This window comes from Cetorhinus maximus, chromosome 16 (assembly GCF_964194155.1).
Source record: "Cetorhinus maximus chromosome 16, sCetMax3.hap1.1, whole genome shotgun sequence".
Classification (NCBI taxonomy): Eukaryota; Metazoa; Chordata; class Chondrichthyes; order Lamniformes; family Cetorhinidae; genus Cetorhinus; species Cetorhinus maximus.
This window is the reverse complement of record NC_135894.1, coordinates 70,915,994-71,046,277: the sequence shown is the minus strand read 5'-3', so window position 1 is coordinate 71,046,277 and position 130,284 is coordinate 70,915,994. Positions and strand designations below refer to the sequence as shown.

General features: G+C 42.8%; 1 protein-coding gene across 8 annotated transcripts; it reads left to right on the top strand.

Moving 5' to 3' along the window:
- Nucleotides 1-8,704: 8,704 nt before the first annotated feature.
- Nucleotides 8,705-121,962, top strand: LOC144691685 (E3 ubiquitin-protein ligase DZIP3-like). Of its 8 annotated transcripts, none has more exons than XM_078560020.1 (32): nucleotides 8,705-8,799; nucleotides 33,705-33,802; nucleotides 34,795-34,938; nucleotides 36,448-36,528; nucleotides 44,046-44,170; nucleotides 47,364-47,484; nucleotides 50,537-50,659; nucleotides 54,331-54,432; nucleotides 55,774-55,866; nucleotides 60,001-60,044; nucleotides 67,117-67,226; nucleotides 70,403-70,678; nucleotides 74,818-75,126; nucleotides 77,555-78,211; nucleotides 82,432-82,473; nucleotides 85,729-85,817; nucleotides 86,460-86,516; nucleotides 87,803-87,858; nucleotides 89,841-90,141; nucleotides 90,785-90,907; nucleotides 91,117-91,235; nucleotides 92,864-92,932; nucleotides 97,737-97,833; nucleotides 100,356-100,459; nucleotides 102,486-102,573; nucleotides 109,270-109,371; nucleotides 109,518-109,655; nucleotides 110,346-110,500; nucleotides 110,671-110,791; nucleotides 110,914-111,009; nucleotides 112,733-112,825; nucleotides 121,528-121,962. In XM_078560020.1, exons 2-32 carry the CDS (start codon nucleotides 33,764-33,766, stop codon nucleotides 121,636-121,638), a joined length of 4,185 nt encoding a protein of 1,394 aa, XP_078416146.1. In that variant the 5' UTR covers nucleotides 8,705-8,799; nucleotides 33,705-33,763; the 3' UTR covers nucleotides 121,639-121,962. The 8 variants fall into 8 exon arrangements, with proteins under 8 accessions (XP_078416146.1, XP_078416144.1, XP_078416143.1 ...); XM_078560018.1 differs by lacking the exon at nucleotides 8,705-8,799 and adding an exon at nucleotides 17,386-17,498 and having other exon boundaries at nucleotides 82,435-82,473; XM_078560017.1 differs by lacking the exon at nucleotides 8,705-8,799 and adding an exon at nucleotides 17,386-17,498.
- Nucleotides 121,963-130,284: the final 8,322 nt, after the last annotated feature.

Here is a 130,284-nt window from a genome sequence, read left to right as displayed (position 1 = left end):
GTACTGATAATAAGGGATGGAATTAGTAAGAGCATTAGTAAGAGAGGATCTCAGATCAGAAGAACAATGTGTAGAATTGGTTTTGGTGGAGCTAAGAAATAGCAAAGGTCAGCAGACATTAGTTGGAACAAAAACAAAAATAGCTGGAAAAACTCAGCAGGTCTGACAAAATCTGCGGAGAGGAATACAGTTAACGTTTTGAGTCCGTATGACTGTTCATCAGACACTAGACATTAGTTGGAGTTGTTTATAGGCCACCAAACAGTAGTGGTAATGTGGGGCATGGTATTAATCAGGAGGTAAGAGAAGTATGGGCAATACAGTAATCATGGGTGACTTCAATCTGCATATAGACTGGGTAAACCAATTGAGCGCTAATGCTGTGGAAGACGAGTTTCTGGAGTGTGTTAGGGATGGTTTTCTAGAGCAGTATGTTGACGAGCCGACTAGAGGACAGGCTATTTTAGATCTAGTATTATGCAATCAAAAAGGGCTAATTAATAAACTTGTTGTAAAAGAACCTTTAGGGATGAGTGACCACAATATGGTAGAATTTTACTTTATGTTTGAAAGAGAGGTAGTTCAACTCTGAAGCAAGGGTGTTAAAGTTGAATAAAGGAAATTATGAAGGCATGAAAGTCAAATTGGCTGAGGTGGATTGGGAAAATATATTAAAAGGTATGACTGTACATGGGCAATGGATAGTCTTCAAAGAACTATTACATAGCTTACAACACCTATACATTCCTTCAAGGTGCAAAAACCCAAAAAAGTCAGTCAACCATGGCAGACAAAGGAAGTTAAGGATTGTATAAGGTTAAAAGAAAAGTCTTTAAAGTTGCCAGAAGTAGTAGTAAACCTGAGGATTGGGAGGTTTTTAAAATACAGCAAAGGAAGATCAAGAAACTGGTAAAGATAGGGAGAATAGAATATAAATGCAATCTAGCAAAAAACATAAAAATGGACTGTAAAAGCTTCTTATAGGTATGTAAAAAGGACGCGTTTGGTTAAGACAAATGTGGGTCCATTACAGGCAGAGTCAGGAGAATTCATAATGGCAGGGAAGCTAAATGATTACTTTGTGTCTATTTTCACTGAGGAAGATATAGGAAATCTCCCAGGTTTAGAGACCAAAGGGACTAGGGAGAATGAAGAGTTGAAGGAAATTAGCATGAATAAGAAGGTTGTTTTGGAGAAATTAATGGGACTGAAAGTTGATAAGTTTCCAGGACCTGATATTCTGTATCCCAGAGTTTTGAAAAAGGTTACTATAGAGATAGTGGATGCATTGGTGATCATTTTCCAAAATTCTATAGATTCTGGAATGGTTCCTGAAGATTGGAAGGTGGCAAATGTCACCCCACTATTTAAGAAGGGAGGGAGAGAGAAAACAGGGAACTATAGACCTGTTAGCATTACATTAGTAGTAGGGAAAATGCCAGAATCTATTAAAAAGGATGTGATAAATGGATACTTGGTTGACCATGATCTGATTGGGCATAATCAGCATGGATTTGCGAATGGGAAAAATGTTTGACGAACATATTGGAGTTTTTTGAGGATGTTACAAACAAAATTAATAAAGGAGTGTCGGTGGGCATAATATGCTTGGATTTTCAGAAGACATTTGATGAAGGTTGATTAGCAAAATAAAAGCCCATGTGATAGGAGGCAATGTACTGGCATGGATTAAGGATTGGCAAACAGGCAGAAAACAGAGTAGGAATAAACTGGTCATTCTCATATTGGCAGGCTGTGACTAGTGGGGTACCGCAAAGATCAGTACTTGGACCTCAGCTGTTCACAATATATATCAATGACTTGGATGTGGGGACCAAATGTAATCTTTCCAAGTTCGCAGATGATACAAAGCTAGGCGGGAATGTGCGTTGTGAGGAAGATGTCAAGCGGCTACAGGAGGATTTGGACAGACTTAGTGAGTGGGCAAGACATGGCAGATAGAATATAATGTGGAAAAATGTGAGGTTATCCACTTTGGTAGAAGGAACAGATGTGCAGGGTTTTCTTAAATGGAAAGAGATTAGAAAATGTAGATGTACAAACGGACCTGGGTGTCCTTGTCCATAAGTCACTGAAAGCTAACATGCAGGTGCAGCAGGCAAATAGGAAGGCCAATGGAATGTTAGCTTTTATCGCAAGAGGATTTGAGTACAGGAGTAGTGAAATCTTGCTTCAATTGTATAGAAGCTTGGTTTGACTGCACCTGGAGTACGGTTTGCAGTTTTGGGCCTCTTACCTCAGAAAGGATATTATTGCCATAGAGGGAGCGCAACAAAGATTCACCAGACTTGTTCCAGGGACGGCAGGACTGTCTTATGAAGAGAGATTGGGGAAACTGGGCCTGTATTCTCTAGAGTTTCGAAGAATGAGAGGTGATCTCTTTGAAACCTACAAAATATTTAAAGGAATAGACAGGGTAGATGCACGTAAGATGTTTCCCCTGGTTGGGGAGTCTAGAACCAGGTGGGCACAATTTCAAAATAAGGGGGAAGAAACTTAGGACCAAGATGAGGAGAAATTTCTTTACTCAGAGGGTTGTGAATTTTTAGAATTCTCTACCCCAGAGAGCCACGGAAGCTCAGTCATTGAGTATGGTTAAGGTAGAGATTGATAGATTTCTGATTAACAATAACATAAAGGGCTATGGGGATAGTGTGGGTAAAAGGCATTGAAGTGTTTCATCAGCCATGATTATTGAATGGCGGAGCAGGCTCGATGGGCTGAATGGCCTTCTCCTGTGTTCCTAAATGTAATTAAATGTTAAAAAATTTACTTAACAGCTGCCTGGTTTTAAATTGACTGGGCTCTATCAAGTGGCAGAAGTTGGTTAGAGCAGGGGTCCGGCTGAAGAATCCCCAGTGGTGGCAACGGACACCAGGGACATTAAAGGTGAGAATGGAGAGCGGGAAGGGGAGCAGGGTGAAGAGGGACTTCAAGACTGGGGGAGTGGTGTGGGGAGCAAGGTCAGGAGTGAGGAAGAAGAGGAGCCAGCTGAAGAAGTCCCCAGTGGTGGTACATTGACTCCAACAGTGTTGGGGAAAATACTGGAATGTGCCATGCACACATATAGAATGTGCAGGCCACAGAACAGGAAGTTTTCAACGCTTAACGGATATATAGTCCCTATTTTAGGAATGACATTAAAGCGAATCAACCTTGACTGAGTCAAATTAAGCGGGGAATTACACAGGTCAGCAAAGGAGTGATGAGTAAATGGGACTTGGTGTGAGATAGGTTACAGGCAACAGCTTTTTGTATGAACTCATGTTCATGTAGCATGCAAGGTGGAAGGCCAGCTTCGTGTGCGTTGGAATAGTCAAGTCTAGAGATAACAAAGGTATGGATGAGGACTTTAGCAGACAAAGTGAGCTGAGGCAGTGTCAGTATTTCATTAGCTGTAAAGTGCTTCGAGACATCTGATGATTCTGAAAGACACTATATAAATGCAGGGTTTTTATTTCTTTTTCAGGGAGAATATAGAAAAATAATAATGATAAAGAGAATGCACTGGATGACATTATGTATGATCTTTTAGAAAGTTTTTGGTAAGCCAGCAGATAAGACATACAAAATGGAAATGCAGCCACATGGTATATGAAGGGGAGCAGGAGGCTATATCCAACACATAGAATATGCAGGCTTAGTCACTTCCTTGGATCTCTTAGAAGAGCTGTGCATGATGAGGCTATGCTTCACCAATCAGACAATTGGCAACCTCTGAAACAGGACATACTCCTTATTGGACCACAGGGTCATGCTTTATCAATGGTTTTCAATGTAATCCAGCCAATAACTTTTTTTTTTAACGCCACATCAACTAATGATGCCTTTCTTACAAGAACGTTTACTAACTCTACCATTCCTATAAGGTGATCCTCTTGTGCTTTCAGCAAAGCCTGTCAAAGTCTGACATTTCTCACTTGGGGGCTCTTTAGCCTATGAGCACCAGGCAGTTTGATGAGTATTGGTTCAAAGAGTCATGAAGGACAGAACTGCTGGCATCTTGAGAATGAGCAACACCTACTGATCCCATAGCGGCTCTGCCCCTCTGCCTCTCTAGAAGGGGACTTATTGCTTCCACTGATGTGCTAAAAGGTGCGCATAAGGTGCAAACACATGAAGTAAACAAATGGTATAATAGACCATAAGACGTACCAAAGTACTTTATGACCAACAAACTACTTTTGAAGTGTAGTCACTGTTGTAATGTAGAAAACATGGCAGCCAATTTGCACACAAGCCCCCAAAAGCAGCAATGTGATAATGACCAATGAATCTGTTTTTGTGATGTTGATTGCGGGATAAATATTGGCTAGTGCAGTGGGTATAACTCCCGTACTCTTTTTCAGAATAGTGCTAGGGGATCTTTTATGTCCACCTGAGAGGAGAGATGGTGCCTTGGTTTCATGTCTCATCTGAAAGAAAGCACCTCCATCATTGCTGCATTCACTCAGTACTGCATTGAAATGCCAGCCTTGATTTGTGCTCAAGTCTCTGGAGTGGGTCTTGAACCTGCAACCTGCCAACTCAGAGGAGTGTGTGCTACCAACTGAGGAGTGGCTGACACTAAAAAAGCCCCGATGATTGATTTCTGTCACAAACAAAAGTTGCATTAATCCAAAGCTAGTCAGAGTAACAATCACTGGTGAATTCCCCAATTTTGTGTGATAAGGTTGCAGTCAAATCATTTCCTCCATTTACATGATGTTAGGCAAAGAATGAACTGATGATGGATTATTAAGTCTTTTACAAGAATTGACGGAAATAGGTTTTGTTAACATGAATCTTTCTAGCATTATATAAGGGAATTAGGATGTAATTATAGCACTTTATGATCTATAGTGAATGCAAATGTTTCTAGGCCACTTCAAATCAGCGAACTTATTAGACTTCAAGTGGGTAGAACCATTGGTTTTCCCTTTGTTTACCTTCTATAACCATCAGGACCATGGACCAATACATTTATTTCAAATCACTGAAGTGTACCTCAGCATTTCAGTATTCAGTGCAGTTTGTGCATGTAACACAGGATAAAGCTCATAAGAACATCAGAACATGACCTTGCTGAATTATGCGCAAGCGAAGTGAAGCAAAGGATGATGGCAGTGCTTTGCAAACTATTTTCCAATGTTACCCCATTTTAACTCACCACCACTTCTCAACGGCAATTAGGGATAGGCAAAAATGCTTGCTTTGCCAGCAATGCTCACATTCCATGAGGGAATATAAAATAATACACTTGAAAATTAACATGACCCCAAGCACCAGCAACCACTGGCAATAAAGCTGCATAGTAACTTTCATTATATAATTATTAAAGTTCAGGTATGATAGATCAACATAAAATAATACATCATAAAAATATGAAAATTTATGTTTTGAAGTACTGTACTTTGTAAAAATGTTATTGTTTTATATACTCTTGTAGGTTTGTAACCTCATCAACCCTAGGTAATTTCCCAAACACTGAAGGATCTTGCCTTACTCTTGATATCAATGGCACCAAACAAGTATTTGTTCTCACAAGCTGGTTTATTTACGCTATTTCTAAACTCCAGGTACACTCACTGTAATGGTACTTGGGAACCCTGCATTCAAGAGTTTGTCCTCGGGTGGTCAGTCCGCCAAATGAGTTCTTTTCACATCTTCAGTGACTCTCAGGTCACTCTCTTCCTGACTGCATTGTCTGCTGCCTTCAAGTGCAGATTTTTATATTGTTTGGCTGTAGATCTTGAAGGAGACACGTGCTAGCTGACAAGATGTCATTATTTTTAGCTGACATAGTTACCACTGCCTTGTGTCTCCCCTATGGTTCCTCTGCACCATTATTTTGACACAATAGTGGACAAAATCATGTTTCAAGCCAAAGGTCAAACTCCTGTGATTGTTCTCCTCTACTTTGACTGCTTAAATCACTTAAAGTTACTCACCTTCCCCTTCTCCAGTTACAGGACCCTTCCTCCTCACACTCTGCTGAACTGTTTGATAATCAGTTTATCGCTTCTGCAGTCCTTGTACCACAAGGTTATGCAGTCAATCGTCACCCATTAACCTTTTCAGAACCAGTTCAGTCTGCACCTTTATAATATTGTCCATTTTCCTATCTTGCTTAGCAGCCCCTTCAGTCTGCCATCTTCCACCAACCATCCTTTGCAAACTCAGCACATGAAATCTCCAAGCTCCCAGTTTATATCTGTAACAAATACATTTCTCTTTTACATTTATATAGCACTTTTCATGGTCACTGGACTGTCTCAAAACACCGTATAATCGATGAGGTACTTTTGAAATATTTCATTGTCATTCGGTCAAAATCTTGGAACTTCCCCCCTAACAGTAATATAAGTGTTAATACACTACATGGGCTGCAATGGTTCAAGAAGGCGGCTCACCACCACCTTTTCAAGGAATGGGCAATAAATGCTGGCTTTGCTTAGTGACATCCATATCCCATTAACAAAGAAAAATGAACTATGGTATCTCCAAGGTGACTCTGTGTTATGTCTTTGGTTCCCATAAGTTAGAAATAATAGTTGGAATGAAAATGCTGGAGTTTCATTGAGTGCACTTCTTTCAGCTCTCCATATGACTGGTGGACTGATCGGCCCATACATAGTTACTGAGCACATGACTGCAGGGCAATGTTGCACCCCAGGATATAAATTCATATAACAATTAGTTCTTAGTGTTGGATCCATATGACATGAAAAGAAATCCAAAACTTTATTCTTTTGCCATGTTTAAAAAAATTGACTTTCTACTGAACAAAAAATGGCAGTTACAAGTCACATGACCACAGGATTGGCCCTTTGTTCCAGGATTTACAAGAACAAAAGAATTCTTCCCTTAGCCTGTGAAATCTCACATCTCATTGTACAGACCCCCTTGTAATCAACAAAAGCTGAATAACTGGCTTCCCAACCTGCACTATCACGAGAGAGAAAGATCGAAACTTGTTTTGCTTGCAGACCTGTTAACAGACTCATTTCACACCTGGAACTGTCCAGATCCATTTCAAAAGGGGACCATTGAGGGAACAATGGAATTCTGGCCAGAAGCACAGAAACTGATTGTTAGGCTGCAATTAACTATTAATGAGCCATGTCACATGACCCAAGCCTCTGGCCCAATGGACAGTTTTAACATTACATCTTTGGCCTCACAGGCAGACTGTTGTTTTAACATCAACTGGAAAGGATTCCAACAGCCTGGCTGAGAAAGCAGCCAATTACTATCTCTCAACTTCTTGAAGCCGGCTTGATTTTTAAAAGTCTCTGATCAACGCCTGCCAAGCGACCTACGCACAGAAAGCCCATTGTGTTGCAGTACCACTTGTTTCATGGATTTTTGTATTATTGTCCCCAACCAAAAACTCAATGGCATTGAACTCAGCCACGAAGGAAACACCCTCTGGACTTTGATTTCTCAGACTCTGGAAATAACGTGATATTCCTTCTGTGATTCTTGTACTGTTACTATCCATAGTTGTAAAACTCCTTTTTTCCTACACGACACCCCCCTTCCTTACTGTGTGCGTGTGTGTATAGTGGAATGGGAAGTTGTAAACGCTCCTCCCCTGGGTTTTGAATGCGGAATAAACTAACTTTCTGAGTTAATCATAACTCAAGTTTGCTGTCAGTTATTAGTAAATTGAATCACACAAACCAAGGGTTTTGGAAAACACGCCATGACATATTTTAAAAATAATTCAAAACAGCTTCTGCTTATGGACAGTTGGTGAGAGGAAAGGAGTACAGTTTGCCAGCCTCTTCCCTGTCTGTAACACTAGCCCTTTAAGAATAACATAATAATATAACACAAGGTGTTAGCATTTGGATAACTGCATTTTATCAATCGCTTCACGTTCCCCCTTACTCTTTTGCTCCTATAAATTTCATTCCTAACAATATTAACACGTGTGTTAAATTCCAATCTGTAAATTCAGTGCAAATTGTAAATAGACCCAGATATGTAACTCTGAGCAACTTTAGTGAATTCATGAACAATTTACAATCAAGTCTGTTAAGTTTGTTAAAATCAAAATATCGGAACTAGCCTTATTCCTAGTAAATATATTGTCGGAAATATTTAAATGGATGTACTTCTATGTGACCTACTTCACTTCTCGGATGAAGTACACAATATCAGGAACCGACATTGCTAACCCTCTGATTCTGGGAATCAGCTTTTCTGCGAAGCGAAAAACTTTATCATTGAACAGGAATTGGATTTGGTCTTTCTCGTACATATCGTTTTGCTAACCGCATTAAATTTACACAATTCACAAAATAAAAAGAAAATGCTGGGGGGAAAACTCAAGCCGGTTTTGTTGCCTCACGAAATCGTGATTTTCTTTTTGAGCAGATGACTCCCTGTGTGGTTTACGTCAAAGTTTCCCAGTGGTATTGTTGATTGTTCTTTGCGTTGCTTGGTTCCGTGTGGCGCAGTGATTAGGGAGGCTAGTTCTGTGATAATCTGTAGTTTAGCCTGCTCCTGTTGGTCTAATATTTAATGCCACTGCACCAATCTGTTTATTTTAACCACCGGAATACACCACAGGGAAAGACATACCACCAAGTAATGGGGAAGTCCGGACATTAAACATAACAGCATCGCGGAAGTATATTTCCGATTTAGGTTTTAATATATGTGGCCTCTTCTGTCAGAATTAACTTCTATAATGTCTTAAAACGGATGATTAAACGAGTAGAAACATCCAGAAGGAAAAACCAGTAAAACTTGTGAAACAACTGGGCCAAGCTGGAGTTCTATTTTAAGGTAATATCACAAGCTTTCCTGTTTTAGTTCGCAATCACGTACATTACTTAGCGAAATGACATTCTCAGCAATGGTAGTTGGCTACGTGGCAACTCAGGCTGGGTGTGGTTTTGGTTATTCAGTCTTGGCCGTTACAGACTTCCCTGAGTTCATCCAAGTTGCTTGAAATGAAACCTGGACCTGCTACCAAATAATGAACAAAAAACTTCCCCTTGACGAAAATCTGGCTCAATTGGAAAAGATTCAGTTTAATCAAGTAAACCCACTTCTCTTGTGTTTTCAAAGAACCATAGAATTGTTACGGCACAGAAGGTGGCCTTTCGGCCCTTTATATCTGTGCTGGCTGTCCAAAGGAGCAATTCAGTAGTGCCACTTCCCCACCTAACCCTCCCTGCACATTCTTCCTTTTCAGAGAATAACCCAATTCCCTCTTGAATGCTTCCACTGAACCCACCTCCACCGCACTCTTGGACAATGCATTCCAGATCCTAATCACTCACTGTGTGAAATAGTTTTTCCTCATGTCACCTTATTTCTTTTGCCAATTACCTTAAAAGTGTACGTGCCCTCTGGTTCTCAATCCTTCTACCGATTGGAACAGTTTCTCTTTATCTACTATGTCCAAACCCCTCATGATTTTGAATACCTCTATTAAATCCCCTCTCAACTTTCTCTTCTCCAAGGAAAATATTCCTAACTTCTCCAATCGATCTATGTAACCGAAGCTTCTCATCCCTGGGACCATTCTCATGAATCTTTTCCGCACTCTCTCTAATGCCTTCCCATCTATCCTAAAGTGTGGCACCCAGAACGGAACACAATACTTAAGTTAGGCCGAACCAGTGTTTTATACAAGTTTAACATAAGTTCCTTGCTTTTGTATTCTATGACCCTATTGATAAAGCCCAGGATGCTGTATGCTTTATTAACCACATTCTCAATATGTCATGCCACCTTCAATGATTTATGCACATATACACCCAGGTCCCTCTGCTCTTGCACCCATTTCAAAATTGTACCCTTTATTTTATATTGTCTCTCTGCATTCTTCCTACCCAAGTAAATTACTTCACACTTCTCTGCATTATATTTCGTCTGCCACTCATCTGCCCATTCCACCAAGCTGTTTACATTCTTTTCAAGTTCTACATTATCCTCCTTAAAGTTCACAATACTTCCAAGTTTTGTATCATCAGCAAATTTTGAAATTGTTCCCTGTACACCAAGGTCTAGTTCATTAATATATATCAGGGAGAGCGGGGGTCCCAAACACCGATCCCTGGGTTTTCAGGCAGCAGTTCCCTGTCTTTCATTTCAACACCAACAACTTGCATTTAGGTAGCACTTTTAATGTCCCAAAGGCTTCACAGGAGTATTATAAACAGCATTTGGCACTGAGCCACACAAGGAGATATTAGGGCAGATGATCAAAAGCTTGGTTAAAGAGATTGGTTTAAAGGAATATCTTAAACAATGAAAGAGGCAAAGAGACAGAGGTTCAGGGGAGGAATTCTAGAGCTTTCATCTTCAACAGCTGAAGGCATGGGCACTAACGGCAGATCAATTACAATTGGGGATGTGCTAGAAACCAGAAATGGAGGAGCTTAGATATCTTGCAGGGGTATAAGGGTTGGTGCAGGTTATGGAGATACAGAGGGGCAAGAGCATGGAGGGATTTGGATGAGATTTGTAAAATTGAGGTACTGCTCAACCAGGAGCCAGTGTAGGTCACAAGCACAAGCGTAATGGGTGAATGGGACTTAGCATGAGTTAGGGCACAGGCAGCAGAGTTCTAAGATCATAAGTAAAAGCAGAAGTAGGTCATTCGACCCATCAACTCTGCTCTGCCATTCGATAAAATCATGGCTGATCTGATAATCCTCAACTCCACTTTCCTGCCTTTTCCCTGTAACCCTTGATTCCCTTACTCATTAAAAATCTGTCTATCTCCACCTTGAATATACTTAATGAACCAGCCTCTGCAGCCCTCTGCAGTAAAGAATTCCACAGATTCACTACCCTCTGAGAGAAGAAATTCTTCTTCATCTCTGTCTTAAACGGGTGATCCCTCACTGAGATTATACCCTCTGGTCCTAGACTCTCCCACAAGAGGAAACAACTTCTCAGCATCCACCCTATCTAACCCCCTAAGAATCTTATATGTTTCAATAAGGTTGCCTCTCATTCTTCTAAACTCCAATGAGTACAGGCCCAACCTACACAACCTCTCCTCATAAGAAAATCCCGCCATACCCAGGATCAACCTAGTGAACCTTCTCTGGACTGCCTCCAATGCTAGTATATGTTTTGTTAGATAAGGGGACCAAAACTGTTCACAGATTATTCTAGGTGTGGCCTAACTAGTGCCTTGTATAGTTTTAGCAAGACTTCCCTATTTTTATACTCCATTCCTTTTGAAATAAAGGCCAACATTCCATTTGCTTTCCCTATTGGATGATCTCACGTTTACAGAGAGTAGAATGTTGGAGGACAGCCAGGAATGCATTGGAATAATGAAGTCTAGAGGTAACAAAGACATAATTGAGGGTTTCAGCAGCAGGTGAACTGAAGCAAGGGCAAAGGTGGGGGTTTTACAGTTGTGGAAGTAGCTGGTCGTTGTAGTGGAGTGAATACATGGTCTGAAGCTCACTCTGGGACAAATATGGCACCAAGGTTGCCAATGGTCTAGTTCAGTCTCAGGCAGTTCACAGGGAGAGGACTGAAGTCTGTAGCTAAGGAACAATATTTGTAACGGGCACCAAAGACAATTGCTTTGGCCTTCCCAATAATTAATTGGAGGGAATTTCTGCGCATTCAGTACTTGATGTAAACAAGCAGTGTGACAATTTAGAGACAGTAGGGGGGGGTCAAGAGAGTAGTGAGTAGAGCTGAGTGTCATCAACATACTAATGGGACCGCTACCTCCCAGAGGGTAGTGAATCTGTGGAATTCTTTACCGCAACGGGTTGTAGAGGCTAGGTCATTAAGTATTTTCAAGACTGAGATTTTAATCAGTAAGGGAATCAAGGGTTATGGGGAAAAGGCAGGAAAGTAGAGTTGAGGATTATCAGATCAGCCATGATCTCATTGAATGGCGGAGCAGACTCAATGGGCCCTTGGGGCCCAATGGCCGCCTTCTGCTCCTGCGTCTTATGGTCTTATGTTCTGGTTTCAGATGATGTCATTGAAGGGCAGCATATCAATGAGAAATAGAAAGAGGCAAGGATAGATCCGTGGGGGACTTGACAGGTAAAGGTTGGGAACAGGAAGAGAAGCCATTGAAAGGGATTTTCACGGTCATCCCATTAACTTTGTCATATTAAGTGGCCTTGTACTCCCATGGAGGGAGAGAATAAGACAGGATAGGGGTGAACTCAGGGGAGAGTACAGGATGATTTTAGATGGAGATCCAAATCATCGAGGATGAGAATCTGCTTGGTGCAGGGGCTGTGGCAGGAAAGGAGCGAAGATATCTTGGTGCACAAACTGTCATGATACATGGGCAGGTGGTAGGGTACAAGAATTTAATGGAGAGATGAGACACATGGAACAAGGTGAAATGCTCAAAGGAAAAGAATGTGCCAGAGGCTGAGGGGAGCAGAGCAGGGTGTGATTTGGTGATAAAAGGTACACTGCTGCTGCCACAGTTTGGGCTGGGCAAGTGCTGGAACATATGGCCGGGAGAAGGTATCATCACCCCCAGCCAGGTTTCCATTAAAGCCATGATGTCAATGTAATCATCCACATGCAGTTCATGGACGGCAAGGGCTTTGTTCATAAGTGAACAGACATTCCGGAGGGAAATGTATGGATGGGTGCTAATAGCTGATCCACTGCCAGAGTCCAGTATTGGGAAGGTTGAGTGATAGTAGGAAAGATGAGGACCCTGTGGGTGCCCCTGGGTAGAAAGTTTTTAGCAAAGGAGCAGAATGGCACAGTCGGGTTTCTGTTTGTAAGGAAGCTATGGTGCGTTTCCTTGATGGGTCCTTCAGAGAATGCAGGTAAGGAGGGAAGTAGCAGGCTTATCCAAAAGGGATAAAAACAAAAAACTACTGCAGATGCTGGAAATCCAAAACAAAAACAGAATTACCTGGAGAAACTCAGCAGGTCTGGCAGCATCGGTGGAGAAGAAAAGAGTCCATGTTTCAAGTCCTCATGACCCTTCAACAGAACTCCAAAAGGGAGTCAGGTTTGGGACAGGAGAGGAGGAAGGGGAGAAGTGCTGAAGAGTTGGGATAGGGATTTAAAAGGGCAGAGTACCCAAGAGGAGAGAAATGAAAAGAGGAAAGACGACAGGGGAGAGGTATCGAGGAAGGATAAATAATAAAGAGAAAAGGGGGAGAAGAAAGTGAAAGCGATGGGCTCAGGTCCGAAGCAGCAAGCAAAATGAGCAGAAACAGGCCATTCAGTCCAATCAGTCTATGCAACAGTAACGCTCCACTGGAGCCTCCTCCTGTCTTTCCTCATCGAACTCAATGATCAGCATAACCTGGGTTGTGTGTCAGGATTAGGATACTTTTATGCTGGCTATAAATGGGGACTAGACAGGAGACAATAGGAGAGAGTCGGAGTTAAAGTCAGAGGTTCTATGGTGGGATAAATGTAGATAGGGTGGAGTTGACATGCTGCATCAACAAACTGTTGCCCAGGTTTGGAGACAGGTGTGGAGGGTGAGTGAGCCAAAAATTATTTGAAGATTAGTGTAATGGAGGACACACTGCTGGAGTATTTCCGTGGGAATGTGGAGCAATGTGGTGCTTTATACAAGGTACAGAAGCAACCACAGGGCAAAAAGATAGTGGTGAAATTGGAGGACAGCATAAGTAGGCTGACCAGATTTTCAAAAGTAAAAATCAGCACACATTGACTACCTTTCCTGGTGATATTGAGTTTCACATCAAGGGAATATGAGAGGCTATGTGATTGTGCCTCACCCCAGTGTAGTACTGAGCTGTTTGCTCCTGGCCCCCTTATTGAGCACTTTTACCTGGAGCAGCACCACTTGCCGCACATCCCCTACCATCACGAGTTCACGGTTGCTAAGAGACGCTGTCAACAGCACATCCGGGAGAGTAGCTGGACTTTTCTTTTGAGAGCTCCTGGAGTACAAGCCTGGCAGGGGGTGGTTCCCTGGGATCCTCCCATTCCTGCTGTATCTTCTCGGTTTGCATTCTGGTTCCTTTGGCATTTTGCCACTGCCTTGTTCCCATTGGTATAGCTTAAAGGTTATCCAAAGAGAGAAAAGCTGAAAACTGGGACACTTGAATGCTTTTGAGGAAATTCTCAGGAGCCCGGGGTGTTTCATGAGAATCCGGGACTGTCTGGTCACCCTAACCATAAGTTCCAGAAGTGGCAAAGAAAGGGACTATGGCCTTGGGAGAATGAAGTTCTGACCAGGGCCCATTTCCACATTGAGGATACTCCCCATCGTGTTGTGTGACACCACCAACATGCTAAATGGGATAGATTTCGAACAGATCTAGCAATTCAAAACTGGGCACCCATGAGCTGCTGTGAGCCATCATCAGTAGCAGAACTGTACTCAACCACAATCTGTAACCTGGCATATCCCCCACTCTACCATTACGATCAAGCTGGGGGATCAACCCTGGTACAATGAAGAATGCAGGAGGGCATGCCAGAAACAGCACCAGGCATACCTAAAAATGAGGTGCCAACCTGGTAAAGCTATAACACAAGACTACTTGCATGCCAGATGGCGAAAGCAGCATTCGATTGACAGGTCTAAGCGATTCCACAACCAACGGATCAGATGTAAGCTCTGCAGTCCTGCCACATCCAGTCATGAATGATGGTGGACAATTAAACAACTCACTGGAGGAAGAGGCTAAACAAATATCCCCATCCTCAATTATAGGGGAGTCTAGCACATCAGTGCAAAAGACAAGGCTGAAGCATTTGCAACCACCTTCAGCCAGAAGTGCCAAGTGGATGATCCATCTTGGCCTCCTCCTGAAGTCCCCAGCATCACAGATGCCAGTCTTCAGCCAATTTGATTCACTCCGCGTGATATCAAAAAATGGCTGAAGGCACTGGATGCTACAAAGGCTATGGGCCCTGACAACATTCCGGCAATAGTACTGAATACTTGTGCTCCAGAACTAGCCACGGCCCTAGCAAAGCTGTTCCAGTACAGCTACAACACTGGCACCTACCCGGCAATGTGGAAAATTGCCCAGGTATGTCCTGTCCACAAAACACAGGACAAGTCCAACCCGGCCAACCACTATTCTTGATCATCAGCAAAGTGATGGAAATTGTCGTCGACACTGCTATCAAGCAGCACTTACTCAGCAATAACCTGTTCACTGATGCTCAGTTTGGGTTCCACCAGGGCCACTCAGCTCCTGACCTCATTATAGCCTTGGTCCTAACATGGACAAAAGAGATGACCTCAAGAAGTGAGGAAAGGCCGCATTTGACCGAGTGTGGCATCAAGGAGCCCTGGAAAAACTGGAGTCAGTGGGAATCAGGGGAAAAACCCTCATCTGATTGGAGTCATACCTAGCACAAAGGAAGATGGTTGTGGTTGCTGGAGGTCAATCATCTCAGTACTGGGACATTGCAGGAGTTCCTCAGCGTAGTGTCCTAGGCCCAACCATCTTCGATGTTTCATCAATGAACTTCCCTCCATCATAGGATCAGAAGTGAGGATGTTCGCAGATGATTGCACAATGTTTAGCACCATTCACAACACCTCAGATACTGAAGTGGTCTGTGTTCATATGCAGCAAGACCTGGACAATTTCCAGGCTTGGGTTGATAAGTGGCAAGTAACATTCGCGCCACACAAGTGTCAGGCAATGACCATCTCCGACAAGAGAGAATCTAACCATCGCCCCTTAACATTCAATGACATCGCTGAATCCCCCATTACCAAATCCGAGGTTTACCATTGACAGAAACTGACCCAGACCAGCCATATAAATACTGCAGCTACAAGAACAGGTCAGAGGCTGGGAATTTTGCAGAGAGTAAATCATCTCTGACTCCCCAAAGCTTGTCTACCATCTATAAGGCACAAGTCAGGAGTGTGATGGAATGCTCTCCACTTGCCTAGATGAGTGCAGCTCCAAAAACACTCAAGAAGCTTAACACCCTCCAGAACAAAGCAGCCCGCTTGATTGGCACCACATCCACCACCTTCAACATTCACTCACTCCACCACTGACGCAGTGGCAGCAATGTGGACCATCTACAAGATGCAGTGCAGCGACTCAACAAGGCTCCTACAACAGCACCTTCCAAACCCACATCAGAACACCCCCACTTACAAGTTCCCCTTCAAATCATACACCATCCTGACTTGGAACTATATTGCTGTTCCTTAACTGTCACTGGGTCAAAATCCTGGAACTCACTTCCCAACAGCATTGTGGGTGTTCCTACAACACATGGACTGTGGTGGTTCAAGAAGGCAGCTCACTACCACCTTCTCACGGGCGATTAGGGATGGGCAATAAATGCTGGCCTCGTCAGCGATGCGCACATCTTGTGAAAACATTTTCAAAAAAATGGGTCAGACTGTAGCTGAAGCTAACAAGCCTATGCAAGTCACTGGCACAGCAAATAACAGCAGTAATGGGGGTTGGGCTGTAGGCTAGACAAAGTTACTTTAAAATTTAAACAGCTGTACAGCAGATCAGTGACGCTGCAGCACAGTACAGTCTAATGTAAAAGCGTAGGAATTTGGAAGCAAAACTTGAGGATCGAGCATTGTGCTCATTGAGAAAAGCAAAGAGCAGGCATGGTCAAGGGATGGGCCAGGGATGTTTAGTGGCAGTGGGTTGCAGTTAACTTGTAGTTCAGGTTAAAATCCACCCACTATTAGTGCCAGGGGAATTTAAGAACAGTGGAAGAGCAGAGTTTGGAGGAGAAAGGACAACAGGTAGCCAAGGATAAAGGAGCTCCTTCTGGAGCTGTCTGTTCAGAGGCCATTTGAATCATGTTCCTCCTTCACAGGATCATGGGGATCTTGGATTACTGAAAATTTCAGCAATTAATGAGGGTCAGATAAATATGTTCCCTTCAGGGTGAAGATCAGTCAGTATCGTGCTGTAATTTTGGACTAGATTTTCGTCCACTTACTCATAGTGGGGTATCAATTATGCCCAGAGCTTCATTTGGGGGGGGGGGGGGGGGGCCACAGGGAATGATGTCAGGATCTTGTGGCAATCAGGATGGGTGGATTCAATCAGGAGTGCAGTCGAGTTTGGTGAATTCTTCGCAACTCCGCCTATTTGGCGGGGAACATAGGAGCAGAAGTAGTAGGCCCCTCCAAGCCTCTCTATTCACTGAGATCATGACTGCTCTGAGACCTAACTTGCCCTGTTTTTTCCTTCAATAAGATGGAAATCAGAATTTCAATATTAGGGGTGTTTGGAGGATATGTTGGGGCGAGCAGGTGGCGGGTTTCAGTTTGTAGTATTACGTCTTAATTGGATAGTGACTGGTTGTAGGGGCGGGTTGAGGCAGCAACCGAAACTGGCGCTTTTCGAAATCACAAGCTAGAGCTTGTGTTCAGTGTCAACACCCAAGCGGTTTTTAAGCTCTTGCCGCGCCTGTGCGGAACTGGGACGTCGACACTGCGACACGTAAGGCAGAGGCTGGTATCCCATTGTCCGATTAAAACCCGAAAGGAGGGCCTCACTCAACATACATAGTCATGGCTGGAACAGGTAAGTTCACCAGGCATCAGGGGTCTGTCGCACGATAGTCCTCTTCGCTGCTTTCTCTATTTAGGCTCGAGAATTAAACGCGCGTTAGCCCGGAAATGTCTCTCTCTCAAACCGCAAACCGCTTGGCACGGAGCCAATAACCTACATTCCCGGAATAAAATCCCACCGACGTTCCTGATTTTAGTTGTTGCTTCTTTGTTCGGTGATGTTAAATAAAGAGTGGGCGAGTTGAGTATGTACCTCCCACACACACACACTAGCGGAAATAGGGACAGGGATTTAAATACCGAGGCGATTCTCCACTCCGCTTTGAAGCTGCCCTTCACATCAACACAACTCCAGCCCAGCTGGTTCTTGCGCTGATGTCAAAGCGTATATGGCGGGGGTTTTTTTTTTTAAAAAAAGGCGGTTCTACTCATAAACACGACTTGAAATGCAGTTCAATATAATTGTTCGATTTGAACACCTCGGGCTGAATTTTACGGCCCCCCCGCCCCCGCCGCCGCCGCCGGCGTAATTGCGGGAGGGGCAGAGAACACGTCACATTGGATGGATTGGCCAGTCCCACTGAGCCCCGAGCTGGAGCTGCTGCTGCTGCCCCATCCCCCATCCCCAAACAATATGTGGGCAGATAAGGCATCAGCTAGCCTGCCACCCCTTAGGGCTATTGGGCCCCTTACTGTTTCCGCCTCCATCGCAATAATACGTGCAGCTGGCATTTAACTTTACTTACAAGACAGCAGCAGCAGCAACTACCTGTACATCAAACTCTGACTAAAGAAGAACCCTCTCCTAGAAGTTCCTCGTGCTGCTAACTCATTGATTTACACAGATCATGTGATTGTGCAACATTGGATTATCCTTAAAGTTACAGTCCTACGTTTACCAAAACTATAATTACTACGTTCCTCCCCATTTAACTTTTCTGTACTTTTTGTATTTACAAGGATATTTATCTCATGGACATCACATTATTTACACAGGTCATGAAGTTACAAGTTCAGTCTTTCCAGGTCCATGTGGAACGTTGTAGCTCCACGACTTCCGATTTTTTTTTTTTGCAGGAACCACATTCTCTGGAACCGCATTAACATCAGGTACCTCATTAGGCATAGGCAGTTCAGTGTCGTCCACTCCGACAGAGACATCAGGCATGTCTATCCTTGGCTGAGCAACTTCAACAGGAACCACAGGTTCAGCAATGGTTACAGGTGGAACATGTTTTTGTTGGGGTATCTCTCTTCTCCTTAAATGATCCACATGCTTATGGTAATCCGGCCCTCCACTTTCACATGGTACAACAATGGTCCGGTCACTGAGCTTACTGTGCCAGGTAATCACTTCAGTCCTACACTGAAATTCCTTACACATACTGCTTCTCCAACAGTTAATTGTTGCTCATTACTATGCAAATCACGAGCCATTTTTTGGTTCCCTTGACTTTTCTCCACCCTTCCCTCCAGCTTGGGAAGTATCAGGCTTAGTCTTGTTTGAAGATGGCGCCTCATGAGTAATACTGCAGGTGTTGCTCCTGTCGTAGTGTGGGGGGTTGTTCTGTAGTGAAATAGGAAACAAGCAGGTCTAGATTCCAACAATTCACCTGTGAAATTTTTAATTACCGCCTTAAAAGTTTGTACTGCTCTTTCCGCCAGTCTGTTAGATGACGGATGGTACTCTGCAGTCTTCATGTGGCTGATACCACTGAGGCTGACAAATCGTTGAAACTCAGTGCTCGTAAACGCAGTACCATTATCTGAGACGATCACCTCTGGCAATCCATGGATGGTGAAGCGTTGGCATAGTTTTTCTATAGTAGCGCCTGATGTTGGCAATTTTACCTCGTGAACGTCTAACCACTTGGAATGAGCATCTATAAGCAGTAGAAACATGGTTCCAAGTAAAGGACCGACGTAATCTTTGTGCAATGTCACCCAGAATCTACCAGACCACTCCCATGGGCGTAATGGGGCTGCCACCGGCAACTTTTATAGCTATTGACATTGCAAACAGTGTTTTACCACCTTTTCAATATCGTCGTCCATCCCCGGCCACCAAAGATAACTTTGTGCTATAGTCTTCATTCGTAAGATTCCTGGGCACTGTGTAGCTCTGCTAAGAGTGGTTCCCTTCCTTGTGAAGGAACTACTACTCATGCATGCCATAATAGTATACCGTCTTGAGGGCTCATCCCGTGTTTTCAGTTCACAGAATCTCACACACAGTCCCAGTCACTATCAACACCTTCTTTACCTCTACCATTAACACTCCCTTTTGTTTTGTGTCTATGACATTTTTGTCAATCTCCCCTTAGCTGACTTTCTATCTCATTCCACCTCTTCTCAAACAGTATAAAATCCATCATATTTCTACATCGAGTCTGCTTTGACATGTGAGAAACACCTGACCTACCTATCTAATCCCATTTACCAGCACTTGGCCCATAGCCTTGAATGTTTTGATGTGCCAAGTGCTCATCCAGGTACTTTTTTTACAGGTACTTTAGGATGTGAGACAACCGCCTCCACCACCCTCCCAGGCTGCACATTCCAGACCGTCACCACCCTCTGGGTAAAAATGTTTTTCCTCACATCCCCCCTAAACTTCCTGCCCCTCACCTTGAACTTTTGTCCCCTCGTGACTGACCCTTCAACTAAGGGGAACAGCTGCTCCCTATCCACCCTGTCCAAACCTCTCATAATCTTGTACACCCCGATCAGGTTGCCCCTCAGTCTTCTCTGCTCCAACAAAAACAACCCAAGTCTATCCAACCTCTCTTCATAACTTAAATGTTTCATCCCAGGCAACATCCTGGTGAATCTCCTCTGCACCCCCTCCAGTGCAATCAAATCCTTCCTATAATGTGGCGACCAGAACTGCACACAATACTCCAGCTGTGGCCTCACCAAGGTTCTATATAATTCCAACATGACCTCCCTACTTTTGTAATCTATGCCTCGATTGATAAAGGCAAGTGTCCCATATGCCTTTTTCACTACCCCACTAACATGCCCCTCCGCTTTCAGAGATTTATGGAGACACACGCCAAGGTCCCTTTGTTCCTCAGAACTTCCTAGTGTCATGCTGTTCATTGAATACTTCCTTGTCAAATTACTCCTTCCAAAGTGTATCACCTCACACTTTTCAGGGTTAAATTCCATCTGCCACTTATCTGCCCAATTGGCCATCCCGTCTATATCTTCCTGTAGCCCAAAACACTCAACCTCACTGTTAACCACCCAGCCAATCTTTGTGTCATCCGCAAACTTACTAATCCTACCCCCCACATAGTCATCTATGTCATTTATATAAATGACGAATAATAGGGGACTGAGCACTGATTCCTGTGGTATGCCACTGGACAATGGCTTCCAGTCACTAAAGCAAGGTTGAAGGATCTGTCATCACTCTCTGTCTCCTACAACTAAGCCAATTTTGAATCCACCTCATCAAATTACCCTGTATCCCATGTGCATTTGCCTTCTTTATAAGTCTCCCATGTGGCACCTTGTCAAAGGCTTTGCTGAAATCCATATAAACTGCATCAACTGCACTACCCTCATCTACACACCTGGTCACCTCCTCAAAAAATTCAATCAAATTTGTTAGGCATGACCTCCCTCTGACAAAGCCGTGCTGACTATCCCTGATCAAACCTTGCCTCTCCAAGTGGAGATAGATTCTCTCCTTCAGAATTTTCTCCAATAGTTTCCCTATCACTGATGTGAGACTCACGGGCCTCTAGTTCCCTGGCTTATCTCTACAACATTTCTTAAATAGCGGAACCACATTAGCTGTTCTCCAGTCCTCTGGCACCTCCACCGTGGCTAGAGAGGAATTAAAATTTTTTTAATTTTTAAAATGTTTTAATTTCACCACGAAGGTAGCAATGCTCTCCCCTTGGGCTCTATTCCATCATTTGAACCTAAACTCTGCATTATGACTGAGGGCTTGGGTTGGAAATGTCCATTACCGAGGTCTACTAATTCACTGAAAGTTTTTGAATCTGGGGCATTAGGGGCCATCAAGCTATAAATTAAACTGTAGATTTTGCTCCCACAAATACTCGGGAGAATTGCTCTCCTCTTTCCAACCCCCCCCCCCCCCGTGATTTTGTTGGCTTGAAAGTGGAACACAAGGCGTTCTATATATTGAGACCAGTCGTTCGTGTCTGGTTCAAAAGGATTGATTCTGCCAAATTGTGGCATCTCGGATGAGTATATCTTCCTTTCTTTTTGATTATCTTAGATAATCTCAATCGCTGGATGAGGGACAGTACCGGATCTGATTTATCCTCATCACCAGTTTGTTATAGAGTTGATTTTCCAGGCAATTTTTCTTGGTGGACACATTTAATTTAATTTACAAGACAGCAGCAGCAACTACATGTGTGCATCAAACTATATAACCCTAGAGGTTCCCGCGCTGCTAACTCATTGGTTTACACAGATCATGTAATCTTACAACATAGGATTATTGTAAAGCTACAGTCCTACGTTTACCAAAAGTATAATTACTATAGTACTCCACCCCCCCCTTCCTCCCTTCCTCCCTCCCTCTCTCCCTCCCTCCCTAGTGTCCTCATTCCCTACCCAGACTCACCTTTTTAGTCCAGCATCCATGTTCCTTCTCCTCGGGACTGCTTGTAGTCCCAGGTATAGCCACGACTGAGTTCTGAAGCTGCTGAGACTACTCAGCCAGCCAATCAGATTGGCCGGCTGCTCTCGAGGGCCGGATTTCCTTTTCCTGAGGGGTGGAGGTCCCACTGTCAGCTTGTTAAGGCCACCCCAACGTATTATCACTGCATCCTTTATTTATAGGCGGTTGGCCAGCCCAAGACTTGCGTTTTCTACCCTGCCCACCCCATAAGGTTCGCCCCTTCGGATCTCTAGTTCCCTCCAGAGCTGATTGTGGGATAACCTTGAAGTGGTGTTTGCGGGAATTCATGGGCCTGCATTGAGTGGATGGGATCGGTTTTGCTTATGGTTGCATTTTTACAAGAGTAGAGTACTAGCTCATTTTGCCAACGTTTTTCCCCAGTGCAGGTGTATTTGTATTTGACACTGGAGAGGCCCCATCAATATTTTCTCCCTGTGTAGGTACAAGATACTAGGCTTGGCTCAGTGGTAACGCTGTTGTCCCTGTAAGATTTTGGATTCGGGAGCCACGGGTACCTAAGATAGGCAGTCCAGAATTTGTAAGTAATTTAGGGAGGCGGGGATCAGGGATCCTAGCAGTAGTTTATTAAGGAACAAATGTTTAGATATGATGCATTAGCTAAACAGACAGGAAAAGTATACAACCCCGTGACAGTTGAGAGCAGTTCATTGATCCCAGAGGACAAACGAGACGGTTGGCACAAAGTATGTTGATTTCAGTAGCTTGTAATAATAGCATTCTGCCCAAAGCAACCGAGCGTACCATTCCTCCTAATGTGACCAGAATGAGATCTGGAAGAATTGCCAAACCTCCTGACCGTCTGAATTTATAAAGTCAGAGACTTGAGTGGGGGGAGAAGGGGTAGCAAGTAAAGAAGGATTTGTATTGCAAATATATTTGGGTAAGGACATTTGGGGAGGGGGGTGTAGTATAAGGGTGTTCAGCATCGCAAGGATTAATGTGGGACTGGAGGACAGTACCATCTACTATATGATGTAGAGAGTCACATGATAGTGAACTGAGTATGGTAGAGCTTAGCAGAATCCAGCAGGGAGATAGTATCTAGTATGGCAATACAATGTATATAGATATGTGTTCCTTATAAATAAACACTTGATGTTCAACCACACAAGCCTCCAGATCTCTCTGTGAGACACAGAACAAATCCTTACAACATCCTTGCAGCATTTTGTTCCAGTGTTTGCTCTAGATTTTTCCTTGTATAACGTGCTCTATCATGTGCCTTCCATTCCCAGCAATGATCCCCTCCTCCCTTTTACAACATATCTACCCATTCTCTTAACTCCTTTGTACTTCTTATTATTCCAGACTATTTTTCCTTAAATTTGTCTTTCTGAATCTCTTTAGAAAGCCTATCATCAAAAATATACTTGTAACCCCCATTGCACTCTTCTGTAGCTCCCAGGATACCCCTTGCTCCCAGCGTGCCTGTTTTCTCAGTCAGTCAAATTGTCTTCCCTAGCATATGCCAATGCCATTGTGACTCCTGGCTTCATTTGATAACTACTTGAAGTGTGTTTAACTACAAGTTAAGACTTGCTGACACCCCAACTACTTGGGTCCCATTCCTGACACCAATCTGTAAGATTTTGGGTTCAGGAGCCATAGATATGTAAGAGAGGCGGTTGAACATTTGTAAGTAATTTTGAGGAAGTTTATTAAGTTCACTAATAAACAACAGTTTAGATATGATGCATTAGCTAAATAGAGAGGAAAAGAATACAGCCGGTGACAGTTGCAAGCGGTTCACTAATCCCAGAGGGCAAATGGACGGTTGGCCCCGAGTGTGTTGATTTCAGTAGCTTGTGATAACTTCATTCTGCTGTCTAGCTGAAGTGTCAAGAAACTCTTTACGCCGGTCTTCCTCGCTCTTCCCTGGGCATCTTCCATCTGAAGGAAGCAGCTGCGGGAGTAGGACTTTCCCTATCTCCCTGCACTTCATTAATATACTTTTAATTACACCATGTCAATCACCCATTCAAGCCCTTCTGACCAATGAATAGAGGACGGGTACCCTAGATGGCACCGTGGTGACCTCTGCGCGGGCCCCACCCCATCCATAACTTGGCTTGAAATCGCCTTTTTATTTACCTCATGCTGGAGGCCATTTGCTAGATTTAGGGGTACGCAGGGCACCAGACAGGATGCCTGCTGTCATGTCAGGAATGCTTATAGAGTCTAGTGACCTCAATGTGGGGAGCACCATCTTTGTGACCTTTATCTCTACCTTGTCTTGGGCCCTGACTCTTTAGAATAGTTTTTTTCCTAGAGAGGAAGAATCAATGCTGTGCCAGCTAATCCCATTAGAGTACTATACAATTCTTAAAAAATATCATTTTTTAAAGGTCACTATTTCTTTCACCTCAGAATCTGAAAGGTTCAAGTTGCGCACCAGAGTTTCAGCATGTAACCTGGGTTTCTACTTCAGTGCATACTGAGAGAATGTATGCTATGGAGTTGTTGATAAGTCACTGGATGTTCTGTGGAATAAGTCACAAACCCTGGAAAAGTACTGGGATAATGGTCCAAGGCAAAATGGGATGATAATGGGACAAGTTAAAGAAACAAACTGGATCTAGAGGAGGTATAAATAGCAGAATTGTTGCCAACAGCTGCTGTCTAGATTTAAAAAGGAGCAGCAGTTAAAATCTGAACTCAATATTGAGCCTGGAAGTCTTGTAAAGTGGTGTGTTATGGACAGGGTTTGTGTGGTCCTTTTGAATCCATAATCAGGATATTTGTATGTAACGTGTGTGTTTTGTTACCCTCGAGGGGTAAATCACTTCTAGCAGCAGGCTTTTTGGTGATTTTTAAAAATAAGCGCAAGCTATTTGTGATCACATTTGCCCTGGATGTTTGAACGCAACTTCTCAAATTACTCAAAGCCGTAATTCTAAAAATGGAACTTATGACTCAGTCATAATGCAGGCCTGTTAATAGTTGGAGCGATGTTCTTTCGGAAACAAAGGATTCTCATGAAGCTGTGAAGCCTCTTGTAGACAAATAGCCAGGGTAGCTCAGATAGACTTGAAAGCTGGAACAAATACAGTATTTTGAATGCATTAGAAGACGTTCAGCTATAATGGTTCAGCTGTTTCAGATGTTTCCTGGTACTTCAGATGTTTCTCTCACACACATCATTGCTTTGTTCAGGTTGTATTCTACTGCAGACTCTGATCATTAATTTCAATCACATGACCGTAGGGTTAACACTTCCTGGGTCCAGACCATCATGATACAGTAGCAGTTGACGATGATTATTCACTCTTATCTCTGTCCCATCTTGAGCTGAAAAAGTCTCCTTCGTTCAAAATGGCACTCCGAGCTAACAGCCCAGAGATTTCATATTCCTCAAGTGCTGGTTCATCCTTACGCAATGAGATGTTTAAACTTCACAGGTGGCTGTGAAGTACCCTTATTTATGTCCACGTTTAAATATCGGCACAGAATTGAATACTGTCCACAGTTTAAATGTCCACAGTCACATGTTAAGTTGCAGCCATCTTAAAAGATTTGTGGCCAATTTCACAAAGTATGATCTTGTAGTCCATAATATCCAGCATCCTCATGCTTGTACTGAACATGACAACTGTCATGACACAGTACCTGCATTATGGTATTGGTATTATAGATCTTTAGGGACATTAAAAAATCTAGACTTTAAAAATAAATCTGGAATTTAAGATAGCTCCTCAGAGCTACTGGACCATTTTGTGGATGAAATTTGTTATCTCTCGAGGGCAAAAATATCTTTTCTGATATTGGCTCACTGGTTTCAATCGGGTAATTAAACAAAACTTCACTGATACCTTCTACAATGAAAATGCAAATTTGCCTTGTCAAAGCTAAAGGCTTTGGCTATCTTAAAAAAAGCCACATTGGGGAGAAGACATCAGACTGTTAATTAAATTACCACAATCCCTTATTAACCCAACACTGAAGTCCCATGATACAGTAGCCATCTTGGCTTTCTGGTAAAAACGTAGCAGAAATTTCAAACTGTTTTTCAGAAACTTCTTCAAAGACACAGAATTCCAACAGAGAAAGAGGGGGAGAGAGGGTTCAACAGGCAAAACTATTGACCACTGTAGCTAATTCAGCAGCAAAGTAACTGACTACAATATTTTGAAAGAGAAACTAAGCGCCTTTCTCTCCTGTTCCATCTTGAAGCCTGCCTGTGTAAACAATCTCTGGGCCAATCAACTCTAGGAACTATCACATCTACCGAGAAATCTCAGCATTTTCAAGACCTTCACTCCAGCTAAAGTAACAACTCAACTATGAACATCAACCTGCACTGCCGTGGGAAGGAGATGGGTTCTTGGGAGCGATTGAAGAGTGGAAGAGTGTGTTGCAGAGGGTTAATGCTGAAAGAGAGGGGAAGATGTATTTGCTGGTGGTGTCACACTAGAGATGGCAGAAATGAGTAAGAATGATCTGTTGAATGTGGAAGCTGGTGGGGTGGCAGGTGAGCACCCAGAACATAGGACTTTGGAGCAGGGGTAGGCCATCCAGCCGTTTGGGAAATAGGGAAATCCTATTGTGGTCCTGTGAGGGAGGGTAAGGGTGAAAGAAGTGTAGGCAATGAGAAGGACACAGCTGAGGGTTGTGTCAACCATGCTGGAGGGGATTGCTTGGTTGAGGACAAAAATAGAAGACGTATTGGAAAAATTGGCATGGAAGATAACACCACCTTTTCAGATGCGACAGAAACTGGGAGAGTGGGAGAGCGGAAATTAGAAACAAAGAAATTTTCCAGTTCAGAAAAAGATGTGAAGCTTAAGACTGCCCAAAATCTTGTATGACTCATCTGAATACTTCCTGTTTGTATTGTGCTAGGAACCTGCCTTGACTTGGTAGCATTATTGCCTCTGCGTTGTAAGGTTCCAAGTTCCACACCAAAGATTGTGCACAGCATCTAGGCTGACCCTTCGGTACAGTACTGCAAGAGTGCTACGGTATCAGAGGCGCTAACTTGCAGATGAGATGTTAAACTGAGGCTCTGTCTTTCCCCTTAACTGTATGTGAAAGGGAGGTTTAACGAAGGGGAGTGGAGTTCTCCCTGGGGTCCAGGCTAACATTTATCCCTCAGTGAATTTCAATGAAACATGTTTGCCTGGATTTTGCAGTAAGAATAATGGTGAGGCTATTGGTGCTCACTGTTATTATAGAGCAAATCTGAGAGCAACTTCCAACGTTCAAACTTACACAGTAAAATGCAGAAATCAGGAATTTACTATCTGAGTTGAACTCCTCTTCCACAAGCTTTGTTACACCAGTACCTCGCTGATAGACTGAGAATTCATTTACGAGGGGCCTGAAGTTGTGGTGGTGTATTACAGTTCATGCGGGGAGTCCGAGTTGCTGTGGCAACATGCACTTTTACATGCGTATTGTAGTCTGGAGCTATGTATAGTGATAGTGGAGGCTTAACGTTCTTTCCATCACATGACTGTTCAGCAATCCCTCCTGCTCTTACCACCTGCCATTGGTGTGGGTTGGTGGGATTTACAGGTTGAATGAACCTTCCTTGGTCATCAAGTCCTGGAGTGGGGCTCGAATCCGGACCTTCTGGCACAGAGGCTGCCCACTGTGCAACAAAAGTTGTGGTTCTTACTCACTATTCATTGCCAAACCCACGACCACTATCATCGAGGTGAGGCGATAGTGACTTCCCTTGACACCAAAGCCACATTTGACCCAAGTGTGGCATCAAGGAGCCCTAGCAAAACTGGAGTCAATGGGAATCAGGGAGAAAACTCTCCGCTGGTTGGAGTCATACTTAACACAAAAGAATATGGTTGTGGTTGTTGGAGGTCAGTCACCTCAGCTCCAGGACATCACTGCAGGAGTTCCTCAGGATAGTGTCCTCGGCCCAACCATCTTCAGCTGCTTCATCATTAATGACCTTCCTTCCATCATAAGTTCAGAAGTGGGGATCCAAAACAAAAACAGAATTACCTGGAAAAACTCAGCAGGTCTGGCAGCATCGGCGGAGAAGAAAAGAGTTGACGTTTCGAGTCCTCATGACCCTTCAGCAGAACTGCTGAGTTTTTCCAGGTAATTCTGTTTTTATTTTGGATTTCCAGCATTCGCAGTAGTCTTTTGTTTTTATCAGAAGTGGGGATGTTTGCTGATGATAGCACGATGTTCAGCACCATTCGCGAAGGAGAGAATCTATCTCCGCTTGGAGAGGCAAGGTTTGATCAGGGATAGTCGGCATGGCTTTGTCAGAGGGAGGTCATGCCTAACAAATTTGATTGAATTTTTTGAGAAGGTGACCAGGTGTATAGATGAGGGTAGTGCAGTTGATGTAGTTTATATGGATTTCAGCAAAGCCTTTGACAAGGTCCCACATGGGAGACTTATAAAGAAGGCAAATGCACATGGGATACAGGGTAATTTGATGAGGTGGATTCAAAATTGGCTTAGTTGTAGGAGACAGTGAGTGATGACAGAAGGATGCTTTAGTGACTGGAAGCCAGTGTCCAGTGGCGTACCACAGGGGTCTCTATGCTGGGTCCCCTATTATTTGTCATTTATATAAACGACATAGATGACTATGGGGGGGTAGGATTAGTAAGTTTGCAGATGACACAAAGATTGGCCGAGTGGTTAACAGTGAGGTTGAGTGTTTTGGGCTACAGGAAGATATAGACGGGATGGCCAATTGGGCAGATAAGTGGCAGATGGAATTTAACCCTGAAAAGTGTGAGGTGATACACTTTGGAAGGAGTAATTTGACAAGGAAGTATTCAATGAACAGCATGACACTAGGAAGTTCTGAGGAACAAAGGGACCTTGGCGTGCATGTCCATAGATCTCTGAAGGTGGAGGGGCATGTTAGTGGGGTAGTGAAAAAGGCATATGGGACACTTGCCTTTATCAATCGAGGCATAGATTACTAAAGTAGGGAGGTCATGTTGGAGTTGTACAGAACCTTGGTGAGGCCACAGCTGGAGTACTGTGTGCAATTCTGGTCGCCACAATATAGGAAAGAAGTGATTGCACTGGAGGGGGTGCAGAGGAGATGTTGCCTGGGATGAAACATTTAAGTTATGAAGAGAGGTTGGATAGACTTGGGTTGTTTTCATTGGAGCAGAGAAGACTGAGGGGCGACCAGATTGAGGTGTACAAGATTATGAGGGGCATGGACAGGGTGGATAGGGAGCAGCTGTTCCCCTTAGTTGAAGGGTCAGTCACAAGGGGACATAAGTTCAAAGTGAGGGGCAGGAGGTTTAGGGGGCATGTGAGGAAAAGCCTTTTTACCCAGAGGGTGGTGACGGTCTGGAATGCGCTGCCTGGGAGGGTGGTGGTGCCTCACATCCTTTAAAAAGTACCTGGATAAGCACTTGGCACGTCATAACATTCAAGGCTATGGGCCAAGTGCTGGTAAATGGGATTAGGTAGGTAGGTCAGGTGTTTCTCACATGTCGGTGCAGACCCGATGGGCCAAAAGGCCTCTTCTGCACTGTGTGATTCTGTGATCCTCGGATACTGAAGCAGTCCATGTCCAAATGCAATAGAACCTGGATAATGTCCAGGCTTGGGCTGACAAGTGGCAAGCAACTTTTGTGCCACACGAGTGTCAGGCAATGACCATCCCCAACAAGAGAGAATCTAACCATCACCCCTTGACATTCAATGGCATTACCATCACTGAATCCCCCACTATCAATATCCTGGGGATTACCATTGACCAGGAACTGAACTGGACTAGCCATATAAATACTGTGACTCCAAGAGCAAGTCAGAGGCTAGGAATCCTGCGCCGAGTAACTCACCTCCTGACTCCCCACCATCTAAAAGGCACAAGTCAAGAGTGTGATGGAATACTCCCCTCTTGCCTGGATGAGTACAGCTCCCACAACACTCAAGAAGCTTGACACCATCCAGGACAAAGCAGCACGCTTGATTGGCACCTCATCCACAAACATTCACTCCCTCCACCACTAAAGCACCATCGTGGCAGTGTGTACCATCTACAAGATGCACTGCAGGAATTCACCAAGGCTCCTTAGACAGCACCTTCCAAACACACAACCACTACCATCTAGAAGGACAAGGGCAGCAAATAGATGGGAACACCACCACCTGGAAGTTCCCCTCCAAGCCACTCACCATCCTGACTTGGAAATATATCGCAGTACCTTCACCGTCGCTGGGTCAAAATCCTGGAGCTCCCTTCATAACAGCAATGTAGGTGTACCTGCACCACATGGACTGCTGCGGTACAAGAAGGCAGCTTACCACCATCTTCCTGAGGGCAATTAGGGATGGGCAATAAATGCTGGTCTAGCCAGTGATGCCCACATCCCATAAATGAATTAAAAAAAAGAAAAATTAGGGCTTATCCATTCAAGTGAATTTTCAACAGCATATTAGATAAATTCTGTTTGTTGCCAAACAACATCTCTGGCATTGAGAATGTACTTTTATAAGTGTGGAGTCTCATTCCTATAGATTTTAATTATTGTTGAAGGTTTTATAAGACCTTTTTTTTTTACTTTGTGTCCCTCTCATTTCTCTCAAATATATCTTTAGTTCCCTTTCTTACTTTCGCATTCTGTACACGATTTTGCATTGAAATAAATCTTCTAATTGCCACTTCCTGGTCCATTTCTCCTCCCTCCCGCCCCATATTGTCAGTGACTCCACCCCGCGATCTCCTTCCTGCTCCACTAACCTGTTTCCTAAATCCAGCGATGATCCCTGGTGAAGGCCCCAGTGTGTTCCTGACAATGGCCACCTCACCCAGTGATGCTGCCAATAATGGAGAGCTGCCAGTGGAGCAAATTTTCACCTACTGGGGGCTTAATCCGATATGACGTCTGACGCTGTCCAAGCAAGTGCCTACTTACCTTGTAATTGCATCAGGCTTCCTGTGGCAAGCCAACACGGGGCGCACACTGGTTTTCCAACCGGTGGCGACACCCATTGCCACAACTAAATTCCGCTCATGATATTGCTTTCCTTGTTCACACAGGTCCAAGATCCCATGTGTAGGGCAGCAGACTGAAATGGATTTTTAATTACCTTAAGTTTGAGCACTAAAACCCCCAAATTTTCCATGGTAAGCAGTAAGAAGGGTGTGTACGACTATGACTGATGGTGTTGGGGCTATGCTATTTGATAGTAGGCGGAGGTTAGATCCTGTGTCAACAGCTTTTTTGACAGCAGTTTCCAAAACCTCTATTCAGTGCCTAATTGTTTGAGAACAGTAATTTTGAAATCTGTTTGGGTGATTATAAAACTGGGTTGACCAGGGGCAGGACTTGGTACAGAATGCGTTTCGGCTAGTGGGGTCCAGGGTTCATGGATTTTGTGCAGGTTGGAAGTGACTGGCAGAGTGTCTAGTTGTGAAAGTGTGGATGAGGTTTTCAAATAGCTATAGATCAGAGGGACCAATTGGGTGGACACTATTGCAGCGATGTAAATGGGTGATCTTGTGATTAACTTGATATGGGGCTTTAAACTCCATTCCCAATCAAATAGGATAACTTGGATATTGTTGAGTTTGGGATGAGTGCCCTGATATTGAATAGTATTGGGGCTGTGCTTATAGCAGTGATATAGAAGCTTAAAGTGTCTTTCACTGTGTATTTACAAAACCTCAGCTCTGTGTCTCCTGGTTGGCCAGTTTGTATACTGGATATTTCAATATTGCAGTTCTGGATACTTCCAACATCTGAAATAAAAACAAAAAATTTTGGAAAAACTCCGCAGGTCTGGCAGCATCTGTGGAGAGAGAAACAGAGTCAATGTTTTGAGTCCGTATGACTCTTCTTCAGAGCTGAAAACCCCAGTTAGGTTGTTGGAACATTGTGATACCAGCCAGGAAGCTGAAATAATCCACCCTTGTTCTGTATGAGAAAAATTCCCCTGTGTGTCCAGAGGCTCTGCGTTCCTGCTACTGGGAGCCAGACGAAAGGCCTCCCGCTCCATTCCCACACACCATCTTGCCCACTACAGTGGGCTGCACTAAATTCCACCTGCGTCCCTTAACTAAACAGGCTAAAGAATCCTTACTAAGACAGACAAAAGTTTAAACCAGGAAGTGGCAGTTAGAATATGCGTTCTTCAAGCCTCCTGCATGAGTTTAATGCTGGAGTTTAATGCTATCTCAGACTTCCTACATTGCAAAGTGTGGGCTTAAATTTGGCATATATTCTAGATTCAAGGTCTTAAGGAATTTTTCCTGCTCTTTTCTATTCTGCATGTAAAATCCATGCAGGTTTAAAAACTATACTGAATGACCAGTACTAGCACCTGCTTTCTATAAAAAATACAAGGTGATCTAAGTAGTTGTACCTTCATTCTTCAATTCCAGATAAATGGCTTCTCATTGCTTGAAACCCAATATTCAGAATACTTGTTTCCAGTAGCCCCAATTCATTTGAGATATTAAAGTATTTTTCTGATCCAACTCATACTAATTAGTTTAAGAACAAAAATGTAAGGTATAAACAATAAAAGATGATATATTCTGGAGAATGCTGGTAATTAACTCAGGTTATCGTTTGTAGTAATGGATTGGAACTCGACTCATTTAAACTATGGTTGTTTTTGTGAAGATTTTAGATTTGCGTGAATGTACTTTTTGCTGCTTATCAGTGTCATGTGGATCTTGGGGTTATATGGACAGCATGCACACTGATAATGAATTTAGATGGTCTCTAGAGATGTGAATTTGCATTTTTGTGCACCAATTTAGCTTATTTTTTCCCCAGAAACCTCATCTAACTCAGTCTACAGATTACATGACAGCAACGTTAGAATTTTATTTACCACATACTTCCTCCTTCCTCCCTTTCCATAGAGTTAATTGGATTTCTTTTTATAGAATTTAGATTTGTATTATAAACCTGTCACTAAACTACTTAATTGGAATCAACTGAGATTTGGCCCTATGAGGGCAGAGTTGGTACATGCTCTGTGGCATGGAGATTAGAAAGATCGCTGGTACAGTTTATTTTCCATACTGTGTTATCTGTTTTTAGCCAGAGCAGTGGCGAAGGCAGCCAAGTCTGATGGATAAAAGTAAAATACTGTAGATACGGAAATCTGAAATAAAAACAGAAAATGCGGGAAAAATTTAGCAGGTCTGGCAGCCTCTGTGGAGGGAGAAACAGAGTTAACGTTTCAAGTCCATACGACTGAAGAAGAGTCATACGGACTTGAAGCATTAACTTTGTTTCGCCCTCCACAGATGCTGCCAGACCTGAGTTTTTCCAGCATTTTCTGTTCAAACCTGATGGATAGTGCTTGTGTGGACAGTGAGATAGATTTTAAAATGGAGCCTGAACTGTGATGACCCACATGGTCTGCCAGCACACGATCTAGATTCGCATGAGGAATCGCTAATTGGCTGAGCACCAAGTTCCTCCTTCAGAAGGATAGGATCTTTCAGAAAGAAATTTGGGGGAAGTTATGTTCTACTCAGGGACTTCCCAATGCCCATAAAGAATATAACTACTGTCACAGTAGAACTGAAGTAGATTTTCACTGAGCTGTTTTTCTGTCTTGCAGATTGTATACATTTTGTAAAAGTTGATGCTGTGACGGTTCAAGAAGAACACTGTATCAAGATGGGTCCTGAGGTTGAAGAAGAAACATTTTCTTTAGAGGTAGATCAGATTTTCCGTTTTTCATTCTCAAAAATTTATTTTTCAAAAGCGAAATAAGATGAAAAAAATACAGACTAGGTCAGTTGACATCTGGAAACAACAATAACAGGTTGATGTTTCAAATGTTTATCATTTTTCAGAAGTCTTGACGATTTGCTGATTTACTAACTACTTATCCTCTCCATTGCAACCGCTTTTTCCACTCTCATAACATCACCTGCCTCTGCCCTGCCTCAGTCTATCTGCTATCAAGATCTCAACTAGGCCTTTGTCACCTCTGAACTTGAGTGACCCAATGCTCCACTGGACAACTTTTTACCCTCCATAAACTTCAGCTCGTCCAATCCTGGATCAAGTCTGATTTACCTGTCACCCCTATGCTTATAGACCTCCATCTACTTTTGATCTGCCAACACTTCAGTTTAAAATTCTCACCTTCATATTTAAATCTTATCACCTCTCCCTACCTCTGTAAATTTCTTCAGCTTTACAATTTTACCAAGAATCTTCTGTCCCTCCAACTCTGGCCTTGTGCGTGCCCACTTTCCCATGCTTATTGGCTGTGCCATCAACAGTCTAGGCCTTACAATTTGGAATTTCCTTTCTAAACCTCTCTGTCTAGCCCCAGCTCCCTCTCTCCTTCTAAGACCTTCCTAAAAATCCATTGCTTCGACTAAGCTTTTAGTTCCCCATCCTATTATCTCCTTTTATTCAGCATCATTTTATTTTTCTGATTATGCTTTTATGCCTTGGGATATTTTTTTCTATTAAAGGTACTATTTAATTCCAAGTTGCTCCTGCAATAGAGTTCATTGCTTTGTAGTTTCGAGGTTGTTGTATGCTGTGCTATCATTCAAGATCATTCGGCTTTAATTCATAAGATCAGGATAGAATTGAAAGACTTATTTTTGTATTGAAAGTACTTAAACTCTATTCTTGAAAAAAATGAGGACAGCTACATTCATTGATTCTGATGCAATGTATTTTCTAAGGTGGAGAATGACCATGTTGAAGAGCTATCCGGAAATAATTCATTAGACATATACCAGAAACTTGGTTTCTACCCATCAATGAGTATTGATGAAAAGATTAAGCAATTCCAAATCTTCCTCACCACTGTACTGATGAGTGATTTGGTGAGTATTAATGTAGTACAAAAAAAAACCCTTTTCAAGCATTTTACTGTGTCCAGTGCTGCCCAGAATAGTGTATATGTCATGTATAGTGAGATGAATCTGAAAGAGTTTGGCCTTTGGTAACCCAAAGTATGCTGCTTTATCATTGTAATGTTTCTTGAATCTTATCATAGAGGAAGGCCTATGAAAATAAGTGCTAAGATTGGAAATTTTTACAAAAGGAACCGCTAACTTGTCTATATGTCGTTCGCCCTGGTCCCATTCTGGTCATATTAAAAGCGCAATTGGACAAAACAAAAATGTTAGAAACTTCAGGGAGTGGGGGGGTGGATTTTCATGTTGGAGGTGGGAATCGGGAGGCGGGACTAATCCTGTGTCTCAAGACTGCCAGCAGTTGGGGTCTTCTGGGGTTCAGGCCCAAGGTGGAAATGGAGGTGAACCAAGTTCAGGGCAAGTTAAAAAACCTGATCCCAAAAAGTCTTGGTCCACTGCTGGCTCACCTAACATACAGTTGAACCTTCTCACTTTAAACCACCCTTCTCATCGCCCTCATGCCCTCACTCATTATCCACTTTGTGAACAGAACTCATCCACTTGCCTGGATGAAGCTCGACACCATCCAGGACAAAGCTCCCCATCGACCAACCTATGCATTCACCCTCTCCACAACTGATGGACAGTGGGAATAGTGTGTACTATATATATGATGGACTGCAGCAAATCATCAAGGGTCCTTTGCCAGCACTTTCCAAACCTGTTACCTCTACCACCTAGGGCAAGAGCAGCAAGAAGCATCACTACCTGCAAGTTCCCCTCCAAGCCACATACTATCCTGGCTTGAAACTATATCCCTGTTCCTTCATTGGCGCTGTATCAGAATCCTGGAACTGCCTTCCTAACAGCACCATGGGTGTAGCTACACTACATAGACTACAGTGGTTGAAGAAGCTCACCACCACCTTCTCAAAGGCAATTAAAGATGGGCAACCAATGCTGGCTTTGCAGCAATGTCCACATCCCATGAAAGAATAAAAAAAAGAATGGAATTGGTTTGTTGAGTCAGTTGAGAAAGTGATGTTAGTGATTATTTATTCTACAAATGATTTTAGTGTGGAAGCAATATATGTACTTATATGTCTGTAATTATGTATAGATAGGATACCTGGAGCTTAGATTTTTTTGTCTAATCATTTTTGCCAACAAGACCAGGAATATTAATAAACGCCAGCAGCCCTGCACTAGAAAAGCAGAGGCGTTTTCCTATATTTCCTGGCCAATATTTATCGCAAAGGCAGGTTAATTGGTCATTATCCCATTGTTGCTTGTGTACAAATTGGCTGCTCAGTTTTCTACATTACAACTGTAAATACCCTTGAAAAGTACTTGATTGGCTGTAAAGCAGTTTGGGTGTCCTGCAGTCATGTAATGCGCTATATATTTATTTTCTTGCAGAAGTTTGTAGAAAAACAATTCTGCAGATTTAATTCTATTCCTGTTTCTTGCTCTTAGGTGCGACAGCTAAGTGAAGTACAATATCTTTTACTATTGCATTACTTCGTTATGACTCTCTGTTCTAGAGGCCAGGCACAGGTACATTTTTATCCCATTAAAATTTGTTTCAAACTGTTGAGGTTTACCCATTAGTAGGCTGTTACTTCCAAATCCAAATGCTTTGTTTTATAGTATCCAAGATTTTAGGAGAGCTTAAACAAAGGTTTGATAAAGTACTGCTACTTAAAGTAGCCAACGAGTGTTTACATTTTTACTGAAACATAAAAGGATTGTGTGCTAAACTGTGTTAACATTTGACAGCAACATGTATTTTATATATCACCTCTAGTGTAAACATAAATGTCCCAGGGCACATCACAGATGGATAATAGGACACAAATGAATGCTGACTGAGATACTGAAAGGGTTGACTAAAAGCTTTACTTATGATGTGGATTTTAAGGAAGGCCACAATGGAGCAGATGGAGCTGAAGAGTTTTAAGAGCATAGCATTTAGATGGCTGCTGGTATGATCAGCAAGAAAGGGGAGGAAGGGATGCACAAGAGGTCAGAGTTGCGGGGGATGGGGTCGTAGGACTGGAGGACGTTAGAGTTGGAAGCAGGGTTGTGAGACCATGAAGCAAATTAAATACAAAGATGAGAATTTTAAACTGGGGGTAGAGTTTTAAATAAGATGAAGTTTATGGAGGATGGAAGGCCAACCAGGAAAACATTTAGAATAGTTCATTCTGGACAATATAAAAGCATACCAATGATCTCCTAGCTGGCCCTACCATTTCCCATCCTCCATAAATTTCAGTTCACCTAAAATTCTGCTGCCCACTGTTAATATGGCAATCACCTTGTTAAAAAAATTGCAAGTTAAACAGGTGATGAGCATTGATTATCCCATCTAAATAGAATAAAAAGATACAGCTGGAATGCTTTGTGTGGAAGCTACTTGGAAGTCAGTAGTACTGAAGAGTTGTCTTGAAAATAAACTAGCTTAAACCAAAAGACCAGCCTGGATTAATTTTTCCAGCACAACCTCTTGTAGTGAATGACACCCACATCCCAACTTACATTTAGTCACATTCTCTGTCATTGCCCAACAATGGCTCAATTTGAAATTAATATTTTTGTATTCAAATCCTTTCATGGCCTTCCTCCTTCTACTCACTGTAACCATAAGACATAGGAGCAGAAATTAGGCCATTCGGCCCATCGAGTCTGCCCTGCCATTCAATCATGGCTGATAAGTTTCTCAACCCCATTCTCCCGCCTTCTCCCCATAACCTTTGATCCCCCTTACCAGTCAAGAACCTATCTATCTTGGTCTTAAATACACTCAATGACCTGGCCTCCACAGCCTTCTGTGGCAATGAATTCCATAGATTCACCACTCTCTGGATAAAGAAGTTTCTCCTCATCTCTGTTCTAAAAGGTCTTCCCTTTACTCTGAGGCTGTGCCCTCAGGTCCTAGTCTCTCCTACTAATGGAAACATCCTCCGACGTCCACTCTATCCAGGCCTTTCAGTATTCTGTAAGTTTCAATCAGATCCCCCCACATCCTTCTAAACTCCATCGAGTATAGACCCAGAGTCCTCAAACATTCCTCATATGTTAAGCCTTTCATTCCTGGGATCATTCTCGTGAACTTCCTCTGGACCCTCTCCAGGGCCAGCACATCCTTCCTGAGATACGGGGCCCAAAATTGCTCACAATATTCTAAACGTGGTCTGACCAGAGCCTTATAAAGCCTCAGCAGCACATCACTGCTTTTATATTCTAGTCCTCTTGAAATAAATGCCAACATTGCATTTGCCTTCCTAACTACCGACTCAACCTGCAAGTTAACCTTAAGAGAATCCTGGACTAGGACTCCCAAGTCCCTTTGCACTCCAGATTTCTGAATTCTCCCAATTTAGAAAATAGTCTATGCCTCTATTCTTCCTACCAAAGTACATGACCTCACACTTCCCCACGTTGTATTCCATCTGCCACTTCTTTTCCCATTCTCCTAACCTGTCTAAATCATTCTGCAGCCTCCCCGCCTCCTCAATACTACCTATTCCTCCACCTATCTTTGTATCATCAGCAAACTTAGCCAGAATGCCCTCAGTTCCTTCATCTAGATCATTAATGTATAAAGTGAAAAGTTGTGGTCCCAACACTGACCCCTGCAGAACTCCATTAGTAACCTCCTACAAGCCCTCCAAGATTTTTACATTGGTCAAATTTGGCTTTTTGAGCATTCCCCTATTTTCTTTGCTCCACAATTGAAAGCTGTCGTCAGCTCTCTAGGCCCCAAGTACTAGAATTATGTCTCTATACACCTCTCCTCCTTTAATATGATCCTTTAAGACCTATCCCTTTGACCAAATTTTGGTCACTTGTCCCTAATAATAGAGTTTGTAATATTAATTAACATGAAATGGAATTTTGCCAGATACTCTGAACTTGTTTTTATAATAGTGGCACCTAGCAAAATGCTTCAAAATCATCTTTAAATGCTTTTAGTGTTGTCATGCAGTGGAGAGGCGGAGTGACCAAAGGTCTGCAAGATATAATGTCAAGTCCCTACTTAACATTTTCTGAAAGTGCCATATCTCACAAATACTGAAGATGACCTGATAGTTCGTTTTCAGGGTATCTAAGGATTGGCAATAAATAGGCACTTGTCAACACTACCCACATCCTTGAAACAAATAATAAGTGTAGGACCAGTAATAGTGAGTAGAATTGACAATTAGAATGCTACAGGTAATAGAGTTCTTATGAAGAAAAGTTGAACAGGGAAAGATTATTGGTAAGTTGGAATGTATCCTGTATTCAACATTGCAAGTTATCTGACTGCTTTCTACAAAATTGTTCCTGATTGCTGTTGTAATATGGATTCTTTAGATGTTCCCGTGATGAGATCTTGAGACTTGTATATTTAAACATGACCTGTTTATTGTTAACATTTAATTATTTACAGATCCCAGATTGCTGTCATGCATGGTGCTGTTGCCTCCAAACAGACTGGTTCCAGAGTGTTCTCTCTAGACTGTAATCTCAGTCTATTACCATGTGACTCAATACATCACACTGTGGGCAGTGCTATTCTCCAGTTCCACATTAACCCTTGCTCTATCGAACACCTTTACATTACAATGGCATCCAGCACATGCTACGATATCCCCCTTTCTTCTCCAAAGTAAACTTTCCTCCCTTCCAACAGCGTTTAACTGTTTATAATACTTTCTTTACTTGCTATCCTTGCTCCCCCACCTCAAGTCTCTGTCTTTACAAATTCATAAGGTCCCGAGGCTTGACAGTTCTTCCACATTTGGGTCTGTCACATTTGGAGGAAAGGAAGTAGTACTCTGTGTTTCTGGTACTTAGCTATCTTCATTTGATTCGCTTTTTACGCTCCTTCAAGTAGCGTTTCTCTTTATTAACGAATCGTCTGCTTTTTTCGGACACGGTGGGTTTGTCCTGTTCCTTCTGAGGAGAATGTTCATTCCTAGAGTCGACAACGAATTTTCCTTTTCTGCGGTGCCCGCCATGTTCTTGCTGGACATACATGGTTCGCAGATGGAACTTTCATTTCCACTTGTTTTATAATTTCAGCCAAACATTTATTTGCTGTTTCGTTTTCAAATCCTTTTGCAAGCTTATGAATCTTCTCATTCGGCTCAGCTTTTTCTTCTTCTAGCACCTTGTGCTTCAGTGTCGGAGTACACTTTATGATCTCATGGCTGTGTTTTCTTTCTCTGTCGGCAACAGAACTTCATCTTTGTCCTTCATTTTGGTTGCACTGTTAGCCAGGTCTGTCCCCAGCAAAGTCTTGTCTTGTTTCAGTTCTGTAATTGTGCAATTCATTGCTTCATTATCGTCTTGCAGTTGAAAAGTTGTATGCCTTTTCCTTTCAAAGTCATCTCTTTTTTATTCAACCGCTTCTCCAGCTCTTCAGTCTGTTTCTTGTAGCTTTCGGCTTCCTCCTGGAATATAGAACATTGCTGAGTCTTCTCTGCCAACTGGTTCTTCAGTTTGTTCAGGGGGTCATTAAATTTATTTTCCTTCTCTTCATAATTTTCCAGAGGAATAAACTTTGTCCTAATGGATTTCTGTAGCATGTGAAGGTCTGTCAACAGGTTTTCCTTTTCTTTGCAAAGCTCGCTTGCTTCATCTTGAACTTTCCTGTAATTCAGCATAGACTCCTCGAGTTTCTTTTGCTGTGCTTCCATTCTGCTGTTTAAGATAGTCTTCATATTGCTGAATGGTTATGCATTCCTTTTGCATTTGATCTTGAAGGACAATCAATCCTTTCAATTGTTTATTTTCTTATTGATCTCTTGCCAAATCACTCTGGGCTTCAGTGCATCGTTTCATTGCTACTGATAGTGCCAATGCAGCTTTTTTTGAAATAATATTCAACATCCTCTGTAGCTCTTCTCATTTTTCCATGGCTACCTATTGATCCTTCAAGGAGTCCTTCAGGGTCGCAATTTCTTTGATTGCCTTTTCTGCCTGCTGTTTTGCCTGGCTGTACATCTGGTTGAGTTTTCCCAACTCCTGCTTTGATTTTCCAACTGTGGAATTGAGGATCATTATCTCCTCCTGCTACCTTTGTGCTGTCTCTGAAATGTATTTGTTCAGTTCATTGAAGACCAGTTTTCATGCATTTTCAAAGGTGTATATACTCAGCTTGAATCTTGCACTTCAAATCTTCCAGTTTAGCTATAATGCAAACATTTTCCTGTAGAACAGCTTAATATACTTTTTGCACATCTTTGCTTCTTTTGAGTTACCTCAGATAGCTTTCCTTCATTCATTGCCATCTGCTCGCTCTGCATTGTCATCTGTCTCCCTTGCTGTAGTGTCTTTTGGCTCCCTCTCTCTGGGGTTGTCTGTCACCCTCGCTTTGGGGTCTTTTGTTGCCCTCGCTCTGGGGTCTCTTGTTGCCCTTGGCACTTTATTGGGAGTATGCTAGACTTTCCTCTAGGGTCTGCGTTCTCCACAACTTTGAGCTTTAAATATCTGTCAAAGCCTTTTAATATCTCACCAAATGTTGTCTAATATTGGCTGTGGAGTATTTCTCTAGCAAATGAATCAAACATGAATAAAAACTTATCAACTTGTACTTCTTTTGATTCCTTACTTAATTTTGTAGTTCTTCTGTAAACTAAAAATTGTCTTCTCCAAGACTCCCACTCTTTTTCGTCTGAGTTAGTCCTTTCCGTAGCACAAATGGATCTGGTTCATCTAATTTTCCATATGTGGCTTGTTTTTCCTTTTGTAGTTACCGCTTTAAATGTCGTTATGGCTTTAAGAGCTGTCAGTGCACTCTCAGGTTGTTTCTGCAGCTGCCAGTTTCTCTGTCTGATTTTACTGCACTTTTTCGATTTTGGCAGCCTTTCTGGCGAACGCGCGTTTCAGTTTTTTGAAAAAAAATGTGAAGAAAATACTGCAGCATTTATTTTCTGGGCACTAAAAATTGATTTTGTGGCAACTCTTTCCTGTTTTGTTTCACTCTGTGCATCCTTTGCATTTTGAATGTGTCCCATGCATTTTGAATGTCCCGCGCTCCGAGAGTTTTGGCGGGTGCGCGCTTCTTTAAAAAAAAAAGTTGCCAGCTGTCAACTCTGCAGCCATTTCTTCTTTTAAACTCTGCAGGTTTTCTTGTTCTTACTGTGCCCTGCAGGTTTTTCTCTTACCTGATTTTTTTTTTTAAACCTCAGTGCAGCGTGGCCACCGGTGGCTGCAATCTACTGAGCTCTGGGACTGCCACCTATTACATAATGTAAGTGCAGCTTGTTTTTTAGAACTTTGCTCACCCCCGTCTCATGAACTGTGTCACTCAGGTTCTTGCAATTTACTGTAATGAACTCTGGCGGATTCCTCACTTCCAAGCCTGTAATGAACTTTCTCCAACCGTTTATTCAAGTTTCCTTCTTCGGTGCACATGTCTCTAGTTTGGCTTCAGCTGCTTTTAGTATTTCATACCTTGGCATACTGTTCTGGGTTCATTGTTTAAAATGCTGCCACCTTTCAGGTCACCGCTGATGTGATGTCTTTTAGGAGCTCCCACCACTGCCAACGCATGTTGTAATATGCTGATAGTGCTGACATCCCACAGCTGCCAGCCATATAATAGGTTCTTTAGATGTCTCAATGATGGGATCTTGAGACTTGCATATTTAAATATATTTAATAGGCAAAAGAATCAGAGGCAACATGAGTATTTATCCTTTTTACTTTTGAAGTTACTATCGACAACCTTTCAGGCACTGCATTCCAGATCACACCAACTCGCTGTGAGGGGGGGAAAAAAATGTTTCCTCATGTTGCTTCTGCTTCTCTTGTCAATCAACTTAAATTTGTGTCCTCTGGTTGCTAGCCCTCATGATACTAGAAACAAGTTAAAACCACTCATGATTTGAACACTTCTATCAAACCTCCCTGCTTCAACAGTCTCTCCAAATGACTGAAGTCCCTCATCCCTGCTACCAAATCTCTTTTGCACCTTCCCTAAGACTTTGACATCTTGCCAAAAGTCCATGGTTACACCATCTGCAGCTTGCTCAACACACCAGTAATGTTTCAGCAACATTGGATGCCATGCACTCTATTGCAACAGGCCCCATGATGCAGAGAGCCACCTTCTTTCTGAAGAGCTTACAAGATGCAAGTGTCCTTATTGCCCAGTGGCTCTATTCTGCTCTCGCTTCTATTTTGTGCCATCCTGTTCTGAACGAGACCAGGAAGAATGTGTTGCACTGTGTTAGGGCGATGTGCCTGCCATAGCTGAATAGCTGGAGGTATAGCTGGTGAGAGGTAGGTGTGAGGCTGGCAGTGTTGGAAGATACATGTGGGTGAAGTGTGGTATGTGGATGTAAGGTGTGAGTCCTGAGTGCCAGGGGCTGCTGATGGGTGTGAGGTGAATTGAGCAGCGTCAGAGGCTGTAGGGGCAGGAAATGTCACATGAGGACGTATTCACTGACGTTGACCATCTGTGCGAGGTCACTGGACATCTAATGTCACAACTGACAAGTACATAGGTTCAGACACTGAGAAATGGTCACCTGATCTTAATTCCTTCTGAAAGTTGATCTTAAAGGGCTTCTGCCTCCTGCGAAATCATGGTATTTCTCCTCTTGTTCGCCTCCTGTTCACCTACAGCACTAAGGCCTCCAGTGCCGCAACAGCAGCCCTGAAGCCTCCCCTTTTGCCCTGGTGTTCCATTTTCCTTGTTTAGAATTGCAGCAGTAATACTCAGCAGCAGCCTCCTGCCATTCAGTGCAGCTTCCCTTTAAGAGACACCTTTAAGAACAGACAGTTGGCTACCCCATATGCTGGCAGCACAGCACTGTTCAGCTCCCCAATGAGCAAAGAGACAACAAGCAACACACAGAGGCAGCCAGCAGTGCAACAGCTGCTCGGCCCTAAGCTGCAATCATGGAAACAAGTGGGCAGCACTGAATTTGTCTGCTGCCCGCCTCCACTGGAACCAGTGCAGGCAGATCATGAATTGCACTCATTTATTGGCATTATTCGGATTTTAGCCCGCGGTTCCTGGAGATTTTGTGTTATTTGCTTTGCAGCCATTTTATGTAATTTTATCTCTGTAGGATCTGTCTGAAGCTGAAAAGCAGATTAAGACAATTGAAAAAATGACAAAGGAGACACCAGAATGTCAGAGTTTTCTGTACATAGTCTATCATTCATTTGGCTGTTTATACTACAAGCAAAATAGGTAAGGAATCTGAGCTCTGAAAAAGGGTCATACAGACTCAAAATGTTTACTCTGTTTCTCTCTCCACAGATGCTGTCAGACCTGCTGAGCTTTTCCAGCATTTTCTGTTTTTATTTCAGATTGCCAGCATCCGCAGTATTTTGCTTTTAATCTGAGCTTGAAATTGGGTATTAAAATTAAATACACATGCAGGAATTTACCTGCATTGGAAACAAACATTGAGTTTGAACGAGACCATCTGAACTTGATGGTCAAGTTCATCAAGTACTTATGCCCTGTTTTGTATGCTTGTATGTTTTGTGATATTAATTTACATTTCTGGGTTTGTTTCATGTGTGGTGGGGGCTGGGGGGCAGGACCTTAAGAAATAAATCAAGGTTTCTTCCTATGTAGAATAACATATACTATAATAAAATTAGCTTAACAGTACAGAAGTTAGTATTAATCTCTTTATATTCTGCGAATGTAATAAAAGACACAAGACAACCATTGAAAAGATTTACTTATGCTATTGTAAGATATATTTTGTTCAAACCATTATTTTGGATGTTAGAAGTTTCAGTTACTGAGGGGGAAAATGTGCATCAATAAAAAATGTTGTAAGAACTAATTTTTGGGGAAAAGCCATCCTATATCCCATTCATGCAATTACAGGGTTGTAAGTTTGGGTAGATAAATCTGTTTTAAGTGTGGCTATAGGAATTTATAATGTTAGACGTTTATGTATAAATGTGGTATTGGGAAGCATGGTTTAGTAGACTGGAAGTGCTTGCTTTCAGTGAAAGTCTAAGACCTCAAATGTGCAATACAGCGTTAAATGTCAGAGCATACTGTTACTATAAAGCATTAAAGCTGTGGGGCATCAAGGCATTCAAGCTTAATTTAACGAAGTAGCCAAGATTAGCCTGCTTTGAAAATTGCAAACCCAGGGGAAGGAATTGCAATGTATGATAAATCATGAAGATTATCCTTGACGTGACCAGAGCTATTCATCTCTTCCCCAAGCCCTAATGTCCGAAATAATTTAAACTGCTGATGATGCAGCAGTTTTTTAAATCTTATTTTTTAAAAGCATATTTTTTAACACAAGAATTAGGAATAGGCCATTTGGCCCCTCAAGCTGCTATGCCATTTGATAAAATTATGGCTGATTTGAGTTGTGGCCTCAACTCCACTTTCCTGTCTACCCCTGCGTAACCTTTGACTCCCTTTTCGATCAAAAATTTAACTCGGCTTTGAATATATGCAATAGGTTAGAACTTGACAACTTACTTTTCTACCCCTAATGCTCTCTGGGGAAGAGAATTCCGAAGTCATAAATGGGAGACCCCTAATTTTTAAACTGTGTCCCCTAGCTCTAGACATCCTCTCAGCATCAACCCTGTCAAATCCCCTCAGGATCTTATATATTTCAATAAGATCATCTTTCATTCTTCTAAACTCCAATGGGTATAGGCTGAACCTTTTCTCATATGCAACCCCTTCATCTCAGGAATCAGTCAAATGAGCTTTCTCTGAACTGCTTCTGATGCAGTTATATCCTTTCTTAAGTGAGGAGGTCAAAACTGTATACAGTACTCAGATGCGTTCTAACTAAGGCCGTGTGCAGCTGTAGCAAAACTTCCCTACATTTATACTCTCTTCCCCTTGCAATAAATGCCAACATTCCATTTGCCTTACTAATCACTTAATGCACCTGCATACTAACCCATTGTGATTCATGTACCTGGACACCCAGATTCCCCTGAACCATAGAGCTCTACAATCTCCCTCCACTCAAATAATATATTGCTTTTCTATTCTTCCTGCCAAAGTGGACAAGTTCGCATTTTCCCACATTTATGCTTCACCTGCCAAATTTTTGTTCACTCACTTAACCTATCCATGTCCCTTTGTAGACTCTTTACCTCCTCTTGACAACTTACTTTTCTACCTATCTTGTCATCAGCAAAGTTAGCTACCGTATATTCGGTCCCTTCATCCAAGTCATTGATATAGATCGTAAATAGTTGAGGCCCCAGCACTGATCCTTGAGGCACCCCACTAGTTACAGCTTGCCAACCCAAAAATTACCCATTTATCCTTATTCTCTGCTTCCTGTTAACTAACCAATCCTCTATCCATGCTAATATGTTACCCCTTACACCATGAGTTCTTATTTTATGTAGTAACCTTTGTAGCACCTTATCAAATGCCTTTTAGAAATCCAAGCGCACCACATCAATAGGTTCCCCCTTATCCTCCTTTCTTGTTACTTTCTCGGAAAACTCTACAAAATTAGTCAAACTTTACAAAATCATGTCGACTCTGCCTGACTGTATTATGATTTTCTAAGTACCCTACTAAACCCTCCTTAATAATGGATTCTAGCATTTTCCTATGACAGATGTTAGGCTAACTGACCTATAGTTTTCTGCTTTCCGTCTGTCCCCTTTCTTGACTAGAGATGTTACAGCTGTGGCTTTTCAATCTGCTGGGACCCTTCCAGAATCTAGGGAATTTTGGAAGATCACATCTTCCACTATCTCTACTCTAAAGATGATCTACCAAATCTGCAGCCACTTCTTTTAAATCCATAGGATGCAAGCCATCCAGCCCAGAGGACATGTTAGCCCTTAGTTCTAGTAGCTCTCCCAGCACCTTTACCTTAGCGAGTGTGATTTTTTTTTAAGTTCCTCCATCCCTTTTACCTCTTGAGTTTCAAGTATTCTTCAGATGTTTTGTGTCTTCTACAGTGAAGCCGGATACAAAATACCTGTTCAAAGCTTCTGTAGCTTCCTGGTTTCCAATTATTAATTTCCCATTATAAAAAGATGCTTCCTCACAGTTAAAAGTTCCTTTCTCTATTTTGATTTTTGTGTCTCTCCCCCTTGTTTCCTTTTATCCATTTCTGTATTTTTCTGGTTGGTGTCTCTCCATTGGATCCTGAAGCTTGTGTGAGCAGCATCTCCAAAGATTTTTTTTTAAAGAATCAAAGAATTATTGATGTTTGACTCAAAATTGGCAATTCATGTTAGTGAGACATTGGTCTAAAGCCATAGTGTCCTTTCAAATTTTCCATAAATTAAATTATATAGACTTTCATAGCCTTTTGATTATATGTTGTACTAATTTCAGCTCTGATCTAACCAAATTCATGTATCTCTATGTGCTTATATGAGCAGTGATCTAAGGTTCAAAATCTCTTTTGCAGATTTGAAGTTGCTATAAAATGGTTTCAAAAATCAAAGCAAGAATTTGAAGATAACCCACCATCAATAGAGTGGGCTGATGTGGTGTTAAAAGCGGAAGAGATTAAACCAGAAAATTTTCCAGTAAGGGTTTTTTAAAATTCATTCATAAGATGTAAACGTCACTGACAAGGCCAACATTTAATGCCCAATTCTAATTGTCCTTGAGCCACTGCCTTGAGTGCATACCCACAGTGTTGTTAGGAAGGGAGTTCCAAGATTTTGACCCAGTGACGATGAAAGAAAGACTATATATTTGGAGGTCAGGATGATGGGTCATTTGGAGGGGAACAGGCAGATGGTGGTGTTCCCATACGTCTGCTGCCTTTTTTTTCTGGGTGGTAGAGGTTGTGGGTTTGGAAGGGGCTGTTAAAGAGGCCTTGGGAACTTGCTTAATTGTATCTTGTAGATGATACACACTTACAGCCATGATGCGATGGTGACGGAGGGTGTGACTGTTTAAGGTGGTAATTGGGGTGCCAATCAAGCTGGCTGCTTTATCCTTGATGGTGTCAAACTACTTCATTGTTGTTCGAGCTGTATTCATCTGAGTAAGAGCAGAGTATTCCATCACATTCCTGATTTGTGTCTTGTAGAGACAGGTTTTGAGGAGCCAGTAGTAGAGTTACTTGCCACAGGAATCCCAGCCTCTGACCTGCTGTTGCATCGAGTGAATTAAGATTCTGGTTAAATGATAGCCCCCCAGGATGTTGATGGTGGTGGATTCAGTAATGGTAATGCCAGTGAAAATCAAGGGGAGGTGGTTAGATTATTTCTTGTTAGAGACGGCCATTGCCCCACTCTTGTGTAGCGCAAATGTTACTTGTTACTCATCAGCCCAAACCTGAATGTGTCCAGGTTTTTCTGCATGTGGACACAGACTGCTTCAGTATCCAAAGAGATATAGATTTTACTGAACACTGCAGTTATGAGTTATCATTTCACTTCTGACCTATTTTGGAAAGAAGACCATTGATGAAGCATGTGAAGATGGTTGGTCCAAGGTCATTGCTCTAAGGAGCTCCTGCAGCAATGGCCTCCAACAACCACAACCATCTTCCTTTTGTGTGAGGTATGACTCAATGGAGAGTTTTCCCTTCGCTTCCAATTGGCTTAAATTTTGCTGGGGCTTCTTGATAACTCGGTCAAATGCTGCCTTGATGTCAAGGGCTGTCACTCTCCTCTCACCTCTGGAATTCAGCTCTTATGTCCATGTTTGGACCAAGACAGTAATGAGGTCTGGAGCTGAGTTATCCTGATGGAACTAAAACTGAGTATTGGTGTGCAGGTTATTGCTGTACAGTGCTGCTTGATAGCAGTGTCAGTAACACCTTCTATCACTTTGCTGATGATCAAGTCGAGGCTGATTGGGCGATAATTGGCTGGATGGACTTGTCCTGCTTTTTGTGAACAGAACACACCTGGGCAATTTTCTGTACTGTCAGGTAGATGCCAGTGTTGTAGCTGTTGTAGCAGATTAGCCTGGGTTGTGGTTACTTTTGGATCGCAAGTCTTTATACAACAGCCAGAATATCATCAGGGCCAATAGCCTTTGCTGTATCCAGTGCTTTCAGTCGTTCCTTGATGTCATGTGGAGTGAATTGAATTGACTGAAGTTTGGTATCTGTAATGCTCAGATGATCATCTACTTGGCAGTTCTGGCTGAAGATGGTTGCACATGCTTCAGCCTTGTCTTTTGGTCTCACATGCTCGACTCACCCATTAGCGATGTTTCTGGAGCTGCCTCCTCCTCCAGTGAGTTGTTTAATTGTCCACCACCATCCACAACCGAATGAGGTTGGACTTCAGAGCCGCTTTGATAGCAAATTTCCCTCCCAGAGGGAATTAGTGAACCCGAAAGGTTTTTATGACAATCTGGTAGTTTCATGATGGTTATTACTGAGACTGGCTTTTTATTCTAGCCGCCGTGGTGAGATTTGAACTCATGTCTGTGGAGCAGTAATCCAAGCCTCTGAATACTAGTCCATTAACATTACCACTATCCTACCATCCCCATTTGCCTTTGAGTAAAACGGTTCCATATTCAAGCCCCACTTGCAAGACTTGAGCACAAAAATCAAGGCTGATGTTACATTATGGTATTAAAGGAGTGCACTGCTGGAGGTACCATCTTTTGAATGAGATGTTAGACTGTGGCCCTGTCTGCCCTTTTAGGTGATGTAAAATATCCTGTGGTACTAACTCAAAGAAGAGCAAGGGAGTTATCCCTGGTGTCCTTGCCAATATTTATCACTTACTTCATCAACACTGCATGAACAGATTATCTGGTCATTATCACATTGCTGCATGTAGGAGCTTGCTGTCCACAAATTAGCTGCCACGCTTTCCAGAACCAAGATAACACTTTACAAGTACTTTATTGGCTGCAAGTCACTTTGAGGTGCCCAGTGGTCATGAAAGATGCTATAGTAATGCAAGTCGTCTTGCTTTTTCGGTTTGAGACACCTCTTATTTTCATCAAGTGCCAATTAGTATCTGACTCAGTGATGGGTCTATGATGTTAGTTATTGCAAGAAGTATTTTCTCCCAATCTTCTTTTTTTGATTGTTCAGTGAAGATTCACGGTTAGTAATATAACCACACCAGATTATTCTTTTATTTTTTTCTTCTGAGTTGGTACCAGTGGAGATGAGGCACATTAGAAGTTGTCACCCAAAACTTTGTCTTCTGTGCTTTTGCAGGCATTATAAATATAACTAATTGGGTTAATTTAGCCACACTTGCAGTGGTGCAGAAAGCAAAACTTTGCTTTGGGCTTTTTCCCAGTTATGTTTTACGTGACTGCTCTTCCATGTAAAAAGCATACTCATTATCACCTCACTGTTGGGGATTTTTCAGTAAAATTAATTACTGTAGTGTCATTATTAAAATGTCAAAAGATGTTGCTTCAGTATAAATAACTGATGAAAATGCCGCCAATCTGCTTCCATTGATTTTTTTTAAAGTACCTTAGTTAACACTCCTTTTGCTTTGTAACCATACCACTTGGCTTGAGTTAATATCCTATTCCAAATACTGTCTGAGACTGTAAAATATTTAATACAGGTAACTTGAATTCTGTTTTTATTTGCACAAATGATATGGCTACAGAAAGTCTGCTTTTGTCATCCCATAGGTCAAAATAAATGAATATGTTGAATTGTGTAAATATGCTCCTGATCCTATGGCCGTCTGCCAAGATGCAAATTGTCAGGGGTATTATAAGAGGGAAATATATGCTTCTGACCCTGATTACAAGGTATGTCTTAATAAGGAAATCCAAAAAAATCTCAATTGTACCTAAAGGTCAGATCTTTGAAGTATTTTTCAAAATATAGAATACTTGTATGTAATAAACCATTCTAAAATGGCTCCCTGCTGTCAGCTATCTTTTGATGTTTAACTTGCTGAAAAAAGTTGTTGCTAGATTTCCCCACTGACCTTGTAGAAGTTGTAATGGGATACAGTTCCCAATTGTCTTTACCAAGGTAAGAAAGGGAACTTCAATTTAAAAATAAATCTGGAATTTGAAACCTGCTTGGATACAGGTTATAAGAAATGTCAATGAGCATTGTCAATTAGAAAATTGGATTGAGATCTACCATGCTGAATATCTGCCTATTTCATTTGTTCTGATTTACTAATCAGGATTTTAATAATGTAATTCAACCTCTTTTTGTCCATATTATGCAGCTCAGCTCATTTAACTTGAATGTTGAAGGTTGCAAAGTGCTGATTTCCGTACAGAAGTCTGGTTTAAAATGAGCAGGTGCCTTTTTAAAAAAAAAGTAATTGGAGAAGCTTTTCTTTTCCTGCTCTCCCTCCACCCATTTATTATTGCAGTTTTTCAAGAGTCCTGTGACCATTTGTTTACTGCTGCCTTTTTTGGCCTCTGATGTCATCCTGCCACATTCTGCTTTTTGGATGAGGAGAAACCTATCTTTTTCTCTTCTTTGAGATGCAGGCAACACTGGCAAGGCCAGTATTTTGTTGCCAGCCCCTAATTGCCCTTGAGAAGATGATGGGGGGGGTGACAAGGTAGCTGAGGCTGCCCCAGAGCCACTTGCACCCATCCAGCAGTATCTACACCCCAAAATGCACGGGCAGACATACATCCATTTATCCAAGAAAGATTGCTTATCCAAGAGCCAAGGCAGAGCAGGTGGCCTTTCGGGTATCTATAGATATTCGTTGATATCTTATTTGTTCAATAAGCATCTACTTAAGCAGACAACCAACAACAGCACGTGAGTGCTGTAGAATTTTTATAGTGTGGCAGAATCCTTAAGGTAGCTCTTGGTGTAATGGAGCACAATGATACTACTTGTATGAATATGAAGCAACTCCAATCTCAGTTCTTGAATATGAAAGTCAGAGTCACTCTCATGTTTTCATTTTGAGATAATTGTCTGTTACACAGTATTTTGCCCAAAAAGCCAAATCAGAGGATAGTTTCTAGATGATCAATGATACTAATCCATACATTGCTCATTACCCTTATGCATTATTACAATACAACAGTTGAGCACAGATATAATGAAATGCTGGCATCCGCCAGAGTAACCACTGTGTGCACCATTGGCATTTGAAGCAGCAGTTCAGATGCCTGCGATGCAGTAGATCTGAGCCACCTGGCAGGGTTACGGTTATTGTTGCTGTATGCTGCAAAATCTTGCCTTGCAAAAATACATCATTGCAGAAGTCCTGGAGGAGGAAGGCCCCTGCTGTATACATGCAATAAAAAAATATAGGTTTCACAGTCTTCTCTTCCTCCTCCTATCTTTGTAAACCTGAGCAGAGCATTATCTACTAAAATACCCAAGGCAATGGAGGCAAAGCATTTTTGTACCAATCTTTAAAGGAAAGGGAGACATTCAAGATTGCAAAAACTACTGAGGAATTAAAGTCCTACCACATACCTTCAAAAGAGTTGTAGATCAGAGTCTTGAGAAAAATAGTGGAAATCCACAAAAGTCAGTTTGGATTTGTGCCCAGAAGAAACACAACTGACACCAGTTTTTGTTTTGGGACAAGTGGAGAGGGTGATGGAAAGATATTGAGAAGATCAATACAACATGAAGATTGTATTCACTGATCTAGAGAAGACTTATGACTGGGTGCCTAGGGAGGAAGTCTGGAGATGTGCTTTAATTCATCGAGTCCCTGAGAAGCATGTATGACTATTACAGGACATGTACCAAGGAGTGCCAGACAAGAGTTGGAAGCAGCGTGGGGGGGAGAGTGAGAGTTTAGAAGCCCAAGTTGGATTACACCAAAGGTTGGCATTGAGCACCTTCCCATTGCTGATTGTCATGAATGTTCCAACTGAACAAGTGAGGTGGAAAGTGAGGTGGTCAATGATGTTTGCTGATGACATTGAGCTATGTGTTGGGGATGATGAGAATATGACCGATTATCTGGAGAATTGGAGAAAAGCACTGGCTGACAGGGGTATGAAGATCATTTTTTTTGATACATTCATGGGATGTGGGCATCGCTAGCTTGGCCAGCATTTATTGCCAATCCCTAATTGCTCTTGAGAAGGTGGTGGCAAACTGCCTTCTTGAACCGCTGCAGTTCATGTGGCGCAGGTACACCTACAGGAATTTGACCCAGCCACAGTAGACCAAAGGCCCAATTTATGGACTCCAAGTTCGAGCCTAGAGAAGAGGATCAAACTTAAGGAGTCTGGATGAAGACTTGGAGAAAGTAAGTAGATTCAAGTGTTTGGGGAAAGCGGTGGCAGAAGATAGAAGTATGGAAATGGAAATTAAGCAACAGATTCGCTCTGGTTGGAGTAATTGGAGAAAGTGCAGTGGAGTGTTATAGGAAAAGAACAGCTTTATTATATAGTGAAGAAACTCAAGAAGAGAGGAACAATGACTGGATACTAATAAGATGCAGATGCTTAGATGGATGTGTGGAGTAATGAGAAAGGGGGTCAGTAAAGATTGTGGGAGCATCAAAGAAAGTAGCAAAGAAGAGATTGAAGTGGCATGATCATCTGTTGTGGAGAGAGAGAGAGGAAATATGGTGAGGCAGATGATGGAGATTGGACTGCCAGGAAGAAGAAGGCTTAAGATCAGATGGATGGATGCAGTGGCGAGAGACTTAAATGCAGTGGGATTGGAAGAGTAATGGGTGACAATGGGAGGAGATGGAGAAGGGTGATCAACCAGCATTGTAGCAACTCCAAGTAAAATGGGAAAAGCCAAAAGAAAAAGAAAAGTGCATAACTTAATTCCCATCAGTTTGCATTGGATCGTAATAAAATCCTTAAAGATGTAAGAATATTGCACAAACTCTAGATACCACCAACCATTCCTATTATTTTTACTCTTAGTTTACTTGAATAAAACATTGCAGAGAGGAAAAATAACTCATGATTTGTTTCTGAGACTTTTCTTGACATCACATTACTCTAAATATAGATTAAATCCTATTGCAGCACAATGTAAGGTTTATTCACAAAAGTTATATTTATGTTTGATTCAGGCTAAGCCATAAATCTACCAACCTCTCAACAATATGCAAATTATAAACATATTTTGAAAACATTTAAAAGGAGAAGAAACTTGGTTGCCAGACATTTGAAGGACAGCGTGTTGTACATTGAAATTGCTATCATGCATTCCTCAAGATCGGTAATAAAAGCAATGAAGGACCCAGCAGAGCTGTAGGACATACTACTTATGAATGGGCCCAGTTTGGTTATCAACAGGAAGTCTATTCCCCTATTTTCTGCTTGTACTATTATATTAATTTCCTTAAAAGTTCAACCGCCACTTTTTTTTTTATCAAGACGTTTCTGAAAATTCAATTTCTTATTCCTCTCTTTTCCTGCATTCCTCCCAAAATACAGCAAGGAACATTTGTTTTTAAATCTTTGACATTTGAAACATCAACACATGTAAATTTGTCTCGTTTCAGGGCTATGTTGAACTTTGCTGTGATAATAATTGTTTGATAGCTTATCACACTACTTGCTGGAAAAAGCTAAAGGACTCTCAGTATCGTGGAAAAACTAATCAGGTAAGAAATATTCAAATTTAATTTCTCTTTCCTTTTTCATTTATCTGTTGTTGAAAGCAAGAGGGCAGGAAATCAAATCTAATACTCCGCAACGCTAGATCTAATGCTGCTCCTGTAGCCCAAATACAGTTTCTGGTGACAAGGAAGACCAAGGGTAGAATTTTCACTACCAAGGTGGGTAGCTCGAGTCGGGAAATTTCCCTACTTGGCAAACCCACTTTGGTTTAAAGTGCTCAATTAGACCAAATTTTCGCTCTGGGGAGACTGCAGGTCAGACCAGTTTGTCCCAGAAGCAGATCGTAAGGGGCCAAGGGATTGTGCCAGTACTGAGGCAGGCTGATAAGAAGGCCTGCCTCTGTTCTCTAGGACTTCACCCCAGTTGTTTTAGAAGCTGCTAGGTTCTCTAGCCCTCACCATTCAACCCCCACCTACTCCATGCCAAGTCATGCCCCTTCATACCCTCATGCTACTTCCATAGCCAATCTCCCAGTATCCACCATGGGCAGACCTCAGGAGCCCTGTGGAAATGGATGAAATCTCATTAATACACTTAATAGTGAAAAAAAACCTCCCATTCAAGAAACCCAATCAAAGCTTTTAAACCTCCTGCAGTGGTTAATCTGTTATAAAAGCAACCATATATATCTATTCCATAGCCACATCAAAGACAGCTAACTCCTTAATATCTTCTTTTAAACTGTCAATCAAACTGTGAACTCAGAGACCCCTGCAAGTGCTTTGTGTTTTGAGACTCAGCCAAGCATTCATATTAACATCCCTTAGGAAATGTCAACAAAAAACTCTCTTGAAATTGTGGAACAGGTAGTTGTGTTTTTTTTCTAACCTATACCAGATGGCCTGTCAATCAAAGCAGTCCAGTAGACTTTTTTTAAACTCTCACTGACAGCTTGAGCCTATTTTTTTTCAAGTTTAAAAAGAAGGGAATTTTAAAACATTTCATATCATGGCACTTAAACAGATCTTAGCTGCCCTTCAAGAGCGTGTACATTTATTCCATCAATTTGTGACTCCCATAGTGAATTAAGGTCCTTGGAAAACCCAAAATGGGGTCCGTTTGAACACAGCACTAAGTTCAATTGGCCCTGTTGAGTTTGGGTTTCCCGCCTGTGTGAATCATGCCTTGGCCCCCTTCCCCCACCAGCAAAAATAGGATCTGTCGGAAATGGAGGCGGGACTTCTGCATCCAGGTCCCACTGCCATTTTTAAAGGACTGTGGAGTTCTTCCTGACTGCAAAAATCTGGCCCAAGTTTTATTTTGCATTTGTTTTGATATATTTCATATTAAAATAACTTAAGTTAATTTATTTTTATATATTTCAGGATTTCTGTTTAATGAAATGTATGAGCAGTGATTGTAAAGGTCTTATCATAAAATGTGTGATTCACAATGCTTCAGGAAGCACACAGACTGAGGTAAGAACCTACAAGACTGTTAGGTATGTTAGACTGTTAAAGGGATGTGTAGCATTAGTGAACTTAGAACACTCCCCTCATGCATGCCTAGTTTCACATTTTGATTCTTACACAGGATGTGGGTTCCTCTTCCGAATAGAGGCTAGCAAGCTAGGCGAACTTTTCAGCAAGTTCCGATCCAAACTAAACCCAGCATTATAGCTGGAAATCAGTCTGTTACTGGTTCCTGCCAGATTTTGTGTTTGATCCCTAGGTATCCCCAGGGTACTTGATATTTAGGAAGGATAGGCAAAGAGGAAAAGGAGGTGGGGTGGCCTTGTTAGTTAAGGATGAAATCAGTGCAATAGTGAGAGAGGATATTGGCTTAGAAAATCTAGATGTAGAATCAGTCTGGGTGGAACTAAGAAGCAACAAGGGGTGGAAAAAACATTAGTGGGAGTTGTCTATAGGCCTCTAAACAGCAGTGGTAAGGTAGGGGACAGCATTAAACTGGAAATTAGAGATGCATGTAACAAGGGTGCTACAATAATCATGGGTGACTTTAATCTACATATAGACTGGGCAAACCAAATTAGCAATAACACTGTGATGGATGAATTCCTGGAGTGTGTACGAGATGGTTTTTTTTTAGACCAGTACTTCAACGAACCAGCTAGGGAATAGGCTATTCTAGATTTGGTATTGTGCACTGAGAAGGGTTAATTAATAATCTTGTTGTGTGCGGTCCTTTAAGGGAACAGTGACCATAACATCATAGATTTCTCCATTAGGATGGAAAGCCGAAGTAGTCCGATCCGAAACTAGGCTGCTAAATTTAAACAAAGAAAACTACGAAGATATGAGGCGTGCGTTGGCTAAGATAGATTGGAGAACTTCATTAAAAGATATGACAGTGGATAGTCAGTGACTAATATTTAAGGAATGAATGTATGCATTGCAACAGTTATACATTCCTTTCTGGTGCAAAAACACAACAGGAAAAGCAGCCCAACCGTGGCTAGCAAAAGAAATTAATGACAGTATTAGATCCAAAGAGGAGTCATATAAAGTTGCTAAAAAAAGTAGCAAACCCGAGGATTGGGAGCAGTTTAGAATTCAGCAAAGGAGGACCAAGAGATCGATTAAGAGGGGAAAAATAGAGTGTGAGAGTAAACTTGCAAGGAACATAAAAGCGGAGTGTTAAAGCTTCTATAAGTATGTAAAAAGAAAAAGACTGGTGAAGACAAGTGTGGGTCCCTTACAGTCCGAAACGCGACAATAATTATGGTGAGCAAGGAAATGGCAGAACAATTAAATAACACTTTAGTTCATCTTCAGGGAGGAAAACACAAATAACTTCCTGGAAATGCTTAGGGAACCATGGGTCTAGTGAGAAGGAGGAATTGAAGGAAATTAGTATTACTGAAAAAAAAAGTGCTGGAAAAATTAATGGAATTGAAAGCCAATAAATCCTCAGGGCCTGATAATCTACACCCAAGGTAGTAAAGGAGGTGGCCATGGAAATAGTTGCATTGGTTGCCATCTTCCAAAATTCTGTAGATTCTGGATCAGTCCGAGCACATTGGAGTGTGGCAAATGTAATCCCATTATTTAAAAAAAAGGAGGGAGGGAGAAAACAGGGAATTACAGACCGGTTAGCCTAACATCAGTAGTAGGGAAAATGCTAGAGTCTATTATAAAGGATGTGATAACAGGACACTTAGAAAATATCAGCTGGATTAGACAAAGTCAACATGGATTTATGAAAGGGAAATCATGTTTGACAAACCGACTGGAGTTTTTTGAGGATGTAACTAGCAGAATAGATAAGGAAGAACCAGTGGATGTGGTGTATTTGTATTTTCAGAAAGCTTTTGATAAAGTCCCACATAAGAGCTTAGTGTGTAAAATTAAAGCACATAGAATTGGGGGTAATATATTGGCATGGATTGAGAATTGGTTAGCAGAGTGTAGGAATAAATGCATCTTTTTTGGAGTGGCAGACAGTGACCAGTGGGGTATCGCAGGGATCAGTGCTTGGGCCCCAGCTATTCACATTATATATCAATGATTTGGATGGGGGAACCAAATGTAATATTTCCAAGTTCGCTGACAACACGAAACTTGGTGGGAATGTGAGTGGTGAGGAGGATGTTAAGAGGCTCCAAAACGATTTAGACAAGTTGAGCAAGTGGGCAAATACATGGCAGATGCAGTATAAGGTGGGTAAGTGTGAAGTTATCCACTTTGGTAGGAAAAACAGAACGGTAGAGTATTATTTAAATGGTGATAGATTGGGAAATATTGATGTACAAAGCGACCTGGGTCTCCTTGTACAGCAATCACTGAAAGCAGGCATGCAGGTGCAGCAAGCAGTTAAGAAGTCAAATAGTATGTTGGCCTTCATTGCAAAAGGACTTGAGTACAGGAACAAGGATGTCTTACTGCAGCTGTACCGGGCCTTGGTGAGACCACACCTGGAGTTTTGTGTGCAGTTTTGGTCTCCTTACCTAAGAAAGGAAAAGCTTGCCGTTGAGCGGGTGCAGCGTGCGTTTACCAGACTGATTCCTGGGATGGCAGGATTGTCATATGAGGAGAGATTGGGTCGACTAGGCCTGTATTCACTGGAGTTTAGAAGAATGAGGGATTATCTCATTGAAATGTATAAAAATTTTGACCGGGCTGGACAGACTGGATGCAGGAATGATGTTTCCTGTGGCTGGAGGGAGTCTAGAACAAGGGGTCACAGTCACAGGATACGTGGTAGGCCATTTAGGACTGAGATGAGGAGAAACTTCTTCTTCACTCTGAGGGTGGTGAACCTGTGAAATTCTCTACCACAGAGGGCTGTGGAGGCCAAGTCACTGAGTATATTTAAGAAGCAAATAGATTTCTAGACTCTAAAGGCATCAAGGGGTATGGGGAGAGCGCAGGAGTATGGTGTTGAGATAAAGGATCAGCCATGATCATATTGAATGGTGGAACAGGCTCAAAGGGCAGAATGACTTACTCCCGCTTCTATTTTCTAAATTTCTGTGTTTAAGTCTGAGTTTTGTCTCTGGCATCTTTTTGGAGCTTTTTGTAATCTGCGTTATTTAGACAATCTCTTTTGCCCAAGGCAATTTTCCTAAATTGCAGAATCTACTTTGGTTTAGAGCTTCTTAATTGTTTCTCTCTTAAATCTCACATGATGTGAAAAGTTGAACTTATTTGCTGTCTCCCTGTTTGCTGTGACTCATCTTCTTGGCACCGTATGTCTATTGTTTTCTCCCTTGTATCTGCATGGCCACATCAACATGTTCTAGGGTTCCACCTGTGGCCTCCATCTAGTCATAATCTATCTCATTCACAAGCACAAAGGGGTTACACATGCATGCACCAACATTGCCTGTAAGATTGTTGCTAATCATAATGACTGTTTGTGCAACATCAAAATCTGGATGAGTTGAAATTTTCTTTAGTTCAACATTAGCAAAACTGAAGCCATTTTTGCCTTATGGCTTTTGTCAAAAGCTACAGGCCTCTAGTGCCAACTCTCCATAACATCCCTGCCTCCATGCTCATGTTCAACCCTGAGATGAGGTTTTTTTTTTATCCCTTATCTGTTTGCTGACAAAATCACTTTATTCTCCCTCTGGTGCACTGGGTGCTTATGCCCCTACCTTTCCCCAGCAATGTTGAATCCTAATTCTCACTTTTACGTTCACAAGATTTGATTTCTCATATGTCCTCCTCCATTAATCCTTAGAAACCTCTGCTGAAGTAGACCTCTTGGATCCAAAACCCCTTCTGCAGAATCTCCCACACCTACTTATCTGCTTGTCCCTGCAGAATCTCCCTGTGACCTAATGAATCAATTTCATGCATCCTCTGATCTTCTCTTGACCTTCCAGTTACTATGAATCATGGTTTCTGGAAAACTCTACTCAAGAGATTGCAAGGCAAATATCATCACAAATCAACTGTGTTTTGATATTCCTTTTCTTCCTGTGAACTTATCTTTCCCTGTGAAGCTTTTTTTTTAGATGTTTCCTTTCTATGAAATGCTATATTCCGATACAGTCTATAATGTGTATAATGGTTGTAGTTGGTGTTTTATCTTGTGTCTTTTTTTAAACTTGTAACTTTTTTTACTTCTAAACATTTTTCTTGCAGTTTGAAATCAAAATTCCAGATCCGTCGCGTCAAATTCCAGCTGTGTAAGTATTTTAAAAGAACAAACTGCATTTGTCTTTTGCTCAATATCATAAATGCATCACATGTGAGAAAACATCTTGAACATTAGAGAAATCTACCAAAAGGACAATTGATGTGGAGGAGTAGTAAAGCCACAGGGCTTGATTGGGAAAGCTAGAGGGCGTGAGCTGAGAGAGTGCGGGAAGGCCAATGGTAGTGGGAATGCATAGAAAGCGAGAAGCAGAGGATGGTAGGGTGCAGCTGGAATATAAGGTTGGAACAGCATGTGGGGAAGAAGTGGCAAAGCCATCAAATTTTGAATTTGAAGCCAAGGTCAGTGAAGCTCAGGATGATGGGCAAAGGAAACTGGCTCTCTGCAAAGGCAACTCAGCTAGTCCCACTTTATCCGCCCTTTCCTTGTAGCCCTGCAAATCTTTTCTCTTCAGGCGCTTATCCAATCCCCCTTTTAAGCCACAATTGAATCTGCCTCTACTGTACTCTCAGGTATTGCATTCCAGATCCTAACTACTTGCTGCATAAAAAATGTTTTCCTCTTGTCACCATTAGTTTTTAAATCAGTGTCCTCTGGTTCTAGAAATATAGGAAATAGGAGCAGAACTAAGTCATTCAGCCCTTCAAGCCTGCTCTGACATTGGATATGATCATGGCTGATCCTCTATCTCAACGCCATACTCCCACTCTCTCCCCATATCCCTTGGTGCTTTCCATCGCCAGGAACAGTTTCTCTCTATCGACTCTTGTCTAAATCCCTCATGATTTTGACCACTTCTAACAAATTTCTCAACCTTCTCTTCCCTAAGGAGAAAAACCCCAGCTTCTCAAATCTATCCACGTTGCTGAAGTCCCTAATCCTTGGAACCATTCTCTTAAATAATTTCTGCACCCTCTGTAAAGCCTTCATAACCTTACTAAAGTGCAGTGCCCAGAATTGAACACACTGCTCCAATTGAGGTCAAACCATAAAGATCTACCATAACATCCTTACTTTTGTACTCAATGCCTCTATTTACAAAGCCCAAGATCCATATGCCTTTTTGCCATTTTCTTCAACAAATTGTGCTCGTATACCTCTCTCTTCCTGCATCCACTTTAGAATTGTACCCATTATTTTGCCTTGCCTTGTTTTTCCTAGCAAATTGCATCACTTCACACTTCTCTGCATCAAGTTTCATCTGCCACGTGTCCACTCATTCCACCAGCCAGCCTATATCACTAATCTCTCCTCACAGTTCACAGTATTTTCAAGTTTTGTATCATCTGCAGATTTTGAAATTGCCCTGCACATCCAAGTCTAGGTCATGAATATCTATCAAGAAAAGCAGTGGTCCAAGTACAGACCCCCGGGGAAATTCACACTATATCTTCCTATAGTCTGAAAAGCAACCATTCATTCCCATTCTTGTTTCCTGTCACTCACTTAACGTCTAATCCATGCTGCCAACTCTGCTTTAATTCCATGGGCTTCAACTTTGCTGGCAAGTCTATTATATGGCACTTTATTAAACGCCATGTCATCATATCAACTGCATTACCCTCATCGACTATTTCTGTTCCCTCATCAAAAAATTCAATCAAGTTAGTTAAATATATGAGCCGGAATTTTCTGCTCCCGTTTGCAGCAGGCGTCAGGGCGGGTGGGGGAAGAGAATTTGGAGGGAGGGACAGAAATTGGTTTCACGCTGACATGAAATCACAGTGGATGGCTTCCGCCGTGGCGGACCGCGAATACCGCTGGAGGCCGGCGTGAAACCAATTTGCATCCCGCTCATGGGATGCAAAGTAAGGCCTGATTGGAATCGTCCTCCCACACCTATTTGCCGTTACGCTGGTGGGTAAACACGCCGGTACAGAACACGTTTGGACAAGCATGACATGCATAAGTTGGGAGTTACCTTTAGGGCCTTGCTCAGATCGCATCCGTGGAGAAGATGATGCTGGAGGCCAACAGCTACTAGACCATTGAGGAACACATACATTGCATGGACTTCACCATGGGCTCGCGTCATCTTCCAGGGACTTCGCCATGGACAGGTAATAACAGCTACCAGACCGTGAAGGAACACATACATTGCATGGTGTGTGGATCCCTCATGCACATGGCTCCACTGTAAAGTAGTTCTCAGAAGGTGGGAGGTCTCCACACAGCAGCTTCGACTTCGCTGAGGATCTTCGTGGATCTTCATGGACTTCGCTGATACTTCGGAACTTCAGGGAATTCGCCATGGGCTCGCGCCATCTTCCAGGGGCTTCGCAATGGGCTCACGCCATCTTCCAGGGGCTTCGCCATGGGCTCGCGCCATCTTCCAGGCACTTCGCCATGGGCTCACGCCATCTTCCAGGGGCTTCGCCATGGGCTCGCGCCATCTTCCAGGGGCTTCGCCATGGGCTTGCACCATCTTCCAGGGACTTCGCCATGGGCTCGCGCCATCTTCCAGGGGCTTCACAATGGGCTCGCGCCATCTTCCAGGGGCTTCGCCATGGGCTCGCGCCATCTTCCAGGCACTTCGCCATGGGCTCGCGCCATCTTCCAGGGGCTTCGCCATGGGCTCACGCCATCTTCCAGGGGCTTCGCCATGGGCTCGCGCCATCTTCCAGGCACTTCACCATGGGCTCGCGCCATCTTCCAGGGGCTTCGCCATGGGCTCGTGCCATCTGCCAGGGGCTTCGCCATGGGCTCGTGCCATCTGCCAGGGACTTCGCCATGGGCTTGCACCATCTTCCAGGGACTTCGCCATGGGCTCGCGCCATCTTCCAGGGGCTTCACCATGGGCACGTGCCATCTGCCAGGGACTTCGCCATGGGCTCGCGCCATCTTCCAGGGGCTTCACCATGGGCTCGCGCCATCTTCCAGGGACTTCGCCATGGGCAGGTAATAATGAGCGATGAAGGAAGAGGGGGGGGAAGAGAGGAAGGTCCAGGTGTGAGTGGAAGAGGAAGTCTGGGGGGTGTGGTGAGATAGTGAGGTGGTGGGGACGGTGTTGGGGGTTGAAGTTTGGAGGTGTGAGGGGTTGAAGTTGTAATGGAGGGGACCAGAATGTCCAGGTGAACATGCAAGGAAGGAGCCTGTGGAATCATTGTGAGCCTCCTGGGGAGTGAACTCAGGATGGACGTGGTAAGATGGAATGGTGATTGTGAGAGGAGACAGAAGGAGCCGGCAGGGTGGGAGGGTGAGAGCGTGTCGGTACCGGTAGAAAGACTGGCGTGAGTGGTTGCTGGGGTTATGGAGGCAGACACAGACCATGAGTGTGGGAAGGTGGTGGTCAGGAAGGTCAGTGTGGATGGGGTGGGATTCTCACCAAGGTAGGTAACGTGCATGTTCACCTGGACATCCTGAAGGAGAAGGATTCAGACTGTAGGTGGGGTGGTGGTGATGCTGGGGGGCCCACTGTGATGGGGGAAAAGACATGGGTGACTTGGGGGAGGAAATTATGGGGGAACTTAACAGAAACTTAACAACTACCATATCACACAAATCGAAAGTGAATGGAGCTTTGTGTTGGACGGGCACAGACGCTGTGTGGGAGTGAAATCGGTGGATGGGCTGCAGAGATGCAGGTCCGCTCAGATGGACAACTGAAAGAGAGCCCCAGCAGGCAGCATTGAAAATGCTCGGGACATTGAGATGAGTGTGACGGAGGAAGGCTCCACATGTGTGGGAGAATGCTTGCACGAGGCTCCAAAAGGCCCTGCCACACACACACACACTTCCTCCAGATTCACCCCAGGTCTGGCTGCATGCAGATGAACTGCTAGTTGGGGTGGGGATGCAGGGGGAGGACTCACAAAGCCCGTAAATGAAGTTGAAATACACCATTGCACATTACTCAGTAAAAGTGAATATATTTTCAGATTATAAAATGACAAAATGTGTTCACCCACGCAACCACTTGTGATTAAACTTTTTTGACTTCTGGCACCCCTGCCCTGACATCTGCCGCAGGGGTGGAGACAACCTGTGCAGTGGTTGGCCATGTTGCCTTTGATGACTTTGGTGTGCATCCTTTGGAGAGCCGAGGCCTGGAGGGCCCTTGCTTGCTTAGGCCGTCCTCCTGTGGGCCATCTGCCCCCTCTGTGGTGACAGTGGATGAGGTTGAGGGGAGTCACAGGCAAAGGGGACATGGAGAGAGCGGACAGCCTCTGAGATTCCTGAGTGGATGATCCAAGAGTGTCCAGCAGCCACTCTTCCTCCCTTTGGGTGCCTGAGGGTCCTGACCTGACTCCTCGAGGAGATGGAGCATCTGAAGGGATGCCGAGGTGCTCCGCTTCCCTCTCGCATTGCCACTGTAGGAACTCGCCCATGGCTACTGCGATGGAGTGCAAGTCTGCGCGCATCTCCATGCTCTCCTAGACCAGGACCTTCCTGATGTCTGCCATCTTTCCCTTGGAGACCTCCATGCATGCACATGAGGGCACCACCTCATCAGAGAGCAGGTGGACGCACTCCTTCGACTTGCATGCCACTCTGTCGAGGGCTTCCAACAGCTCTGCATGATGTTCCCACGCCTTTGCGCCCTATATCCCCCTCCATGATGAGTTGGAAGGCCAAATCCAGAGCCTTGTCATCTGACTCAGACCTCAGACCTTCCCCAGCAATCTTCCAAATGCCGGGGAGCTCACCTGAACCTGCCTCCTCCTGCTGCGGACACTTGTCCGTGCAGTGACCACCAGATTGTAAACCCGAGCCTGCTCTACATCCAGGTTGCAATGAGGTGTGTGTCTCTGCGCTGGTGTAGGGTGTGGGTAAGCGCTGTGACGGGTCTTCCAGGCTGCTTATTTCCAGCTGTTCAATGGAGGAGATGTCCTCTTGTCTGGAGGTGAGGACGTAGATGGAGCTGAGGGACTGGCTGGCTGAGGGTGTTGGTCATTTGGCAGAGCTCCCTGTGAACCAAAGTAGAGATAATTAGTGCATGGCAGCAGAGTCAAAAGCAGGAGAGAGAGCACTCTCAGTTGCGCTGAGAGAGAGGGAACTGCCGTACTATCCTCACTTGGGTGTTCGCTGTCGACCTCACCGCCGTTGAGGGTACAATCCATGCCCTCGCCAGCCAGCGCAATGACATGCTCCTCAAAGTAATGAGCGGCCTAATGTCAGCCACTCCACCCCTCCCACCCCCCAGTCTGGAACCTCTCCCTCCTGTTGTGAGCAAGCTTCTCCTGCATGAACAGAGATGGAGAGAGTGTGAGCAGAGCCATGGACGGGATGAGAACGTGAACCTGCTGGTGATTTGAGGGTGTGTGTAAGAGTTAGTGGTGTTGTCCCTTGAGGTGTGAGATCCCTGTGGGTGTGTGATGGGTTTGGGAGTGTGCGTTGCGAGTGATGAGGTGGGTAACTTACCCTGGTAGAACGGATGAGAGCATTCATCCTCTTCCTGCACTGGATGCCTGCCCTCCTCTCTGTTGGCGCTGACCGCTGCTGCCACCGCCTCTTAGGCCGGAATGGTGACTCTGGTGGACTTCCTGCGGCCAGAGTGGGAGGTAGAGAACTGAGCCTCAGTGGCATCCAGCAAGTGCCCCAATGAGGCGTCACTAAATTTGGGTGCTGCTGTCTTACTGGTTTTCGGGGCCATCTGTTGCCTGGAGCAGTCCTGGCCTGAAGACATGGTGTAGGCTGCGCACTGGTGCACTTTAAATATGACGTCCAGAGCGAGGAAGGGCTGGTGTGGCGGGCAAATCTGAGCCTGCTCGCCAGCGATCCGGCATGTTTCCCATGCGTGTATTATGAATGAGGCGGGACGCGCCGGGAAGCAGATAATGTGGTGCAACAACCCGCCATTGCGGCCTGAGGGAAAATCGTCTTTTTTCACACCTGCTACCACACTTAGTGCAATTCAGAGAAGATTCTGCCCATTGGTGACAGAATTTTACATAAGTCTGAGCTGATGTAGGGAAGAGAATGTTTTAGAAGTTGAGTCTTGATGTGACAAAGAGTTTAATCAATGAAATCAAAGTAGATAAAGGCAAAAAGTATTAGAGACAGAATTACATGGAATGAATAGATATGGATTTGAAGTTCAGCTCTGGGTTAACTTACACAGTGTAGCAAAACCTGATGGAGCAGACAAGGGCTTGGGAGCAAGTATATGGTACCTCAAAGCAGTTTGATTTAAAAATAAAACCAAAATACTGTGGATGCTGGAGATCTGAAATAATAAAGAAAAAAGTGCTGGAACAACTCAGGTCTGGCAGCATCTGTGGAGAGAGAAACAGAGTTAACGCTTCGAGTACGTTATGACTCTTAGCTGAATATTTCCAGCAATTTTTGTTTTGATTTAAAAATAAACCATTTTAGTTAGCTGCTTTTGTGGTAATTGCCAGCTCATTTATTGTGTTTTAGTAAATGGGAAATGTTAATCTGAAGATGCAGTGATTTTCTTTTTCCACAGATGGGTCTTTTGATTGTTTTTTTTCTTGTTGCCACTGGGGACTTTGAATCACTTCTCACACTTTGCTTACCAGATAGCAGTTTTTCCAAAAGTTTAATTTAGTTCAGTTTTTACCTTTATCTCAAGGCTAGGAGAGACACTTCGAAGATCTGAGGAGTTGGGATTTGCTCACGAGAGTGTCTAAGATGGGGGGGGGGGGCAAAATAATCTAGAGTAAGAAGGATAGAAAAGACTCAAAAATGTAACAAATATTTGAATCATCTGCATGCTTAATGCCCTAAAGCCCTTATGGAAATTTTACTTCTTCTTCCCCCTCCATGTACACTTTTTCCCTACTGATTTGTACCAGGTATAGAACTTTATATGGTATAACATGGCAATAGAGCATTTACAAATTCACGTGACAGTGAAAGGTTCAAAAGTGGAGAATAACAACAACTTGTATTTATGTCACACCTTACAGCTATTTATATAATACCTTTACTGTAATAAAATGTATCAAAGAGCATTACAAGGCAAAATTCAACAGGCCAGAATCAGTCATTATTAACCTGCAAAACTGTATCCTATTTTGATCCCTGAATTAGGGTGCTAAGCTTAGATCTGTGTCTTATAAATCGATTCAATATATTCAACTTGTTTTACAAAAGAGAAGTTGGGTATCCTTTTGACCTAATATTTTGTTCTTTTATAGAAAAAATGAACGAAAAGCGGGTGCCCTGGAGGAACCCAGTGAAAGTAATAAGCAGAATGACACTGAGATAGGAAAGGAAGAGAAAAGTGCAGATTCATCTCTACTGACAGGTTTGCCTGCTCTAACGTTAATCATTCTAGTATGGCTATTTTCCTTTCCAGTTCTTAGCCTTGTATTTAAATCCCTTTATGGCTTCACTCTTATCTCCATAGCCAACCCCAGATCAGAGAATTCTGCATTCCTTCATCTCTGGCCTTGTGCATTGCTCACTTTCTTAGCCCTATGATTGATGAGTGTACCTTCAGTTGTCTAAGCCCTAAGCACCCTGAACCTAACTCTCCTCCTTAAGATCTTCCTTAAAATCTATCACTTTGATCACCCTTTCATAATACCCTCTTTGGTTTAGTGTCAGTTTTTTTGTCTGATTATGTTTCTATGAAGTGCCTTAGTACGTTTTATATGTATTTAATATACAACCGGGAAGTTGTTGTTCAGATGGTGGAATGAAGAAAAAAGGGAAGACTTCTATTTATATAGCGCCTTTCAAAACATTAGGGTGCCTCAAACTGCTTTACAACCAATTTAAGTACTTTTGGAGTGCATTCACTGTTCACATGTAGGGAATAGGTTAGGAAAGGGATTTTTGAAGAGAAAAAAGGAACTTACCTTTGTGCTTGCCTTCCTGGAACATATAAAAACAATAAGCAAGAAAAGACTAGCTGGTCAGTCAAGGCTGCCCCACACCCATAGTGCTGGGAGCATAAGGACTAGACATTTCCTAACCTCCATGAAAGCACCTGGCAGAGGCAAAAAAACCCAGAAGAAACCCAGGGCCACTAAGGGAAAGCAAATCTGGAAAATTCTTCTCCTACGCACTGAGATGATCAAAACTGGTCGAGGAGAACTTATTGGCTACATGGTGTATTAAAAGTTTCTTATAAGTTTGCACAGTTTTCAGGAGATAATTTTAATTTTCTCAGCTTAACCTTTGGAACTTCCCCACCCGCCAGTTCCTCCCCACGCACTTTGCACATGATTTTAATAAAATTGGTGCGATATTTTGCATAATCTAAAACTCCAACATATGATGACTTACGTAAATGACAGAAAGACCATGAGTATCTCATGTAAAGGGAGCAATACAATCATGGGGTTATTATGCCACAGAAGGAGGCCATTCAGCCCATCAGGTCCATCGTGGCTCTCTGTAGGCAGTCTAATCAGTACCATTGCCTCAGCTGGAACTCTGAAAATTTAGTTCCCTCAAGTGCCCATCCAGTTTCCTTTTGAAATTATTAATAATCTCTGCTTCCACTGCCTTCATAGGCTGCAAGTTCCAAGTCATTACCACTCGCTGCATAAAAAGGTTCTTCCTCACATTCCCCCCCGCTGCATCTCTTGCCCAATTCTTAAATTGTGTTCCCTTGTCCTCATACAATCAACTAATCAAAACAGCTTTTCTTTGCCTGTCTTACCTAAACCTGTCATAATCATGTACACTTCTATTAGATCTCCCCTCAACTTCCTTTTGCTCCCAGGAGAACAACCTCAGCTTCTCCAACCTAATCTTGTAGCTAAATTTCCTTATCACTGGAACTATTCTGGTAAATCTCTGCATCCTCTGAAGGACCCTCATATCCTTCCTAAAGTGCGGTGACTAGAACTGGGCACACTACACCATTTATGGCCTAACCAGGGATTCAGCATAACTCCTTGCTTTTGGACTCAATACCTTTATTTATGAAGCCCCCAAGATCCCATATGCTTCATTAATTACTCTTGATTTGTTCTGTCACCTTCAAATATCTAACCACATGAACTGCCCCAATCACCTAGGCATGGCTGCCTGGCCCTGGCATTCCTCAACAGTATTTCAGATTCTTAGAGAGCACCTGGCCATTGAGGCATGCTTGCTCATCCTGCAACTACAGCCTCACCAATGGCCACCTTTAGCATGGCGCTGCTGAGCTGCTGGCCTTGTGATTGACTGACAGCTGTTGGGCACGGGCCACCCTCCTTAACTGGATGGCACCCCCAGCGGTGGCCACTTAATTGGCCACCATGGCTAGATGCTGCCCCAGGGTCCTGACGTTGGCTAAAGTGGCCTTGCTTTCCATTTCAACTCTGGCGGCAGGACTTGAGTCACATCTACAAAATCCAGCCCAGTGAGTGCGAACTTGTACTACAGAACATTAGGGTGTTGCATGCTTCATCTCTCTGTTCCCTTGCACGTGTAGCAGCTCTTAGTTCACAGTATAATTAAATAATAATGAGTCATAATTTTATTTTGTTGCAGAAACGCTGTGCTGGTCCAGAGTGGGTTTTATCACATTTTTTTGTCTTGTGTTTTAAAGGTCTAGTTAATGCAATGAATCATTTGTTCAAAGATTAGCTCTTTAGTTTGCCTAATATCATGAGATTCTAGCACTAAATATGCTCCAAATAACTGTGGTTACTGGAGGTTTCCCTTTTTTAATTTCACATTTGCCCTACACTCCCACCAAAACCAGGTGCACTGGACCACTGCATTCTATAAGAATAAACATGTCACGCTATATATCAAATAGTAGCTAGGGATCAATTTAAACATGATGTGTAACCTGCAGTAACATTGCTTTTAGGTCAATTTTCATTCATGCCTTGTCATTGCATCCATTATTTGTTCTAGATTTTCAAAAAAAATCTTTGTTATATAAATGGGTGTAGTTCTAATTTTCTTTGGTTTGAGGAGTTTTGGGGAAATTATTCTATTTAGTTGTTTTTGTACTAACAGTTATTGTCTGTGATCTTAGTATTGATGTCATTATAGGAAATAAATTTGTGGAAATTACCAGGAAATATTTGTTCAGTAGGCATTGTATGAAATTTCATTGAATTAAAGTTGAAGAGGACTTGCTGAGTTCCACTTATTAATTTACATCATGCAGATGCGCATCTATGCATGCAAAATGGGTTTGTGAGTTTCCAACTCTTTGAGATATGATACTTCAATGATAACAGAAATTTACAGGGTATTACTGTTGTTTATCATTTTCAAAAAGACCATAAAGTGGTAATTCTAGAATCAACCTAATATGCAGCTGCAGTATGATACATCTGTTTGAAACACCAACGTAGTACATTCAGCGGGCTTGATTATACTTGTCACACTACATTCCAATGAAAAGGAATGTAAAATGGGGGGTGTTTTCAACAGCGGTTTACTTGATAAATGTTTGTATATGTGAATATACATATGACTTTTATTGTATAACTTAAGTTTAGCAAATTCTGTCGCTTCTTGCAGATAAGTGTCGCCTGTTCCGTGAAGTCACTCTGAAAAGAAAGTTGATCGAAAATGTAATTGTTGAAACCGGAGAAGTGTCTGAACTAATGATCCGTTGTGGCTTGAAAGAAGCATTAATGGAGAAAAGCAGTGAAATTACTGCAGAAATGATTCTAGACCATGTTTTGGGATGGAACTGCAATTTTAAAATCCGCCAATTCTTAATTCTGTTTAAAGATGAGGATCTTTCTAATCACTCAGAACTAAAGGAATGGATAACATTTATTTTGGAACTGGGTAAGATTTGTGTTTTAATTTTCCCTATGCTGAGTTGACCATACTACAGAGGCCTTCTTGACATGAATGGAAATCATCATTTTAATTAGACTGACAAGTTTGATGTAAATGGATTTTGGGAACCCTTTCAAGGCTAGGGTTGTTGAAGTATCCAGGATATTTCTCCTCCTGCTTGACTTCTGCAAACTTGTGAATCCGCATCCATCTTGTCATCTGTTCATGTCTTCCATCTCACAAAAAGTCGTATCAATTCAAAATCTGGTTTCGTAACAGTCATTCACCTTGAAACATCATCACCATTAAGCGCAATATAGGCCGTAGACATTTATTTTCCTCCGCTTTTCTTTCCCTGAAATCAGTGATAATCTTAAATCTATTCTCCCGGGGAGGTGGTGGTGTAGTGGTGTTGTCACTGGACTAATTCAGAGTCCCCTGAGTTTGAATCCCACCATGGCAGATGGTGGAATTTGAATTAGAATTAAAAGTGACATTGTCAATTGTTGTAAAAACCCACCTGGTTCACTAATGTCCTTTAGGGAAGGAAATCTGCCATTCTTGCCTGGCCTGTCCTACATGTGACTACTGCCACAAAGCAATGTGGTTGACTCTTAGCTGCCCTCTGCAAAAGCCAATAAAAAGGAATGAAACTGGATGGACCATCTGGCATCATCCTAGGCACCAGAAATGACAATGACGAACTTAGCCCTGTCGACTCTGCAAAGTCCTCCTTACTAACACCTGGGGGCTTGTGCCAAGATTGGGAGAGCTGTCTCACAGACTAGTCAAGTAACAGCCTGACATAGCCATACTCAAAGAATCATACCTTACAGATCATGCCCCAGACACCACCATCACCATCCCTGGGTATGCCCTGTCCCACCGGCAGAAAAGACCCAGCAGAGGTGGCGGCACAGTGGTATACAGTCGGGAGGGAGTTGCCCTGGAGTCCTCAACATCAACTCCGGACCTCATGAAGTCTCATGGCATCAGGTCAAACATGGGCAAGGAAACCTCCTGCTGATTACCAAGTAGTGCCCCCTGCTCCCCCTGCCCCTCAGCTGATGAATCAGTGCTCCTTCATGTTGAACCACTTGGAGGAAGCACTGATGGTGGGAAGGGTGCAAAATGTACTCTGGGTGGGGGACTTCAATGTCCATCACCAGGAGTGGCTCGATAGCACAACTGCTGACCGAGCTGGCCAAGTCTGAAAGGACATAGCTGATAGACTGGGTCTCTGGCAGGTAGTGAGAGAAAAACACACTTCACCGCATCCTCACCAACCTGCTTGTCACAGATGCATCTGTCCATGACAGTATCGATGGAAGTGACCACCACACAGTCCTTGTGGAGACGAAGTCCCGTCTTTACATTGAGGATACCCTCCATCGTGTTGTGTGGCACTACCACTGTGCTAAATGGGAGACATTTCGAACAGATCAACCAACCCAAACCTGGGCAACCATGAGGCGCTGTAGGCCATCAGCAGCAACAGGATTGTATTCAACCACAATCTGTCATCTCATGGCCTGGTATATTCCGCACTCTACCATTATCATCAAGCCAGGCGATCAACCCTGGTTCAATGAAGAGTATAGGAGAGCATGTCAGGAGCAGTATCAGGCATACCTAAAAATGAGGTGTCAACATGTTGAAGTTACAACGCAGGACTACTTGCATGCCAAACAGCATAATCAGCAAGAGATAGACAGAGCTAAGCGATCCTACAATCAACAGATCAGATCTGAGCTCTGCAGTCCTGCCATATGCAGTTGTGAATGGTGGTGGACAATTAAACAAGTCACTGGAGGAGGAGACTCCACAAATATCCCCATCCTCAATGTTGGAGGAGCCCAGCATATCAGTACAAATGATAAGGCTGAAGCATTCGCAACAATCTTCAGCCAGAAGTGCCAAGTGGATAATCCATCTCTGCCTCCTCTGGAGGCCCCCAGCTTCACAAATGCCAGTCTTCAGCCAATTCAATTCACTCCACGTGATATGAAGAAACGGCTGAAGGCACTGGATACAGCAAAGGCTGTGGGCCCTGACAATATTCCGGCACCTGTACTGAAGACTTTGCTCCAGAACTTGCCGCACCCCTAACCAAGCTGTTCCAGTACAGCTACAACACTGGCATCTACCTGGCTATGTGGAAAATTGCCTGGTATGTCCTGTACACAAAAAGCAGGACAAATCCAACCCAATCAATTACCGTCCCATCAAACTACTCTCAATCATCAGTAAGGTGACGGAAGGGGTCATCAGTGTATCAAGTGGCATTTACTTAGCAATAACCTGCTTACTGACACTCAGTTTGGGTTCTGCTAGGGTCACTCAGCTCCTGACCTCATTACAGCCTCGGCTCAAAAATGGAGAAAAGAGCCGAACTCCGGAGGTGAGATGAGAGTAACCGTCCTTGACATCAAGGCAGCACTTGACCAAGTGTGTCATTAAGGAGCCCTGGCAAAACTGGAGTCAGTGGGAATTGGGGAAAACTCTCCACTGATTGGAGTCACACCTAGTACAAAGGAAGATTGTTGTGGTGGTTGGAGGTCAATCATCTCCATTCCAGGACATCACTGCAGGAGTTCCTGAGGGTAGTGTCCCGGACCCAGCCATTTTCAGCAACTTCATCAATGACTTTCCTTCCATCATAAGGTCAGAAATGGGGATGTTCGCTGATTGTGCAATGTTCAGCACCATTCAGAATATGAAGTAGTCCATGTCCAAATGCAGCAAGACCTGGACAATACCCAGGGTTGGGCTGACAAGTGGCAGGTAACATTCGTGTCACACAGGTACCAGGCAATCACCTCCAACAAGAGAGAATCCAACTATCTCTCCTTGACATTCAATGGCATTACCATGGCTGAATCCCCCACTATCAACATCCTGGGAGGTTACCATTGACCAGAAACTGAACTGGACTAGCCATATAAATACCATGGCTACGACAGCAGATCAGAGGCTGGGAATCCTGCGGCGAGTAACTCACCTCCTGACTCCCCAGAAGCCTGTCCACCATCTACAAGGCACAAGTCAGGAGTGTGATGGAATACTCTCCACTTGCCTGGATGAGTGCAGCTCCAACAACACCCAAGAAGCTTGACACCATCCAGGACAAAGCAGTCTGTTTCACTGGTACCCTTTCCACAAACATTTACTGTCTCCACCACCAACAAACAGTAGCAGCAGTACCATCTACAAGCTGCACTACAGGAACTCACCAAGGCTCCTTAGACAGAACCTTCCAAACCCATGACCACGACCATCTAGAAGGACAAGGGCAGCAGTCACATGGGAAGACCACTGCCTGGAAATTCCTCTCCATGTCACTCACTATCCTGACTTGGAAATATATCGCCGTTCCTTCACTGTCTCTGGGTCAAAATCCTGGAACTCCATTTCTAACAGCACTGTGGGTGCAGCTACACCACAGGGACTGCAGCGGTTCACGAAGGCAGCCCACCACCACCTTCTCAAGGGCAATTAGGGATGGGCAATAAATGCTGGCCTAGACAGCAATGCCTACATCTCGTAAATGAATAAAAAAAATTCTGAGATTATTGTTTTTCTGCTGTAATAGTTATGTATATAGTTTTTCTTGCTTCATTTTATTTTTCTTTACATGCAAGTTCCTGTTGTCACTGGTTAAGTCCTGTCAGCATTTTTTTCTTGTATTTTGAAAATAGTGGTGCTGCCTTAGTTGTGCCACCTATTCTAACCCATTTTTTTTCCTAAGACCCTGGCAGGTTATTCAAATTTTAATTGCTCTAGTGTTTTATAATTGATCCAGGAGATGTAATTGGTCAATGCCAGCCACAAGAAATGGGCTTGTAGCAAATCAACAGTCACTATTTCACTGTACCCAATCTTTCCTTTGAAATTCACGGAACGATAATTCAAACTTTTTTTGGAAGCCTGTTTCTAGTCTCTCTGTTATTTTCACTTGGTTTGAAATGAAAGATTTTGTGCAATATTTTCCAATTCAATGGAAAATAAAAAACTGATGCAGTGGAAACCAACTGCTGATTTGCTACGAGTCCATTTTGTGTTGCTGGCGTTGACCACTTTCACCACCTTTTTGTGTCTGAATGAGATTTGCTAATGCTTCCTATCTCCATGTTTTTTTTGTTTAGGTGATCAGTGTAGTTTGTGCTTCCTGTATAGCTACAAGAAAGCTATAATTCAGATTCTGTATGATGTGGAAAACCTCCTCATCTTTGTTCAAAAGCTGCTGTCAAGAAAGGCCATAAGTAAAGAGGAAATAAAGGTGCTAACAGTAACTCCATCCGAACAAAGGCCGGGTGTCCTGATGGAACAAATGACTACTCAGAAAGATCTCTGGCAGATGGGAGAGCTAGTGTTTGCCCTGGCTGAAGAACAAGAGAGGATACCCAAATTGAAGCCTTTATTTGAAGAGTTTGACCGAGAGTTTGAGCAATTCAGTAAGTTGAGAACAAGATCACAGTTTCAACAGGTTTTATTCAGACTGATACAATTAAGCTTTAATTTTCAAAATGTCAAAAACAACACGTGAGGACAGCACTCTTCAATCTGTACGCAAGTAGACAGAAGCTACTGATGCCTGCTTTAGTTCCAAAACTAATGGCATAGCTGCCCTTGAAGTTACCTACTTCTTGAGTCCAAGCTACATTCCCATATAGCACTCTTAACTGCAGAGAATTGAATTGTACTTATGTTCTGTGATTGATTAATCATATTTTCAAATGTTCCTTTCACACTTTTTGATCTGCAAGCAGAAGGAACCATGTCAGACAGTGACCTTAACTTGGAACCAAAGAGGAAGATGTCACCAGTTTTTATTTAATAATTATATTGCAGACTTCAAGTTTTTCAGTTCTTCCCACCCACTCAATTTATCACTTAAGAACACTTTCATTATGATCTATAGCAGGGAATTGAATGATTAGAGCTCTTAACCGATGGTATATCTATGGCCTAACAGGATGGCCTAGAGACTGTCTGCCATTCCCCACCTCTTTGACTGGGAAGCATCTCCAGGGGTGATGAGGGAGGGGATAGGCGGGACTTAATATAGAAACATAGAAACATAGAAAATAGGAGCAGGAGTAGGCCATTCAGCCCTTCAAGCCTGCTCCGCCATTCATTATGATCATGGCTGCTCGCGCTTTCTCTCCATATCCTTTTATCCCTTTCGCCCCAAGAGCTGTACCTAATTCCTTCTTGAAAACATACAATGTTTTGGCCTCAACTACTTTCTGTGGTAGCAAATTCCACAGACTCACCTGTCTATGGGTGAAGAAATTTCTCCTCATTTCAGTCCTAAATGGTCTACCCCATATCTTCAGACTGTGACCCCTAGTTCTGGACTCCCCACCATCGGGAACATCCTTCCTGCATCTACCCTGTCTAGTCCTGTTAGAATTTTATAGGTTTCTATGAGATTCCCCCCCTCATTCTTCTGAACTCCAGCGAATATAATCCTAACCAATTCAGTCTCTCCTCATATGTCAGTCCCGCCATCCCAGGAATCAGTCTGGTAAACTTTCGCTGCACTCCCTCTATAGCAAGAACATCCTTCCTCAGATAAAACTGCACACAATGTTCCAAGTGTGATCTCACCAAGACCCTGTATAATTGCAGCAAGACATCCCTGCTCCTGTACTCGAATCCTCTTGCTATGAAGGCCAACATACCATTTGCCTTCTTTACCGCCTGCTGCACCTGCATACTTACCTTCAACGACTGGTGTACGAGGACACCCAGGTCTCGTTGCACATTCCCCTCTCTTAATTTATAGCCATTCAGATAATAATCTGCCTTCCTGATTTTGCTATCAAAGTGGATAGTTTCACATTTATTCACATTATATTGCATCTGCCATGCATTTGCCCACTCAGCTTGTCCAAATCACCCTGAAGCATCTATGCATCCTCCTCACAGCCCCCTCACACAAAGCTTGCACCAGCTGCTGAGATGCCTCCTGACCCTGATTATATTTTTGGCCGAGCATCATTTACATATAGGAGACTGGTCTGGTCTCCATCAGGGAGCAGTAACAGTTTGAAGTAAAAAAAATTACAGTGTCAGACTTCAGGGCGTTTTCACAGAGGAAGAAAGAGTTGATAAGGAAGTGGCTTTTATGCAAGTTTCTCTCCTCTGATCAATGGGGCACAAACTAACTGCACTAACAGCTTTTAAGCAAACCCTCTTTCTGTATTTGATTAGAAGCCCCCTCTGGAGTCTTATAGTTCTGGATGGCAGGTGCCCTGAGTCCAACATTTAAAGTGTATGAATGGCATGAAACAAATAGAGGCCATGATCCCTCATTTGCATTAAGTGGCCCCCTGAGTACCATTCAGCCCCTGCCTATACCAGATATGTGGAAAGTTGAGTGGGATAAGGGCAGGTAGGTGGTGCATGATGGGGAGTGGAATGCAGAAGGCATAGGACTGTGTTCAGAGTTGATTGAGTACTGCTGTCTTCATAAATGGCTGCCATTCGCAATCTCATTCAAGATAACTCTCAGCATTGCTGGCTGAGAGTTCTATGCTATATTAGTCACGGAACAGCTAACACATTTACCAGTGGAATTGTAGTTTTTTTATTCAGTTGCTCGAAACCTATTGTGGAATTAAGAGGGTAATATATTAGTTTTACAGAGAACTGCTACAGATTCCATATGTATCATTTGTGCTCTTGCTTGTGTGATCAAAGATAAATTGACAGTTTAGTTGAACATGACACATTTCCTGGCTAAAATATTTTTTCCGCGTGATCTTTGTGGAGCTGTAAAGTTGTAACTGTGGTACCTACGTACATGATATATTACTATGGTAAACCATTTATTTTACATGTTCTTCCACTAATGCAATGCTTGCTGACATTTAGACAAAGGACGTGTCCCTAATTTTGGAAATGTTTTGCCCGTGGATCCTCTTTCCCAAGTCATGGATTATTCCCTATTTTACCGTCTCCTTCATCTGCTCATAATAAAGGGTACTGAAGTCATTTTGCAAATATTTGATCGGGCAGTACCACCTCAGATACTGAAGAGGGAATTACTGAAAAATAAACGCACTCTGGAACCTTATCACAAGGGTTCATCAAGGAGTATGCTTAACACAGGTGAATGGAACTTACTTTACCCACCTAACAATGAACAACCCAACTCAAAGAGATTTGACATCACATTACTGGCATCACTTATTCGACACATGAAGATCCTTCCTGCACCACGCCGTGGGTGGGACACTGAACCATTGGCAAATGATCACAGTAAAAGTGCTGCTATATTGCGCCTTTGTAACTTTCGAAACAAACTTCTTTTTGAGACTCTGAACACGGGGATTGAGGAACCTGAATTTACCACTGAGTGGGACAGAATCACAGAATCTCTCGTGAGCCTTGGAGCAGATAGCCAAACATTAAAGGAGCTTAAAAGTTGTCCTGTTGAAAAACTCTGGGAGGATCACCATCGACTGGCTGGTTACCTGGGCAAACCTGTAGCAGATGTCATGCAACTGCTCCTCTCATTTTTCCAACAAGGTACTGTACAAATGAAACCGAAAATAATATTTTTAGAATTGAATAGAAAAAGCTTTTGGAAATATACAATGAACATGCATCAATCAAGTATTAGGCACTATATGGTCCCGTTGATCATTGGTCTCCTGTACTATAACCTTTCAGCCCATTCCTATGCTGATGCTAGCTCTTCAACTGGCATTTAACACCTGTGGTGAGGCGGGGGTATTGTCACTGGACTGGTAATCCAGAGACCCAGGGTAATGCTCTGGGGACCCACGTTGGAATCCCACCACAGCAAATGGTGGAATTTAAATTCAATAAACATCTGGAAGTAAAAGCCTAATGATGACCATGAAATCATTGTCAATTGTCGTAAAACCCCATCTGGTTCACTAATGTCCTTTAGGGAAAGAAATCTACCGTCTTCACGTGGTCTGGCCTACGTGTGACTCTAGATCCGCTGTAATGTGGTTGACTCTTAAATGCCGTCTGAAATGGTCTAGCAAGCTACTCAGTTGTATCAAACCACTAAAAGTCAATAAAAAAGAATGAAACCAGATAGACCACCCAACGTCAACCTAGGCACTGGAAACGACAACGGCAAACCGAGCCCTGTAGACAGGGCAAAGTCCTCCTTACTAACATCTGGGGGCTTGTGCCAAGATTGGGAGAGCTATCTTACAGACTGGTCAAGCAACAGCCTGACATAGTCATACTCACGGAAATACCACTTACAGATAATGTACCAGACACCACCATCAACATCCCTGGGTATGTCCTGTCCCGCCAGCAGACCCAGCAGTGGTGGTGGCACAGTGATATACAGTAGGAAGGGAGTTGCCCTGGCAGTCCTCAACATTGACTCTGGCCCCCATGAAGTCTCATGCTATTCGGTCAAACATGGGCAAGGAAACTTCCTGCTGATTACAGTGTACCGTCCCCCCTCAGCTGATGAATCAGTACTTCTCCATATTGAACACCATTTGGAGGAAGCACTGAAGGTAGCAGGGGCACAGAATGTACTCTGGTGGCTCGGCTCGGAAGCACCACCACAGACCGGACTGGCCGAGTCCTAAAGGACATTACTGCTAGACTGGGTCTGCGGCAGGTGGTGAGGGAACCAATAAGAAGGAAGAACATACTTGACCTCATCCTCACCAACCTGCCTGTCACAGATGCATCTGTCTTTGCATCTGACTGCACAGTCCTTGTGGAGGCCAAGTCCCGCCTTCACAATGAGAATACCCTCCATTGTGTTGTGTGGCACTACCACTGTGCTAAATGGGATAGATTTCAAATGGATCTATCAACTCAAGACTGGGCAACCATGAGGCACTGTGGGCCATCAGCAGCAGCAGAATTGTACTCAGCCACTATCTGTAACCTCATGGCTCAGCATATTCCCCACTCTACCAGAACCACCAAGCCAGGGGATCAACCCTGGTTTAATGAAGTGTGCAGGAGGGCATGCCAGGAGCAGCACCAGGCATACCTAAAAATGAGGTGTCAGTCTGGTGAAGCTATAACACAGGACTACTTGCGTTGCCAAGCAGCAAGTGATAGACAGAACTAAGATTCCACAACCAATGGATCAGACCTAAGCTTGGCAACCTGCCAAATCCAGTCGTGAATGGTGATGGGCAATTAAACAACTCACTGGAGGAGGAGGCTCCACAAATATCCCCATCCACAATGACGGGGGAGCCCAGCACATCAGTGCAAAAGATAAGGCTGAAGAATTTGCCACAATCATCAGCCAAAAGTGCCAAGTGGATGATCCATCTCGGCCTCCTCTGGATGTCCCCAGCATCACAGATGCCAGTCTTCAGCCAATTCGATTCACTCCACATGATACCAAGAAACGGCTGAAGGCACTGGATACTGCAAAGGCTATGGGTCCTGACAACATTACGGCAATAGTACTGAAGACTTGTGCTCCAGAACTTGCTGCACCCCTAGCCAAGCTGTTCCAGTACAGCTACAACACTGGCATCTACCTGGCAACATGGAAAATTGCCCAGGCATGTCCTGTACCCAAAAAGCAGGACAGATCCAACCTGGCCAATCACTGCCCCATCAGTCTACTCTCGATCCATCAGTAAAATGATGGAAGGAGTCATCAACAGTACTATCAAGCAACACTTGCTTAGCAACAACCTGCTCACTGATACCCAGTTTAGGCCACTCAACTCCTGACCTCATTGCAGCCTTGGTTCAAACATGGCAAAAAGAGCTGAACTCTCGAGGTGAGGTAAGAGTGACTGCCCTTGACATCAAGGCAGTATTTGACGGAGTATGGCATCAAGGAGCCCTAGCAAAACTGGAGTCAATGGGAATCGGGGGGGAAAACTCTCCATTGGTTGGAGTCATATCTAGCACAAAGGAAGATGATTATGGTTGTTGGGGGTCAATCATCTCAGCCCTGGGACATGGCTGCAGGATTTCCTCAGGGTAGTGTCCTAGGCCCAACCATCTTCAGCTGCTTTATCAATGACCTTTCTTCCATCAGGAGGTCAGAAGTGGGGATGCTTGCTGCTGTTTGTGCAATGCTCAGCACCATTCACAACTCCTCAGATACTGAAGTAGTCCATGTCCAAATACAGCAAGACCTGGACAGTGTGCAGGCTCAGGCTGATAAGTGGCAAGTAACCTTCACGCCACACGAGTGCCAGGCAATGACCATCTCCAACAAGAGAGAATCTAACCATGGCCCCTTAAACATCACTGGCATTACCATCACTGAATCCTCCATTTTCAACACTCTGGGGGTTAACCATTGACCAGAAACTGAACTGGACTAGCCATATAAATACTGTGGCATATTGATACTGTGAGCAGGTCAGAGGCTAGGTATCCTGTGGCAAGTAACTCACCTCCTGACTCCCCAGATCCTGTCCATCATCTACAAGGCACAAGTCAGGACTGTGATGGAATACTCTCCACTTGCCTGGGTGAGTGTAGCTCCAACAACACTCAAGAAGCTTGACACCATCCAGGACAAAGCAGCCCACTTGATTGGCACCCTTTCCACAAACATTCACTCCCTCCACCATCGATGAACAGTGGCAGCAGTGTGTACCACCTACAAGCTGCACTACAGGAACTCATCAAGGCTCCATAGGCAGCACCTTCCAAACCCATGACTGCTACCATCTGGAAGGAGAAGAGCAGCAGACACATGGGAACACCACCACCTGGAAGTTCCCCTCCAAGCCACTCGCCATCCTGATTTGGGATTATGCCACCATTCCTTCACTGCCACTGCATCAAAATCCTAGAACTCCCTTCCTAACAGCGCTGTGGGTGTACCTACACCACATGGACTGCAATGGCTCAAGAAGGCAGCTCACCACCACCTTCTCAAGGGCAATTAGGGATGGGCAATAAATGCTGGTCTAGCCAACAACGCCCACATCCCATAAATGAATTTTAAAAAATTATCCAATCTTCTTTCCTTGCCCTCCTTATGTCAGTTTGTATTCTTCCTTTAAAAATGCTTATCGAATTCCTCTTCAAATGATGCATGTCTTTTACTAGGTAGCCCCTTATGATAAAGTATTCCATAATTCTAATAACTGTCTGTAAGGGGGGAATTTCTTCTAACTTTACCTCATTCTTCTATTCATAATCCTGAGTCTTACTAATTTGCCGATGTAACAGCAACTGTATAGTTGTAATAGTTATTAACACTTGTGCATGTTCATGGTGCTGCTAACTAGATGCAGGATTCCGAACCTGAGTGCGTAAACTATAACCTCCCATAGAAGCAATCTTGAGTAATGGTCTTTATAAATACTCTTTAAATGTTTCTTGTATGCGCATTAGTATAATGTCAGCCCTTGAATATAAATACTGCAGTTCTAATGTTTGTTTTTTCCATATTCTATTATGTTTTAACAAACCGAATAAAGCAATGGAAAAAAACTGCATTAATCATAATCACAAGACCAGCAGGAAATAAAATAACAGTGTGCCTTTACCTTCTGACACTGTTGTTTCACATCAATTGCATAGAGTAGGATTAGCCGCCTACCTAAATGAAATGGGAGCTTCCCATTCTGTTGGGCAAACTGATTGATTTTTAGGGACAACTAAATGAGCAACTTATGTAAATGGCCAAATTATGTGCATGTTTTGCTGTTATCAATAAATTCAAAAATACTAAAATGTGGCTTGAGGGCTGAAGATTCTCCCAGGTGACCGATCACTATTAAAATTCTCTCATCCTTTTGTTCCAGTAGGGACGCCCATACAGACAAAAGGAGCAACATCAACAAACAGTAAGCAGTTGGCTGTACTGATGCTCTTTGGAACTACATTACAGTAATGTGCTCATTCAGTTTTATTATCTCTGCCAAAAATGGCATACTTGAGGACTAATTGGGATTTCTAGTAACATATTAAAATAATGTACCTATTTCAGATTGACTATCTAAGGTCACATTGGATATTAATTTTCACTAATGGTGAACCGTATCACTGTTTTAAATTTACATGATGAAATTCCGATTATAGAGTTAGAGTTTCTACCTGTTGACATTAAATGGATGGAAAATCTAACACTTGGGACGGAATTTAATCTGGGCGACAGGGGTCTCGCATGTCGGCTGGAGATCCGGCGAGAATCGCGCGTCACCCCTGTTGGGGAAGGCATACTCTTATTGTTTTTTTTTTAATGGGATTCAGGCAATGCCTGCTAGACCAGCATTTATTGCCCATCCATAATTGAAGGTGGTAATGAGCTTCCTTCATGAATCACTGTAGTCCATGTGGTGTCAGAACACCCACAGTGCTGTTAGGGAAGGAGTTCCAAGATTTTAACCCAGCAACCGTGAAGGAACAGCGATATATTTCCAAGTCAGTATGGTGTATAGCTTGGAGGGGAATTTGCAGGTTGTGGCGTTCCTAGCACATGCTGCGCCTGTCCTTCTAGGTGATAGGGGTCATGGATTTGGAAGGTGCTGTCGAAGGTGAGTTGTTGAAGTGATTCTTGTAGATTGTACATGACATCAGTGGTGGTGGGAGTGAATGTTGCAGGTGATGGATGGGGTGCCAATCAAGCGGGCTGCTTTGCTCTGGATGGTGTTGAGCTTCTTGAGTGTTATTGGAGCCGCATTCATCCAGGCAAATGGAGAGGATTCCATTACATTCTTGACCTGTGCCCTGTAGATGGTGGACAGGCTTTGGGGAGTCAGGAGGTGAGTTACTTGCCGCAGATTTCCCAGCCTCTGACCTGCTCTTATAGCCACAGTATTTATGTGGCTAGTCCAGTTCAGTTTTTGATCAGTGGTAACCCCAGCTTATTGATGGTGGGAGGTTCAGCGAAGGCAATCCCATTGAATGTCATGGGGAGATGATTATAGTCTCTCTTGTTGGAGATGATCATTGCCTGGCATTTGTGTGCCACAAATGTTACTTGCCACGTATCAACCCAAGCCTGGATAATGTCCAGGTCTTGCTGCATATAGACAAGAGTACTTCAGTATCTGAGGAGTCGCAAATGGTGCTGAACATTGTGCAAACATCAGCAAACACTCCATTCTGACCTTATTGATGGAGGAAAGTTCATTGATGAAGCAGCTGAAGATGGTTGGGCCTAGGACACTACCCTGAGGAACTCCTGCAGTGATATCCTGGGGCTGGGATGATTGACCTCCAACAACCACAACCATCTTCCTTTTGTGGTAGGCATGACTATAACCAGTGGAGAGTTTTCCCCCTGATTCCCATTGACTCCAGTATTTCTAGGGCTCCTTAATGCCACTCTTGGTCAAATGCTGCCTTGATGTCAAGGGCAGTCACTCTCACCTCCTCTCTGGGGTTCAGCTCTTTTGTCCATGTTTTAACTAAGGCTGAATTGAGCTCAGGAGCTGAGTGGCCCTGGCAGAAACCAAATTAAGTGTCCATTAGGCACTTAACTTACTAGCGGCAGGCCTCCCCCCGGGATTTAGGACCCTGGGAGCTGCCGACCAATCAGACGCAGGCAGTTCTCTGTTGCCCATCACCACCACTGAATTGGTGGCAGCTGCCGGCAATGTATCCACCAGAGGCCTAGGATCGCCAAAGGAAGCAGGCCATAGACTAGTGAAGACAGGGTGGGGGTTGCAGGTCGGCAGAATTGACAGAGGAGTGGCTCTCAGAGGGCCAGCTGCCGGGTCACTCAAGCAGGCAGTGAACGCCTTTGAACGAGTGACTCCCCTGGGTTTGCTTTTCAGGCTTCCATTAATTGCCCACTTAAGGCCCTCAATGCCTGGGCAGGAAGGCAGTTCAAGAGCCTTCCCGCCCCTGACTTAATCATGCGGAAGCAGAAAAGCAGCGGAGTACCTACCCTGCATACTACTGCTCCATTAAATGCCTCCAAACTCACTGCCCAGGAGGGCATTAAATTCTGACCATGCTGGAGGATTTTCAACTGCAGATCTCCCATTTCTTCACTAATAAAAAGACAGTTTACACAGGAAAATCTAATGGAAATCTTGTGCACCACTTTACCTCTTGAATCAAAACCAACTGCCACGTTGGGCAGGTGCCGAGGGTACACCACTAATACATCATCATTTGGCATCAAAATGAAACATCCTCAGCACTAATATCCATTTTGGAGAATAAGTTGTTTTCCAATCTTGAGATTAGATAAAAGTCACTTTGAATTTCTTGATAAATTGCTGCTGTACTGTTAAATTTGAGAGTCAATTAGACAAAAACTTCAAATCAACAAAACCATTTAGTTGACATTTATCCATCAACCTTTTAGATATATAATTCTATAGAATTTACAGAAACTAGCCTGGGCTGGGATTTATGTTCCACATGAGTCTCCTACCATTCCATCTCCTATAATGCATTAGTTTTCTTATTGTTGCATAATTCTCACCCAAGCCTTGTTTACATTAATGAAGTGAACTTAGTGCTTGTGTCTGCACAATGCCCACAGTTTCGCTTTCGAGGTCAGCTTTTTTCAAACAGAACAGTACATGATGGACTCAATTACACAAGAGTATACTGTTGCAAAGTCATATCCTTAGCAATAATGCCCCCTTTTATTTGGAGATGTGTGTGGTATCATTCTGACCCATTACATTTATATCAGAAGAAATTAGTTGTCATTTTACTTTTGGATTTGAAACCATAGTATAACAATTTCAAAACGAAACTTGTTTTTCCAGGTTAATGGGTTTCTGAGTAGTACAGGAATTGGTCTTCATTTGACATACGAGTTCTCTTATCAGTAGACCTTCATTAACAGTTGTGATTGCCTGTCCTAATTTTTTTTCCCCCAGTCCTCATATTTTCAGAAAGAAAATCAGATTAATGAAGTGATCTTGATTTAGGATTAGTTTTATGGGAGCATAATTTTTCAGTGTGTGGTTCATGGTTTAATAATAGCCAACAGTATAGACTTTGTTTTTTTTATTGCAAACATAATCACCAACTTGTTTGGTTTAACCAGTACACTAAAAGTTCCTGAAAGTGAGAAACCTAACCATATACATTATGAAACAAACGTTCGGCTGACAAATTCTTATTTCTTTTAGCGACAGGCTTGCCTACACTTCCTGCTCCAGTAGAAACAAATGAGAAAATAATGGCGCCAACAGAGTTAAAGGATGATGATGACTCAACGGTATGATCTCCCTCCTATAAATGATCGCTTGCCATGTTTGGAAACTAATTAGATGTGACCATAATAATGACATAGAACATGGTTCTGTCACCTCTGGAATGTGGAGGAAGAGATGGAAAGTCTCTAACAGAAAAAGGCCCAGTTAACTCCATTTCAATTTGGTTCCTCTTGGACACGACCTCGCTGCTGATTTTATTCTAGTCAATACATTTTGTGTTACTAATGCAAGAAGAAAACACTTGATACTATCAAATACACTTCTGTAGTGATGTTGCAGTACAATTGGATGAAATGTTGCAGCTCCACATTGCATTTGTTTAGTGCAGGTATGCCAAGTGCCTTATAAACCTTGCATTATTTAGCTATTTGATTTGCTGCTCTTTCCCAGCCATAGCAGTTGTAGCATTAATGAGAGACCTGCTGTCAGACATTTTTACACATCCATGTACAGCCCTGGAAATGCCTAATCTGCAGCCAACAGCCACAAAGGACATTGTCAACAAGATCACCCTACTCAAATTTGAATTGCCCATCAAGGAAAGAAATCGTCCACTTGGTCTCTGCTTGGAACTGAAAGATTGGTGAAAAGTTTTAGTTGAAGGCTTTATTTCACTGATTCACTTTCTTTTGGTCTCGTTGTAGGTATTGAAAGCCAAAACCAAGTCTAAGAAGAAAAAGAAAAAGTCTAAAAGTAAAAAGGTAAGCTGTGTTATCAATTAACAGAATTAAAAAAGTGTCTTCTGAGCTAAAAATCACATGGCAGGTCAGCATGCACATTGTTTAAATGATTATTGATGGAGGGAGCTTCGTGTTTGTATTTGCTTCTTGTAATCCTAGCCACAATTAATTATAAATAGAAACACCATGCATCAATATGTTACTTCTGATGACCAATCAAAAAAACTATTCCATGCTCCTTTTTATGATTATGATTCACATTAATTTTTCTTAATTGCACAAACATGCTTTGCAAACACATTGTACCAACAGAAGAAGTTCTTGACTCTTTTAGTAGTGAAGTTTCTAGCTAGCCGATAGTGGCATAACCTTGCTGCAGAGTGAGAAACACCGCCACCTCTGCTGTTTACCTGTTGCAGCCTTTGTGCAGAGAGGTCACCCACTCCTCTGTGAGGATGCAGTAACACACTCTGGCAAATGCACCAAAATGTTTCAAAGAGTGCTTTCGGATACATTTCAGTAGAGAGAGAGTTCCATAAAATTTAATTGACCTGCAATCAGGGTACCTGGCCATTATATAACATCGCTGTAGGGCCCGCCTTGCTGTTTCATACTTACTTTTTTAGGAGTGTACAATATCGGCATTGTCAGTTCCTGCATGGTCCAAATGTGGGATCCTAGTGTCACATCAGCCGGTTGGACTGTGAGATGTCAGGATAACGTTGTTTCAACATGTTTGAGTGCATGCAGGGTTCACAGCTGCATGTGCCCATGTCAATGGAGAATGCCACATGGTGCAGGCAGCGGCCTGTGATGCAACCTGTCTCTGGGGAAGCCAAGTAACCCTGCGTAGCTTCAGTAGAAGCAGTGTAATGTAAATCAACTATGTGCTCCCAGTGTCTCCCTAGAATAAATTAAATTGGCAATGTACTTTGTGATCAAAAGCATCAAGCAATTGGAAATAGATAAATCAGTAATAGACAGAACACAAGGACTATGTTTAAAGCAATTCCAGGGAGCCGATAATAATTGAATGATAACCCACGACACTGGCGGTAAATTGCAAAGGCAAGAGCTCTGTAATAATACAGGTAAACACATCATCACTTAAATCCAGTGTTTAGTCTCCTCTAATCCGTTTATTAATACCCAGATACAAAGAAGCACATGGGTACATTGTATTCCACCTGCATTAACACTACCAGATTTCATTAACGATGTGAAGTCATTATTTCAATGGAAAGGAAGGCAAAGTTTGCCGGCCCTCTGTGAATGAAATTTTCTGAAACAAAGTCCTTTCCTTCCAGGGTCAAATAAATGAAGAGGATCAAAATACAGCTCATGATGCAGCATCAGACAAACGGTAAGGTCCCTTTTTAATGGACTGAACCTCTTTATATGGGCACTTAATTGGCAACATAATTCATTTTCCATTTCCTCCCTTCATGTATAAACTCAATTATACACATTTAGATTTAATTCAATTATATTTTTAGCCAGATTTCGACACGATTCCTTCACTTGGCATATCCTGTTTATATCCATGTTGCATCAGTAGGAGACTGATGAGGTAATATTTACAGATGCATCACAAGGGACTTGAATATAATTAATGACTCTAATCTTGTACCATTGAGCTCAAATTGAAATATTGTGCAAAAGTTTGGGACTCCTTGGCCTACAGATTTTTCTTTTAATTCACTCATGGAATGTGAGCCTTGTTGATGAGGCCAGCATTGATTGCCCATCCCAAATCGTCCTTGAGAATGTACAGTGTTCTTTTTGGGCACTCCCCCATTCAGGATACCTGGCCTTGAATATTATGGTCCAAGGAACTGCAGACATTAGGCCTCTGACCTCCTGATGCAGGAGAAAGTAAAAAAGTTGAGTGATGGAAGCAGTAGCCCACAGTTAAATGATGGCCTCTGAGAAGGATCAGAGGATCATAAGTATCAGCTGGCAGTGAGCTACAGGATTGGGACCTGGGGATTAGAGTTTGGGAGTCTGAAGGTGACAATCTCAGGGCCTCCCAGCTCTATGTTCATAGGAAAGTAACTTTGTATTTTATTTGTGGGCATTCTGTATTGTTGGTTGCCTCAGGGCAAACCAATCTTGCAACTAGGACCTCGAGTAGGTTTTAGGCCCCTAATATGCATTTGCAAAGGACCTAACTCCTGCTTCAGATGTGGATAAAGGATGCCTCTTATTTGCTCTTGTCAATATCGCCTGAGTGCACTTCCAGTCAGAAATGTGTGTGTGTGTTGCTTTCTCAAAAGTTTGAAGACACAGACCAGACCCTGAAAAACAGGCCAAGCCAATTTTGTGGTCCCTATTTTCAAAAGGATGTTTATTATTGAAGAGAGTTCAAAGCAGCTATGAACTTATTTGAATGATTCCAGCATTTTGAATATTTTGTTAAGAACAGGTTTGAGAATACTAAGGGCATGTGATTCTGCATGAAACTCCTAGTTCTTACATTACTGCATGACTTTACCTTGGAACTACTACTATGCTTTGAGGCAGAACTCAAACATCCTAGAGCTGAGATTCGATCCATTTTTGAGTTTTAGCCTCTTCCTTGAGGCGGTGGTAACTTACAACATTGAAGGTTGGGATTAGGCTTACATGCTATACAAAGCGTGTGTGGGTTCCACTTCACAGTATTCAAATGTAACTTATCCCTGACAGATCAAATTGGAAGCTCACTACCAAAGGAACAAAACCGACCTTTGAAATAAGACAAACCATCCTCTTCTCTCCCATGGAGCAGCAAGGTGCCACTCTGAAATCACAGCAGGACTGTAGGCTAGGTGCCCCAGTAACTCTGCTACTGGCATGGACATCTGTTCCAATATATAAACTACCCTGCCTCCTGGATTTGGGACACGTGCATTGCAGGGAGAGAATAGCAGGCTAAAGTTCAGCCTTACCACATTCCTGGTGACACAGAACTATTGGAATTTCCATGCTAATATAATCTAAGAAGTGTAATGAAAAGTATATGGTCAGTTGGGTAGGCATTCTGAAATTTTGTTTGGACAAGCCTTAAATGGATTGGGTAGTGTTCAAGATAGGATAGGTTATACCTGGAAAGAAAGGGCCTGATGGGCCATTTCCCATTTCGAGGATCAGTACTCTTGGTATGAGTGCATATTGTCTCTGAAAAGAATGCAGATAAGGTGTGGGAAGTGGTGGGAGATAAAGAGAACCCCTGTGAATAAAAGTGAGTATTTGACTGTGCCTTTCACTCTTGCAAAATAGTACCAAACTTTAGTTACAGTTTGTCCTCATTTTTAATTAACAGTAAACTTGTTAGGTAAACTTGCTGAGTTTTATTTATAACAGTGAGACCCTATCAATTCCTGTGCAAGAGAACCAGCTGAATGAGAATGGAAGCAACAAGCAAGTGGCAGATTGTAGCTGTGATGTTTCTGCATTTAGTGCCAGTGCACCAGCCTCATCACTACTGTTATTGGGTACTGTGACTGACAACTGTAATGCTGGTCCCTCTTTAACAAGTCATGAAGTCAACACACTTGACGATTTGCCTGATCAAACTTACCAAAGTGATGGAGAGCTGGACGACCTTGATAATACCCTCATTGATGAGGAGTCCACTCGTTCCTCAGTTCCCTCGTCAGTAAGTGTGAGTTTGTGATCTTTTTATAAATATATTTTTTTTAAGCTTACTCCACGGGGCTTGATACTCATCAGGGGTCAACTCAAATAGGGATAAGTCAATTATTGAATCAAACCAAAATTTGCTTTGGTTCAGGGTGAATATTTTCTGGAATAGAAAAATGGATGTTGAGTTTGCCATTAAGCCGGAGGTGTTAGTGACAACTGTCATTTGGTTTCGCCTTGATTCATTCAACTCCAGATCTTTGCACATATCACTAATACAAGAACACAAGAAATAGGAGCAGGAGTAAAACATATGACCCGTTGATCCTGCGCTTCCATTCAATACGGTCATGGCTGATCCCACTCCCCATATTCCGTGATTCCCTGAGAGACCAAAAATCTCTCTCGTAGCCTTAAATATAGTCAGAAATGGAGCATCCACACCCTCTGGGGTAGAAAATCCAAGGATTCACAAGCCTTTCAGTGAAGACATTTCTCCTCATCCCAGTCCTAAATGATTGTCTCCTCATCCTGAGTATAAAATGTTGGGGGACTCGCAGTAGATTTTTGCCAGTGATAAAAGCATAGAAATGGTGAAAGGGTGAATTGTTCCAATGCAGAAGCTATCCTTGAGGGAGATTAAGCTATTTGATTTTCTCTTGCAGGATTTGTATTCATCCCCATCGATAGGTGATGGAGCCATCAAAATACAGAAGCACAAATGGCAAAATGTGAAAGAGGAATCTGAAATGAGGCAAAAGTTGATTGTTTTACAAAATGAAAACCAAGTAAGTTTTTCCAAAAATTATTTAATTGGCAATGCATTCAATCCTGTTGATATGCGATCACAGACCACAAGCACCTCTGTTGGAAAATTATACTGGATTGGTAATTTTGCAACTATTTTACTGGTTGCTGTTGACAGAGGGGATTTTCTGGCTTTACAAACAAAACATTTTATTTCAGCATCTGTTTTAATTGTTTGAAATTTTTACAGGCTCTTGCAAGAAATTTAGAACAATTGATGATTAAACTGAAGGAAGAGCAGCAACAAAGAACCCGCACAGAAAATCGGTATTTAAGAGTCCAAGAGCATTATCAGCTAGAAATATCTAGGTATGTCTCAATATAGAATATGCCCAGTGTACACCTCATAGTCAAGATACAAAATACATTGGCCTGGGTTTTGTGGCCAGTGATGAAATTATGACACTTATGCCACTGACTTCAAAGAAAGCTGCCCACAAAGATCTAGTGAGCTGTGTGGTGTGGATTTCCTCTTTCTCAACGTAAATTTCATTCTGGTGCCAGCTAAAGGGGATATCTAGAGTCCAGTACCTGTGATGTTGCCAAGCAGCCAATCACATTGAAGAATTCTCACAGGCAGCAAACCAGGAAGTAAAGAGCAGATTTTATCATTCACTGCCTATAATTTTTCAGAAAGTGAAAATGAAGATTGGGGCACGTGAATAGGATTAAGTTAAAAGCTGAAATATCATAACTTTTTAAAAAAAAACAGCTTCATTATTTTAATCTACAGAATTTTTATGGAAGGGAGAAATATGACATTCGATAAATATAAAATTAGTTTTCCAAGACCAGAAAGGTTATTCAGTAACTGCGACTTAGTATGCCATTTAAAAAACTCATTTACACCTCCTTCAATGAGGCTTAACCTTTTCAAGAGATTTTACAGTGATAATAATCAAGTAAAAAGTGGAAGTTCATGCCAATACTTTTAGTTGATTTGTAGCCACATGGACTTCAACAGCACACCCTGTGGAGGAGTGGGGAAACACAGGCAACAACTTCTGAATTTCTTCATTTCACTGCCCACTTGTGGACACGAGAAGTTACTGTCAGTTTTCCAGAGTAATGACAGCACATGCTAACAGATCTGGTTCCATTACAACTGCAATATCTGGACTAATATATTATGTTATGGTATCCAATTCTTGTTCTTTGCACAGAAGCTGCAAGCCACAAAATGCCCCTTTTGAGATATGTAATGAAGCCAAAATGCCTGCTTTCAAAGGAAATTTTGGTATTCAGAGAGCATGGGGGGAGGGTCCTTGTACACAAATCACAGGAAGTTAACATGCAGTTACAACAGGCAAATGGTATGTTAATATTTATTTCAAGCGTGATGTAGTATAAGAGAAATAAAGTCATGCTGCAATTATATAATGCTTTGGGGAAAGACCAAAACTGTACACGTTTCTCTAGGATTGGTCCCCTTTCAAAAGGAAGGATATAGTTGTCTTAGAGGGGCTGCAACAAAAGTTCACTAGATTGATTCTTGGGATGAAAGGGCTGTCCTATGAGGAGAGGATAAATAGAATTCTATGGCGTTTACAAGAATAAGACATGATCTCATTGACATGTATCACAGGTTAGATGTTGAAAGGCTGCTTCTCCTGTTTGAAGACTCTAGAACTAAGGATCATGCACTAAAGATAAGAGACCAAGCTTTTAGGACTGGGCTGAGAGGAAATTTCTTGACTCAGCAGGTTATGAATCTTTTGAATTTTCTACCCCAGAGGGCTGTGAATGCTCAGTAAATGAGTATATTCACGACTGAGATTGATGGATTTTTGGGCACTAAGGAAATTGGTAAATATAGAGATAGTGGAGTTGGGGCAGAAGTTCAGCCATTACAGTTGAATGGCGGAGCAGGCTCAATGGACCTTACTGTCTACTTCTCTTTCTTATGTTGCTATGACATTTTTACTTGTGCCCTTCAGATTGAACCAGCAAATTCAAAGCAAAGACGAAGAAATAAAGAAAATTACAGCACAGTTCGTAAACGAACGGTAAGGTCTCTGCCAAGCCACAAACATCAATTAGTGCTTTAATAAAATATTACTCTGATTTGATAAGCTGTGAAAATGAAGGATAAGCCTGAAAGTAATCCAGCAGTCTCAGCTGTTTTGTCAGACAAGATGGAGATGGTGGTGTAGTGGTAATATCACTGGCCTAGTAATCCAGAGGCCCAGGCTAATGTTCTGGGACATGGCAGCTAGTGGAATTTAAATTCTATTAATAAATCTGGAATATAAAGCTAGACTCAGTAGTGGTGACTGTGAAACTTTCATTGATTGTCATAACAACCCATCTGGATCACTGATGTCCTTTAGGGAAGGAAATCTGCCATCCTTACCTGGTCTGTCCTACATTTGACTCCAGACCCACAGCAATGTGGTTGACTCTTAGCTGCCCTTTGAAATGGCCCATCAAGCCACTCCGTTCAAGGGCAACTAGGGATGGACAACAAATGCTGGCCTTGTCAGTGACACCCATATCCCATGAAAGGATAAAGAAAAAATATAATGCGATGTAGTCAATTATTTCAACCAGACCGATTTCACTTTCTTTTTGAGTTCAGGATTAATGTTCCAATGCACATTTGGAAAAACAACATAAGGAATTCATGTTCATTCTGTTTCTCCACCACCCACTCCTGCTCCCCTACCAACCCCCCCCCCGCCCCCCGCCATGAAAAAAATGTCTCCTGCTCTCATATCACGAGTAGGTAATTCTTTGGAGGAAATGTGACTTACCTGGGCTTCCCTTGTGATGTGAACAGAATCTATTCCCTAACTGATAGATGAGGCAGTGTGAACAAGAAAGGACAATTGAGAGGCAACGTAGAGAGGCATGAACAAATTTGGCAATAACCATATAGTGTAAAGGGATTCAAGTAAGTAATAAAAGAGATGGTGAAAAAGCAAGTAAATTCAAAACAGCAGTTTCAAAATAGGTGATAACCAAATAAATCACCAAAGAGGAAAAAAGGAAAGAATTGAGTTGGAAATGAGAATAGGTTGGAATAAGAGAAACAGCAAGAAGAAACAAAAACAAAGGACAGCAACACGACATTAAACAGGCAGGCAAAAAGGCCAAGTGGCGGCCTTTGCACTTTTTAGGGAACCTCATCCACGGGCGGGATGAGGTATCCTAAAGCAAGTAAAAATAAAATAAAAATTCTAATATTTAATTAATAACATGACAAGAGTCACATGAGGGGACATGTTTCATTACATTTTTATTTTCTTTACTTTTTTTATAACTCATCTCCCTGGGGCAGCTCTGTGCCTCAGGGAGATTATGAAGCATGCGCATGCATGAAGTTCACGCTCGCCCTCGTCCCCCCCACCTGCACAGGGAGCGCTGCCGCTCACATTTCACGCTGGGCGGGCCTTAATTGGCACGCCAGCATTAAATCGCTTTCCGGCCCCGATTGTGGGCGGCGGTCGGCTTCCTGACCACCCCCACATGCATGAAATTCTGCCCCTGATGTAAGATAGGGACAATAAATGAAACATTTGATAGCAGTCACAGTCCACATCAGTACCAAAGACAGGTAGAAAGAGGGGTGCGGTCCGGCAGTCAGAGTTTAGGGAGCTAAGAGGGAAATTAGCAAGCAGGACCTCAAAATTAATAATGGATTGTTCCCAGTACCAAGCGCAAATGACTATAGAAATAGGAGAATAAAGCAGATAAATGTGTGACTGGAAAGATGGTGCAGAGGGAGGGCTTTAGATTCCTGGGACATTGGGACTAGCTCTGGGGGAGATGGGACCTGTACAAACTGGATGGGTTGCACCTCAACAGAGTCGTCCTGGCAACAGCCTTGCAGGCGATTTGCTAGTGCTACTGGGGAGGATTTAAACTAATGTGGCAGGTGTGTGGGAACCAGGATTAAGGGGGGGTGGTGGGGGTGGGGTGTAATAATAAAGAGGAATGCCAAAGTGCACAAACTACTGGTAGAGACGCAGAGCACTGGAGGAGGGAATAGTAAGTTATTGGATAGGCTCAGAGTAAGAGGGGAAGTAAATAAGGATTACTGTGCACGTATGTGAATTCTTGGAGCATGGTAACTAAGATTGGTGAGTTGCAGATGCAGATAGCTGTGTGGAAATATGATGTTGTGGCTAAAGAGACCTGGCTCAAAGAAGGACAGGACTGGGTTTGAAATATTCGTGAATATAAGGTGTTCAGGAAGGATAGGAAAGGGGGAGGAGTGGCAGTATTGATTAAGGAGAACATTGCTACGTTGGAAAGGGAGGATGCCCCAGAGAAGTGAAGGACAGAATCTATTTGGCTAGAGCTAAGGAACAAAAAAGATGTAGTTACATTGCTCAGTGTAGTCTTTAGGCCGCCAGTTAGTGGAAAGGATGTAGAGGAACAAATTTGCAAGTAAATTACAGAGAGGTGCAAGAATTATAGGCCTGAATCTTGCGTTCATTGGGCGCGCGCGATTGGCAGACCCAGAAGTGGACGTGAAAAGCCCTTCTGCCCACGATCGGCCCCCGAATGCAATTTCACGCTGGCTGGCCAATTAACAGCCAGCCGGCGTGAAACACAAACTAAGAAAGGCTCAAAAACAACAATTTATACTGTGTGAAGAGAGTGCTGATTGGTTGGCAGTGGCATTGCCATGGAGAATGCACCACTGATGGTGACTGACAGTTAACAGCTAAGCATTGTTCGAAATTTAAACCAGGCAGCTTGACCCTGATTGGTCAAGGTATTGCCCTGAGGAATGAACCAGCAAATGGCTGTCACTTACTTTGTTTAGCTGAAACAGGCGCAATGTGTGTACAAGTTCTTTCTGTCTGCAAAGAACAGGGCCTTGTGTATTAATATACGTAGCTTCCAGTACACAGAAGTGCGCCATATTGCGAGCCCGACTGACAATCTTAAATGGGTTGTCTGCGTAATTCTTAGCACATTGAGGATTATTTAACAAATATTGTCCAATTGCGGACTTATATCTAATGTTGGACACTGTTTTGAGTTTTGCAGCTGCCATTCGCTAGTTTTGGAAAATTAAAACCAATGCCTCAATTATCTCAGTAGCCACTTCTTTTAAGGACCCAGGCACTTGTCAGCCAGCAGCTCCAACAATTTACTCAGTACCACTTATCTGGTGATTGTAATTTTCCTGAGTTCCTCCCTCCCTTCCACTTCCTGATTTATGGCTGCTTCTGGGATGTTACTTGTATCCCCTGTAGTGAAGACTGATGCAAAATACCTGTTCAATTCATCTGCCATCTCCTTGTTTTTCATTATCAATTCTCCAGACTCACTTTCTATAATGCTCACTTTGTTAACTCGTTTCTTTTTAAAATATTTATAGAAACTCTCACTATCTATTTTTTATTTTTCTGGTTAGCTTTCTCTTATACTCTAATTTTTCCCTCCTTATTAAGCTTTTAGTCATCCTTTGCTATGCCCTGTATTCTGTCCAACCTTCTGACCATCCACCTGTCTTTGCATAATTATATGCTTTCATTAAGTTTGATACTATCTTTAACCTTTCTAGTTAACCACGGATGGTGTGTCCGTCCCTTGGACTTTTTCTTACTCATTGGAATGTATCTATTCTGTGCATCCTGAAATATCCCATTAAGGGTTTGCCACTGCATCTCGATTGACCTATCCCTTAGTCTAATTTGCCAATTAACTTTAGTTAGCTCAGCTTTCATGCCCTCATAATTGTCCTTATTTAAGTTTAGAAACATGGTCTCAGACTCGCTCTTCTCTCCCTCAAACTGAATGTAAAATTCAATCGTATTATGGTGGCTGCTACCTAGGGGCACCTTCACTATGAGATTATTAATTAATACCATCTTGTTGCACTATACCAGGTCTAATATAGCCTGGCCTCTAGTTGGCACCCTGTGTTTGAATAAAGTTTAAGAAAAAAAATTGTCAGAAGAGTAATGATGATGACAGTATCTCCAAAATAAAACCATTATGCGTAGATTATATGAGCAATATAATCTTGCATTTAAGATGAAATTAGATTTGACATAGCATTAAAGACTAGATCAGTTTTAATCCATTATTAAATCTGCTTCAAAGCATAGTTGTCCTTTCAACAGTACACTTTATAAAATATATTTTTCTACCATTAATATGTTTGGGTGGGAATTTGCAAATTATGATTTAATGGTTCAAATTGAGGGAGCATTGAGGTGGGTATTGTAACCTCACTGTATTCACATTATGCTGTTGATCATAATTATTGATGCCAGCCCACTTAGGCCAAGCTTCAATGGTTCCCTCACTCATGTTTGACATGAACTAAAATATACTGCATTTTTATAGGGCTCAACACAAACAACACATCACGTTGTCAAAAAATAACAATCAGCCAATTTTGGGATGTAGTCATGTATGAACTCACTGGGCAGAGAAACTATTATGACAATCTAGAGCTGTGTAATAAAACACTAGCAATTATTTTCTGGGTTACTTCCAATATTTTTACCTTTCATTGTGGATCTTGTCTCCTTTTGACAACACCGAGCAGCCTGGTAATCCTCATGCCAATTAGAGCTGCAGCTGGGAAAAAAATGCCAAAAATCATATCAAATCATCTTTATAAAGTTTGCAGTCTGGTCTTAAAAAATGAATAATCTAAAAAGAATACCCTGGAGTAATATTGATGTTGAAATTTCATCTCTGCTTTAGGTGGCTATTATAAATTTGGTGGATTTAACTTGTGTGGTTGTAATGTCAAGTGAACTTGTTGATTGAAATATTGTCTGCTCCCAGGCATCTATTCAATTGGTAATGTTTATAGCTCTGTTGTTCTTTCTATGGCAGGTCACTGTGGAATAAGGATAAAGCTAAACTAGAAGACGTAACTGCAAAAAACATTGCAAAGTTAGTAGAGGCAACAAAGCGAGCAGTAGCTGCTGAGGTAAGTATTATTGCTAATCTTAGAACAAATTGTTCTAATTAGTGGATAAATTTCTGAATTTTGGAGGTGGTTTATCACCATATGAATATATTTTGTTAATTTTGATATTTTCAGCCATTAAAGCTGGCCGTGTTCGAGCCTGGTATTGTGCAGCTAGCTTATAGGCTTGTTTATTTAAAAAAAGTAAAATGTAAGTTTTGCCAAGATTAATTGTTTAAGAGTTTCCAATATAAATACAGCCATCTTTGAGGACTGATAACATTATCGGCATGTTTTAAATTACATCAAATGGGGTCATAGCACAAATTAAGTAGCTGCTCTTTTAATTGAGAAACAATGTGGCCAGCCATGATTAATAAGATAGTTTAGTTTAAGAATCAGAGTTAACGCCAGCTAAATGGCTTTCACTAAAAATAACATTGGGGGCAGAATTTTCTGCCTGTTGGGCGGGCCGGTCGGGAGCGGGCGTGGAGCCAATCGCCGCCCGCGATCAGTTGCACGCCGCCATTTTACGTGAGCGGGCCAATTAAGGCCCGCACAGCGTGACACACGGCCAATAGCACTCAGCGCTACCTGTGCGGGTAGGGGGAGGAGGGAGAGCTGGAGCCTGTGCTCTTTCGCGCATGTGCCTCAGGGAGATTAAGTCCATATTGCAAGTTTTAAGTAAAGAAAGATTAAAATTATTTAGACATGTCCGCTCATGTGACATGTTTACGAATTGTGAAAATTTTAAAAATTTATTTGATAAAATCTTCAGGAAACCTCATCCCACCCGTGGATGAGGTTTCCTGAAAAATGCAAAGGCCGCTTGGGCTCTTCGCCTGCCGCCAACCTTAAGGTTAGATGGGCAGCGTTGATAATTACTTTAATTGATTTTTTAATGGCCTTAACAGGCCTTTGACAGTTTGGCGGGCGCGCAGCTGACTCTGGCGCGTGCCTGCCGAACGAAAGACCTGAATGACGCGCGGTGACATCGGAACGTCACCAGGCGTCATTTTACACTTCGGCGTGCCGGGCCCGCCCCCACACGCTGACGTGAAAATTCTGACCTGGGTTTTCTAAAATCCTTCAAAGTAAGGTTAACAGACTTGGAGTGCTTGATTATACACATTCCTTAGCTGTACTAAAGTGAATGCAATGTGTTGTATTCTGGAACATAGTTTATATGGCAATTCTATCACCTAATGCTAATCTACATCCACTCCACTCCACAGTTATCATAATAGCCTGACAAACTTTCAACCTAAGTTGAGACTGAGTTTTGTGGCTAATCTGTATCATGTTTTCAGACAGAAGAGAAAGCTCGTTGAGGCTGCATAATCAAGAACTATACCCCATAAATGTTGCGAATCTCAGCTAGTCCCTGCAGTGGACTTGGTGGAGTTATTTGGAGTTTTTTCAAATGCACAGAGTCAAGGGTATTTCAGAATTACAGATTTTGTGTAACTGCATTCACATAGAAAATTATCTTAACCTCTATTGGCAGTTTGAATAATATACCTGCCAGTATTCATTCCCAGCAAGGATTGCTGCAACTGGAGTAATGACCTCCACAGCATGGGGGTGCTGAGGCCAATTCTCCCATCTCTAGTTTTACTCCAGATGAGGTCCACAAAGTGACCATATTATTGTTGCCCTTGTTTTTCTATTGGACAATCTGAGCAGTGCAGTTCAGGGTTCTGTTGGATTTGACGACAGCTGCCTAACAATAAGCCTAACCCTTTACAAAAAGGTCAGTGCCTCTCCCAAGTCTCAAGTCTCACTCCCTTGCTTATACTCATTGCTTTCCTCCCTTAATATGGACCTCCTGAAGTAGATTGTTATGCCTTGATGTACTATTGCATCCTGAATATCTACTAAATGGCCAGAATCTTCGGGTTGGCGTGCAGGGGCGGGCTGCGCTCGCAAACATGTAAAATGACGAGCGTGCATCCCGACGTCACCGCGCGTCATTCAAATCTTCAGTTCGACGGGCGCGAACCGGAGTCGGCTGCTCGCCCACCGAACTGTCAAAGGCCTATTAAGGCCATTTAACTATCAATTAAAATAATTAACAGAGCTGCCCATCCAACCTTAAGGTTGGCGGGTAGGCGAAGAGCCCAGGCGGCCTTCACATTTATCATGAAACCTCATCCACGGGTGGGATGAGGTTTCGTGAAGGTTTTTAAACTTTTAATAAAAATTTTTAATAAAATTCATAGACATGACCCAGCTCATGTGACACTGTCACATGAAGGGACATGTCTTAAAAATATTTTTTTTTTCTTTATTTACATTTTAAAAAATCAAACTAACCTCCCTGAGGCAGCTCCTGCCCATCCCCCCCAACGGGGAGAAAATTCTCCCCAATATGTTATGGAAAAGAAACTGTAAGCATTATCCTCTGGGTTGTCATATCCACAATAGATTCCATTTTATGGTGGAAACATGAACTCTCATGTTTGACTTTAACATAATTCATCAGGATTTTGTTATGTAATACATGTACGTGCTTCTTGTATATATTTAAATGTTTGTTGCAGGTTTTGTTTTTGGAGTGCCGTAGGGATCATGGCCTCTTCCAGTTGCAACAGGCTGAGCAAGATTGTTCAGCTCAGCTTAGGACAGCAGAAGATAATTTGACACGGTGAGAGAAATACCTCAATAGTTTTAACATAAATAAATGTGCAATTTATATGTTGTTCAAGGAAGCGTGTTATTATCATCAATGCCACTGCTGTGTTCTGGTGCCCCATTATCTTTCACGATAAATAGCTCAATTCAATGACCTTAGCAATTGAGGAGATTACCGTTTCTCAAAATTGGATAGAAATTTGTCAGGCAGGGTCTGCTGAGAATTGCTGTTCTTCCATGCAGCAACTTTATGAAAGATGCAGATTGGCTGACTTTGGCACTAGCTGATCTCCTAGCACATCTCCTTTTCAACCATCACTTCAGCCTTCAAATACTTAGATTAGTTTTAAAAAAAAACAACAAACATTGGACTTTTAGCTTGGAACAGTGAAGGTTTCTGTGTTCAGTATTCTGGGAATCACTGCAGATCATATCTTCTTTAAGGATTCTTCTGTTCTCTGAACTCTTCTTAAATATTTCATTTACAGTTAGCGTTTCAGTGAAACAGCAGTTTTGAAGTTTATCCATTAATATACATCAAAAACCCCACAACACACAATCTCTGCACCAAAAAAACCCAGAGAAAATACCCTATCTTAATGAGTTACTTCTGCATATAGTTTACCTTTTCTGTCCATTATGAAATGGCAGGACTTTTGCCTGACCGTTGGGGAATACTTCTAGGGGACTGAAGGTCTTCATTTGCAAGCATATACAAGCGAGATTTAAAATACCTGCTTTGTAAGGCCCAGTGACTTATCTGCTTTAAATTCTGCTCATTATAAAAAAATATGGTTAATGCTTATCGGTTTCACATCCTCCCTTACTGCCTCTGTTCTTTCATCCACCATCACTTATAAAATCTCTTGCAAAATATTTATTTCCTATTGCAGCTTTTACTATCATCCGCTGCAAAATCTTTCTCCTTCATTTCTGAGTGGTCAAACCTTCCTCTTAGCTATTGTTTTGTTTTACTTATATAATTATTATCTTTTATAGTATCCGCCAGTCTTGTGTCATATTTCTTTTTAGCCTTTCTAATTTTCTGCTTCATCTCCTTATCTGTTTAGTATTGCTAGCCTAACTTTATCAGATGCATACTTTAAATTTGTTTTCCCCTTGTTCACCTCACAGTATTTAGTACTACATATGCATCTCATTATCTCTTTACTTTTGTACATCTTGGCCCTATTTATAAAACTTAGGCTCCCATTTGCTTGTTTTATCAACTTTTAAATTCTGTTTTAAATATTTGTGTACTAAAACCCTAAATCTTTCTGTTCCTCTGCTCTTAGTATTTGGTATATTTATCTTATGTTTTTTTTTCTGAAATACATCATCTCTCATTTCTTTCCCATTCAATTTAATCTGACATCTGTCTTGATCTACCAGCCTGTTTATGTACATCTGGATTTGCTGACAGTCCTCTTTACAGTTATTCTCACTAGATACTATAAGAGAGGGAAAGAGCAAAACAATGGTTCCATTACTGACCTCTGGGGAATATCACAGATTATATTACTCCAGTCAGGAAAAATATCCATTAATCAGTACTTTCCATTTTCTGTCCTTCAGCCAACTTCTATCCATGGATCAACACTTCCTTGAATAACTAGGCCTTATATTTATCAGCAATTCTCTTACAACCCTCTTATCAAATTCCTTTAAAAAATGTATATATAGGTAATACCCACCAATCAATGTCATTTTTGTTTCAAATTTACAACTTACCTTTCACAAATGCGTACTGGCTTTTTTTTCTAGGTAAGTATTAACTTTATCCCAACTTATGGCCTCTAGAGGCTTAGCCAGCACTAATGTTAGGTTGCATGTGTTATAGTTACCTGGTTTAACACTTTCCCCCTTCTTTGAACAGAAGTGTTATATAAACAGTCCTCCTTACCAAGTCCAAATGATGAAAAATGCAAATACAGACAATTATCTCATCCAAAGAAAAACTATTTTGACATCACAAAAGCATTACAAGATGTAATGTGTGTTGAAATCTAATGAAAACCATTGTATCTCTTGGCTAACAGGAATTCTGAATCTGCTCATGTACGTGCAACAGTCGATGGTTGGCAAGCAATTGTAGCTGATATAAGAAACAAAATTGATTTTACAAAGGTGAGTGTTTTTTTTTCCATGCTAAATTGTTATAAAGTACTAACTTTGGCTTAGTGTCAATTTTTGTCTGATTACTCTTCTGTGAAGTCCCTTGGGAATAATCTACATTAAAAGTGCTATACAAAGGCAAGTTGATGTTAACTTGGATCAATTCAACCCCCAAGACCTACAAATTAAAAACAACTGCAAATGCTGAAAATCTGAAGCGAATGCAATCTATGCTAAAAGTTCTAAGCAATACTGGCAGCATCTACAAATGGAATGATAGGTTAACATTTTGAGTGAAATCATAAAGTTGTACTGAAATCAGGAAGTTGTTTTAAGCTCTTTTGTAGGGTTCTTCACAGAGTCACAGAATTGTTACAAAGCAGAAGGAGACCACTCAGCCAGTCATGTATGCACCAGCTTTCCAAATGAGCAATTCACCTAGTGCCGTTCCCCTGCCTTCTCCTGTAACCCCGCACATTCTTAATTTTCAGATAACAGTCTAATTCCCTTTTGTACCTACCTCCACCACACTCTCGGGCAGAGCATTCCAGACCACACCCATTTGCTGTGTGGAAAAGTTTTCCTCATGCCACTTTTGCATCTTTTGCCAAATACTTTAAACCTGTGCCCTCTCATTCTCAATCCTTCCATAATTGGGAACCTTCTCCCTATCCTGTCCAGATGCCTCATGATTTTGAACACCATTTATCAATCTCCTCACAGATTTATCTTCTCCAGGGAATACGTTTCCAGCCTCTTCGATCTGTCTATGCAACTGAAGTTCCTTATCCTGGATCCACTCTCATGAGTCTTTTCTGCACTCTCTCCTTCACCTCTTCACATCTTTCCTAAAGATGCCTTCATGTTTTTCCTAAAGTGTGATGCCCAGAACTGGATGCAGTACTCCAAGTGAGACCAAACTAGTGTCTTACATAAGTTCAACACAACCTCCATGCCCTTGTACACTATGCCCCTATTAATAAAGCTTAGGATACTGTATGCTTTATTAACCACTCTCTCAACCTGTCCTGCCACCTTCAATGACTTAGGTATATATACACCCAGGTCCCTCTACTCCCGCACCTCTTTCAGAGCTGTATCTTTTATATTGTCTCTCTAAGCTCTTCCTACAAAAATGAATCACTTCACATTTGTCTGACTTCATCAGCCATTTGTCCATGCATTCCACCAACCTGTCTGTCCTTTTGAAATTTTACACTGTCTTCCTCACTGTTCACAATGCTTCCAAGTTTCGGATCATCTACGTATTTTGAAATTATGATCTGTATGCCAAGGTCTAGGTCATTATTATACATCAGGATGAGCAAGGATCCCAACACTGGCCCCTGGGGAACTCCTCCACAAACTTCCTTCCAGCCCGAAAAACATCTATTAACCACTACTCCCTGTTTCCTGCCGCTCAGCCAATTTTGTATCCATATTGCTACTTTCCCTTTTATTCCATGAACTATAACTTTGTTCACAAGTCTATGTGTGGTAGTGTATCAAATGCTTTTTGGAAGTCCATGTACACTAGATTAACAGCATTGCCCTCATCAACCTTCTCTGATAAATCTTCAAAAAAACTCCATCAAGTTAGTTAAACATGATTTTCCCTTAACAAATTTGCGCTGGTTTTCCTTAATTATCCTGCATTTGTCCAAGAGACTCAAATTATTGTTTCTAGAAGTTTCCCCACCACCAAAGTTAAACTAACTGGTGACTGATCTGCAGTTGCTGGGCTTGTCTTTACGCTCTTTTTGAAGAAGGGTGTAACATTTACAATTCCTCACTCTTCTTGGGCCACCCCTTAGTCTAAGGAAGATTGGAAACTTATGGCCAGTGCCTCCACAATTTCACCTTTCACTTCCCTCAGTATCCTTGGATGCATCTCTTCCGGTCATAGTGCCTTATCAACTTTAAATATAGACAGCCTATCTAGTGTGTTAATTACCTCCTCTTTCACCATGGCCTGGGTAGCATCTTCTTCCTTGGTAAAGACAGATGCAAAATATTCATTTAACACATCAACTGTGCCACCGACTCCATGCGTAAACCCCCTTTTTGTTCTTGATCAGCCCTACTCCTCCTTTTACCACCCTTTTACTACCCTTTTACTATTTATATGCCTATAGAAGACTTTGGGATTTCTTTTTATGTTAGTTTACAGTCTCTTTTCATACTCCTTTTTTGCCTCTCTTATTTGTGTTTCACTTCCTCTCTGAACCTTCTATATTATCCTGGTTCTCCATTGTATCATCCACTTGGCATTTGTCATAAGTATACTTTTTCTTCTTTTTAATTTCTACCTCTTTTGTCATCTGGATTAGTTTACTCTACCTTTCCCCTTTTGAGGCAAAACACCTCGACTGAGCCCGAACTATCTCTTCTTTGATGGTAGCCCATTGTTCAGCTATCTTTTTTCCTGCCAGTTCTTACCCCATCGAAGTTGGCTTTTCTCCAGTTCGGTATTCCTACTGTAGGTTATTCTTTATCCTTTTCCATAGCCAACCTAAACCTTAAAATGATCACTTTCATCTAAATTTTCTCCTACTGATATTTGATCAACATCGCCTACCTCATTCCCAAGAAACAGGTCCAGCAGTGCCCCCTCTCTCATTGAACTGGAAAAATACTGCTGTAGAAAATTTTCATGAACACACTTTAGGAACTTTTGTCCCCCTCTGTCCTTTACACTACTATTAGCCCACTCTGTATTTGGATAATTAAGTTCCCCTATTATAAATACTCTATGGCCTGAATCTTCAGCTTGGCGAGCGAGGGTGGGGATGTAAAATGATGCGGGGTGACGTCAGGCGAGTGTCCCAATGTCACCGCGTGTCATTTAGATTTTCAGTTCGGCGGGTACGCAGCCGACTCGCCTGCCAAACTGTCAAAGGCCTATTGAGGCCATTTAAATATCAATTAAACTAATAAACTGAGCTGCCCGTCCAACCTTAAGCTTAGGCGGCCTTCACATTTTTCATGGAGCCTCATCCAAGGGCGGGATGAGGTTTCATGAAGAGTTTATTAAAATTTTGAGAACGTAAACATCAGGGAGATTTCTGCGCTCTTTCGCGCGCAGGCCCCGACTCGGGGAACCCCTCCCCGGCCTGCACAGGGAGCGCTCAGCACTTCCGGGTGCAAGTCATGCTGGGTAGACCTTAATTGGCCCGCCCACGTAAAATGGCGGCGCAGACCCGATCGGGGGTGCCAATCAGGTCCGCACCCGCCTCCGCACAACCCCCCCAATGGGGGGGAAAGTTCTCCCCTATAATTCTTGCAGTTCTCTATAATTTCCTTGCAAATTTGTTTCTCTACATCTTTTCAGAAATTGGTGTCCTATAGGTTATACTGAGCGATGTAATTGCAACTTTTTTTTCCCTTAGCTCTAACCAAATAGATTCTGCCCTTGCCGCCTCTGGGATACCTGCTTTCTCCATCACTGCAATGTTCTCCTTAATCAATACCTTACCGTTTTTCTTCCTTTCTTTTCTTTCATGAACACCTTGCATCCAGGAATATTTAACACTCAGTCATGCTCTACCTTGAGCCAGGGCTCTACTGCAGCCACAACATCATATTTCCAAGTTCTTAGAGCTGCACTCATCCAGACAAGTGAAGAGTATTCAATTACATTTCTGACTTGAACCTTGTAGATGGTGGAAAAGCTTTGGGAGTTGGCGGGTGAGTTACTCACTGCAGAATTCCCAGCCTGTGACCTATTCTTGAAGCTACAGCATTTATACAGCTGTTTTAGTTAAGTTTCTGGTCAATGGTAACACCCAAGATGTTGATGGTGGAGGATTCCACGATGGTAATACCATCGAATGTTAAGGAAGTGGGGGAGTTGGACTCTGTCTTGCTGGAGATGACCATTGCCCAGAACTTGTGTGGCACAGATGTTTCTTGCCACTTTTCAGCCCAAGCTATGATGCAACTCATAGGCTGTGCAAAGCACAAGAGAAAATGCAAAAAAAATTTAAAAAGCACGTGGTGAGAAGGGTCTAAAATGGAAACTAAAATACTAGAGAAACACAATTTGTCTGCCCTGCTGAAAAGCTGAACAATGTCCTAGGCCCAACCATCTTCAGCTGCTTCATCAATGACCTTCCTCCCATCATAAGGTCAGAAGTGGGGATGTTCGCTAACGATTGCACAATGTTCAGCGCCATTTGTGACTCCTCAGATACTGAAGCAGTCCATGTCCAAATGCAGCAAGACCTGGACAATATCCAGCCTTGGGCTGACAAGTGGCAAGTAACATTCACGCCACACAAGTTGTCAGGCAATGACCATCTCCAACAAGAGATAATCTAACCATCATCCTTTGACATTCAGTGGCATTACCATCACTGAATCCCTCACTATCAACATCTTGGAGGTTACCATTGACCAGAAACTGAACCGGACTAGCCATATAAATACTGCGGCTGCAAGAGCAGGTCAGAGGCTAGGAATCCTGCAGCGAGTAACTCACCTTCTGACTCCTCAGTGCTTGTCCACCATCTACAAGGCACAAGTCAGGAGTGTGATGGAATACCTTCCACTTTCCTGGATGAGTGCAGCTCCAACAAGACTCAAGAAGCTTGACACTATCCACGACAAAGCAGCCCACTTGATTGGCACCACATCCACAAACATTCATTCCCTCCACCACCGATGCACAGTGGCAGCAACGTGTACCATCTACAAGATGCACTGCAGGAACTCACCAAGCCTCATTAGACAGCATCTTCCAAACCCATGACCGCTACCATCTAGAAGGACTAGGGCAGCAGGTACATGGGAACACCACCACCTGGAAGTTCCCCTCCAAGCAACTCACCATCCTGACTTGGAAATATATCGCCGTTCTTTCACTGTTGCTGGGTATACCTAGCGGCCATTGCCTGCCACGATAGTCTCCGACTTCCTGCAACCCTGAATTGGATGAAGTGGTTCTGGAAATTGAATGAGTGAGTGAGAATGATTATAGTACCTTTGATGTCCTCAGAATTTCCCACAAGAAAATGTGCCTCTCATGTAATAGAGGAAAATGCCACAACAAGTTCCCACAAATGTCAATAAGATAAATAAATAAGATAGTGAATCTGTTTATTGGTAGTGTTATTTGAGGGATAAATTTAGCCAGGGAACTGGGAAAACTTCCCTGCTCGTTTGGATCAGTGCTATAGGATATTTGACATCCCCCTGAGCAAAAAGACAGGACCTCAGTTTAGTCTTATCCAAAAGTTAGAACCTCGAGCAATGCCATGCCAACTCAGTACTGAGCTGAGCTCTCAGTCTAGATTATACATTCTAGTTACTGCAGCAGAATTTGTTGCCACAGTCTTCGAACTCTGATATGTGAATGCTATCACCGTGTCAAGCTGACAGAAAGGAGTCCTGCAATCGTCTACTTTGTGTTTGGTCTCCTCAGTGGAGCCGAAATTTCGCACAGAAGTACAAGTTACAACCTGCAGAAGTTGGGATTATGGAAGCAATGAACAATGGTATCCTATTGGTATTCCAATGGTATTCTTTTGGACAACAGAGAGGGGAGAAGAAATCGTGAACTGCATTCGATTGCAGTTATATATGTCTATATGTCAAAGCAACTCAACATTCAAACTTTCACTTCCTTTTGATGTCCTGAAGTTCAAATTCTCTTTCTGTATGAGCTCTTTCACTTGGCCTTGTAAATTCAATTACTTAAATCTTGGAATCCTCCACTGTGCCTATATTTTTCTGCATTGCTGAAGTCAAAAATAACTAGTTAGATTTTGAATTCATGTGTAAGCTACCAGTACATTATAGTGCACTGAACCACACAGGTCATGGTTTGATTCTTGGTACAGTTGACCTCAGCACTCAGGGCTATAGAAAGAAGATAAGAATGAGTCCTACACTTCAGTGCCTTCCTCTCTTCCCTTCCTTTAGCCCAACACTGGCATTTGTGCCTTCAACCATCTGGGTCACATGCTCTGGAATTCCTCCCTAAGCTCCTTTGCTTCTCTACTTCCCACCCCTCCATAAAATCCAGCTCTCTTTCACCAAACTTTTAATGACCCCTTTTGATATCGCCTCTTTCGGTCCAATGTCCATTTTGTCTGACTAATCCTTTGCAAAGTGCCTTTGGGCATTATTTTACATTAAAGAAACTATATAAATGTATTACAAGAGCTCTGAAGAAAAGTCATACGGATTCAAAACATTAACTCTGTCTTTCTCTCCACAGGTGCTGTCAGACCTGCTGAGTTTTTTTCCAGCATTTTTTGTTTTTGTTTCAGATTTCCAGCATCTGCAGTATTTTGCCTTTATCTATATGAATTTATTTATGTATTTATTTGTCTGAATTGTGTGTGTGCATTGTTTATCAGAGAGCAGGATTGAATTTGAGTTTGGCTGTGATGCCTTCCATGATTAAATAGTCTGCCAACATTCATTGTCCAGGATTGCACTTAAACAAAGACTAGGTTATTGAGGTCAGAGGGCTCCTTGTGACTATGGAACAGTACCTAATAAAAGTAAATTACTTTAGGAGAGGAGGAGGAAATTAGGAAGAAAATACAATTTAAGAGAATCTATGTATGTGATCTTATTGCAAGTGTATGGTGTAATAAAATTCTGCAGTTTGTTAACAATTCTTTCTATGCTAGTATCAACTGTTATAATAATTTGCATCTTTATTTAATTAGTAATAATTCAGACATTTCTTATTCTTAGAATCAGTTTGACGAACAGATAAGTTTGTTGAAGAGTGGAACTAAACTGAGTGTGCTTCCAAAGATACAAATCCCACCGCCTCCTCCACATCCTGATGCAGTTGTATGTTCTTACTATTATAATTTCTTTACATTGAATTTTTTGCCTGGATTCATTTTGCTCTAATAATTTTCTATTTCTGTAAAGGTCTGCAATCAAAGTTTACATAAAACCTGAAGTAGTATGTGTTTGGCTCCTTTCATATATAGATGAAGCATTTTCTGGAACAACATTTACAGGCAAAAGCAAACAGTGTGCAGACTGGATTTGGGCAGCTAAAGTCTACCAATGGAAGGTCAACTAATATCACAGGACCAGCAGATTCTTCTACAGCTGTACATGAACAGGTGGGAACTAATAAATCCCATTAGACCAACGACTTCTAGACTAAACTGAGACTACTTGAAATATGGGGCAGACCTTATTCAGTTTGTTGATGATACTTGATGTCTGGTGATTTGTTAATCTCCTAGGTGCTTGCAGCTATGATGTATTTGCAGGAATGTTTGTTGAAGCATTGAGACTGTTGTTCTGATTGTTATTTCTGTTAGTGCTGCATGCTTCAGAATTGGAGTATTTTGACAGTGGTCATGAGTGTGAAGAGCGGGAAGAATATTTGGGCACGGGCACATGTGATAGTTGCCTTGCCATTCTTATGGTGCCTTCTGCAAATGTATCCTGTGATTGTTCAAAGAACCACGAATAATAGGCCTCCTGAGTGAGCTGTCCCCTCCAATATTGGACGCAGTTCAAATCCTTCTGACTTTGACTTATGGGTTGTAAATGCTTTGCTGTGAGGTGAAGGTTTGAAGTTTACTGCAACAAAAACATCATTTGTTTCAGTGACGCTGCCTGGGCCTTATATGTTTTAACACTTATGAAGTAACTAGTTTAAATAGAGAGAAAAAAAAATCCTCTGTGTTCCAGTAGTTTCAGGTTTTTTTTTAAGTGTATGATTTGTTGAGGTTTAAGTTATATACAGATTAATTTTGAGGTAATTTTAAAATCAATAAAGGCTTCTATGCATTAATCCATAGTTTCGAGGGTCTGTCCCAGTATCTGAACAAACCCCATGCCAGCAGTCTAGCAGAGGAGCAGCAGGAGCAATGGCAACAGCAGTAGGAATCCGTGGGAAGAACAGCTTCGAGAGAATTATGGAGAAACTTTCAACATCCTATCCACAGTTTACCAGGTTAATATTAATGGCTCAAATTCTTTGTTCACAGAAGTGTGTCCAATGCAGTTTATTTTCTTCAATACAACTTTGTTTCCCTGGCGCACATATTTGATGGTGATAATTAGTACATTGTCTTAACTCTGAGGTATATTAAAATGAAAATACTATTTCTGTTTCCATTTTAGGAGCTCATTAACGGACTTCTTGAAAGAAGTAAGACTGTCCAATGGCGGATCCCTTTCAGGATTATCCTACGATGAAATTGTTAATAAAGTAGCACGATTAGTGGAATCAAAACTCTCAGAGGTAAATTTGAGCAATTACTGCTTTGGCAAAAATTGGGGGCAAGCAATTGGCAGTTATTGTTTTATGAAGGAACTCATTCCCATAGCAATTAATATTTTTCTTTTCTACTTTCTGTATTTCAGAGCAGCAACAGTGGTCAAAAGAAACCCTCTCATCAATCTGTTTGGCATTTGTCTAGGCAACAGGGGCTTAAGTCTTGGGAAGGAGCCAGGGGACTGGTAATTTACACTTAGCACATAATGTACTGAAACACTAGGATATAAAACTTTGAGACAGTTTATATATATATTTTTAAGAAGTTACAATTCCTCTGTGCTCCTGGCATGAAACTCTGCATTCCCAGCCTGTGATTTCCCACCTTTACAAAGTAATCGATGAAAGAAATCACAGGCTGCCACTGCGCAATTCTATGAGATGCATTCCCAGAATACTTTCATTTGGAATTAACCCCAATGTGATTTGGAAAATTTGTTGCTCATTTGTACTGATTGTGGCATTCATTCCTTAAAAGGGACCTCATCAACAGTTTATTTGAAACTGTCATTGTTACAGTAGATAGTGCTAGCAGTAGCGAATTAAACTCTTGTTCCAAGAGGGCTTGGTTTGAATCCCGTCCTCAAATAATATTGAAATTTCGTGACCATTGATAGGTTCTGTTTGTCTGGGTCTCCATCTTTGACTAGGATGGAGAGGAAGAGGAATAAAATAACAGTGATAAACAAGCACAATTAAAATCTGGTTTCAGTGGCCTGAAGAAGTCTGTGATCTAGACTTTCCTCTCGCCCAAGCTGAAGAAAGATAGCACAGAGATAACACATACAATGTTGAAGGATATCACATTAGATTAAACTTATGTTGAACTTGTAGCCTTTCTTAGAGCTCAAGAAGACTTCAGTGCACAAGGAATACTTTTGGGAAATCACTTACATGTTTTAAGTTTGGATTACGATAGTTATTATTCAGAAGAGGAATGTGTTTAGAAAGAGCCCCAGAATACCAGCTGGACTGTGTTGCATCCAAAGCTCATTATCCCATGGCCTGAATTTTTAACTCGGCGGGCGGGCGCAATCGGCAGGCCCAGGATCGGCCGGGAAGCAGACTGCTGACCGCGATTGGCCCCCGACCACGATTTCACGCTGGCTGGCTGGAGTGGGGGCAGGAAAAGGGCAGGCGAACACGTCAAGACGGGCACTGGCGAGCACGGAGAGAAAGCTCCCTGAAGGCAGAGAGCTGCCTCAGGGAGCCGCAGACCCGAAAACCATCAAATAAAGTTTCAAAAGCTGGAGAAAATTCCAAGCATCAGAATCAGGCACCTGAAGATACAGATGATAAAAATGCTCCCCACAGATTTTTATTTTATTTCATAACGGAAATCTCACCCCACCCTTGGATGAGGTCCAAGGCCGCCTGGCAGATACGCCCTTCCACCAAACATAAAGGTTAGATAGGCCACGAAAAACCAGAGTCAATTGCTCAGTTAATGGGCTTAATTGCCCTTTTATTTGTCAGTGGGCGTGCTTCCGACTTTTGCGTGCGCCCACCAACAAAAATATCGTGCGAGCATGGGATGACATCAGGACGCTCGCCTGACGTCTTCTCGCACAATTTCACGTCTGATCGGGTCAGGCGCGCGCCCACCTGATCAACGTAAAATTCTTCCCCATGTGGACATAAGACACAAAAGATCCCTTTGAGTACATTCAGTTTACAAAACACATGTGTCCTTGCCATTTACCATATGTGAAAGGGATCTTCTGCACATCTATAATTAACATAGCAATTGAGAAGTTCACTGAATGAATAAATGTGTATCAGTGCACTTGAGAGTTTAATTTTAGCTTTAAATACAGAACTGCAATGGCACTGCCAGGACATTAGTCCATTGTGTATAGAGATACTATAAGAATTGTTGCAACTCAAAATAATCCTTATGTTTTGTAGACTGAAGAACAAGACCCTTGTGTGATCTGTCACGAAGAACTTACTATAGAATCCATGCTTGTTTTACCATGTGCTCACAAGTTTCACACTCAGGTATTATCATCACATTTTTCCATTATTAACTTTATTTCTATGACCTATATAGAACAAATAAAGAGAAAGAGGATCCATCACAGTGAAAATCTCTTAATAGGAACATGTCAATAGGGGAGGTGGTGACATAGTGGTATTGTCACTGGACTGGTATTCTAGAGACCCAGGCTCTGGAGACCTGGGTTCGAATCCCACCATGACTAATGGTGAAATTTGAATTCAATAAAAATCTAGAATTGAAAGTCTAATGATGATCAAAAAACCATTGCCGATTGCTGTAAAAACCCATCTGGTTCACTAATGTCCTTAAGGAAATCTGCTGTCCTTACCTGGTCTGGCCTACATGTGACTCCAGACCCACAGCAATGTGGTTGGCTCTTAAAATGCCCTCAACAAGGGATGGGCAATAAATGCGATGCCCACATCGCATTTTTAAAAATCCATTGAGAGTAAAGTGTGGACTGAATCTACATATCTATACAGGTTTTCTTTTAACACAAGAAATTGCAAATCAAGACTGTCCTAAATATATTCTGTTAGGTTGAGGTTAGTCCATTTCTTGCTTACCAAAAAGGTGTTATTGATTTCATCTGAGGTGCCCATAATGCATAAGACACCAGCTCAACAACAAATGGAATATAGGATTTGAATTCACACTGGAAACCACTACACGTAAGAACATGATAAATAGGAGCAGGAGTGGCCATACAACCCGAATCTGTTGCACCATTCAGTAAGACCATGGCTGATTTTTATATCTCAATTCCAAATTCCTGCCCTAATCCCATATCCCTTGATTATAATGGTGTCCAAAAATCTATAGATCTCAATCTTGAATACACTCAACAATTGAGCATCCATTGCCCACTGGGTAGAGAATTCCAAAGATTCACAACTCAGTGAAGAAATTTTTCCTCATCTCAGTTCCAAATGGCTGACCTTTTTCCTGAGACTATGATCCTAAGTTCTAAACTCTCTAGCCAGGGAAATGACTTTTCAGTTTCTCCTCTCATTCTTCTAAACTCTAGAGAATAAAAGCTCATTCTGCTCAACTTGCCTGACAAAACAACTTTCTGATCCCAATCAAACAAGTGAACTTTTGTTGCACCTCATCTAAGGCAACCAAATCCTTCCTTGCAAAAGGAGACCAAAACTGTACACAGTAATCCAAGTGTGGTCTCACCAAAGCCCTATATAATTCCTTACTTTTTTACTCCAACCCCCTTGCAATAAAGACTAACATACCATTTGCTGCCTTAATTGCTTTCAGTTGCCTGCATGTTAACTTTCTATAAATTGGTACAGAACTGATACACACTTATTAAATCTCACTTATGTCACTAGTAAAGTATCAAAAAGCAATTAATGCAAGTCAAAACTGAATAAATCACAATGTTACTTGAGTAATATTATATCTCCTCCTAATTGTAAAGAAGCAGCTGGAGCCCTGATAATAGGTTGATTGCTCTTTCAGCTGATATCTGGTAATGGAATACACAAAAAGGGACAGGTGAAAATTGCCTCAAACAAAGATCTCACTTAAGCAACAAAGTAGATCCGGCTTTCACGCTGGAATAGCTACAAAAGAACACATATCACCAACAACTCTCTTTCATTGAACAAAAACAAAAATGCCTGAAAAAAACTCAGCAGATCTGACAGCATCTGCGGAGAGGGATACTGTTGACGTTTCGCGTCTGTATGACCCTTCATCAGAACTAAGACATATAGAAATGAGATGAAATATAAGCTGGTAGAAGTGGGTGGGACAGGAGAGCTCGATAGAGGGCCAGTGATAGGTGTAGGCCAAGAAGAGACTGCCAAAGGTGGCATAGACAAAAGGACAAAGGGGTGTTGATGGTGGTGATATTATCTAAAGGATGTGCTAATGGGGACATTAAGGGAAGCAAGCTAGTGGCAGATGGCCCTAGTGCGGGTGGGGTGGGGGGAAGGGATTGAAATGGGCTAAAAGGTGGAGATGAAACAACAGATCGAAAAAAATTTAAAAATAGGAGGGAAAAGAAAAAATATAGTTTAAAAAAATTAAAAATTATTGGAAAAAGGGGGATCGGAAAGGATGGAGGAGAGAGTTCATGATCTGAAATTGTTGAACTAAATATTAAGTCCAGAAAGCTGCAAAGTGCCTAGTCGGAAGATGAGGTGCTGTTCCTCCAGTTTGCGTTGAGCTTCACTGGAACATTGCAGCAGGCCAAGGACAGACATGTGGGCATGAGGGCAGGGTGGTGTGTGAAAATGGCAAGCGGCAGGGAGGTCTGGGTCATGCTTGCGGACAGACCGAAGGAGTTCCGCAAAGTGGTCACCCAGTCTATGTTTGGTCTCTCCAATGTAGAGGAGACCGCATTGAGAGCAGTGAATGCAATAGACTAAATTGAGGGAAGTGCAAGTGAAGTGCTGCTTCACTTGAAAGGAGTGCTCGGGCCCTTGGATGGTGAGGAGGGGGGAAGTAAAGGGACAGGTGTTGCAAACTCTCTTTCATTGTTGAGCCAATCGCACTTTCTGTACCCCAACAACCCTCCCACGAAAAGTTTTCCCTACTGCCCCGTCACCCTTTTTTCATTCTCTTTTGTTCTATTTAGATCCCCTATTCTTTATCTAACAGGGAAAAGGTAACCTGTTCTTGGTTGCCTGTTGCAATCTATAACTAGCCACTAGGAGGTATAAAAGTATTGCATCGTTATACTTACATATTATTTTATAGCAACTTTTTACTGAGAAACACTTGGGTTCTGCTAATGGTGCAACAGAAATCTCATGAAATCTGAGTAAGGAATTGTGGGGTGAATTGCTGTCCTATCACATAGCTTTGTATAATGCAAAGCTTGATATTTTACCTTTGACTGGACTGCTTTGCCAGTTATTCTCAGTTGTTCTAGATCTTTTAACTAAATTTATAGCAGAATTAAGCATGGTTTTTTGCTGCACTGTGTATTTCCTACTTAGAATTATAGAACACTGCAGCAAGGGGGTTATAGAACAATACGGATCAGAAGGAGGCCATTTGATCCATCGAGTTTGTGCTGGCTCTTTTGAAGAGTGGTCTAGTTAGTCCCAATCCCTGCTCTTTCCGCATATTCCTGTAAATTTTTTCTTCTCCATTTATCCAATGCCCTTTTGAAGGCTGCTATTGAATCTGTATCCATCACCTTATCAAGCAGTGCATTCCAAATCCTACCAATTCATTGCATCATTTTGTTTCTCATATTGATTCTTTTGGCTAACACCTTACACTTCTGCCCTTTGGTTCCCAACATTTGAGTCATTGGAAACGGTTTCTCTTTATTTATCCTGTCTTTAACCTTTATTAAATCCCCTCTTGATCTTCTCTGCTCTGAAGAGAACAACCCCAGCCTCTCCAGTTAATCCATTTAACTGTAATCCCTCATGCCTGGAATCACTCTATTAAATCTCTCCAAACCTTCCCATCCTTCCTAAAGTATGTTGCTCAAAATTGGACATAATTCACCAGCTGGGGTGTAGCTTTAGCAAGCAAAACTTACTTTTGAACTCCGCTTCTAGTTATGAAACCCACGCCCTGTATTTTTTATTAACTGTTTTGTTAACCTGTGCTGCTACCTTCAAAGATTTGTGCACAAACATCCCAACTCTCTGTTCTTGAACCCCCTTTAAAATTGTATTGTTTGTCAAAATGTGTTACCTTGCACTTTTTTCTGCATTGTGCATCAAACATCTACATGCAAAACATCGACTACACTTCTTTCATCCATCTTCTCTGTTACCTCATCATAAAACTCAATGAAGTTTGCCGACCAAGTTAGCCCTTAATAAATCCCTGTTAGTTCTCCTTTATTATCCAGAGAACCATGGATGACCAGAGATATACAGGTTATGGTGAGAAGGAAAAGAGAGGCTTTTAGCAGGTACGAGGGAAGCAAATCAGCAGAGGCATTAGTGGAGTACAGAAAGTGCAGGGTGGAGCTTAAGAAAGCAATTAGGAGAGCAAAGAGGGGATATGAGAAAGCTCTGGCTCGTAAAAGTAGGGAAAATCCCAAGATATTCTATAAGAATATCAATGGGAAGAGGATAAACAGGGAAAGAGTAAGGCCCATAAAGGACCAAGGGGGCAATCAATGGATGGAGCCAGATGACATCGCTAGAGTGTTGAATGAATACCTCACGTCCGTCTTCACCCCAGAGAATGAGGATGAAGGTATCGAACTCGGGGAGAGAGACTACGAAGTTCTTAAGCAAATTGATATAGGGAGTGACAAGGTATTGGAGATGTTGGCAGGCTTAAAAGTGGACAAATCTCCAGGTCCGGATGATTTGTGTCCCAGACTGCTGAGGGAGGCAAGGGAGGAGATCGCAGGGGCTCTGACCCAAATTTTTAATTCCTCTCTGGCCACGGGGGAGGTGCCAGAGGACTGGAGAACAACTAATGTGGTTCCGCTATTTAAGAAGGGTTGTAGAGATAAGCCAAGGAACTACAGGTCAGTGTGTCTCACATCAGTGGTAGGGAAACTATTGGAGAAAATTCTGAAGGAGAGAATCTATCTCCACTTGGAGAGGCAAGGTTTGATCAGGGATAGTCAGCATGGCTTTGTCAGAGGGGGGGTCATGCCTAACAAATTTGATTGAATTTTTTGAGGAGGTGACTAGATGTGTAGATGAGTGTAGTGCAGTTGATGTAGTTTAAATGGATTTCAGCAAAGCCTTTGACAAGGTCCCACATGGAAGACTTATAAAGAAGGCAAATGCACATGGAATACAGGGTAATTTGATGAGGTGGATTTAAAATTGGCTTAGTTGTAGGAGACAGAGGGCATTGACAGAAGGATGCTTCAGCGACTGGAAGCCAGTGTCCAGTGGCGTACCACAGGGATCTGTGCTGGGTCCCTTATTATTTGTCATTTACATAAACAACATAGATGACTATGTGGGGGGTAGGATTAGTAAGTGTGCGGATGACACAAAGATTGGCTGGGTGGTTAACAGTGAGGTGGAGTGTATTGGGCTACAGGAAGATATAGACAGGATGGTCAAATGGGCAGATAAGTGGCAGATGGAATTTAACCCTGAAAAATGTGAGGTGATACACTTTGGAAGGAGTAATTTGACAAGGAAGTATTCAATGAACGGCATGACACTAGGAAGTTCTGAGGAACAAAGGGACCTTGGCGTATGTGTCCATAGATCTCTGAAGGCGGAGGGGCAAGTTAGTAGGGTGGTGAAAAAGGCATATGGGACACTTGCCTTTATCAATCGAGGCATAGATTACAAAAGTAGGGAGGTCATGTTGGAGTTATATAGAACCTTGGTGAGGCCACAGCTGGAGTATTGTGTGCAGTTCTGGTCATCACATTATAAGAAGGATGTGATTGCACTGGAGGGGGTGCAGAGGAGATTCACCAGGATGTTGCCTGGGATGAAACATTTAAGTTATGAAGAGAGGTTGGATAGACTTGGGTTGTTTTCGTTGGAGCAGAGAAGACTGAGGGGCAACCTGATCGAGATGTACAAGGTTATGAGGGGCATGGACAGGGTGGATAGGGAGCAGCTGTTCCCCTTACGAGGGGACATAAGTTCAAGGTGAGGGTCAGGAGGTTTAGGGGGGATGTGTGGAAAAACATTTTTACCCAGAGGGTGGTGACAGTCTGGAATGCACTGCCTGGGAGGGTGGTGGAGGCGGGTTGCCTCACATCCTTTAAAAAGTACCTGGATGAGCACTTGGCACGTCATAACATTCAAGGCTATGGGCCAAGTGCTGGTAAATGGGATTAGGTAGGTAGATCAGGTGTTTCTCACGTGTCAGTGCAGACTCGATGGGCCGAAGGGCCTCTTCTGCATTGTGTGATTCTGTGATTATCCATGTTTGTACAATTTTCTGTTAATTTTAAAAACTGTCTCCTCTTTCCCCCCGCCCTCCACTGACTTTAAACTGACATGCATGTAATTACCAGGTTTACCCTCTCCCCTTTTTGAACAAAGGTGTAACATTTGTAATCCCCCAGTCCTTCGGCTCCACCCTTATATCTAAGGATTGGAAGATTATGGCCAGCACACTGCCAAACTTTCAAGTACCTTCTCTTTATCTCACCCAATACCCCAAAATCTCCATTTACCTTGGCTTCGATAAAGTCCTCTTCCTTGCTAAACAGTATTGAAAAGCACCCATTTATTATTTCCAACCATGCCTTCAGATTCCACCAATAGATCTCCATTTGTCTCCCTAATTGGCCCAACCACTCCCCTGCCAAACCTTTCAGCATGCCTATAGAAATGAATTCCCTTTTATGTCAGCTGCCAATCAATTCTAATTGTCTCTTTGTCCTCCTGTTTTCTTTTTCAATTCTCTGTACTTTATATGTTCAGCCTGTTTCTCACTTGTACTATCAGGCTGACATCTGTCCTTGCCCCTTTTTACTTCTGTTATGATCCCAGCTGATGTTACTACTGGACAAGCCAGATCCCAGGGTGGATAGATCCTAATTTTTATTTTTTGTTTAGAAATGTGGAGAGTGGCTACTGAACAGAGTCATGGGAGTCAGCTGATGAACTTTTAACAAAACAATAAAATATTTATTTGGAAAGAAAAGATGAACTATATTACAATACTCCTTCACAATTATACCTTTCCAGAGATATACAGGTCTGTAAGGATGACAAGTTAGACAAGTTACAAAAGCTATCATATACTCTCATGTTCACAGGAAGTGCACATTCCGTGTAAATCAATAGGTGACCTGTTCAGACACCCAACACTCTGAAACCCCAAACAGATGCTATGGATCCCTCATCAACTCCCACAGACGCTTGTCACACTGTGAGCCAACCGGTCTCACTGAACTCTGTCTTTCAAACGGGGGTTTCCAATCCCCACCCCCGAAGAACTCGCTCTGGAATCTTCTCCCAAACAACACTTTCTCTTGGATGCCTTCCACAAGGGTCCACCTCCAGGGTTTCGAACTCTCTTTCAGATGTTCCTCTCCCCTGGATCACTATGTGCATTCGAGCTTTGCCTTCCACACACACTCTCTCAGATACTCAGCCATGCCAACAGAACACCACTGCTTCACATGCCTATGGTAAGGAGTCACCAATCTTTTGGCTGTCTCTTCGAATCTTCTAGTTTCTTGGAAAGTCTTTGCTTTAAGTCTGTGTTCTGGAGCTTTCTCCCTTTAAGCTTGGAGCCTTCCCCTCTGCTCCTTACTTTCACTTGCACTGAACAGGACCTTGTTCAGATTCCTGTTCTTCTCCCTTGACTTCACATCTTCCTGGGATCTTTCTCCTGTTCCACTCCCTGGTTTTGGGACTTTTCTTTGTATTCTTTAGAACCTGCTTCCTACAGTTCCCTCTCCAGTGTCCAGCTTCTGCTGGCACCGACTTCCAACTGAACTGAAACTACTTTTCTGTTTTTCTCTGTCTCTGTGGGTCCCTCTCTCTGGACACCTGTTGCTAGGCAACAGCACAATTTTTCTATCTTGTGTTTGTTTTAACTTCTGTTAAAGAGTCATAAAACCTCATTGAAATGCAGGCATCTTTTAAAGTGAAACCAAAATTCAAGTTCCATCCTTTCTCAACACACAAGTACAGAATTACAAATTAAAATTAAACTTAAAGATATGCCTAATTCCTTACACACGCAAATACACCTATAACTTAAAACTATCTCTAGTTCCTAACACTTCTTCATTCTACTCTGCTCTCCAATTCCTTCATCTAGGGAGTTCTGGCTTTAATCACCTCCCTTCTCCCCCTTTTTGGGAATGTAACAAGGCTGTACCTGAATGATATTCAAAACTATATCCTCTTTAAAGGTTGACCATTGCTCCATTACATTTCTACCTGCTAATAAATGACTCTAGTTTACACCAGCCAGATCCCTCCTCAATTTACCTAAATTAGCTCTCTTTTAATTAAGTATTTTCATTTTATATGCTCCTTGTCCTTCTCCATAGTGTCAGCCTCAGATGATGGTACACTCCCCTTGTAATCAGGAGGTTGTGCATTCGACCCAATTCCAGACATTTATTCACAAAAATCAAGGCTGACTCTCCAATGTAATACTGAGGGAGCACTGCACTGTCAGAGGTACTGTCTTTAAGTCAAGGCTCCATCTCCTCTCTCTCAGCTGAGCTTAAGATTCCATGGCACTATTTCAAAGAAACGCAGGGAAGACCCTTGTCCTGGTCAATATTTAACCTTGAATCAACATCGTTAAACCAGATGATCAGGCCATAATCATGCTACTTTGGGAGCTTGTTGTGCACAAAATTGACTGCTATGCTTCTTAGGTTGGAAGATTTACTGCACTTTCAAAATACTTTGTTGGCTGTGGAGTGCTTTGGGATATCCTGAGGTCATGAAAGGTGCTATACTTGTGTTTTATGAAAAACCTTATGATCCTGTGGTCATTATTCCCAAGATACTTCCCCCAGTGTGACATTCTCCACGAGCCCCCCTACATTCCCCAGGTCTTGATCCAGTAATGCCTCCTCACTGGACAGGAAAGGTACTGATCAAGAAAACATTCTTCAGACATTTCTCCTCTCTCTGCCCTTAACACAATCATTGAACCCAATATCGGGGTAGCTAAAGTCTCCTATTATCACTACGCCATTGTTCATGCACCTCTCAATAACCAATACTTCAGAAATCAATGTTAATTGTGAATTTAATCACTAATTAAGTAAATCGACTAACGGCCTTTTTTCTCCATATAGTGTATTGGACCATGGCTGAACGAACAGAGGACTTGTCCAACTTGCAGACTTCATGTTGTGCTACCACAAGAATTTCCAGGTCTTCCCAGTAGGAGCATTCCTCCATTGTGAACACCTAGCCAGGCAGAGTTACTGATAACATTAGTAGATGTATAAAGCAGATGAGTTTATGTGTAAGGGAAGGAGGAATTCTAAGGTCTAACAAGTGTTAAAAGCCTCCAGCCTCTAAGTCTCAAGTTGCTGCCTACGTGAACTGAAGTGAAGAAAACTCACTCTGAATTTGATTGTTCAGGGTATACTTTGCCTGTGTAATTGGGATTTAGCTTAAGCGGGTAAGCTGAGAATTAGCCTTATAGTAATTTGTAAACCTTACTTTGTAATTTGTACGTGCTTAAAATAATTTGTTTATGAATAAAGGTTTAGTTTTGTAAGAAACCTATAAGACTCGGTCATCTTATTACCACTGAAGTCAGGGCATATTCTAGAAATATATACAAATTGTAAAATAGTTGTGGCAGTTGTTTCAAGTTTCCCTCTGGGATTTGAACAGCTCAGCAGTTACCATCTGCTGTGTCATAACAGGGATTTACATTAAAAGGGTGAAACATGTATAAAGGAGAATGAGACTATGTGTTAGGGAAGGCATTGTAAGATCTAACACAAGTGTGAGAAGCCTCCAGTATTTGTGCATCAAGCCTGCTGTCTTCAGAAACCAAAGCTGGGAAAAGCCACTTTGAATTCTACTGTTCAGGGTATAGTGTTGACTTGCCTGGATCTGTTTAAATCTATTATTTTTTTACCTTTACATTAACTGGGGTATAACTGGAAGCCAGATTAATTACAGGTTTTAGGAGCTATTGGTAGTAGTAATTTGTAGACCTATGTATGTGCTTGAAACCTTTTCTTTTGTTAATTAATGTTTAATTTAGTTTTCTAAAAAACCTCAAGTCTTGGGGCAGAATTTTCCCGTTGGCGTGCGGGGGCGGGCCCCGTATGCCGACGTGTAAAATGACGCACAGTGACATCAGGCGAGCGTCCCGAAGTCACGGTGCGCCATCGCGATATTTCGGTCGGTGGGTGGGCGCGCGATGATCTCTGATGTGTGCCCGCCATTAATTAACAGGCCACTTAAGGCCCTTGAGGCACCGATTGACAGCGATTTTTCAGGCCCCATGCGACCTTCAAGTCGTCGCATGGGCGCAACAGGCAGGCAGGTAGGACACATTTATATAAACATCATCCACTGGCGGGGTAAGAGGGGTCACGAATCCACTCAGTCAGATATTTAATTTGGAAAGTTTCTGGTATTTGCCTTTGTGAGCAGAAATACTTCAAAACTCATACCAGCTGCTTGGACAGGATCACAACATTCAGGTCAGCACTCGACAGTGAAGGTCCTTTTTGGGGCCTGCAGGTTTCAGGAAGCCTTCCCTTAGCCTGGGAATGGGAGTTGTGCTCTCCTCTGGAGGCAGCTCCTCTGAGGAGAAAGGGAGGGCCAGAAGGGGGAGAAGGCCAGGAGTCCACATTCAGACTCCAGGGGAGCCACCTTTGGGACCAGAGGCGCAGGCACAAGGGGCGCAGGGCCAACAGGAAGTCCAAGGCAGAAGGGGCCGCAAAAGACGCCACTATCTTGCTGCCAGGGTATACAGGCGGCAAAGCAGCTACCTCAATATGTCTGAGGTGCAGTGCGAAAAGAGGCTCTGTCTCTCAAGGGAGACAGTCACCTCCATCTGTCAGATGATAGGCCCTGAGATCTCTGCTAACTGTGTGGGTGGACACCCCATGCCAGTGTCTCTAAAGGTCACAGCTGCCCTCAACCTCTATGCCTCCGGCTCTTTCCAGGGGTCGGTAGGTGATCTTTGCGGTGTCTCCCAATCAGCTGTGCACACTTGTGTCAAGCAGGTTACAGATGCTCTGTTCAGGCGTTCATTGACGTTCATCCACTACTGCTGGGACCAGGCCAGCCAGACACAGCGAGCCAGAGGCTTCGCGGCCATTGCTGGCTTCCCCCGTGTCTACGGTGCTATAGACTGCACACGTGTCCATCAAGGCGCCAGCAGGTGAGCCCGGAGCCTTCATCAACAGGAAGGGCTTCCACTCCATGAACGTGCAGATAGTGTGTGATCACAAGATGCTGGTTCTACAAGTCTGTGCAAGGAACCCAGGCAGCTCCCATGACGCCTACATCCTCAGACACTCCCAGGTGCCGGGGCTCTTCAGTGCTCCAGCCCGGCTGGGTGGATGGCTGCTGGGTGACAAGGGCTATCCCCTGCGAAGGTGGCTCATAATGCCTCTCCACCATCCAAGAACAGAAGCTGAGCAGCGGTACAATAGGAGCCATGTCTCCACAAGGGCTGTGATGGAGAGAACCATCGGTCTTCTCAAGATGTGCTTCTGATGCCTGGACCATTCAGGGGGCACACTCCAGTAACCCCAAGATCTTGTCTCGGTGATAGTGGTTGCATGCTGCACTCTCCACAATCTTGCACTGGAAAGGGGGAACGCTGTGGACGATGAAGACATCGACGCGGTGGCTGCAGCTGCACACGATGAGTCCAGCAGTGAGTCCGACGATGAGCACGCACAGGGAAATACTGAGGGGGTAGACGCTGACCCGGGCATACTCCAGGGAGACCGGGACAACCAGGAGGCTTTAATCCAACAAACCTTTAGCTAGAACGCCACATATGGACCTCCAACACAAGCCTGTGCTGCAGGCTCCATACTCGATACCTGAGTGCAAAACCTGCCTGGATAGGAACATTAACTAAGGGCCTTATCAATAAAGCTCAGTGTGACACAACTCACTCATAACATAAGAACTACACAAGAACTAGGAGCAGGAGTAAGCAATTCAACCCCTAGAGCCTACCCCGCCATTCAATATGATCATGGCTGATCTCATTTCAGCCTCAACTCCAATTTTCCGCCCTCTCCCCATAACCTTTCAACCTGTTACTAATTTAAAATCTGTCTATCTCCTCCTTAAATTTATTCAGCATCCCGGCATCCACTGCACTCTGAGGTAGTGAATTCCACAGATTCACTACCCTTTGAGAAAAGTAATTCCTCCTCATCTCTGATTTAAATCTACCACCCGTTAGCCTAAAACTATGGCCTCTCATTCTAGAATGCCCCGCAAGGGGAAACATCCACTCCATGTCTACTTTGTCTATCCCCTTTAGCATCTTATTTACCTCAATTAGATCTCCTCTCATCCTTCTAAACTCTAGCGAGTATAGACCTAAACTGCTCAATCTCTCCTCATAAGACAAGCCCCGCATCTCTGGAATCAATCTAGTGAACCACCTCCAATGCAACTACATCCTTCCTCAAGTAAAGGGACAAAAACTGTGCACTGTACTCCAGGTGCGGTCTCACCAATGCCTTGTACAGTTGCAACAACACTTCCCTATTTTTATACTCTATTCTTTCAGCAATAAATGCCAAAATTTCATTTGCCTTCCTTATTACCTGCTGTACCTGTATACTAGCTTTCAGTGATTCATGCACGAGGACACCCAGATCCCTCTGCACTGAAGCATTCTGAAGTTTCTCTCCATTTAAATAATGAGTCGCTTTTTTATTCTTCTGACCAAAATGGATAACCACATACTTATCCATGTTAAACTCCATCTGCCAAATTTTGGCCCATTCACCTAACCTGTCCATATCCATTTGTAAATTTCTTATTTCTTCATTACAACTTACTTTCCCACCTATTTTGGTGTCATCTGCAAATTTAGCTATCGTACCTTCTATCTCTGAATCCAACTCATTAATATAAATGGTAAATAGTTGGGGCCCAAGGACCAAAACCTGTGGCACCCCACTAGTTACAGCTTGCCATCCAGAAAAAGACCCATTTATCCCGACTTTCTGCTTTCTGTTGGTTAGCCAATCCTCTATCCAAGCTAATATATTACCCCTAACTCTGTGTGATCTTATCTTGTGTATTAATCTTTTGTGCGGCATCTTATCAAAAGCCTTCTGGAAGTCCAGATATACTACATCTACATGATCCCCATTATCCACTTTGCTTGTCATGGGTAAACATCATGGGTAACCATCCACATGCAGAGGAAAAGAATCACCCTCAGCCATGGTCACATGTCTAAATTTAATGATATAACAAAATGAACTTAAGGAAATAAAATGACAAAGATGTTAAACAGCACACCAACTAATCATGACCTCATTGCGGGGCAACACAAAAGCACCAGTGAGAAACCCATGGTGTGCCTAAGGTGCCTTAAATTTACGCTTTCGGGTGCTACGTCTAGGTGCTCCCCACTCGCTGGCACTGGCATCTGAGACAGCCTGCTCATTCTGCTGTCCTGTTGGCCTCGATTATCTTGGCAGCCGTCCTCTGGTCCGTGGAGCCTGTGCTGGCCCCGCCTGGCATCTCCCCAGCTGGCATCTCCCCAGTCGCCGCAACCTCATCGGATGCAACGGTCACTGGCAGAGGGACAGAGGAACTGCCGCCCTCATCCGGAGCGCCCTGAGAGGAGCCCGCAAAGATGACAGGCAGCTGCTGCGCCGATGTGAGGTCACCGGACCTCCCTGCTCACTGTAGATGGATGGGCAATGAGCTGGGAAACTTAGTGCCCAGACCATCTCCCTCACTGGCACTGACCAGCTGAGGTCAATGCCGATGTGAGAGCTTGCTGGTCTGAGCGCATCCCCAGGAAGCCCTGATTGGTCTCCAGGAGGACCCTCTCCACGAGAATCACCACTCCATGGAGGAAGCGTGGCGCTCGGCCATGAGGCTCATTGCATCGGCGATGGTCCACGTGGACTTCCCCACCACAGAGACCAAGCCAAGCATAGCCTCATGTATCTCCACCAGATTCTCCCACACACCCTGCTGGACTTACAGCATTTACTGCCTCACAGATGACTCCAGAGGCACATCATCAGCCACCGACTGAGCATGTGCCTGGTCTCCTGCAGTCCTCCGACTGTTGGCGCCATAGGCACTCTCTGTCTCCGCCAGCTCCTCCAGCGACTGTGAAGTGCCCTCACCACTGTGCCCCAGGACACTAGCCGATGATCTAATCCCCACCGAGGTGCTAGTATCTGCGCCGGTGCCTGCCTGGCAGAGATGGTGTGACGCTGGTGGGTCAGAGACTTCAGGGCCCTTAGGTGTGAGAGGGGACCCCTGTGCCTCCTCCTCCCGGGCCTGCTCCGCTGATGCTGAAAGGAAGAACAAGGACATTTAATTAATTAACATGGAGGCAATGTCAATGTGCATCCCTGTCCCCCGGATCATTATGCGCTCATCCTTCCATAATCAATTGTCAAGCCATGTTGCAAACTTCAATCACTGAACATTCGGCAGTGCCATAGCTGCTGGGACACTAATGGTGCCCTCAGTGCTGGGCACACATACCTGCCTGTGACACCCCAGCCTCACCGACACCGGTGGACCTGGACACATGGCGCTTCTCCAGATCGAGGGCCTCCTGCTTGAACCTGGTAATGATGGCCAACTGGGCTTGCCCTCCACCAGGCCTCAACCGCTCGGCGACATTATGAGCATTCTTCTGAAAAGGAGAGAAGATCATTGATTAGTGCAACTTGTACCTGGAATCTCTGTGCTGCCATCCCATCCCAACCAGAGTGGGACATTGCAGGGCTCCAGTGTGTCCTCACCCCGCAGCTGCCACACACTCACACAAAGATGCCAGGCCTGTCCCCCCCTTGGCCAAATGCTGCCTACGTCACATTTGGCACCACACAGTCTAACCTTGCAAAACAAGGAGGCACAAACAGAATGCAATGGGCAGCAGATGGATCAGTGCCCCACCACCGGAAGCTCCCCTCCCAGCATGTCAGCACCATGACTTTGGCATGTTTTGCAGTTCCAGTACTGTGCCTAGGTACAGCTCCTCCAGGTTGCCCTCAAAACAATAATGTGGGTGTCACTGTACCACATGCTGCGGGTGCAGAACCCATCTCATCACCACCCTCTCAGGGTGACCCCGGCATGGGCAATATCTGCTGGCCCACCCAGCAAAGGACACACGTCATCAATGATTCAATGCAGTCACTACACTCAGAGTTGGGGGGGATGGGGGAGGCCAGGGGGGAAAACCTACCTGTTGGGTTAAGTGACCAATGCCAACATGGTACTCACCCTTCCCGAGCGCAAGAGATCGTTGAAACGCTTGCGACACTGGATCCAGGTGCATCGCACCACATCGCGGGAGCTCACCAGCTCCGCCACCTCCTCCCAGGCACGTTTGGTCATGTTGGGTGGGGGGCCTCTTCTTCCTGTCCTGGGGTACCAGGACCTTCCACTGTGATGCCATCTCCCCGAGGAGGGCAGCAAGGCAATCATCCGAAAAACAAGGGGCACAGTGCCCCCCCTGCCCTCCCTTCCTGCCTGGCCTGCTCACCAGCAGCGCTGTGGGGAGACCTTCTGCTGGCTTTGTTTGACAGCCTTTGCAAGGCTGCAGGAGCTCTTTTAAACAGGCCGCCGGGTCGCCATTGGACCCGGTGGTCATTGCTGTCCCACTGCCACCCGCCCACTCCCGCTGTCCTCGGGAGCCGCATTTCACGCTGGGCAGGCCTTCATTGGCCCACCCGTGTAAAATTGTGGTGCAGACCCGATAGTGGGCAGCAATCGGGTCCTCTCCCGCCCGCTCCCACAAGGCCCGCCAGACAGGCAGAAAATTCTGCCCTTGGTGGACTTATTCCTATTGAATTCAGGGCACACATCTTGAAATACAAATTGCAAAACTGTTGTGATAGCGGGATCGAGTTTCCCTCGTGGATTTGATCCACCTGGTACACATCATCTGCCATGTCAAAAACAGATCCTAACTTTTATTTTTTGTGTAGTGGAGTGAGGCTACTGAACAGAGTCACAGGAGTTAGCTGATGAACTTTTAACAAAAGAATAAAACCATTTATTAAACAAGGAAAGATGAACTATATTGCAATATTCCACCCACAACTGTACCTTTACAGAGATACACAGATTCGTAAGGATAAAACAAGGTTCAAAGCTATCTTATACTCTCATGTTCACAGTAAGTACATAGTCCATGTAAACCAATAGGCGACATGTGGTCAGACACCTCACACTCTGAAGCCCCAAACAGATGCTATGGATCCTTCATCAACTCCCCCCCAGACGCTTGTCACACTATGAGCCAACTAGTCTCACTGAAACAAAAACAAAAATACCTGGAAAAACTCAGCAGGTCTGACAGCATTTGCAGAGAGGAACACAGTTAACGTTTCGAGTCCGTATGACTCTTCATCAGAACTAAGAAATATAGAAATGAGGTGGAATATAAGCTGGTTGAAGGGGGGTGGGACAGGTAGAGCTGGATAGAGGGCCAGTGATAGGTGGAGGCAAAGAAGAGATTGCCAAAGATGTCATAGACAAAAGAACAAAGGGGTTGACGGTGGTGATATTATCTAAGGAATGTGCTAATGATGACATTAAGGGTAGAAAGCAGGACAAGCTAGGTACAGATAGCCCTAGTGGGGGTGGGGTGGGGGGAAGGGATCAAAATAGGCTAAAAGGTAGGGATAAAACAATGGGTGGAAACACATTTAAAAATAATAGAAATTGGTGGGAAAAGAAAAATCTATATTAAAAAATATATATATAAAAAATTATAAATTATTGGAAAAGGGGGATCGGAAAGGGGGTGGGGATGGAGGAGAGAGTTCATGATCTAAAGTTGTTGAACTCAATATTCAGTCCGGAAGGTTGTAAAGTGCCTAGTCGGAAGAAGAGGTGCTGTTCCTCCAGTTTGCGTTGAGTTTCAATGGAACATTGCAGCAGGCCAAGGACGGACATGTGAGCATGAGAGCAGGGTGGAGTGTTGAAATGGCAAGCGACAGGGAGGTCTGGGTCATACTTGCGGACAGACCGAAGGTGTTCCACAAAGCGATCACCCAGTCTGTGTTTGGTCTCTCCAATGTAGAGGAGACCGCATTGGGGGATCCCCTAGTCTCACTGAACTCTGTTTTTCACATAGAGGTTTCCAATCCCCGCTCTCGAAGAACTCGCTCTGGAATCTTCTCCCAAACGACGCTTTCTCTCAAACGCCTTCCACATGGGTCCACCTCCAGGGTTTGAAACACTCTTTCAGATGTTCCTCTCCCCTGGGTTGCCATGTGCATTCAAGCTTTGCCTTCCACACACACTCTCTCAGATACTCAGCCATGCCAATAGAACACCACTGTTTCACATGCCCATGGTAAGGAGTCACCAACCTTTGCCTGCCTGCTCAAATCTTCTGGTTTCTCGCAAGCCTATTTTGCTTTAAGTCTGCATCCTTCAGCTTTGTCCCTTTAAGCTTGGAGTCTTCCCCCCTGCTCCTTACTTTCACTTGCACTGAACAGGACCTTGTTCAGATTCCTGTTCTTCTCCCATGACTTCACTTCTTCCTAGGACATTTCTCCTGTTCCACTCCCTGGATTTGGGATTTTTATTTACTTTCTTTGTACCCTGCTTCTTGCAGTTCCTTCTCCTGTGTCCAGCTTCTGCTGGCACCTGCTTCCAACTGAACTGAAACTACTTTTCTGCTTTTCTCTATCTCTGTGGGTCCCTCTCTCTGGATCCCTGTTCCTAGGCAACTGCACAGTATTGCCACCTTGCGTTTGTTTTAATTTCCATTAAAGAGTCATAAAACCTCATTGAAATGCAGGCATCTTTTAAAGTGAAACCAAAACTCAAGTTCCCTCCCTTCTTAATGCACAAATACAGAATTACAAATTAAAATTAAACATTAA

Coding starts and splice junctions, on each gene's coding strand:
- LOC144691685 (XM_078560017.1), top strand. Junction 102,574..109,269: donor ACAAAATTGATTTTACAAAG/GTGAGTGTTTTT, acceptor TCTTATTCTTAG/AATCAGTTTGACGAACAGAT. Junction 109,656..110,345: donor CTACAGCTGTACATGAACAG/GTGGGAACTAAT, acceptor ATTAATCCATAG/TTTCGAGGGTCTGTCCCAGT.